Source organism: Oncorhynchus clarkii, chromosome 23 (assembly GCF_045791955.1).
Source record: "Oncorhynchus clarkii lewisi isolate Uvic-CL-2024 chromosome 23, UVic_Ocla_1.0, whole genome shotgun sequence".
Taxonomy (NCBI): domain Eukaryota; kingdom Metazoa; phylum Chordata; class Actinopteri; order Salmoniformes; family Salmonidae; genus Oncorhynchus; species Oncorhynchus clarkii.
In genome coordinates, this window is record NC_092169.1 from 9243637 (window position 1) to 9352600 (window position 108964).

The following is a 108964-nucleotide window of genomic DNA, read 5'->3' on the forward strand; positions in this document are numbered from 1 at the left end:
GTTATAATGCTACTGCATATAGATGGTGTATATTTTGGCCTTGATATGAACTGATGCTATAGTATGTACACAATAGTATGTGACATCTGACTCCTCCAACTGCCTGTTTCCCAGACACAGAAGAGTAGCCCAGATCAGTGTACGTTAAAAGAGCAAACCGATTCAGCACAAATGTCTGTCGTTAATAGTACTGGTTACTTATTCATTTCTTACAGAGAGTATGGTAAATAATAATGCTTTTTTGACAAGGGTGACGAGAACTGGCTTATTGACATGTGCAAAGTAGGCAGTGTTCAGTTCTAGTCTGAGTGGGACTACACGTTGAGTCCCTCCCAATGTGACTTGTGTACTATGCTTGATATTTTATTTTTGGGTGAGAGGGTGGTTCTCTGGATAACACCAAGGAAGTAAGCAATAGTTAACACCGGGAACAGCCGTTCCCATTGTGGGGTTGATGTCATGTTTGTGTTCTCAGACCATACTGACAGAGGAAGAGGTCAACTGCATTTGTGTGGACTGGAAGAAGGGGTGTGGGGTGACCCTCTGCACACAGGCAGCCAATAACATCTGAGTCGTTGACGCCCAGGTGGCCCACATGATTGACGTCTTCTGGGTAAGTACTGTCTGGACCATAGGTACTGTATACACAGGGTTGGTGTTAATTCCACAAATTCTAATTCAATTCCCTTTCCCTGTACATTTTATTCAATTCAAATTCCACTAAGCTATCGTATGGAATTATTTTAAGATATAGTATGGATATTTTAGCTGTTTAAATTCATTTGTGTAGATATATATTTACAATTTGATAAAATATAGAATTTGACCTTTGCTGCTATAGCCCATTGAAAGGCATTGAGTAACACGTTCCTAAACGGCAAAAGACCATCAAAGGAAGTCATAAGGTTTTGAAGTCTCTGACCTATATCTAGGAGAAATAAGAAGGCTCAGGAATTACTTTAAAAAAAATGGACATGTATTTGACCCCTTTAAGGGTGGGAGGAACGAAATCACTTCTATTATGTTTTTGGTACTGGGTTAACTTCAGACGAGTACCGTGACAAAACTGAGAACACCATTGTGAGTCATGTTTCCATAGTTGTCATATTAGTTTTTAGGTCAAACCTTTCGGAATGCCACAGACGTTTTCATGAGACCGATTTTCGGGATGTCTCCTGGTCTGACAAACAGTTCTGTAGCTCTCCCACTTTCCATCGCAGCTGTGGAAGGCTGACATGGGCGGATGCGGTGGAATGATACACAGCCCATACAAAAATGGACATATCTAGTTAAACTGATGGAATTTGATGAGGAAGTAATCATTTAAATTAGATTGACACAAGGCTGCGTCAATCCACTTTAAGCGTTCAAATCCTGCAGCAAACTTTCTATAATTGCATTATTTCCTTTATATTTATTTGCATTAGTTTAGCTGGGAAATGTAAAAATACTGAATTTCAATTCCGGAGTGACATTTTCCACCATTCTAATGTAGTCTAATTCTATAACTTTCAGATTGTTGTAGTTGTAATTGAATTCAACAAATTCTCCACTCCATAAGTGAATTAAATTTGAAATAATATTGGAATTGACCCTGACTGTCTACACGTGCACGTGACTGTCTATATGTTGTTTCACAGCTCAAGAATGTTTAAGCCTAAAAACGTATCTATTTCTGTTGCGGCAACATGGACGCACAACTGCAGAATAAAGGGGAATTGTCACACACAGCAAACAGAGCGTTCTCGGTTGAAAGACAGCATTATCACTCCAACGCTCACCCTAACACTTTCTGTCACAGGATGTCTACTGGCCGAAGGCTAGCATGGTCCATGTTATCGGACAATCTGGGAGCACACACTGCTGGGGAGGTGGGCCGCAGGATCAGCAGGCTAGGACGCATCACAGGTCAGATCTTAGCTAAGCACATGTATACATCGTCATGGAGCTACGTAATGCGTTGAAACCCAGGTCCCAAGCCACAACTCCTATTCTGAGCCATATAACCCTTGTTGAAAACGTAACGTAAAGTGATTGACTGATATTCTGAGTTAGAGGTTGTATGTTTGTGTGTCCTCCTCTCTCAGGGCTGGACCCAGCACAGCCCTGCTTCCAGGGCCTCATTGCCACGGTGCACCTGGACGCCTCCGATGCCACATTTGTAGATGTCATTCACACTGACACACTGCCCTTCATCCCTTATGTTGGTATGGGACACAATGGCTGTTTTTAAATATCAAAATAAAGTGCACTGTTTGAGTGTGACGAATACCCTGGTTTACATTTGTAGCTATGACTTGTGTTCAAGAACCCAGCTCACTGTAAAACAAGAGCATAAGGCTTTATACAGTCTTGATGCGACAATGCAATTGATTTTATACAAAATATTTATGTTCATACGAGCGGAATACAGCATAAAACTAAATCATCCTTTTTATTTCAGACAAGGGCATATCTCAGGCTGTTGGCCATATTGACTTCTACCCTAACGGAGGAGAGCACATGCCTGGCTGTGACAAGAACATTGTCTCTACCAGTGTGGACATTGACTGCCTTTGGGAAGGGGAGAACTGACGCATATTTGTACTGTGTCTTGAAATCTGTAGAATTGGGGAAAAATGCTTATAAGGTGAAGATAGATGAGGATCAACCGCAAGGGAAAATAACTCCCGATTGCGTGATAGAAATGTACAGTGGGGCAAAAAAGTATTTAGTCAGCCACCAATTGTGCAAGTTCTCCCACTTAAAAAGATGAGAGAGGCCTGTAATTTTCATCATAGGTACACTTCAACTATGACAGACAAAATGAGGAAAAAAAAATCTGGCAACGTGAATGCAGTCTCCGCTAACGCCGGAACATTGCCTTTAAATTTCAATAACACTAATGCTGAACTTCTGTGATACGGATTAAATAGAGCCAGGGGAGAAAGACTGCCCCCTCATTGAAGCTACAGAAGTTGAATGCCAACTGCAGTACTGCAGGCATTGTTAGCGGAAAACAGGATCCCGCCCCTTTACAGCAAATGGAAAAATGACAATCTTCTTAAAAAAACGAAATAAAATGATACAAATATTTGCTTCTAATAAACCAGATTAATGTCATTGAACTGATAACTTCAAAATTGCACACAGAATAAGTTATAAGGATAATTGAGTTGCTAATGGCAACCTGCAGTACCCCAGTTGGCCTTCAACTTGAGCTACTCAATGAGAGGTGGCATCACTGAGTTAGCCAGCAACATCACTTCATGGATTAGCTCAAACTGCACATGTTATGCCTCCATGAGACACTATCTTAAGACTTCATTTGGCTTGAATGCGCTATTGAGTCCTCACATAGTAATGAATGGTGTCACTTGATCGATGTATGAATGGCCAAAGACCGTCAGTGAATAGAGACCCCAATCTATTAACCAGCCGTTCGTTACAAGTTGACGTAATGTAACTTCCTATGTAGTGTAAGATTACCCACCAAGGTCAGAACTAGCATCATAGGCACTCCATGACACAATGACTCACACATTTTCTCGTCTGGCCATCTTAAAATGTATCCCCTGGAATATTGGAATGGTACCAATGGTAAAACCATAAAGAACACCAGTTTTTTTCGATTGAACCGGTCTGGACAAATATTTTCAAAAATGGTGGCAGGCTCCTTCAGATATGTGCTGCTGCCTTGGGGGCCAGCACAGCTGAATCTTTCACTTTTGATTGTAGAGAAGGGTGGAAGATGGCGCCACAGCTTTTGATCTGAAAGCCCCTGGTGCTTGCCCTATGCTGGGAGACTACAACATAGCCCATGACCTTCACCCATCCCTCTCTCTGCTTTGACCCCTTTGTTATTGTGCCAGACACGCGCAATGTTGTTGCCTGCAACCATCTCTGATCCTTCAAGTACTACAATGACAGACTCGTAAACCCTGAAGGCTCTACGGGATACAGGTTTTGACTCCGTAACTGTTTTCTTTATTTGGGTTTGAAAGTCTTCCCCGACTTACTGGAGTTGCACTGAGTTGTTAGGGGGCCAAGGCTGGGTGGCTGTCCTCCATTAACAAACTACTCTAGGCTATCACATGGGATGGGGAGGCACATCGCTGGCTGCAAAGACTGTCCTGGGGGGGAGGGGGGGGGGGGCATGCACGCACCTGTTGTACATGACATTGATATGGCTGTGAACTGTTTCTATGGTTTTAGAAGTTGATTTGCCGGGATTGGGTTCAGCGAAGACTGCAGCAGACGGGCGTCCCCCATGATTTCTATGGGAGGGAATGCAGCTGTCCATATTAATGGCAGTTTATCCCTGCTTTGGATCGCATCCCAATCGAACATCCCCGGGAGTATTCATTCGGAAAGTAATTCAGATCTCTTGACTTTTTCCACATTTTGTTACGTTACTGCATCATTTTATAATGGATAAAAAAAAAAAAATCATTAAGCTACGCAATACCCCATAAATACCTTTACAAATTTATTAAAAATGAAAAAACATAAATACCTTATTTACATAAGTATTCAGACCCTTTGCTATGTGACTTGAAATTGAGCTCCGGTGCATCCTGTTTCAATCTATCATCCTTGAGATGTTTCTACAACTTGATTGGAGTCCTACTTTGGTAAATTCAATTGATTGGACATTATTTTGAATGGCACAAACCTGTCTATATAAGGTCCCACAGTTGACAGTGCAAGTCAGAGCAAAAACCAAGCCATGAGGTCGAAGGAATCGTCCGTAGAGCTCCGAGACAGGATTGTGTCCAGGCACAGATCTGCTGCGTTGAAGGTCCCCAAGAACACAGTGGCCTCCATCATTCTTAAATGGAAGAAGTTTGGAACCACCAAGACTCTTCCTAGAGCTGGCCGCCTGGCCAAACTGAGCAATCGGGGGAGAAGGACCTTGGTTAGGGAGGTGACCAAGAACCTGATTGTCACTCTGACAGAGCTCCAGAGTTTCTCTGTGGAGATTGGAGAACCTTCCAGAAGGACAACCATCTCTGCAGCACTTCACCAATCAGGCTTTTATGGTAGAGTGGCCAGATGGAAGTCACTCCTCAGTAAAAGGCACATGACAGACCTCATGGGCTCTCAGACTATGAGAAACAAGATTCTATGGTCTGATGAAACCAATATTGAACTCTTTGCCCTGAATGTCAAGCATCACGTCTGGAGGAAACCTGGCACCATCCCTACAATGAAGCGTGGTGGCAGCATCATGCTGTGGGGATGTTTTTCAGAGGCAGGGACTGGGAGACCAGTCCGGATTAAGGGAAAGATGTACAGAGATCCTTGATGAAAACCTGCTCCAGAGCGCTCAGGACCTCAGACTGGGGTGAAGGTTCACCTTCCAACCTGACAATGACTCTAAGCACACAGCCAAGACAACGCAGGATTGGCTTCGGGACAAGTCTCTGAATTTCCTTGAGTGGCCCTGCCAGAGCCTGGACTTGAAGCCGATCTAACATCCCTAGAGAGACCTGAAAATAGTTGTGCAGCAACGCTCCCCATCCAAACTGACAGAGCTTGCAGGGATCTGCAGAGAAGAATGGGAGAAACTCTCCAAATACAGGTGTGTCAAGCTTGAAGCACCCAAAAAGACTTGAGGCTGTAATCGCTGCCAAAGGTGCTTCAACAAAGTAAAGGGTCTTAATACCTGTAAATGTGATATTTCTGTTTTTGTTTGAATAAATGTGCAAACATTTCTAAACCTGTTTTTGCTTTGTCATTATTTGTCATAATACTTATTTTCCACCATAATTTGCAAATAAATTCATTAAAAATCCTACAATGTGATTTTCTGGATTTTCTTTTCTCATTTTGTCTGTCATAGTTGAAGTGTACCTATGATGAAAATTACAGGCCTGTCTCATCTTTTTAAGTGGGAGAACTTGCACAATTGGTGGCTGACTAAATATGTTTTACCCCACTGTATAACAAGTTATAATTTTGAGAAAAAAAAGCAGCTCTCTGAAAGATGTATGCTCTGTAAAACCCTAGAGGGCAGTATAGGACCGTCATCTGTGATAAACATTTGTCCATTCATGTTCCACTGGCTCACCATATCTCTCTGTTGCAGCTTTTTGTTCTGTGGAAACGAGATGGTGCGTGAGATGGTGCTTCAGACCCTTAAACCATGCGGACCTGAGTGAAGCACAACATGACATCCTGTACTTTTCAATGAAGTTACAGCATCTTTAATTGTTTCTACAGTTGGGTACGGCAGCTGCAGTGAAATACATCTACACAATGAAGCATTGCAGCAACATGAGTGGAAGAAAAAGGACAGACATATATCCCGACCTGTTCAAGGACAAAGTAATCCTTAGAATGGCAAAAAAAAAATATGTATAAGCTATCATAGGAAAGAATATGCAGAGTCAGGTTGAAATCCTGATTTTGTGTGTTCACATCATGCCTACAGGAAGAAAGTTCTGCGTCTCTTTATTAGTCTAAATGTTGAAAGACTGGGGGCTGCATTTGTGCAAACACAAATCTACACTAAATTACACGTTAGTATCATGTCGCTCCTTTTCCCATTTAGACAAAACGTGCAGCCAGCCAGAAAGTCTGCCTAATGTGTCATACGTGTATTTCCAAGAGGCCTAGTGTCTTCACAACTCTCATTAACGTGTCCCTGGCCTTTCACCAGCTTAGCAAATCCTGATTGGGTCTCATTGTTTTGTCTTCATTTATTTGAATACCCACCCTGTGATTATGGCTGGGGAAAATACAGCATTAAAAGGCAAGCTGCCATTTTCATCAGAACGCTAAACAAAGTGCATTTGTATGCGGTGACTAAACAGAGTCGAGCCATCAGCACTCACACAATACCAATCAGAACAATCCGCAGAGCCACAGCCCCGAGAATGACTACATTATGGTATTAAACATAGCATTGAATATGGGGCTAAGGCGTGGGGGGGGGATGCTTGTGTCTTCAAATCCGCCCTAGACATCCGTCACTGTCTATCTTTTCGATTTCTTTTTAATAGGCTCATTGAATGCAGAGGCTAATGACAAAATAGCTAGCTAATTCCAGTAATTATGTCTGTTTGCCTGAGGGAATTTGTGGATGACAGTGTTTCATTTTGATCAGTGCTCCCAGGGCTCTGGGGGTGGCTTTGTAGCTAACAAAGCACACACAGGTCAAGCATTAGCAAGGTATACTTAAAACAGGGGAAAACACGACAGATGACAGAGAACAGATTTTTCCATGTGTCTGCAGTTATATAATTGGATGTGTATACAAAAGGATGCTACTATATGAATGACAGAGAGAGGTTTTGGTAACTTTGAATTAGGTAATGGTTGGACGAGATAATGGCTTGGTTGGACTCCTTGAATACCAATCTTCAAAATCATTGCTTAGCAAAAACCTGATTGTATTTGGGTTTCCTTTATTGGGTTGGGATGTGGTTTATCTAGATTATCATAGACTGATAAAGGGATTAGGATGTTTCCTGGCAAATGGAAAAAGCTCACCAGAATCATTTTGTAGCTGTACCTGTCCTAAACATACTAGGACTACTCCGTAGTGGGTAAGGCCTCCTCAAATTGTAGTTGGTGCCCCCACATTAGGAACAAAGGGTTGCTGGTCTGACTTTACTATGCCATGACTTTACTAGAATATCTAACAGTTATTTATATAAAGCCCGCACTCAAAAAATACACACGTGCAGTCGCATGTTCAGTGAGCCATCCAGTCCAATAAAACTGTCTTGACTCTTTCCAACACTGGATTCTGTTGTTGGAATATATTACAGTAAGGAGTGCCATTCCTCTCATGTACACAATTTGTATGTATGTATGTGCCTGTGTATATGTGTGTGTGCAGCACAGGTGGCTGGTGGCACCTTCATTGGGGAGGCCTGGCTAAATTTAATTGATGGAATTAATTTTTAATGAGATGGTATCAAACACATGCTTTACATATGTGTTCATACCATTCCATTTACTCCATTCCCACCATTATTATGAGCCTTCCTCAGCAGTCTCCTATGGTGTGCAGGTATGTTTGTGTGTGGAGGGATGTTACCCAAACAGACCTCTCATCAACATGCAGTGACACTCATCTCATAGATAAGGGTGTCTGCTGAGCAAACAAATACTAATTAAATCAAATGATGGCTAGGTAACCTGACAGAGGGGAGAACGGCCCAGCAGAGCACAAACGTGCCCCAAATGGAATGAAAACGTGTGAAGAACTGTGAGACTTCAGGCATGAACATCAACCGCAACATCACGCTGGAATGAAAACATGTTGAGCTCCCAGCTCCAAATCTCACTGCTTTCCTGACAGAATATATGAGTGTGTGAATGTGTGGGAGGGATCAAACCAGCAACTCAAGGGCCTACTTTGAGAGTTTCCCCTTGAAAGTGCCGTAGCAACTGCCCTACTTTCCAGCCATTTTGGAGATAACCAGTGCACCTATCCTATCCTTCACCCTACCCATCCCCCTCGCACACATCCAACAACTAAAAACAACCTTGCCCTGTGTGGGGTTGAGAGCCTCTCCACAAACACTCCTGTTAGAATAACACACTCGCTCCTAAATGCACACAGTGGTTGAATAAGAAGTGTTTAGTTTCATATTCAGATTGTTGGATCATTAGCGAGGGCGCTTGAGGCTAACTACAATTTAGCAGTGGACTTTTTAATCTGCAAGCTGAGTAGAGGAAGGGTTCCCAAACTTTTTGGGCCCGGGGACCCCTTTTGTGATAGAAAATTAATCAGGGAAACCCACATAATCAGAACACAACAAAATGGCATACAATGAGTTTTGCTATGACTTTGGCAGTGCATAGCCTGATGAACCATGTCTTGGGCCCTGGGAAGAAACATTTTAAAGGCCCATGGCATTGGAGAGAAAATTGAGCAATTTTCAAGCACATTTACTGCATTTCTACAATTTGTTTAATGGGGCAGAGATATTTTTTGTTGTTGCAGCTTTAAAGCTAATATCCTGCAATTCTACACATTTTGCAATAAGGCAGAGAGAACTTTGCAGTTTTATTGTGTTGTATTAAACCCTCAATGTATTCCACGGATCCATTGGCCAAAATTCCTTTCATCTGTTGTTAGTAATATTCATATAAAGAAATGAAATGCAGTACTCCTGCGGACCCCACTTTGAGAACCCCTGGAGTGGAGAATAGCACATTGAGGTTGGTTTGAGGCATGTGCTTATTTCGCAACCTCTGTTATTAAACCTGGGATTTTTAAAAATAAAAATCCTCGCTGTACTATATGAGTACAACTGAACACAAGGCACTCCAAAGCCATTAGGCCTAATAGGTACCGGCAGTTATGAACCCATGTCTCCATAACGTCACAACTCGACACTGCACACGTCAATGAGTCTTCAATTTCAGCAACAACAAAAAACAGCTGGAGCTTATTTTGGATCAACTGTTCTTTCTCCTAATACACTGTTCTGGCCCGGGTGGAGAGATCAGAAACAGACGAGCAGCAAAGTTTGAAATAATTTAGAGCTGTCATTATCATAGAGATATAGACCACTGAGTTAGTGGAGGCTGCTGAGGGGAGAACGGCTCATGATAATGACCAGAAAGGAGCAAATGGAATGGCATCAAACACATAGAAACCAAGTGTTTGATGTATTTGATACCATTCCACTGATTCCGCTCCAGTCATTACCACGAGCCCTGTTCTTCCCAATTAAGGTGCCACCAACCTCCTGTGCACTGAGTTGGAATCGTCCGTTGCGAAAATCCCCAAAACAAGTCACAGGTGGTGAAGCAGGGTATCACTACTGCATAGCAACGTACTAGTTATCCCATCATTTCAATGCTGTGTTACGTAGTCTCAGGTACTGTAGTTTCAACAAATGTTGGTAACACTTTATTTGGATATTCCATCTATTAACCTTAACCCTTGTCCTAACATTTACCCTTATCCTAACCCTTACCCTAACCCTTATTCTAACCCTAACATAACCGTTTCACGCAGTTGCTTATCAACAGATAGTTTGTTGATGCTATGACCATGTAGAGCATCTACAGATGGAGTATCCGGAGTACCCAGATAAAGTGTGACCAAAATATCCACTGGAGAGCAGTGTTGCTTTTCTGATATTCTTATTCTCGGCTCCTACTCAGCCCGAGGGCACAGACCCAAATTGGTCACACCCATGTACAAATCTGTGGCTGCTTTGGATATACCTCATCAAATTGTGCTAACACTGAATAGAACACATAGAAAAATATGAATTAGCTTGAATTGGGTTTCCAAACGTTGATTTTATTGCAGAATACATTGTAGCTGTTGTTTCCAATATTAGTGATAAAACAGCAGTGACTGTTTATAGCAACTGCACTGGCACCTTGCCATCTTGGCCTAAATAAACATGCAAATTATAAATAAGGTAATTAAAAGGTATGATATAGTCTGTTTCCTTCTTCCCCTGTTACTTTTTGATGTGGGAAGTCTTTTTGATGAGGCATGTGTAGCATGTCATGAAACCAGCAAAGAACAACGACAGGTAGTCAGATATTCTTTGAAATACACATTTTATTGGATGACAGTTTGGCTGTGAATACTTGGCATTGAAATACAACTCATTTGAGTGAAAATAGTAAGAGCAGGAAACTTGTAACTCAACAGTAGAAAAATCACATGTGCGTACACCCAAGGATAAACTGAAAAAGGTATGATTTGTGAAACATTTAAGAGTGGCAATTTTGGTTGAATAGTGAAGTAATTTGTTCTACAGCAAGCATAGAATCAAGTAGCAGTGAACTTTCATGTCCTGTAATATTGTAAGTTCTAGATAAAGAGTTAAGCACTTTCTGTCATAGTATGCAGAAGCTAGCTACACTGATGCTCCTTAACTGTCTCCTCCCACCCATTCAATTACAGGTTAATAAATGACACTTCATAGAATTTGAAATATTTACTCTCTTTAAGGTGCCAATTGTCATATTCTGCTGCGTTATAAACTCAATACGATGCGAACTTCAGCTAAACATGTCTTCATACAATTCGGACTTAGCTTTGAATATAAACCCGCTACATACAGTATATTGTGCATTACATAATACTGAAGGCGGCACGAAATGCATGATATTTATCAAAGTAGCAATACATTAAAGAAACAAATGCTGTGTTTTTCTTTCCTTCAACTCAATAGTCATCCATTGTACTCCGTGAGGATGAGGAAAGGGTTGATAGATTAGCCTGTTACTAGTTGTTAGGATGGAGATTGAGCAGATCTGCTGTGATAAGAGTGTGCGAGATGATTGACTTGGGACATGCCATGAACATGTCAAAACATTTCCTTCGCAGTTCATTATTCATTTGTCATTACATCTAGAGTTGAAAAGGCCACGCTTTTCTCCACACGTGGTGGTGTAACATTATCACCATACCTAACCCTCAAACCTAAAAAAAAAAAGTGTGGTTAGATATTGTTTTCTCCTCATTTGTAAAGATTTAATCATGCAAAACGTGCATTGCAGGAGAGTGCCAAAGGCAGCATCAGGGATCAAAGCTTGTGCACTTTTTCCACGTCAACAAGTCAAGGGAGACCAACTTAAATTAACAGAGTTTTTCTGTGAGAATCTAGCTTACATTAGTTTTAAATCCTCAGTGTAGGGTTCTCAGAGAGGAACACTGCTGGAAGACCATAAACATTCTTTTAAGGTTATCATGCATCGTCTGCGTTATACCGTGTTACCAACCACTCAAATTGAGTGCATCTGCAAACAACAGCTATTGTAGGGAACAAAATCAATTCAAATCCAAACCCAGTTCCTAGTGAGTAATATACTACCTCTGTCTTGAATCAAGACTAGGGACATGAATTGTGTCTATATGCTGAATAGTTTTGACATCACATCTTATGTTAGGCATTCATTTGGGTAAATGATTGTATGTTGGGCCATAAACTTTTTTTCTTCTCCAGTGTAAATCCAGTGTAATTTATTGTATCTATATGTTTAAATATGAAGTTGTTTTTTATTGCGTTGTTTCCTTCCATCAATACTTGATTTAGGGGATAATACTTTCAACAGCAGCTTCCGGTAGCTGCATCCTTGAAACAAATTTCAAATGGAAGCACGGCACAAAAATGTAAATGGTTGAGTTAAATTGTGGTAAGGAACAATACCTTGCAATTGTAAGGTTTTTTTGCTCTTGCATTACATTTGTTGGGGAAGAAAGACAATGATTTGGAACTGTCATTTTATATTATTTGCAGGGTGGTTGACCTGGTGTCTGTCAGTATGTCTGTCAGTATGATTTGCCAATTACTGTAGTTAGAAAGACCCCAACAAATATTTGCTATTGATATTTTGAATACAGGTTTTTCAAAAGCCGAATTGGGACAGTCATTTTATTGTAAACATTGAACTAAATACAAATTGAATAGTTACAAAGCAAACACAAATATTTGCCCAACCCACAGAAACTCCATGTTCCAGAACAAGAACCACTCATGTTTTAAGGAAAGGTATTCAAGGTCTCTTTCAATGCTCACTTTCACTCATTGTCGATGAACGCGGCATTCAAATTCTGCCTCGACTCACATGCTATGGCTGGTGAGAATAATGGAAAAAGGTGTCTGTGCGAAAGCATACATACTCTCGGTTCTAAAGCTGCTAAAATCATAACGCTAAAAATCTGTACAATATTTAAATACTGTATTTACAGAAATAAACATATTTTCAATTTCATCTTTCCTTTTCAACGGCCGACACAATCTCCTGAATTTCAGATATTCAAGAAGGAAATTCAGGGACTTGTTGTCCTCTGTCGTCTCATAAGCATAACAAATGAAGGCAACCACAAAGCACATCGCAATGGCTATATTCAAATCAGTTTGCCGGTTCAGCTAGCAGCAATGTCAACTCTGCCACTTTTCACATTCTCGGATTTATATGTTGTTGTGGATCAGCGCAACATGTTAAAACAGTGAGGTGGATTTTTACATTGTTGGTAAGAAATGATAGAACGTCTTGACAATCAAGCCTGACGTCTAAACAGCTAGTTGTTAGTCTCTCTATGTTTCTAACACATAGATGTGTTTGCAGTGCTGAATAAGCCACATTTAGAAGCCAACCTTTGCCTTAAACAGATATTGTTGACAGGATATGAGACCATCTGCTTACATTTGACCAAAAATGAACTGAGTTTCCATGACTTCAAATGTATTTTAAAAGCTAATGCACCAAGTTTGTTTTCATAAGGTAATATAACTCCTTTCTATGGCATCTCATGCCTAACCACAGGAGACGGTAGAGATAAATACAGATTTGAAAGCTATCCTGTGAAGTTTAACTGATCAAGTGGAGTGTTTTTGTTGGAGAACCACTGCCTTCCCTCATCTCAGGTGCTCTCCAACCCTGACTCAATAAAACGCTGGTCTGATGAGTAGGATAAGCATCTGAATGATAGTTTCTAACTGTTGTTCAAGGAAACCCCAGGAGTTCGGTTTAAATGCCTAATGGTCATAGCAGTTATGAAAATTTGGTCCCATGAGCGAGGGTTGGAGAGGACATAGGTTTGTGGAGCATTGTGTCATAGCATAGTGTTGTAGCTGTAAGAGCTGCAAGATAGGGGGTACTACAGTATCAACCTACCATGACCTAACACAGCTACAGCACACAACCACAGATAACACACAATGGACCTGAAACAAGGCTGTACGTATCAATAGCAATATATGCCTATAGTACAAAGCTGTGTTGCATCTCTGTACATACTCCAATCTAAACATCTCTAGAGCAGAGCACATCGATATAGCCTGCACTTAAGACTAGATACACAGATGGTACACAGGGATAAAACCTGAGTGCTAGTTTGTTTCTGACCAAGGAGTCAGCTAAAGTAGAAACAAACTAGCGCTCATGCTAATCTGAACAGGCCCAAAGATCAATATACTGCTACATTCTAGCCACTGTCCCTTGGCTCATTGTGTGTGTGCTGCTGGAGGTTTCACTTCCTATGACCCTTTGACCTTATTGCTCCATTTCACCCTATTTACTGACTGAGGAAGTCGATGCTAGCCTTGACGGTACGCGAAGTGGCTACATCCACCGCCATGGCCCGGATCTCCGTGTCCCCAAACTGCATGAGCGTCTGGATCTCACGGCGCACGACGGTGCTCTCCGTACCGGTCACATCCAGCCGCAGCGTGCCGCACTTCCTCACACCCAGCTCGCTGATGAAGCCCACGCCTTCCTTCTCCGAGCAGTAGATGTGGATAACGATGACCTGCTGGCTGGGCTTGGCGGGCGTGTAGCTGCGCTTCACCGTCTCACCCAGGGCTACGGACTGATCGCAGGTGATGAAGGTGTCGAAGACGTCGGTGCACCAGCGCGTGCCGTCCTTCACCAGCATCTTGTCGGGCGGGTGCTTGCCCTCCACGTAGCGGTTGAGGACGCCCACGCCGTAGGTGAGGGGCGAGCGGCGCACCTTGATTATGCTGGGGTCCAGGCCGAAGAGAACGGCCCCCTTGAGGATGGTGAGGCCCACATCGTGGGGGATGATGATGCGGCTGCGTCCTTGCAGCATGTTCTGCACCGCCTGCTGCAGCAGGGGCGACTCAGCGAAGCCGCCCACTAGGAACAGGAACTTGATATCAGACACCTCCGGCTTCTCAAAGAGATCAGCTGAGATGGAAAGAGTTGTTATTCAACTAGAGTTTTACTCTATAGTATGTGAAGCATTAATACAATTTCAGTTTTCTGCAGGCAATAGCATAGCATGTGTTATGCCAGAGGACAACATTTCCTGTTTTAGCCCCAGTGTTATCAGACAGTTCATTAGACTCCAAGCAGACCATGCTAAAGTAATGTGACCCACTTCTTACTCTCTGTCCAAAAACACTGCATGCATAATTGAAGTAGGTTGGTTTATTTTGGGTGGGACTACTGGGAAGACTGCTCACTGTACAGTGAGAGGAAACCTTGGGATGCAGTGTGCACTCCCCAGAAATCTCTTCTGGGATCTCAAATCCTTGAGTGGAGAATGGGATGGGAATGCTTTCAATTCAGCCTGGGTGGAGTGCCAACCTGGACTCAGTGGTAGACGTAACATAATAAATGTAAATCCGGGACATTACAATTAGTATTATATTGTATTCATTTGGTATGTATTAATTTGTGAATGTCCATCCTCCATTATGTATAATATGTTACGAATTACAATTTGTATATGTTACGAATTACAAATTGTTTGATATATTATGAATTGGAATTTGTACAATATATTATGAATTGCAATTTGTATAATATGTTACAAATTTGAAAAATATATTAGATGTTACAAACTCAAATTTGTTGTGGCTAACGTTAGCTAGTCTAGGGGTTAAGGTTAGGAGTTTGGTTAAAGGGTTAAGGTTAAGGTTAGGAGAAGGGTTAGCTAACAGGCTAAGTAGTTGCAAAGTTGCTAATTAGCTAAAGTTGTCTGTGATGAGATTCGAACACGCAACCTTTGGGTTGCTAGTTCACATTATACGTCAACCCATCTAGCCCGACCAACCACCCTACTTTCATTTTTTGCCTTAAGTAACATTATTTTATATGTAACCATACCAAATGTAACATATCATACAAATGTACTATGTTACGTCTAGTCTGAGACCAGGCTGGGCGTGCTCACATACAGTATGCTGATGCTTTATTCATCTTGGTCAGTTGAGCTTTGTCACTTTGTCAAGACAGCAGCAGGGCCAACAGCTGAACATTAAATAGGATGCAGTCTTGCTACACCTAAGGTTTGGCTTCCTAATATAGAATGACAACAGGCAATATCTTTCAGATACTACCAGTATACTGTATATGTGTGTCCGTACTAAGAAGTCCCTTTAAGAAAATAGTTTTTTTATTAGTAATAGTGGCTACTTACTGAGGTGCTGAATGATGTGATCTATGGTGGGCTTGAAGAGGGCGTTCATGGCATCAGGGTTCATTCTCAGCATGCCCTGGGAGGACCACTTCACAAAGTCCACACTGCAGTGAGAAGAGAGGACAGATAAGCATTCCATTATTGACGCTGCTCTGATTACCAGTAGATTGGTAGGCTACCGTATAAGCACTGTTACAATACACTCCGAACCAGACTTCCTCCTTCGTCAGTAGGTGGCCTATAATGACTTTAGGACATGTAAAAAACGAAACAAAAAGATTTACAGTCTGAATGAATATAATGAAATCCTTGTATCTTTCACGAATGTTTACCCATTGTGTTTCTTGGTAAATTATCTGTATGGAGATTTCACGCATGTACATAGGAATACATGTACTGTAGGAGAACAATAGATAAGTAGTGCCTGCCTCCATGCAATAGCTCTCATGAGACCACTGTTTTTCTACATGTACTGTATACTCAGTGTTTGTATTGTAACATATCTTATAGGAGTGTATAGAATCCATCTGGTATCTTTTGAGAATTCTCCTAGATGTGAGTGTGTGCTTGCCAGTGATCTCTCTATTTCACAGAAAGGCTATTGCGGCACAGTGAGACATCCTAAATGATTTACAGTTATGACTATGAGTCAGAGGACCCGCAAGGACCCTGGAGGCTCAGGTTTCTGGCGTCTGAATGTCTTTAAGGGTCCCATGAGTTTAATACAGGATGAAAATCTATACTAATGTAAGACAGTACTTTTAACAGCCAGACTACAGGATAGTATCAAAGTGAGACAAGGTCTTATATACGCAACGTTTATTTCAAGTTATTCAGTCATCTTTAGTGAATTCGAGTGCACATACTGATCCAAACATTTATTAGAGTAACACTACTACTGCACATACTACCGTGTATAAGCAGGAAGAAAGCATTTTAGACTTATCTAAGGCAATTTGAACTGAATGAACCAGAGTGGGAATACTTAGTCAGCTAATGACACTAGTCTACTATATTGTACAATAGACACGTCTGTCAATGAGCTGACTGTAAGGTGGTGGAGGGGGAATTGTGGTGAATTCTGAATTCGCTGGTTGGCTTACTGGGCAGTTTCAGACTGTATAATGGATAATCATTGCCAGTGCCTGGACAACTGATAGATTGATCGAAGTAATCCTCATTGAATAGATTTTGTATTGCACTATTTTCTATGCATTTTACTGTATCGTATTGCATTGTGTGTTTTGGTATTATGTCCTATGTTTTTAAGCACATGTGCCCAAATGAAGTTCCACTGGTGGGATAATAAAATGTACCTAATCTAATTTGTCACACAGTATCACAAACAAATCGATAGTGATGGTCATATGTTGGTCATTTAATGTTTGGGTAATGGAATTGAGATCTGTTGCAGAGGAGACGTGTGTGTATTCCCCTGGATACATGCATCAAGTAAAGGTATATTACATCCGACAGACATGCTTATTCAGACACATGCTTATTCAGACACATGCTTATTCAGACACATGCTTATTCAGACACATGCTTATTCAGACACATGCTTATTCAGACACATGCTTATTCAGACACATGCTTATTCAGACACATGCTTATTCAGGCACATGCTTATTCAGGCACATGCTTATTCAGACACATGCTTATTCAGACACATGCTTATTCAGGCACATGCTTATTCAGACACATGCTTATTCAGACACATGCTTATTCAGACACATGCTTATTCAGACACATGCTTATTCAGACACATGCTTATTCAGACACATGCTTATTCAGGCACATGCTTATTCAGACACATGCTTATTCAGACACATGCTTGGGTAATCGGGTAATCACTCAATAGGGAGTTGAGGTGAGCTCTAGACTTTCAGTGTATTCTGTATCCTATACCGATCCTCTAAACCTCCTCTGCAATCATACACACACTCACATATGCACACACACACACTCACTTGCTCTTGCGCAGGGCGTGCTCCACACTGTGACCTCTGAACTTCTTGTAGTAGTCGATGAAGGAGAAGGGCAGGTTGATATTCAGTGGGTTGGTCCTGTCCGGGGCCGCTGCCCGTTTCCGGGACTCAAACGCAATCATCAGATCCACCCAGGCAGCCGGCCGCTTGACCTTAAACTGGTCGATGAAGTCGGGCCCGAAGATCTTACACAGGAGTTTCTCAAACTCATAGTCAATACCAATGGAGCCATAAGGACCGCCTAAGGAAGTGAAAAAGAGTGTCGGTCAATAAGAGCTCAAATGACACCGAGTCCACAGAACAGAGGGGATGCATGGACCCTGATTAAGCCTTTGAAATAGTTTTTTTAGACTAGGAGTCCATGTATAGCTCATGGGGATGCTCAGCCTGAAGTTTCCCCACTTGCGCCAGCAAACAGCTAGCTTTTCGCGTGGCACAGACTGGTAAGATACTCCAGGAGGGTGGTCACATGTGCTAGCAAGGCAGAGGTCCCAAGTTTGTGCCAGGAATGGGACGAATTAGGGGGAAGTGGTACTTACTAAGGTAGCAGTGTGACGTCCTTTACACATGCAGCCACCCCAGAATGTAATAGAACAGCCAGAAGAATGTGATTATTTTGAATCGAGGATACTACCTAGATCCATCTCAGTGTAACATGAATTCAGTGAGAGCTGCTATCTGAGCATTGAGCACTCTCTTTACCTGAGGCCTTATAGAGCTCCTTGAGATGTCCCTCAGGGAGCCGAATCTGATGGACCGTGAGGTCAACCGTTCCGCCACCACAGTCAACCACTACATAGCGGTCACCTGGGGACACGGAGAGAGAGAAACGTCATTGGAGGCGAAGGAGCAGAAGACTATAGTAGTAGCCAATAACGCCTCTGAAGCATGACTTCTGATAATTTCCTCTAAAAGCGGCTTCTGTTTTTGGGACACACTCAGTGGATGTTAAACATGAGTAGTCATGATGCTATCGCGCCCTAAAACCCCAAGTGGGTACTGGAGAACTAGATACAGTGTATCGGGTAAAGGATAAGCCAATTGCTATACTGGATTTCAGTCTTTTTATACAGTAGATAACCTACTATCACCATGCCCACACTGTCACAGTGGTCAGTAATCACCATGTGACCATGTAATCAACCATACGATCATTGACATGTCAACATCCAGCCAAACCTACAGGAAGCATTTGATTAGTAGAGAAATGTAATCGATTAGACTGTAAAAGCATGAGGTTATTAGCAAAAACTAGAAAGATAATAAGTAGAGTAGATCCTCCTACTCAATAAACATAAGGCTGTTGTTTTTCAGGGCACCGAATAACAAACACGATGCATGATCAGCAGCATAAGAAACAGCAGGAGCAATTACTGTATAGAGAGGGAGGAGGGAGAGAGAAACAGAAGCGTAAAAGAGAGAGACTCTACCTTCTTCCAGCTCCGACCAAAGCTCCCCTATGACATTTTCCACCAAAAAGGTGCGGCTCTGTCGTTTGCTCCGGACATGCTCCTTGGCTGGTTATTGACAGAGAGAGAATGACCGAGCGTGAGAAGGGTGGAAGCGCATTGGTGAAGCTGTGTGGGTCATACAATGTAAGTCAAGCGACAGGATGATGGGGCTATATGATGTCTAGGATGGATGTGTGAAGTCAGCAGCAGAACTCCAGAACTGTTCATATAGCCTAACTGCAGGTACCCATCCCAGAAACTGTGTTGACTTGCAGGAATGAGCAAATCCAATGTGAGACTATTTGGATTTAGTGTTTCATTTTCTGTTGTTTTATATTTAAACTGTATTTTATTAGCATATACAGTTGAAGTCGGAAGTTTACATACACCTTAGCCAAATACATTTAAACTGCTTTTCACAATTCCTGACAGTCAATCCTAGTAAAAATTCCCTGTCTTAGGTCAGTTAATATAATATAAAGTGGATAACCACTTTATTTTAAGAATGTAAAATGTCAGAATAACAGTAGAGAAAATCATTTATTTCAGCTTTGATATATTTCATCACATTCCCAGTGGGTCAGAAGTTTACATACACTCAATTAGTATTTGGTAGCATTGCCTTTAAATTGTTTAACTTGGGTCAAGCGCTTCAGGTAGCCTTCCACAAGCTTCCCACAATAAATTGGGTGATTTTTGGGCCATTCCTCCTAACAGAACTGGTGTAACGGAGTCAGGTTTGTAGGCCTACTTGCTCGCACACGCTTTTTCAGTTCTGCCCACACATTTTCTTCAGGATTGAGGTCAGGGCTTTGAGATGGCCACTCCAATACCTTGACTTTGTTGTCCTTAAGCCATTTTGCCACAACTTTGGAAGTATGCTTGGTGTCATTGTCCAGTTGCAAACTGTAGTCTGGCTTTTTTATGGCGGTTTTGGAGCAGTGGCTTCTTCCTTGCTGAGCGGCCTTTAAGTTTATGTCAATATAGGACTCGTTTTACTGTGGATATAGATACTTTTGTACCGGTTTCCTCCAGCATCTTCACAAGGTACTTTGCTGTTGTTCTGGGGTTGATTTGCACTTTTTGCACCAAAGTACGTTCATCTCTAGGAGATAGAGATCCTTCCTAAGCAGGAGATAGGAGATCTCCTTCCTAAGCAGTATGACGGCTGCGTGGTCCAATGGTGTTTATACTTGTTTACTATTGTTTGTACAGATGAACGTGGTACCTTTGGGCGTTTGGAAATTGCTCCCAAGAATGAACCAGACTTGTGGAGGTCTGCAAATTTTTTTCTGAGGTCTTGTCTGATTTATTTTGATTTTCCGATGATGTCAAGCAAAGAGGCACTGAGTTTGAAGGTAGGCCTTGAAATACATCCACAGGTACACTTCCAATTGACTCAAATTATGTCAATTAGTCTAACAGAAGCTTCTAAAGCCATGATATAATTTTCTGGAATTTTCCAAGCTGTTTAAAGGCACAGTCAACTTAGTGTATGTAAACTTCTGACACACTGGAATTGTGATACAGTGACTTAAATGAAATTAGCTGTCTGTAAACAATTGTTAGGTAAATGACTCGTGTCATGCACAAAGTAGATGTCCTAATCGACTTGCCAAAACTATAGTTTGTTAACAAGAAATTTGAGGAGTGGTTGAAAAACGAGTTTTAATGACTCCAACCTAAGTGTGTGTAAACTTCCGACTTCAACTGTATGCTGATGAAATGTTCCTCCTATGGGGGAAAAAAATGTGTTAGCTGCAGAGGGACGAGAGAACGCTGGCCAAGGAAAGGACATTCTACTCTAAATGTTCAGAACTGGAGAATGCACTTATGATCAGTACTTACAGGCTAATGATTACATTAATTGCATATGGACCTTGTAATCACTGGTTGAAAAGAGGACAGCAGTAGTAGTAGCATGACCACATCGACCAAGATGTCAGAAGGACATTTTCTCCAATAGAGCGGAAACAATATGAAGGGAAAGGAGGACTTTCCTTCTCCCATTAGTCCTCAGGAGGGTGTGAGAGTGGGGTCTATCTATGTCACCATTAACTATTCCGTCAACATGTCAAAACACAATGAAGAAATAACTTTCCGGGAATGCTGTGAGAACATTATGAGTTAGCTATGGTGGAAGCTGCTCGAATAGAGGAGCGGCTATTATGGGAAAGTTAATGTAAGGAGGAAACAGCAGCAGCTGGACAGAGAGTACACTTTCCCTTCCCGTAGGCTTCCTTCCAACATAAAAACACCTCAGTTGGAAAAGAGTTGTAGCTTCCTGTTGGAAACACCATCATTAGGGAGGGGACATTGACTTGTGCCCCCTTCTTTTGGTCCAACCTTTCTCTGACGTCTGCATTGATACTGAATTCAAACACAAACTGACCATATATCAAAGGGTTCATTTCAAACCAACTACATTTCCCATAATTATTATGGAAAGACAGATGATAGAGTAGAAGATATTTCCGTTGGATGGCGCTACATTGTCGTCGCCGGTTCTAAAATCCAGTATATAGACTTGGGACACTACGAGCATCATTTTGGAAAACATTTTACAAGAATGTAAAGATAAACGAGAAACACAGTACCAGTCAAATGTTTGGACACACCTACTCATTCAAGGGTTTTTCTTTATTTATACTATATTCTACATTGTAGAACAATAGTGAAGACATCAAAACTATGAAATAACACATGGAATCATGTAGTAACCAAAAAGTGTTAAACAAACAAAAATATAGTTTAGATTTGAGATTCTTCCAAGTAGCCCCCCTTTGTCTTGATTACAGCTTTGCACACTCTTGGAATTCTCTCAACCAGCTTCACCTGGAACGCTTTCCAACAGTCTTGAAGGAGTTTCCACATACGCTGAGCACTTGTTGATTGCTTTTCTTTCACTCTGCCGTCCAACTCATCCCAAACCATCTCAATTGGGTTGAGGTTGGGTGATTGTGGAGGCCAGGTCATCTGATGCAGCACTCCATCACTCTCCTTCTTGGTCAAATAGCCCTTACACAGCCTGGAGGCGTGTTTTGGGACATTATCCTGTTGAAAAACAAATGATAGTCCCACTAAGCGCAAACCAGATGGGATGACGTATCACTGCAGAATGCTGTGGTAGCCATGCTGGTTAAGTGTGCCTTGAATTCTAAGTAAATCACAGACAGTGTCACCAGCAAAGCACCACACCTCCTCCTCCATGCTTCACAGTGGGAATCACACATGCGGAGATCATCCGTTCACCTACTCTGCGTCTCACAAAGACACAGCAGTTGGAACCAAAAATGTCAAATTTGGACTCATCCGACCAAAGGACAGATTTTCACGTGTCTAATGTCCCTTGCTCGCGTTTCTTGGCCCAAGTAAGTCTCTTCTTCTTATTGGTGTCCTTTAGTAGTGGGTTCTTTGCAGCAATTCGACCATGATGGCCTAATTCACACAGTCTCCTCTGAACAGTTGATGTTGAGATGTGTCTGTTACTTGAACTCTGTGAAGCATTTATTTGGGTTGCAATCCGAGGTGCAGTTAACTCTAATTAATTTATCCTCTGCAGCAGAGGTAACTTTGGGTCTTCCATTCCTGTGGCAGGCCTCATGAGAGCCAGTTTCATCATAGCACTTGATGGTTTTTGTGACTGCACTTGAAGAAACTTTCAAAGTTCTTGAAATTTTCCGGATTGACTGACCTTCAATGTCTTAAAGTAATGATGGACTGTCGTTTCTCTTTGTTTATTTGAGCTGTTCTTGCCATAATATGGACTTGGTCATTTACCAAATAGAGCTAGCTATCTTCTGTATACCACCCATATGTAGTCACAACACAACTGATTGGCTCAAACACATTAAGAAGGAAAGAAATTCCACAAATTAACTTTTAACAAGGCACACCTTTTAATTGAAATGCATTCCAGGTGACTACCTCATGAAGCTGGTTGAGAGAATGCAAAGCTGTCATCAAGGTAAACTTATATATTTCGATTTGTTTAACACTTTTTTTGGTTACTACATGATTCTATATGTGTTATTTCATAGTGTTAATGTCTTCACTATTATTCCACAATGTAGAAAATAGTAAAAATAAAGAAAAACCCTTGAATGAGTAGGTGAGTCCAAACTTTTGACTGGTACTGTATAAACTCTGCAAGTCTTACAGTATGTGCTCATAATCATAGCGTTAGCCCCGGACCTAAGCCGACTAGACACAGCTTAAAGCAGGTCATTGGAGAGTCTTTAAAGAAAAACATCTTCTCCAAAGAGCCACCGCTCTTCCGCTCTATAATAGCATGAGGTTAGCATTGTAAACCATAATGGAGGCAATGAACATGAAATCAAATCAATTATCTCCATCCAAGAACCTTAAGGTAGCAAATAGAGCAAATACTGTTTTCATATTGTTGCAGTGAGTAATAAGCATCAAAAATACTAATGTATACAGTACAGTACATCATCTCTCATCTCAGTTCTTATTAAAGACAGTATACCATATCTACTGTAGTCCTAAAGGGTTTCCTCTACTGTATGTGTGGGCGAATCAGATTGAATTCCAACTAAAGCTACAGTGCTACTATATAACCATAATATAGCCTTCAGCTTCTGTACAGGGGTTTAACCTCCTTAATACGCATAAGGTAAGCTGTTGAACGTAAAATAAATGCATTCAAGCAAGTGAATGCTAGTGTGAGTGTGGTTTAGTCCTATCCCTAGTCAACAGCATAGCGAGATATGACCCAAGGGCACTAAGCTTCTAAATATCTTGTTTAGATGATCTATGGAGAACCAAAACTCTTTACCGAAACAAAAGATCGATGAGTGAGAGAGAGGAAAGGCTTGAGGGAGTTTATGGTCATTTGCTATTGCGGATTCATGTGGGTGTCAAATATGAGACTGGATTTCATTGGATAATACGGACCAGTTCTAAGGTGGCATTATTTAGTATTTGAATGACCTTTTGTGCATTCAGATATCAGTACATTTTTGTTGGCTAATTTTCCCATAGTATTTAAGGGCTCGTGCACATTTTAGGAAAAATAAGCAAAAGCAAATAGACATGGAGAATGTGATGATTTGTGTTTGTCCATGCATTTTTTGTATCTGAATATGAAAATAAAAGTTATGTTAGGGTTGAGGATATTGTCCCATACACATTATCCGTTGAGAGGAAATGTATGTTTAAGATTCATTGAAGGCACTGGTTGTTTGACTATTAGCAGCATTTTACATAAACGTACAATATCACTGCAGTAACCTGTGACCTGACTTGAGTGGGAAGACGGTTTCCCCCGGCCACCACTACCTCTCCATCGTGAATACAGTTATCCAGAATGAATTCTACAGACAAAAACACAGATTTGACTCTTTTTGGAATGATAAACATGCTTGTCGACCAATAACCAATCTATAGTCCAAGATTAGTTTCAGAGGCACATACTGTATGAAATGCTACCATGGTACATTATTGTGACGTTCAATGTGATGCTCATGTTCTGATTGGCCTGTGGGGTGACGGGGGGTGGGATTTACCCTGGGTCATCCCTGCCCCTACATTCTCAGTGGGGCTGTAACCGTTCTGGTTGGTCTTGGTGCCAATGTCAATCATCTGGTGGAGGCGGAGCTTGCGGCAGTAGATGGAGGCTGCCTCGGGCTCAAGGGCAATGATCAGCTGCTCTGGGTTGTCACGGGGAACCAGACCAGCCTAGAGAACGGCAGAGCACAAACAGGAAATACTGGACATCAGCTTTTTCCTTAACTCAGAAAGATGACCTCAATAAAACCAGCAATGTGAATAACTGTCCTAGTAAGTTACTATAAACATCCCTCATTGGTAAATAATCAGTGTATGTTAAGGATTCAAGATACCTCAAAATAGAAAGTAAGACAACATGGCCGTCAGCACCAAACTTTTTCCTGAATTAATTTAGGAACATCAAAGTTACAATGTCTACATACCCTTACTCAGTAATACAACACTATACCATATACAGCTGAAATGGAACAATTTAACACAACCATCATTCATCTAAAACATCATCTAGTTCACTACTAAATCATACATGGCTTTTGGAAAAGTATTGGGCTCATGGGCAGGCCACAGATTTGAATAGGAAAATACTCAAGGGATAAATCATGCAACCCTAGCATAAAAGCAATTCCCAAAAGCTATTACATTTCTCGAAACATCCACAAGCAACAACTGCTTTTGCAGCATTCGAACAACGGCTTAACTTGAAGGCCTATCAATCAACATGCTGTTCTGGCTGGTTTGTGTCCACAATATACACAGAAAAAGACAGGCAAAGTATAAAAGCTGAACATTGCATCACATCTCTGTGCTTTGTGAGATTCTGCATGTTGCGGTGAAGGGGTCAAGGAGAGTGAGGAGGAAAGGAGGAGAGGGAGACGTGTACCAGTAATAAATGATCCAGCCAGAGGATGCTGAGTCACTGCAGATACGCAGCCACTCCCCCAGCCCCTAACCAAACATCCTCCCCCTCTTACTGTGCCTCAACCTCCACTGCAGATATCAGGTGATCAAGCTGTCTAAAGAGCCTCTCTCCTCTTCTTCTCTCCTCCTCTCATATCTCTCTCCTTCTATTGCTCTCTTCCCTCTCTCCTCCTCCTCTCTCTCCAGCCCATCCTCTTTGTTCACTGCAGAGGGGAGGGTGGTGTCTCTATCCGGCGGCTGCAGCCTCAGACAGACTGCCACACCCATGTGACACTCTCTCACACATACTAATGTACTGTACCTCCACCCCTCCCTCCTCACATACCCCTCCCTCCTCACACACCCCTCCACCCCTCCCTCATCACCCCCCCCCCCTCCCAACACACCCCTCCCTCCCCACACACAAACTCCTCTAGCCCTATCCTCTAGCCCACAAACTCCCCTAATTCCTCTACACAGAATACCACACCGTATTACCATGTGCCCATCGCACAACTCTCTGCAGCTCCCTCCCACCACTGTGCTCCTCTGGGAGAAAACAAACAACCCTGCCTTTCTTACTATGCTGTAAGCTGGCATGTGTGTATTGTGGAATAGCATACATTGGAGTTAGAGTCGAACCAAGGTATTTGCCTTATTTATTTTCCTCTCCCTCACAGCCTATTGAGAATGATCACAATAGCCACTTCATTCTCATCCTCAGTATGCACCCCCTCCCTGCTATCCCTTGTCTCACTGTCCTATCCTCAAATTCTCTCTCTTGGGACGACTAGTGATGAAATTATCCCTCTCCCTGGTGGCTCCCTCCAGCTGCCCTCCCTCTACTCTCCGTCCTCTCCTCTACTGCAGTCGTGGTGGATCAGTCTTTCTCTCTCTACCCCATACAGGAGAGAGAGCAAGAGAAAGAGGGGGAGGAGAGTAGTCGTCACTGTCTGGCACTGCAGCTCCAGAGCAGCAACCAACCTCTCTCCTATCGGTAATAAATCACAGCAGCAGCCAGGGTGGTAAAGCTAATCATGCACCGTCATCACTTTCTCTCCCAAGTACCTGCAGTGCCTCTGCCAAACGAGAGCTAATGGCGAGACTGTACGGATGCATCATTTACTCTGAGGGAGATAGATGGTTTGAGCGGCAAACGTTTGTCATTTGAGCTGTTGAAAGCAGACTACAGCAGACAGAGAGTAATTTGAAACAAGGAATATTTGACTTTCAACCTTACAATGTGTGTCTGTGCGTGTGTTTATGCATGCATGAGCGTATGTGCCTCCCTGTGTGATTGCATGCGTGTGCACATGGACGTGTGTCGATTGACAGGGGCCAACCCACCTTGTAGGCTGCCTCCCTCATGAACTGCTTGGCTGGCATTTTCCAGATGGCTGGCACTGTGATGACCCATCTGATGTCTGCATTGTCAAACTCTGCACCCGCCTGGTCACTCAATTCCTGCACGGGATCACATCAAGCATGGCATCTATGTTCCCTGACCCACCATAACATCAGCACTATCGCTGAGCATTAAATGCGACATCTAATTCATATCAGATACATGTATTCAATATATGAAACTAATGTATTTATTTTTTTAGTACATGCAGTAGAACCTGGTAATACTTTACCTTTAGTGCTTGCTCCTTGAAGAACGCCAGAGCATATGCAAAAATATCAATAGCTTTTACTCTCTTCCCATTGGCTGCATGGAGTTCTGTGTCGATGGAGAGATTCTGATTGGGGGAAAGAAGGGACGACAGAGAAAACTAAAGCTCCACCTTATCGTAATCTTTTCATTTAAACACCCTACAGACATCTACTGATAAATACTAAGACAGACCCCAGTCAACATACTCAGCCTTATCCAAATCGTGTCCACTTTACCAAATCGTGTCCACTTCACCTCTATGGTGAAATATGTGCAATAACAGTAGCCTGAGCTCACAGTTACTGGCGGTGTTACCTCTTACTTGGCACAGAACTTCAAGAGCTTGCTGCAATGTCAGCTCAGGGCAGCCAAGCTGCTAGCCCAATAATGGACTAGAGGAGCCTAACGTTACTCCAAGGACCTTACATGTTCTGCTTAAAGGGCGAATTGGCTCTGGAAGACAAAACAGCCAAATACGCCTTCTAAACGTGAATCGATTCTCAATTGCGGTACGGTTCTGGAAACATAAATCCCTTTACTTTCATATCACATCAAAATAATTTCACAAATGCAAAACATACACTTACTGCACACCAGTGGCGGTCAGTGCCGTTTATGATGAGGGAGGACAATTTTTTTTCATGAGCATGGCCTTTCTATTACAGCATGTTGGATGACTGTCATTCACATTCCATTCACCCAGTTCAATGTAACATCGATAGGTTTAGGCTACTACATGATACTCAAATTGTCCCTATACCCATCATGAGGTGGCTACAACCAAGCCTATGAATGAAAGTTCACAACAAGTCGAGAGAAAAATTTGAGATGACAGACAGTGACACATGGACAGACAGTGACACATGGACAGACAGTGACACACTCACCACCTTGCACACTCTTGCCTACATCATCTTATCTAGGGTGTAAATGAATACACCCCTGATCATGCATAAACACAGTTCACCTTCATAGTAGCCATAGTATTCCTTCTATCCTTTATGCACTCTCCTCCTCTCACCTTTTTTCTTCATTGTGGACTTCAATGAACAACACATCAGCTGTGGGACCAGGCGAAAAAACCTTTCCAAGCCAAACCATGTCATAACCGCGACACACAGCCTACATCGTTGTCCCCATATTAGCTAAAGTAACGTCCTAGTCAACATAATGTTAGCTAATAGAACTAATGCGTTAGTAATCCCGCCACAATCATGCAGTAACGTTACAGTATATAGTCAGTAAGCAGTTACACTGGCAGTCCCCAGTGGCAATAAATTCATAAAACCAAAAGCTTAACCTGAGTTCCAGTGTCGTGTTGGATAGTCATAGCCAGCTAGCTAACATAGCATCCCTCTGTTTGAGCCGGGTGTTTGACTAACTAAATCAGCCAGCTGCATTTGCTAGCTAAGTACTGTTGACTAACCCCTAACACTGTACGTTAAATTGTGACGTGCCATGACCTAACATACAGCACGCATAATGCAACTCATTCTGTGTCGTACAGCCTCTCTCCACCAGGTGACGCGCTTCTCTCGCAGATTAAAAACAAGAAAGGGACAGGGTAAGGGGGGATACCAAGTCAATTGTACAACTGAATGCATACATGTTTTTCCGTCATTGCTGCAAGCCAACATGACTCTCAAAAGCCACGACAGCTGCTGTTTACTTCTGAAGATAACTTTAGCACCGCCCTAAAAACCGATTTCAAATTCGACACGAACTTTCAAATAGGTATGTAATGAAGCATTATAGAAACTCTTAATAGTGTTTTATTTACATTTTAGAGGTGATAAGTTGGACAGATCGGGTGAAAAAAGCTGTTTCCCAACATGGCTTATCTCCCCCTTTCCCCTTTCATGCAGTAGGTTTCGCTTCCCCACCCGCCATTTTTAAAAAGACCAGACGGAGCTCATTGCCTTCTTCAGTCATGCAGAGATGGGCATCATGAAGGTCTCGTCATTGATTTCGCTGGAAAGGGGAGAAATTGTGCTTTACAATGGTATTCATATTACAGTTGACCTGGAAGTATTACGTTTTTTGTGCGCAAAAATAATTGTACGTTACTGCGTGATGTACAAAAGTGCGTAAGCTGAAAAAAATGACGAAATCTCTCTCTCTCTCTCCTCCTTCATTTTGGAAGAAATTAATTTGTTGAAAACTGTTCAACTATTGTCTTTCTCTCTCTTTGAGTCAACTACTCACCACATTTTATGCACTGCAGTGCTAGCAAGCTTATGCTTTCAGTACTAGATTCATTCTCTGATCCTTTGGTCGTGTGGACAACATGTCAGTTTATGCTGCAAGAGCTCTGATAGGTTGGAGGATGTCCTCTGGAAGTTGTCATAATTACTGTGTAAGTCTATGGAAGGGGGTGAGAACCAAGAGCCTCCTAGGTTGTGTATTGAAGTCAATGTACCAAGAGGAGAACGGAAGCTAGCTGTCCTCCGGCTACACCATAGTGCAGAGTGCTGTTGAGGCTACTGTAGACCTTCATTGAAAAACAGTGTGTTTTAATCAATTATTTGGTGACGTGAATATATTTAGTATAGTTTTATCTAAAACTTTTCCAAATTTGTATTTTTATGAAATTTACTGAGGCATGGTCCTCCACTTCCTCTTCTGAGGAACTGCTGTACACTGTTTTTACCGGCTTTAACACAGTTGCAGCCGACAGTATTTTTCAGCCTTTCGTTCACACACAGGTGTTAGGAGATGCAGAAAGCTAATTAGCACAGGTAGTCGACTCTATTTTCCGTCCGTTTTCCATAAACACTAACATGGAGAAATGGCCGTGTGGGAACACTAACAATAACCCTGTGTTTAAATTGAACATTTTATGTCTTTTTTAATTATTTCTCGCTGATATGAAAGGTCCTTATGCTTCCAAAACTGTACCGCAAGCGGTGCGTGTTAATGTACAGGCCGAGCATCGTGGCTCTTAACAACACTCCCCCATATAGAAGACGCCTTCGTCCAATGACTCTTATGTGTAATGTAATGGAACTGAGAGTCTTGATCAAGGGCTACCAAGCTGCCAGCCCTGCACAAGGGCAGACACATAGTAATAAGGGAAGTGTGTGTTTGCGTGTGTGTGTCTTTACCGCTGTTGTATGGAGTTTCATTTTGAACTTCTCCAGGTAGAGCCAGTGCTTGGACTCGGTAGGGTCCAGGTCGTGGTAGAAGTCACGTGCTGCATAGCCAAAACTATGGAACTTCCTGTCCGGGGTCAGGAGGATGGTGGTAGGCGTCTTCTGATTGGACACTCCGGGGTCGCCGCCCTCCCAGCGTCTGGGAATGAACACAAAACATTTAAACCAATGAGCAACTTGGTTAAGTCAACGTAGTTCAGTTGAAGTTTTACTCTAATTTCAATGTTTACAATGCAGGTTCAAATGAGATGACAACAGTACTGGTTGATTACTTTTTTTCAGATCCAATGTATTTTCCACGTTTATTCCACGTTACAATACGTTGAAACAACATTGATTCAACCAGTGTGTGCCCAGTGGATTCTATCTTTCATCTGTTGAAACAACTGGTTGAAAACTACGTAGGCCTACTTGCAAATGATACTGGTAAATTATTAAGGGCCCAGACAGTTCCCTGCAGTGCATTTTCTATATTTGTGTCAAAGGGCTCAATATGGCTCAATAAGGTGGAATGCATAAGAACATTTGTGTATCCTGTCAATATTCCAACCTGAACTAAAATGTCTGCAGACTAAAGACACGACCAAGGTCAATCACACAAATTCAAGTAGTGTGTCCTCATCAGTCCCTCGTTGTCAGTCTAATGGCTTTCTGAACCTGACCTACACGTTAATTGAGCTACACTAGTTCTGGGCAAATCAAGACTACCTATAATTAATTTGCTTCCCTTGGAGATTAGTGTATGTTTGCTAAGTGACCTGATGAGATTATGGGTCTGTCTTACTGGGGGAGAAGCCTGCTGTGATGGACTAAATTGGAAAATTTGGGGGAAACCACTAGATGCTCACTGCTAATCTAAATCATGATGGAGATTATCTTGGGCTCTTCTGCGCACAATCCAAGTTTATCATTGATAGTTCAGATGTTCTTCATCATCATCATTATGATCATTGCCATCGTCATGACCATATTCATCATCATGCTAGATGGTATGTCCACAGCCATATGGGAATCGTGATCCTCTTTGAAAAGACCTAGAGAATTCTGCTCCACTCCAAATCACATCACAGTGTTTCATGATCATGCTCTATGAAGCCCTAATCTATGCTTGGTTACTAATTAACATGGTAATTTGATACAATCCAATAATCCTGACCTGAAGCCTATTTATTCAAAACTCATTCTGTCACATGATTCAAACATTGCAACAACAACATAGCCTCAATGTGACTGCATCAGCGTATTAGTCATTGTAACAGAAATTAAAACATGGTTGTGATTTAAACTATCAATGAATGCAACATTTTTCACAGTATAGCTAAACTGATTTACATGTAGGAACATGACAGGTGAAGAATAGCTTTCTGTATAACATAACCTTACATAGTATGGAATGGAATATGCCTTACTGCATTAACAGCTCACTGAATAATGCATTAAGGAGTGAGAGTCTTTAAATTATGCATTTATTTTCACTGTGCGTACAGTATGTAAAACTGGGATTTAGAGCAGTGGGAAGCCAGAGGTCAGACCTCTTGAAAAACACAATTTAAAAGCCTTACATGCTGACCAGACCGGACACGTCGCGTGCGCGAGCGTCGCAAAATAAATGTAGAAATCCATGTTATTCAATTATTGCACCCATACTGCTCGCCTGCGCCAACGAGCATCTGCGTTGCCAAGGGCTAAAATAGAACTCATTCCTATTTCTGACGCAGATCGCGCTGAAAGTCCTGCATCTCCCATCTCATCATTGGTTTATAGAAGCAGGTACCCACGTGCCATCTCCTCCTTGGTTATACCCACGTGGGAGACTGAAAGACTAACTGTTTTGCCGGTAGTCGTGGTAATACAATGAAAGTTTAGATGCGATCCCCATATAAATTAAACAATGAAAAAGCCTGGAAGGAGGAGAGATGACTAGAAATGATTCGGTTGGCCGTTTAATGTGTGGATTAATTGTTGGAGTAGAGGACCTTGTGCATTTCAGGTAAAATAACAACTCAATATTTATATCCCAGGACAAATTAGCTAGCAACAGCAAGCTAGCTAAATCGGACAAATTAACCTTAGCTAGCAAGTGCAAGCTAACTAGCTAAATTGCCATACATGTTTAATGATTTTCGACCTGTCCCCAAATTAATGTCATTGGTTCAGAGTTTGTTTTGATATTTTAACCTGCGTGTCGTGATCGCGTTTGGTGTGGGGGGGCAAAATACATATATGCACGATAGCACACGATGGTTTGGGTTCCGTGTTAGTGCACGTACAGTACATATTACTAAATGTGTTTCATCACCCTAGGGATATTACATTAACGATACTCCATTTTTATCTAGAACAAAGACATTAAAAGAGTTGGAAGTATATTCAGCACAGAATTTCTACATCTCTGTGTAGGGGCTTGTGATACTGTTCTACCTAGTAGTCTAACCAACAAAAGTTTCTAAACTGCTACAGAATTGATTTTCTGGTGCTAGAAAGTGTTACCTGTTGTCTGTTCATATTTTGCAAGTGGGAAAGTGCTGATTTTGATCGAGAATCATGCATAAAACTGTAACAAGCTGTATATAGCACTTAAGTTGTTGTTCAGGGAATCTTTACTTTACTATTTCTATTATCCACAACTTTTACTTCACGACATTCCTAAAGAAAATAGTGTACTTTTTACTCCATACATTTTCCCAGACACCCAAAAGTACTCGTTATATTTTGAATGCCAATTCACACATGTATCAAGAGAACACCCCATGTCATCCTACAGCCTCTGATCTGGCGGAATCACTAATCAAACATGCTTCATTTGAAAATTACTTCTGAGTGTTGGAGTGTGCCACTGGCTATCCGTAAATTAAAATAACAAGAAATTGGTGCCGTCTGGTTTGCTTAATATAAGGAATTAGAAATGATATATATATTGTTAAATGTTTTAATTTTTAAGTATATTTTAGCAATTAAATTTACTTTGATACTTAAGTATATTCAAAACCAAATACTTGTAGACTTTTATTCAAGTAGTATTTTACTGGGTGACTTTCACTTTTACTTGAGCCTATTTTCTATCAAGGTATCTTTACTTTTACTCAAGTATGACAATTGGGTAGTTTTCCACCACTGAATTGGATTCCTGCTCCATTGTGAGGGCCAGCGACAGTGAGGACAGGGGATGAATACTAATGTCTATGTCATAGAGACGCAAATAGCTGATGCTCACTATCAATACACCAATGCATTCCTCCTCTATTCAAAGAGGAGTTCTACCCTGAAATCTCTATCATGTGAAAATGTAAATGTTACAGCACCCCAAAATAGTTCATTTGAGGTATGGGCAAACTTTACAGATCCAGTCTGAGGGCTTATCCAGTGAAGCCATTGTTTATGTAAGGTTTTGGAGAAGATGGTTCCATCCAAACTAAATAATCTTAGAGCTCTGGGTGTTTTCACTGCAAGGTCTAGTAGTACTAGTAAAAAAATATTGCTCAACTGTTATCTGATGTTTGGAGTTAATGACAGGAGAGGATTCTGCAATAGATGCTTCTCTCAGTCTGGGTCTCTGTGTGTCTTTGTGTTTCATCACCCTAGGGATATTACATTAACGATACTCCATTTTTATCTAGAACAAAGACATAGAAAGAGTTGGAAGTTTATTAAGCACAGAATTTCTACATCTCTGTGTAGGGGCTTGTGATGCTGTTCTACCTAGTAGTCTAACCAACAAACGTTTTTAAACTGCTACATAATTGATTTTCTGGTGCTAGAAAGTGTTACCTGTTGTCTGTTAATATTTTGCAAGTGGGAAAGTGCTGATTTTGATCGAGAGTCATGCATAAAACTTTAACAAGCTGTATATAGAGTTCCCAGACATGCTTTCTCTATGGAAAACTCATTAGAACTATTGGTGATTGCCAGTTAAATCAACAAGTTTAACTATGAATTAAAAAATTATTAAAATCAACAAAAACCTGCAACCACAATGGCCTTTTACAGATAAGATTGGCCAACCCTGCTCTGAGATATGCCATGTACTCAAAGTTCAAATAGGGCCCATTAAAACTAGCGCATGAAACCATATAAACACCTGTCGGTTTTGTGAGGGACTGCAATGCAGTGTATGGAGGTTGGCCCTGGTGTCTGGCACACACAGGGGAGAGAGTTGGCCTGTGTGTTTTATGGATCAGAGGATCTCAGGACTGTAGTCCAGCTTGTTCCTCAGCTCAGTGAACCAGCTCCTCCTCCCAGCTCTAACAGGACCACTACACTGACTGGGACCATGACGACCGCCAATGAGGCATATAAGTGGTGAGAGAGGGAGCAAACACTGTTTCATTTGACTTCTAAAGACAGTCATTGGGAATCCAGTTAGAAGCCTCTACGTCCTATACATCTCCATTTGATGACAATGAATTTGAGGAGCAATACTTTGATCAACACGTTTAACCTGGCTATCAGCAACCCTTCTGGTATGATTACGCCTAGACAAGTGCTAAGACCAGAAAGTAGAACTATGCATTCTTATCATTATTAGCTATCTCTCTTGCATCACCTGCCAGATAATATTTAATAAGACTGCTACGGAAAAGAACAGCCTGACCTGAGTGAACCTCCCTATGACTCCTTCAATCTCACTCTCTCCTCCTGCTACCAGGGACTGCATTGCAGCGTTGGCTTGGCTCACCTCATGGTGTGAATGCATTCTGGCTCCTTAGTGAAGGCGTAAGCATAGCCGCTGGAAGTGGTGCCAAAGTCGATAGCAACCACCACGATGAACGAAGGTCCCGTGTGGGCATTCGAGTCCGTGTCATTTTGCTGAGGTGGAGAGGACAGAAAATCAGAGTCAACAAATGGAGAATGTTTAAGGAGATGTGTGATTTATTCTGGATGGAAAAGCAGATGAGTTAAAAAGACTGTGTGGTGAATCTCATACCAATCTAGCCTGCCAATCTCCCTACCAATCTCTCATACCAAAGTAATGGAGTTGTTTGACTTCATTCGGCTCTTATGGATCTATCTCCACGCAGAATATTCCATGGAATGTTTCTTACCTGAATGTGGGAGGGTGACAGTGGGGTGATGCCAGGGTCACCCATGCTCTTTGCTGGAGAGGGAGTTGCCATTGCATCTGAGGAGACAGAGAGAAGTAGATACAACGAGTGGTAAAACAATAACAAACAACAGATACTGTGCCTTGCAAAAGTATTCATCCCACTTGGCGTTTTTCCTATTTTGTTGCATTACAAACTGTATTTTTTATTTTTTTATTATTTAAAATTTTACCCCCTTTTTCGTGGTATCCAATTGTTAGTAATTACTATCTTGTCTCATCGCTACAACTCCCGTACGGGCTTGGGAGAGACAAAGGTCGAAAGCCATGCGTCCTCCGAAACACAACCCAACCAAGCCGTACTGCTTCTTAACACAGCGCGCATCCAACCCGGAAGCCAGCCACACCAATGTCGGAGGAAACACTGTACACCTGGCGACCTTGGTTAGCGTGCACTGTGCCCGGCCCGCCACAGGAGTCGCTAGTGCGCGATGAGACAAGGATATCCCTACCGGCCAAACCCTCCCCAACCCGGATGACGCTACGCCAGTTGTGCGTTGCCCCACGGACCTCCCGGTCGCGGCCGGCTGCGACAGAGCCTGGGCGCGGACCCAGGCCCTAGACCACTGTGCCACCCGGGAGGCGTACAACCTGTAATTTAAATGGATTTTTATTTGTATTTCATGTAGTGGACATACACAAAATAGTCCAAATTGGTGAAGTGAAATGAAAAAAATAAAAAATGTAAACGAAAAAGTGGTACGTGCATATGTATTCACCCCCTTTACTATGAACCCCTTAACTAAGATCTGGTGCAACCAATTACCTTCAGAAGTCACATAATTAGTTAAATAAAGTCCACCTGTGTGCAATCTAAGTGTCACCTGAACTGTCACATGATATTAGTATATATACACCGGTTCTGAAAGGCCCCAGAATCTGCAAAAAGGCGTGTGGGAGACTCCCCAAAAATATGGAAGAAAGTACTCTGGTCAGATGAGACTAAAATTTAGCTTTTTGGCCATCAAGGAAAACGCTATGTCTGGCGCAAACCCAGCACCATCCCCACAGTGAAGCATGGGGGTGGCAGCATCATGCTGTTGGGATCTTTTTCATCGGCAGGGACTGGGAAACTGGTCAGAATTGAAGGAATGATGGATAGTGCTAAATACAGGGATATTCTTGAGGGAAACCTGTTTCAGTCTTCCATACATTTGAGACTGGGGCGGAGGTTCACCTTCCAGCAGGACAATGACCCTAAGCATACTGCAAAAGCAACACCATGTGGTTTAATAAGGGGAAACATTTAAATGTATTGGAATGGCCCAGTCAAAGCCCAGACCTCAATCCAATTGAGACTCTGTGGTATGACTTAAAGATTGCTGTACATCAGTGGAACCCATCCAACTTGAAGGAGCTGGAGCAGTTTTGCCTTGAAGAATGGGCAAAGATCCCAGTGGTTAGATGTGCCAAGCTAATAGAGACAGCTGTAATTGCTGCAAAAGGTGACTCTACAAAGTATTGACTTTTTTGGGGGGGGTGGGGGGGGGGGGGTGAAGTTCTCCGTTTTTTTGTCTTATTTCTTGTTTGTTTCACAATAAAAAATATTTTGTATCTTCAAAGTGGTATGCATGTTGTGGATATCAAATGATACAACCCCCCAAAAATCTATTTTAATTCCAGGTTGCAAGGCAACAAAATAAATAAAAATGCCAAGGGGGGTGAATACTTTTGCAAGCCACTGTAGCTCAATCAAAATAATGAGAATTAGTACATACTGTATGTCTATTAGTATGTCGTCACTCACTATTTCTCAACCATTCATACAAATTGTGCAGCTGTGATCTTAGTTTTGATTATTCAGTCATCCTCTGATAATACACTACAAATAATATTGCCAATCTAATTTTATTCGAAACTCCTAACTATATAACAAGTCTTCATTTAAGAGAAAACGGCTGATGCACCTGCCTTTTAAACAAAACGCCATTTGAAATGAATTAAAGATTGTATTTGTCCATTTGCCAGCACTTTCATTAGATTCACTTAATACTGCAGCACTTATGAAAAGGCCCTTTGACAATGCACAATAACAGTGCTTCCTCTACAGTTTTAAGTGTCTGGGGATGGCCTCTCAATGGGACAACATGTTATCTGTCCTTTTTCCACATGGCACATCTTTTTCTCGCCCTTACAGAGTGTCTGAGTGGTCCGAATCCCCACAATGCACTTCGCTTGGTAATTACTGTATGGAATTATGGACCACCTGTGGATAGACTCCACTTTCTCCACCCCCTTCCCCATGCCCCCATCCTAAAATCATAACCTTGAGTCTTATTTTAAAGTGCAATCTGCATTTCCTACATCCATCCTTTTTATTTAAATGAATGATACACATTGATTCTTGGAGAACATCATTTATAAAGGCCGCATGAGCTTAGCTCTTACTGTTGTGCTGCAACCTGGATGTAGACGTGACATAGTAAATGTAAATCTGTCTCCCTCCATTTAGTATGATATGTTACATTTATTAATTTGTGGATGTCCTTCATGTATGATATGTTATGAAATGTTACAAATTTGCAATACATATGATACAGTATGTTATGAATTATGATTTGTTGTGGCTAATGTTAGCTAGGTGGCTAGGTGGCGAACGCTAGCTAGGCTAGGGGTTAGGTTAGGTTAGAGTTAAGGTTATGAGTTATGGATAGGGATAAGGTTAGGGGAAGGATTAGCTAAAATGCTAAGCAGTTGCAATAGCTAAAAAGTAGTAAGCAGTTGCAAAGTTGCTAATTAGCTAAAGCTGTCCATGATGTGATTTGAACACACAACCTTTGGGCTTAAGTAACCATACCAAACGTAACAGGGCCATGCACAGACCTTTCAGGGGGCAGCCCCCCCCCCCCCCCCCCCCCCCCCCACCATTCATATCTCAAAATTCATACAGTAACATACCAAATACCTCTGTAGCAAAAATGATTTATTTTTTGAGCATATGCCTATTTATATCTGGACCAACACACTCACTCATCATCACAAATTATAAGCATGCTCTAGTTACAGTGCATCGGGAAAAGAGGCTGGGCTATCAGCTGATCATTGATATTGATGATTGCTGTAAATCTTCTTATTAGCTAGCTTGATTTATTTTACTGATTGTGATTTACCTCTCTATGTCTTTCTGCCTCTCTCTGCTGCACATATCAGCCAACCAGACCGAATATTGATGACAATGTAGGCTAAATCAATTGTTATCAAGTGTCAATCAAATGTCATGCTGCTGTGGCAGTACTGTTGACATTTAAACTAGCTAGCTAGCTACACACACTCTATCTCTCAAGCCATGCATGTTTGGATACCGGGTGTGTGCAATTTCTGTACAGACTACTGTGAAAAAGGCGCAACCGTATCCACAAGCTCCGTACAAGGCAGATCAACAGGCGCAACAAACGGACGGGGTGGGGGGTGGCAAACTTGACGACGACTTGTGGGCAGTGGGTTCCGAACAGCAATGACAAAAATGTATACAAAAAATAATAATTTGGGGGGAAATTATACCACCACCTAAAAGGGCACTTTGGAGAGGGGAAGGGAGCCCTATCTGTGCACGTGCCTGAAACGTAACATGTCATATCAATTTGAGTGTCACAGATTTACATTTACTATGTTACGTCTAGTTTTTGAGGCCAGGCTGCGTACCCCCTCAGAACCCAAAATATAAGCCTGTTTAACGTTCTTTGTAGAAAAATTAAATAAGAATTGTAAACAAACACTGGTTAACAAACACCTCAAAACATGGTTAAAACTTCATTTTGATATCATGGATGGTCAGTCCTTGTATCCATAGCTCTGTCTATGAATTTGAGAGTGGATACATTTCTCCAGTCGCGTCCCTCAGCTGTTACCAAAAACACTGGTGGGGAGCCGTTGGTTATTGTTTGAAATGCAGATTTCCCCTTTAAAAGAGAGCAAGAAAAATCAAATCAAGGAGTCTGAGTTTGTGTGTGTGTGTGTGTGTGTGTTTGTGTCGTTTGTTTACCTGGCAGAATAAAAGTCTTCATGAGAAATTGTATAAAAATGTGTATTGAGTTCCATACAAGTGGTTGAAAATATCAATGCAGACCTTTTTTCAGACAATTGAGTGCAAGTGGATTTGGGCATCTGGTTGAGAATGTTATATGTATTTCTTTTCAATTTGATTGAATAATCCATTAAATCATTTACACAAGTCTACCAGAAACTAGAAAGTGGTGTCGAAGTCGATCAATCACTGACAATCACATTGTGGAGATGGCAATATAAACGTAAGTAAATTTACATAACTGGCAACAGCAAATACATTATTCATTTAATAGTGTGGTGCCTTCACACTTACATAACTGTAATGTTATATAACAATATCATGATTTTCTTCAACATCCCCCACTATTGTTAATGTCGGGCTCTGAAAAAGTGCTTATAATTCATCCGAAATAAGCAAACAATGCTCTTGCTCAACCTATCAACTGCCAACAAAGTTTCCTCAGAATGAGTGCTAAAGAATCAATGTTTCAATGAAGGTAGCTCACTTCAGAGAGATTGGATTGAATAGTGAAGTGGAGAAGCCCTAGGATAGCCTACAATCCTGAATTCTAATAGTCAAAATACAATCAAGTCCCAACAGCACGACATCATTTTCTTCTAATCATCAGAGTGAAAAAAATAAACATTGAGCCACCACAAAAAGAGCTGCTAGATGAAGCCATAGATAGAGTATCCTGTTTCCCCTCCCTTTCTACATCCTAGCAGAGTGGTCCTGCTGCCTGGAATGTTCTACACACATTCTGACAGGAAGCAGAGCCATTCCTCCTCCATAAGCGACTGACAGGTCTCCAGCCAGATATGTGTGCTGCCTCTATAAAGTTGAAAACTTTTTCAGGGAGGCTCTCGATTTTTGTGCCTGGACCTTTTTTCTCCTCTCGGCAGGAGGAGCTTTTTCTTCCTGTTCTCGTCACATTCCTCTGTTTCCCCAGACAACTCTTTGCATTTTTCAGGCCCTCAGTACAGATCTCAGAATGGGTTTATACAGGAGAACTAGGCCCCAATCTGTAACTGCACAGTAGAGGTTTTTCCGATACCACAAATGAGCAGCAAGAACAGGAATGTAAAACTGGTGTCAAAGTTAATTACAAGTTTAAAGAAATAAAAAAAGGGGTCAGTAGCAAGCTATTACTGCATTTTCCTTTGTGCATATTTGGTATTGTATAGGCAAAGGCAGAGTTAGGATATGTCAGATACATCGACCACACTAGAGCTTTTCTAACCGACCTGAGCCCTGATGGGCCCCGACATTATACATCGGGTTTGGGCCGGGTAGGGCCTGTTTTTTAATCTGTAACTAGGGTACGGGCAGGGCTCGGGTATCATACAATTGATCAGTAAAAAATGTAAGCTGAGCCATTTGCTTGTGCTCTGCAGCACAGTACAGTCATATCTGACTAAGATCATAACATGGTGTCAGAAGTGCTTCAACCTCATCAAATATAAGACAGGAGAGATTATTTCACCGAAAATAATAATGCTCCTTGTGAGTGATGAAAAAGTAGCAAACAGCTAACTGCTTTCTCATGTCTCTTCATTGAGCAGAGCAGTGGAGCCATTGCTATGGATACTCTCAGACCCTGAGCCGCCATGAGCAGTGTGCATGCAGAGCGAGCAGTGCTTAGTGACACACAGAAAGGAGCAGCTAATGGATTTACTAACGGAGGAAGTCATTTCTGATTTCAGGTTTCGGGCAAGGCCTGAATGTCGCTGGCATGGGTAGGACTCAGGCTTAAAATTCATGCCTGTGCCTCTATACCTCACTAACAAGTTGTCATACACTACTCATTTGAATCCTTAAGACACAAATGGTTGGGATAGCTTCAAATAGACCGTGAAAAACTGGTTATTTCTACCTCTAGAAGCCTGGGTACATTGACAAGCTCTTCGTCTGTCGAATGACATTGATGATTCTTCTCGTGTGATCATCATAGCCCACTCTCAGTGAGTGCCTGTGTGATGAAGAAAAAAGAAGCCAATCCAATCCAAGCTTTTAACCTCTGGCCATGTGCCACTCCCCTGGGAAATGATGTCAGAGCTTCCTCTTGTCATCTCTGCCCAGATAGCTAGGCTCACACCACCTCTTCAATTCAGCTTCAAGTGTAAGGGGAAGAAAAGAAATGGCCGCACGTGAAATGACCTTCACGTAGTCTCTGATTTTCTCATATTTTCATACTATAAGATTGAAGGACCAGTGAATTTCATTGCTGCCCGTACGGGAAGATGAGAGCGAGAAAAAGGCAAAAGATGCATAAACACGACGAGCAAACACATTCCTTGTATTGCTGTTGTTGTTCAGAGATGCATACAATTACCAAAAAAGAGGCTAGTCTTTCATTATGGCTAGCACTAACATTTAATTAAAAAAAGAACAGGGTAAGGACTTCTCCATCTTGGATCATCTGCTAATTTATCAAGAAGCGAGTTCACGATCGGTGCATTATCAACGACAGTGTTGAAACCCATCCTTTACTCCCAAAATGTATGACCTATATGCAAGCATATACTGTACTTTACCTTCATTAAAGACAGAAGCAGAGGACTCAATATCGCATAGCGCAAGGCCTGATTAACTTCAACATGCTCCTTCTCATGTCTTGCTTAGGTTAGAATTAACCTGTGTGTCTTGTCCAATAGACCTAATCTACAGATCGTTGTATTTGGAATCTGCCAAACTGGCCAAGCATGTTAATTAAGCTAGAAGAAATAGGTCCTTGGAGCAATAAACCACATTTATAAAACATTCTTTACGTTTAGCGCAAAAATAAACATAACATTTTTGTTAAATAACTAGCATCTGGCGAGCGAGTGCATGTTAAATGCCGTACCACAGTCCACAGCCCATTCAAAGGATCATTTAAAAATCATAGACAAGTGAGATTCTTGTCTCTTTGCAAGTCTGATTAGATCTAGTTGAAATCCGTTCCAGAGTAGTTCACAAGGTACTGTAGGCCTCATAGGCACACAGACGGATAACTTCAGCCTTAAATAACAACCATGATATTCTACAAGGACAAGTGCATGTGTATTGTGCATGTAATCAATTCAAGACATTCTGTACTTGTATGTATTATATAGTACAACTGACATGTATAGATACTGTAAACATAAGAAAATGTGAAGATCAACCGTTTCTCCAGAGAGTGGACACTGATTGGGACAGCAGACGCAATTTGTGGCATAATCAACAACGCCTACAAAGGCAAAGAGATGCCCCATTACATTCACTGCCACAAACATTCAGTGCCACAAAAAAAAAGCCCTATCAAAAGGCTACATTCATGTGGATGAAGGGAAACTTAGATTGGGCGGCTCTCCTTTTGAGAGAATGTCCTACTTCTTCCCTCATCTGAGGTCCCATTCATGCCATGCGGCAGCACAGCAAGCAGTCAGAGGGAAGCTGAGAGAGAGAGAGAGAGAGAGAGAGAGAGAGAGAGAGGGGCCGCCATCATTCTCCCTCCCTCTTTATCAACTGCATCCAGCTGGCCAAGTGCCCAGACACACAGTGCAGAGAAGCAGCAGCCTGACAACAGCTGTGGCTAAGAGAGTTTCTAGCACCCTTCATAGTCCGCACACACACATGCATGCATATACACACACTCATAGCTAACTGTTTCCAGACCTGCTTTTCAGGTGTCCTGCTACGACTACTATAGGCCTGTTTAAAATAAATGTGGTAAAACTGAGATACTCCTCCACAGATGAGTGGAATGTATTGTGTAATAGTTACAGATAATGACTATTGTAGGGAGAACGGTGGACGGTCATTTGGCATGATGCTTCAGAGAATATGTCAACATTACTCAGAATATTTAGTGAAACATGCAACTTGTTAGAAAAAATATATAAAATCACATCATAATCTACACACTAATAAGTATATTTCCATATACAAATGCAATCCCTGTGTGATAAATCCTGCATATTATGAAAAGTTAAAGATTCTCCCTCCATGTCCTTCTACTGTAGCAGGATGCACTGAGAAAGGTACTGATATAAAACAGCCTTGGACTCAGAAATCAATCTTTAGATCTGCGTCTACTGCAGCTCAAGGTCAAACGGTATCCCAGCAGTGGAGAATCTGCAGATAAGACAGAAATAAACCTCCGCTCCACTGAGTGAAGCGTAAACTGATTACCATAGAACACAACTAGGTTTATCTTGATCAGCATATCCTCACCTGCTATGGTGCTGTAGATACTGTACGCATAGCTCTACCTTTCCCCTACATTATCTGCAGAAAAAATGGTGTAGGCCTATATATGTCAAGTAATATAAACTCTATGGCATGAGAGGAGTGAAAAACTAGCTAATATAACTGGTGAGAAATTGAGGGACTTCCAACCATTGTATTGTATTGCATATTTCCAATGGTCAAGGTGCAACGCAGAAACCACATGGTTTCTCTGAGAAAGTACCCATGAATGCCCTCTCAGGGTATCCTCCAAACAGAGCGGAGGAGACGGGGAGGTAGGGACATCTGCTTAACTGTTGCATAGTAAAATAAACATGTCCAGCTAGCGGCTCCCCGCCGGACCTTTTAGAGAAAGAAGTCCTTGTTCTAGATCGGTCTGGAGGTAAATCAGTGTGACACTTTGACAGCAGCACATCAGTTGCCTGAGGAGCCTCAAAGTACACAGCTCAGTGCCTACGCATCTTGTGCTTTTGACTGGCCCACTGAGCAGGGGAGCTTCTGGGAAATGGTGGGAACAGTGGCGCAACAATAAACATACACAGATTTGTCAGTTTGTCAAGGCTCGCTCAATGTCAATGTACATTTTCTGACCTGGCCTCCACAATCACCTGACCCAATCCAATTGAGATGGTTTGGGATGAGTTGGACAGCAGAGTGAAGGAAAAGCAGACAACAAGTGCTCAGCATATGTAGGAACTCCTTCAAGACTGTTGGAAAAGCATTCCAGGTAACGCTGGTTGAGAGAATGTCAAGACCGTGCAAAGCAGTCATCAAGGCAAATGGTGGCTACTTTGAAGAATCTCAAATATAAAATATATTTTGATTTGTTTAACACTTTTTGGGCTACTACATGATTCCATATGTGTTATTTCATAGTTTTGATGTCTTCAATATTATTCTACAACGTATAAAATAGTAAAAATTATTAAAACCCTGGAATGAGTAGGCGTGTCCAAACATTGGAGTGGTACTCTATGTAGGTAGGTAGTCTAAGTTAGACAAACAGCTATCTAAATCTTGTAGTAACCATGGCCAGATAATGTGCCGATGGGGCCCTCGTCCCTCAGAGGGCCCGCAATGATTTGTTGAGTCACTCAGGTATCATACGAATGCACATAAGACATGGCAAAATGTGTAGTAGAATTGTAGGAAATTAGCTTTAAAACTGCAAAAAGAGGGGGCCTCCTGAGTGGTGCAGTGGTCTAAGGCACTGCATCTAGTCACTACAGACCTGGGTTCAATCCTTGGCTGTGTCACAACCGGCCGTAACCGGGAGTCCCATATGGTGGTGCACAATTGGCCCAGTGTCGTCCGGGTTAGGGGAGGGTTTGGCTGTGGGCGGGCTTTACTTGGCTCATTGCGCTCAAGCGTGGGCCGGGTGCCCACAGGCTTACTTTGGTCGTCAGTTGAACAGTGTTTCCTCCGACACATTGGTGCAGCTGGCTTCCGGGTTAAGCGGGCGGGTTTTAAGAATAGCAGTTTGGCGGTACATGTTTCGGAGGACCGTCACCTCTCCCGAGTCCGTTGGGGAGTTGCAGTGATGAGACAAGACAGTAATTGTCACGTTCCTTTGTTTTGTCTTTGTTTTAGTATGGTCAGGGCGTGAGTTGGGCTGGGCAGTCTATGTTTGTTTTTCTATGTTGTATTTTGCGTTTGGCCTGGTATGGTTCTCAATCAGAGGCAGGTGTCGTTAGTTGTCTCTGATTGAGAATCATACTTAGGTAGCCTTTTCCCACCAGTGTTTGGTGGGTGATTGGTTTCTGTGTCTGTGTGTTCCACACGGAAACTGTTTCGGTTTTCGTTTCTGTCTTTCTATTTGTTATTTTGTATTTTCGTGTTCAGTGATTTTGTTCATTAAAACATGACGAACACATACCACGCTTCATATTGTTCCGATCTCATACTCCTCGTCAGAGGAGGACGGATTTTGTTACAGCAATTGGATATCACGAAATTGGGGGGGGGGGGGGGGAAACAACAATAATAACAACAAAAACATTATCTTCACCCCATGGCAAAATGTGTAGAATTGCAGACAATGTGTTTTAAAACTGCTAAATGTTCTCTCCGCCAACAAGAGGGGTGTCAACAGTTTGGGGTTGCATGGGTTGTGAGGTGGGGGGTGTTACTATGCTGACTAATTATAATATATATCCGGACCCTTGCCACCTAGGAAATTGGTGTGAGCGGACATTATCAAATAGCATTTGAGTACCCCTGCCCTATAGCCTCCCTTGGTTCTCTTTTTAGTCCATTATTCCAATTTCCAATTCATGTAGCACTTCAAAATTACATGTAAGCCAAGCTTCAACAGCACACATTGGATAGATAACCTAGATCAAACATGAGAATAATGTAAAAGTCCTTAGTCTGTGGCCTTACTACTAAAACAAGAATATGGAACAATGGTAAGAGGAATTTGAAAGAAAGGAGTGAGCCTGGTTTCCTACAAGGGCACAGCGTTTAGGTCATACTGAGGAAATTGATAAAACCTCTCCAAAGAACAATGGCCTTACTTCCTTCCTCTCTCTATGTTGGAAACCCGGATAACAACAAAGCCACCACGAAATAATAAGACAATGTCTGATAATAAGACAATTACATTTGATACACAACAGATAAAAATAGCTGCCCATTGTTTACGTATTGCAGACACGTTAACACTGCACGTTCAAAAGCATATCGTCTAACAGCAACATCTGCTCGGCAATGACCCTTGTTGTCAGTGCTTTCGTGTTATCATCCATTTCAGTGTTAAACTAAACACATGGGTTACACATAGCGATGGTGCTTTGGGTTTAGTTATCTGACAATCTGCCAAGTTGTTTATTGGGTCTTTCCACGAAAAGAGTGCCTTTTGCATCCCTTTGATATATAAGTATTAACAAATGAAGAACCCTTTAATATAGACCACATCAACAATTCAATACATCTGATTTTTTAAAATGTGAAAACAAACTTCCTAGGTGCCACAATTCTGCATTTTGACATGTCCCTCTGTAAACCCTTCTAGGAAGATTTTAACCCATTTAACCCCAACCTTTCTCCAAGTTTTCACCATCACTGTAAAGACCTAGTTATTTTGTTGCTTTGACAAAGTCATTTCTGAAGATAATTATTTATTTAATGTGATTAGTGAATCATTTACAGTTGAAGTCCTTTACTACTTCCGGCGCCGACAGAGATGTCCGCCTCGCTTCACGTTCCTAGGAAACGATGCAGTATTTTGTTTTTTTACGTGTTATTTCTTACATTGGTACCCCATGTAATCTTATGCTACCGCCCCAATAGGTCCACAGACGACACAATTGCAACCACACTGCCCTAACCCATAAGGTAGTTGTTGTGGAATTGTTAGGTTAGATTACGCGTTGGTTATTACTGCATTGTCGGAACTAGAAGCACAAGCATTTCGTTACACTCGCATTAACATCTGCTAACCATGTGTATGTGACAAATAACATTTGATTTGACCTTAGCCAAATACATTTAAACTCAGTTTTCACAATTCCTGACATTTAATCCTAGTAAAAATTCCCTGTCTTAGGTCAGTTAGGATCACCACTTTATTTTAAGAATGTGAAATGTCAGAATAATAGTAGAGAGAATGATTTATTTCAGCATTTCTTTCATCACATTCCCAGTGGGTCAGAAGGTTACATAAACTCAATTAGAATTTGGTAGCATTGCCTTTAAATTGTTTAACTTGGGTCAAACGTTTCGGGTAGCCTTCCACAAGCTTCCCACAATAAGTTGGGTGAATTTTGGCCCATTCCTCCTGACAGAGCTGGTGTAACTGAGTCAGGTTTGTAGACCTCCTTGCTCGCACAAGCTTTTTCATTTCTGCCCACACATTTTCTATGAGATTAAGGTCAGGGCTTTGTGATGGCCACTCCAATACCTTGACTTTGTTGTACTTAAGCCATTTTGCCACAACTTTGGAAGTATGCTTGGGGTCATTGTCCATTTGGAAGACCCATTTGCGACCAAGCTTTAACTTCCTGACTGATGTCTTGAGATGTTGCCTCAATATATCCACATAATTATCCCTCCTCATGATGCCATCTATTTTGTGAAGTGCACCAGTCCCTCCTGCAGCAAAGCACCCCCACAACAGGATACTGCCGCCCCCGTGCTTCACGGTTGGGATGGTGTTCTTCGGCTTGCAAGCCTCCCCCTTTTTCCTCCAAACATAACGATGGTCATTATGGCCAAACAGTTATATTTTTGTTTCAGCAGACCAGAGGACATTTCTCCAAAAAGAACGATCTTTGTCCCCATGTGCAGTTGAGAACCGTAGTCTGGTTTTTTATGGCGGTTTTGGAGCAGTGGCTGCTTCCTTGCTGAGCGGACTTTCAGGTTATGTCGATATAGGACTCGTTTTGCTGTGGATATAGATACTTTGATACCAGTTTCCTCCAGCATCTTCACAAGGTCCTTTGCTGTTGTTCTGGGATTGATTTGCACTTTTCGCACCAAAGTACGTTCATCTCTAGGAGACAGAACGACAGAACAGCTGCGTGGTTCCATGGTGTTTATACTTGTGTACGATTGTTTGTACAGATGAACGTGGTACCTTCAGGCGTTTGGAAATTTCTCCCAAGGATGAACCAGACTTGTGGAGGCCTACAATTTTTTTCTGAGGTCTTGGCTGATTTCTTTTGATTTTGCCATGATGTCAAGCAAAGAGGCACTGAGTTTGAAGGTAGGCCTTGAAATACATCCACATTACATCTCCAATTGACTCAAATTATGTCAATTAGCCTAACAGAAGCTTCTAAAGCCATGACATAATTTTCTAGAATTTTCCAAGCTGTTTAAAGGCACAGTCAACTAAGTGTATGTAAACTTCTGACCCACTGGAATTGTGATACAGTGAAATAATCTGTCTATAAACAATTGTTGGAAAAATTACTTGTGTCATGCACAAAGTAGATGTCCTAACTCACTTGCCAAAACTATAGTTTGTTAACAATAAATTTGTGTAGTGGTTGAAAAACAAGTTTTAATGACGCCAACCTAAGCGTATGTAAATCTCCGACTTCAACTGTACATCTGTCCCTCATTTTAAGGTCAAACTATTAAGTGAACTGAACTCTTATTTCAAAAGAAACATAGTAAAATCATAGTATTAACGCAGGTGAGCTGGTTCTACTATTTTTGGCCATTTTCTAGTGTTTTGTGGTGAAAAACTGAACGGGTGGAGCATAACAGGTCAACCCATAAATAGACAAGCTAGATTTTTTGGGGGGTGGGGTGTAGCTTGCATTCAATTACCATTCCCTGTTGAACACAACAAGCATCCATTCCCCCTATCACAAGATGATTTATGGCTGACTACGATGAAATCATCAACCCTGTTATTTTATTTAGCACTTAATAGGCACTTTCTATAGTATTTTTTTAATTTAACCTCTTGAAATGGGAAATCATGTTTTTCATGAAGCTGAACACGTGCTCTTTATCACAATGTTAAAATTAGGTGAAATCCAATACATATATTTTTTTACCAACTTATGCTTCTCAAAAAGCACCGAAGTGGTGGAACGACCCTATTAAAGTAATCCCATCAAGTCTAAACTAGTCATCAACCAGCACACAATATATTCAACTTTTGTAAGTTTTTAAGTTGTCCTGAATTGTTGCTGTTTTTTGTGTTTGAACTGAGGTAGTTAAGAGCAACAGAATCATTCAGTAAAGGTTCTTATGTAAATCTGTCAAAGGGAACACAGTTCCCAAACACTTTGAAAGGTGGATGTACAGTAGACATTGCAATGGGATGTAAACATTGCTGTGGTATGAGGAAGAGCTTGTATCTGACAGCATCAGGATGGGAGTGAGAGATGTGAAGAAACAGTAACCCATTCCGTGTTTACATTCTTGGAATTCCACTGAAACACATGCAACCAATTAGGCTACATTGGACATCAAACTGGCTTGTGCTTCAGTAGCCTTTGGTTTCTAACATTGAACTAGTGAGAGTACAAAGAGTACCGTGGTGAGAGTACAGAGAGTACAGCTTTCTGTGGAGTACACTGTGTTTGATGGAGGAGAGAGAGACACATACAGACGGAGATTACAGTATTTTCATGAAGGGCCTCTTGGGTAATCGAAAAAAGATGTCAGACTGCTGATGTCTAACAGCTGTTTAGGTCTTATTTTCACATCTACAATCCAATGGCATGTGAAAAGCACCTCCCTCCCCCTGCACCGCCTACTCCAAAACAGAATGGATGCCTCCTCTGGAGGGTAAACAAAGCCAATATCTTAGTCATGACATAATGCCGAGCATTGGACTTCTTGTCCCTTCCGAGTTTATTTGCCTTCCAATTGTAATTATTTTCAACCTCCATCAAATGTAGCAACCATGTTATTACTGTAGTAATAACAGCATTATTGGTATAAAACCAACTAATGTGAACTGTTACCCACACGGAATACCTATAACAAAAATGTGACCCTGTAATGTGATTGATGTCACCCATTACCACCTAGTCACAACATGAAAGATATATTTGATTGAGAGAACACACCTGTGTTGTGGTGGGCCCTCTGGTGTGTGTCTCGTCTTGGAGTAGCGACTGGATCTGTTTGACCTTAGGGCCTCTGTGGAGCTGAAAGACAACTTCCTGTCTGGCCCTGGCCCATCAGATTCAACCCCCCTCCTACTCTTGTCTCAGGGACTCTAAGTCATTGGGTTGACCTCAAACAAAGACGTTAATGCCTGAGGTCTTAAACCACCTCTGACTGCATCCTAACCCCCTCCCCTTACCCCCTCCCCTGGCCTCAACCCCTTGCCCAGCCACCAACCCCCAAATCCCCCATGCAGTTCACAAATGGATGCCAACAATGGCTTCAAGTGAAAAAAGGCAATTGTATACTAGAGCTCAAAGGTCTCGTACAGAGGCTGTACATGTTTAAAATGATAACAGCTTTATCACTGCTGTAGCATGCAGCTGCACTTGAGTTGTAAAACTACATGTGTTGTGCTGTATGAATGCCTAGCTTACTTCTGCAAGAAGGCAACCATGTGTTGGTTGCTATGGGAACTTAAAATGTTGTGTGTCACTAAATCAAATCAAATGTTATTTGTCACATGCTTCGTAAACAATAGGTGTAGACTAACAGTGAAATGCTTACTTATGGGTCCTTTTCCAACAATGCAGAGTTAAAGATACAAATAAAATTGAACTAGTGACATGAGGTATAAATGCACAGTGAATATCGAATAAAAATAATGAGTAAAAATAACATGGTTATATACAGGGAGTACCAGTACCGAGTCGATGTACAGGGGTACGAGGTCATAGGAAATGATGGCTGAGACATTATGTACAAAAAAAGTTAAGATCAGTATAAAAAAAAACACAAGACAGCTACTATCCATTGCAGCGCCTTCTTTCGTTTACAGAATTTGTGAGTGCAATGACGACAGCACATCACATTTACACTCTTTTGTTAATTGATACTCAAGATTGGTTCCTTGAATGCATGGAATGTGCATCGCTGACCCTAGTCTTTAAATATACTCTCCAACGGTTCTCTCCTCTCAGTGAAATTGATGAGGAGGCATCACACATTGGTTGGCCGGAGCCACATGTGTGGGAGTGTCCGTAAATACTTGGATATTCTGTAGAACAGCTGGACAGAGCACACAGAAAATAGCCCAGTGATGAGGTCCACTTTGTGCAGCTCAGCAGACCAGAGGAAAACTGGGCTTTACGACTGGGCTAAAAGTTGGCGATCACAGTGAAGCTGATTGAATTCCTAGATCATAGTACAAGTCGATCTGGAGAATCCACCCACAGAAAAACACTGGGGCTGACTGAAACGCTTTCAGATGTTGAGAGCATTGATTAGACACGAATGTATGACTGACTGTTTCATGAACTAGTTGGTTATAGATGACTTTTATATTTGTCACCTTTTAGGTTAAAGCCTCGTTGCATCAAGCTGTCACCAATGCTATCTACAAAGGCAACACAAGATGAATCTGTGCATTTTGGAATCTGTGATCACATTAATATCACAATCCAACCAAATAAATGTCTGAGTATGACTCCCCCACCCCTCTCTGAGCTCTCCCTTTCTCTCTCCACCTTAAATGTGTAGAACATGTGTGGCTATCCCTAAGGGAACACAAAGCTCTCTGTTAGTGTGGTCACTGGGTGTTCTCACTTGGCTAAAGCCAGTCCAAAATAGTTTGGGATTTTGCTCTTTAAAATAAATTACTTGAGCAAAAGCGTACAACAGAAAATGTGCTTAGCAAGTTATGATAGTGACATCGGCAATTCGAAGTACTGATAATTTAAAACAGATCATTGCAGTTTTGGTTGTGTCTACAAGCAGTATCAGAGGGTTTAGATGCTATTTGTCATCTTTGGGATTTGTATCAGCACACTAATAGGTACTTGAGTATTTGAGCACAGCTCTCATGATGAGAAATTGTCCTTGTAGCTCAGGTAATCAGCTGAGTGCAATATTAATGTATGTCCATTTGTCACATTCACACATTTTACTGCACACAATTACAGTGCCTAATATTAGCCAAACACTGCATATCAATACTCTGAAAAGGTTCAACATTACTATACGAACATGTGCTGCTCCACTGACTGTAACCACACCCTGAATAGTATGGGGACTCCATTGTCCCGTTCTGCTTGCCTGACGACTCAAACTGAATTCCTCTGCTGCTCTAAATTCGCTACATACCTCAGTCTGAGACTGCCATCGTTGAAGTAATTTGTGGTGACATCAGAATGAGGGGTCTTGTACCAAACAAAGTCATCAGTGATGGGATAATCTCTAACTAATCGTAGTATCAAAGCCAATGAAATGTTTTTAGAAAAATGCCGATTTACCTACGTATGTTCTGGCTCTGGCCAAACCAATCGATTTCTGGGACCAATCAGAATAGTTAGAATGTGTTTGCATTCTAGAAATCGCAGAGGAGATTCTCAGATCCAGAATCATTGCGGAGTACTAACTAATGTCGGTGGGCGTGACGTAGAATTTGGCCGCAGCAAGGAGTTTGGGTAACCAGGCAATCGTTCTGCTGCAAAGCTCAAGTGTACATATTGATCGATTCCACAGTGACTGTGCTGGCAACCTCTATATCAGTGAGGCTGAGGTAGCTGTCCGCACTTCCCATTCCAAAATATGATTGGTTGGTGCTGTGCAGACTGAGCGGCAGTCTCTCTTCAGATAAAGTTTCAAGTTGTATTAGTTGTATGCACGGGAGACACATGGTATACAACATCAAGAAAATCCTTACTTGCAGGTTCCTTTTCGACAATGCAACAACAAAATGAAATAATAAAAGATACGAATACAAACATAAAGTAAACGGCTCATTAGAATATAATACTTTAAAAAAATATCATTAGTATAATACAGATAGGCACAATTAATAGTCAAATATTTACATGTGTTTTGGGGTTAGGGGGGGCAGATCTGGCAATGTCCCCCTGCGTCTGCCTCATCCCTATGTGCAGCTGAGCTCACTGAAGTGCAGTTAGTGCACAACCCCACCCACCATTTCACAATGTCAGGAGTGCCTGGCAGGAGAGATTATGATGGGCAGCACTGCCCAAATAGTGTAGTGCTTGTAAAATGCATAGTCTGTTTAAAACTTTTGAAGCACCCTGTCACAACCCAGTAAATGATTCCCAATCAACTTGCATGTTTGTTGATATGTTGTCTGGATCAACAATGAACACCACAACATAGTACATAGTAAATTCATAACACAGTGAGAAAAAAAACACTCTCTAAACGTTTTAACAGAGCAGGTGAAATGTAACCATACTCTAAAGTCATATATCATCAATGGTACTATTTAGGCCTTTATAGCATTTTGGGAAATCATCAAAAAAGGGAAAGGGTCTGAATACTTTACGAATGCACTGTAGGGCCTACTGTACTGTGCACGATTAATCTACACCCCCATATTACATCATATGTGTCACGTGATTTACTGTCCTGCTGTGGAGCAGATATGACACCTCTGTGAAGCTTGTGGGTGATGGAAATAAAAGTCAATATTCCTATCCCTAAATAACATGTTGGGACATGAAAACCTAGAAGAAAAATAAAATAATAAAATAAGTAAAACAACATGAAAATAAGAGCACTGGTTGAGATTGTAATAATATAATTTGTCCCATAATAGAGGAATCGCTGCTTTTAATCAATTCAGATTATATAGCGATTCCTATTTACAATCCGACGTTTTAACGACATTGCTGCGATACCTAGGATGATAGTAGGGCAAGCATACTTTTGCTGCATTGAGTCAAACCTCCCGTGGGACTGACCATGTGACCATACTCTGCACGGTTATGGAGGACCAAACCCTACTGCGTGAGCATACCTTTTCTGCCCAAGGAAAAGAGGCGTCTAAACGCGACTGGTGGCGATTTTCTGGGGCTGTAGTGGAAATATTCTTCAGAGTAAAATAATGATTCTAATAATGAAATGTGTTTCTGTCCAGGTGGATTATCATATTATCTCCATGTTGCGGCAGAGCTATTTTGAAACTGTATGGCCACGACTGTAGGCTATATGCGTTACAATAATAGCTTCATTATAAACCTTGTATAGCTAAATATATTTAAAAGGAGCGAATGCCTCTATATATCATCGCCATCACATTACCTGGACGACTATAACCCAAATCATACGTGAAAACGGAAAAGGAGTCTCCTGGCAAGATCTCAAAGGCTCTAATGCGCACCGCCACGGATATAATGAGCGCACCTACTGTGTAGCTTTGAGACTGAAATAATAGGTAGAGAGAGGGCCCTTTGAAGGATAGCCTTAAAAATGAAAGCGTTTTACCTGCTATTATCTTGTCTGTTGCCGATTCTTTCTCAGTCATCATGTCCCGCTGTTTTATCTTTCCTTGAGTCTCCCCTAAACAGTTACACATTCAGTTTGTCCTTGTTTACTTGCCAGTCTGAAGCATTAGATTTAAACTGGAAAATAGGATTTGCTATGGATGGCGCGATAAAAAGAGCATTTAAATGATGCACAGCGAGGTTGACCCATTCAACTGAAAGCTTGTAGTCGAGTTTGGCCGATCTACACCTCCAAAGCAAAGAAGTCTGGTAGTACCTCAGGCTGCTACTTTCCGATTGTTAGGTAGCCCTCTGTCCCGCCCCTCCCGTCAGCTCGCACGGCTGTTCTGGCAAGGAACGTCTCCAAATCCAGACCTAAAAGTCTACAGTAAGGGCTTCTAGGATGCAGCACTAGGCTTAAATCATCAGGGTCTTAGCTTTCCTGCACTGGCACATTTTCATTAGTCATCTCCTATGCAAATAAGAACCCCCCCCACCACCACACACACAAAAAAATATGTACACTAGTTTTCAGGTTACCTGTCATGTTTTGCTTTTTGACTATTAGGCCTACATCAATTCACTTGTACTGCAGTATTGCATAACAATTTTAGGCACGGTAAAATGCACTATGCTTCTGGGTTTGTTGTACATTCATGATGACACTTGATGATGAACACTGAGTTCAATACATGATTAGACAGTCATGGCTGGGCTCTTTAGCAATCAGGTATATGTTAAAAAAACAAAACATTGTAGCGTTTTTTTTTGTTGTTGCTTTATGAGCCACATTACTATTCCCGTCAAGTGGGTTAACCCTATTGGTGCAAAGCATAGGGTGTTCACCTTCCATGCCAGTGAGTGAGCCTGCGGGAAGTAGGGGTGCTGAAAATAATACAAATACATGTATTAATACAAATATATCATTTTTTGAAGAATGTTTCACAAAAGTAGTGCACTCGGCCTTTAATAGTCTTGTATTAGAGGACTGATATAGCCCACAGAGAAACCAAACTAAACATACTCAATTTACTAAATATAGTAAACAACATGTATTCAATGTCTTAGCAGATGAAAATAAACCCAATATAACTTTGCTATCACACAATGAAAACATTATGCCAAGTGCCACAATATTGACAGCCTCAAAATCATCAGCATGCTAATGAAGAAAAGAGCAACTACGTAAAGGAAAGGTTCACCCATTTTGAATGTTATATTGTTTTTTTGTGCATCTCCGAGTGATGTTCTATCGATTCCCTGGGTCATTTCATGTTTTCATGTGTATCTGAGTTATTGTCATTCAAGCAGGCAGAAATCCGTCCGGTATGACGTAGCACTGTGATAGAATCACTCTCACTACACTGGAAGTGAATAGGAGTATGACTTTTAGATTGCGAAAACGTCAATCACACGTCAGATTTCAATACTGGCCGATGTAATAACTCGGCAGAATGTCTTCTCTCGAATCAGCCATTGATAATATTTTTGTAATAACAGGAGTGTCTACCACTCTTTCCTATTTGTCTGCCTCTTTAGTCCAGAATGCATTGCATGGTGCCATTGCCAGAGATATTATAGAAAGGAGATGGTAATCCAATGAGTGAAGGAACGTATAATACCCCACCCAGCCAACTGTCGACCAATCGCGTTCACATTGTCATGATGCTTCACGCGGTTGCTAAGCTAATGGTCACGCAATCCCTTCTCAAAGTCAGTGTATATGTCAAGAAACGTGCCTATTTCCTCGAAAGTACATAATGTCACGATTCCAAAGCTATACGATATTACAGAGAGCAATTAGTTATCTTACATCTCGGAAAATATTTGTAATGTTGTACTTCTGGTTGACGAAATTCGTGCTAACGTTGGGTTTTTGAGCTAGCGCCCAATAGACTACCATTCACTCCTTGAAGGAGAGCGCTCCTCTTCCCAGAATCGCCCAGAATGCACCGCGCGGCCCATTGGCGTAGCATGGGCAACATTTCCCATCTCCTCAAAAGTATATCTGCCATTGTGAATGTCAGACTCCACTCTGTGAGGCACATCGATCTGCAGGTTGAACATGGTGAGATTGTAGGCTCCTAAATTGATAGTCTAGTTTGTTTTGGCGATTTTACAGCTAACCAGCTATTTTACATGCAGATATTGTTATTAATGTGGGTAGCTACATTTGCTACCTAGCTCGTCACGACTTCCGCCGAAGTCGGCCCCTCTCCTTGTTTGAGCGGCGTTCGGCGGTCGACGTCAACGGCTTCCTAGCCATCGCCTCTCCATTTTTCATTTTTCCATTTATTTTGTCTTGTTCCCTGCACACCTGGGTTTCATTCCCCAATCACACTACATGTATTTATTCCTCTGTTTCCCCTCATGTCTTTGTGTGAGATTGTTTTGTGTTACGTGTCTATGTTGACGCGCTTTGCTGATATGCGTTTATTTCCGTGTTTTATTTCACGTGGTATGTTATTGTGTCTAAACAATATTATTGTGACTGTTTACGCGTTTGCACTTTTACATTGGCTAGAGGTTTCGACGCGGTGGCGTCCATCTGTTGGTTTCTCCTGCCTAAATAAAGTGTACGCATGCCATTGACAGAATCTCACACCTAACCATGGAGTCAGCAGGAGCAGGTACCCCGGTCAGAGGAGTCGAGGAGCGTGTCCAGAAACACTCGGCAATGCTGCATCATCTTGGTGCCATGGTGGATCACGTTGTCCAGACTATGGACCGCTGGGAGAGACAGGAAGTCTCTCCAGCGCCTCGACCAGCTCAACCGGGGATACCTCTACCCGTCCCGTCCGGATCCAGTTCCAGTGGGATTCGTCTCTTCCTTCCCAGGGAGTATGATGGGACGGCAGCACAGTGCCAGGGCTTCCTCTTACAATTTGACCTATACCTGGCCACCGTTCACCCAGCTCCTTCGGGAAGGGAGGGAGTGTCCGCCCTCGTCTCATGCCTCTCGGGGAGAGCTCTGGAGTGGTCAAATGCTGTATGGGGGGATTGTGCGATAAATCTCCTGGTAGACGCTGCACTTCCCAGGAGTCACGTGTATCCCCTGTTGCAAGCGGAGCCGGCGGCTATGGCTATGTCGCAAAATCCCTGCGTCAGGGGTACATTCGGTCCTCCACTTCACTCGCCTCCTCAAATTTCTTTTTTGTGAAGAAGAAGGATGGAGGTCTGCTCCCGTGCATTGACTATGAGGTCTCAATCAAATCACGGTGAGGTACAGTTACCCGATACCTCTTATTGCCACAGCGATTGAGTCAATGCACTTCTTCACTAAACTGGATCTCAGGAGTGCATACAACCTGGTGCGTATCCAGGAGGGAGACGAGTGGAAGACAGCGTTTAGTACCACCTCAGGGCATTATGAGTACCTCGTCATGCCGTACGGGTTGATGAATGCTCCATCAGTCTTCCAATCCTTAGTAGACAAGATTTTCAGGGACCTGCACGGGCAGAGTGTAGTGGTGTATATCAATGACATTCTGACATACTCCGCTACATGCGCCGAGCATGTGTCCTTGGTGCGCAAGGTACTTGGAGGACTGTTGGAGCATGACCTGTAAGTCAAGGCAGAGAAATGCCTGATATTTCAGCAGTCCGTCTCCTTCCTGGGGTATCGCATTTCCACATCAGGGGTGGAGATGGAGAGTGACCGCATTGCAGCCGTGCGTAATTGGCCAACTCCCACCACAGTAAAGGAGGTGCAGCAATTTTTTAGGGTTTTCCAATTACTACCGGAGATTCATCCAGGGTTTTGGTCAGGTGGCTGCTCCCATTACCTCACTGCTGAAGGAGGGTCCTGTACGTCTGAAGGGGATAAACACCCTTTTCTCATCTGGACTGACCACCGCAACCTGAAGTACATCTGGGCAGCTAGGAGACTGAATCCTCGTCAGGGAGGGTGTGCCATGTTCTATACCCGTTTTGGGTTTACCCTGTCCTACAGACCAGGTTCCCAGAATGTGAAGGCAGACGCACTGTCCCGGCTGTATGACACAGAGGAGCGGTCCATGGATCAGACTCCCATTCTCCTGGCCTCCTGCCTGGTAGCGCCGGTCGTGTGGGAGCTGGACACGGACATTGAGCATGCGTTACATACAGAGCCCGCTCCACTCCAGTGTCCCGTCGGGCGTCAGTACGTTCCGTCTGCTGGCCGTGACCAGTTGATCTATTGGGCCCACACATCACCCTCCTCTGGTCATCTGAGGATCGGTCAGACGGTGCCCTGTCTGACTGGGAAGTACTGGTGGCCCACCTTGGCTAAAGACGTGAGGGTTTATGTTTCCTCCTGCTCTGTGTGCGCCCAGTGTAAGGCTCCTAGGCACCTGCCCAGAGATAAGCTACATATCTTACCTGTTCCACAACGGCCTTGGTCACACCTGTCGGTAGATTTTCTGACGGATCTTCCTATCTCACCGGGCAACACCACGATCCTGGTCGTTGTGGATCGTTTCTCCAAGTCCTGTCATCTCCTCCCTCTGCCCGGTCTCCCTATGGCCGTACAGACTGCAGAGGCCCTGTTTACACACTTCTTCCGGCACTACTGGGTGCCTGAGGATATAGTGTCTGATCGATGTCCCCAGTTCACTTCGAGAGTCTGGAGGGTGTTCACGGAACGTCTGGGGGTCTCGATCAGCCTCACCTCGGGTTTCCACCCCGAGAGTAATGGGCAGGTGGAAAGAGTGAACCAGGATGTGGGCAGGTTTCTGTGGTCCTATTGCCAGGACCGGCCGGGGGAGTGGGTGGCGTTCGTGCTCTGGGCAGAGATGGCTCAGAACTCGCTCTGCCACTCCTCCACCAACCTCTCCCCATTTCAGTGTGTATTGGGGTACCGGACAGTTCTGCCACCGTGGCATCAGAGTCAGACCAAGGCTCCTGCGGTGGACGATTGGTTCAGGCGTGCGGAGGAGACATGGGAAGCCGCCCATGGTCACCTCCTGCAGGCCGCACTGCGCCAAAAGACCAGAGCGGCCCGTCACCGCAGTGAGGCCCTGGTGTTCGGACCGGGTCTGGCTCTCGACCCGAAACCTGCCCAGTGCAGCAAACTCTCTCCAGAAGTTCAGTGAGGATCTCTGAATGATCCAATGTTGACCTAAATGACTAATGATGATAAATACAATCCACCTGTGTGTAATCAAGTCTCCGTATAAATGCACCTGCACTGTGATAGTCTCAGAGGTCCGTCAAAAGCGCAGAGAGCATCATGAAGAACAAGGAACACACCAGGCAGGTCCGAGATACTGTTGTGAAGAAGTTTAAAGCCGGATTTGGATACAAAAAGATTTCCCAAGCTTTAAACATCCCAAGGAGCACTGTGCAAGCGACAATATTGAAATGGAAGGAGTATCAGACCACTGCAAATCTACCAAGACCTGGCCGTCCCTCTAAACTTTCAGCTCATACAAGGAGAAGACTAATCAGAGATGCAGCCAAGAGGCCCATGATCACTCTGGATGAACTGCAGAGATCTACAGCTGAGGTGGGAGACTCTGTCCATAGGACAACAATCAGTCGGATATTGCACAAATCTGGCCTTTATGGAAGAGTGGCAAGAAGAAAGCCATTTCTTAAAGATATCCATAGAAAGTGTTGTTTAAAGTTTTCCACAAGCCACCTGGGAGACACACCAAACATGTGGAAGAAGGTGCTCTGGTCAAATGAAACCAAAATTGAACTTTTTAACAATGCAAAACGTTATGTTTGGCGTAAAAGCAACACAGCTGAACACACCATCCCCACTGTCAAACATGGTGGTGGCAGCATCATGGTTTGGGCCTGCTTTTCTTCAGCAGGGACAGGGAAGATGGTTAACATTGATGGGAAGATGGATGGAGCCAAATACAGAACCATTCTGGAAGAAAACCTGATGGAGTCTGCAAAAGACCTGAGACTGGGACGGAGATTTGTCTTCCAACAAGACAATGATCCAAAACATAAAGCAAAATCTACAATGGAATGGTTCAAAAATAAACATATCCAGGTGTTAGAATGGCCAAGTCAAAGTCCAGAGCTGAATCCAATCGAGAATCTGTGGAAAGAACTGAAAACTGCTGTTCACAAATGCTCTCCATCCAACCTCACTGAGCTCGAGCTGTTTTGCAAGGAGGAATGGGAAAAAATGTCAGTCTCTCGATGTGCAAAACTGATAGAGACATACCCCAAGCGACTTACAGCTGTAATCGCAGCAAAAGGTGGCGCTACAAAGAATTAACTTAAGGGGGCTGAATAATTTTGCATGCCCAATTTTTCAGTTTTTGATTTATTAAAAAAGTTTGAAATATCCACTAAATGTTGTTCCACTTCATGATTGTGTCCCACTTGTTGTTGATTCTTCACAAAAAAATAGTTTTATATCTTTATGTTTGAAGCCTGAAATGTGGCAAAAGGTTGCAAAGTTTAAGGGGGCCGAATACTTTTGCAAGGCACTGTATTCCTCTGTTCACCCTCATGTCTTTGTGTGAGATTGTTTTGTGTTACGTGTCTATGTTGACTCGCTTTGCTGGTATGCGTTTATTTCCGTGTTTTATTTCACGAGGTATGTTATTGTGTTTATACAATATTATTGTGACTTTGCGCGTTTGCACATTTGCATTGGCAATTGGTTTCGACGCAGTGGCGTCCGTCTGTTGGTTTCTACTGCCTAAATAAAGTGTGTGCCTGTTCACAACTCTCTGCTCTCCTGCACCTGACTCCTCTCCCAGTACGCACGCCATTGACATAGCTAGCCAGCTAGTCCATTGCAAGAGCATTGCAGATTTTGTAGTTGACTGGAGCTGCAACAGATTCCCACAACAATTTTCTATGTTGCTACCAATCTTATTATAATGCCAAAATGAAACATTTGTTCACCAAAGCTTTTGTTCTCACATATTAGTGTAATTTCACACTGTAAATGAAAGGAATGAGTGGTTATGAGTGGATTTTCCTTAAAAATGTCCTAGATCAATTGTTTATTTAGTATTGTTATGTAGTTTCAATATTTACATGAAATGTGAACAATATTGGGATGTTGGAGGCGGCTTATGGTAGAGAAATTAACATTCAATGTCCACCAGAGCTGTTGCTAGAGAATTTAATGTTAATTTCTCTACTATAAGCCACCTCCAACATCCCAATATTGTTCACATTTCATGTGAATCTGGCAGTACATCCAACCAGCCTTACAACTGCAGACCACGTGTAACCATGCCAGCCCAGGATCTCTTCTTCACCTGTGGGATTGTCTGAGACCAGCCACCCGGACAGCTGATAAAATTGTGGGTTTGCACAACAGAAGAATTTCTGCACCAACTGTCAGAAACTGTTTCAGGGTAGCTCATCTGCGTGTTCATTGTCCTCACCAGGGTCTTGACCTGACTGCAGTTTGGCGTCGTAACCGACTTCAGTGGGAAAATGCTCACCTTCGATGGCCACCGGCACGCTGGAACAGTGTGCTCTTCACAGATGAATCCCGGTTTCAACTGTACCATTTCTACTTTACCGGGCAGATGGCGTGTATGGCGTCATGTGGGAGAGCGTTTTGCTGATGTCAACTTTGACTGAAACAAGCATCTTTCTGGTAAGAAGAGGGGCGGGGGTGGTAGTCAGACCAAGGCTCCTGCGGTGGACGATTGGTTCAGGCGTGCGGAGGAGACATGGGAAGCCGCCCATGGTCACCTCCTGCAGGCCGCACTGCGCCAAAAGACCAGAGCGGCCCGTCACCGCAGTGAGGCCCTGGTGTTCGGACCGGGTCTGGCTCTCGACCCGAAACCTGCCCCTCTGCCTGCCCTGCCGGAAGCTGGGTCCGCGGTTTGTTGGGCCATTTAAAGTCCTGAGGAGAGTGAACGAGGTATGTTACAGGCTACAGCTTCCTACTGTCACGACTTCCACCGAAGTAGGCCCCTCTCCTTGTTTGGGCGGTGTTCGGCGTCACCGGCTTTCTAGCCATTGCTGCTCCATTTTTCATTTTTCCATTTGTTTTGTCTTGTTCCCTGCACACCTGGTTTTCATTCCCCAATCACACTACACGTATTTACAGTGCCTTGCGAAAGTATTCGGCCCCCTTGAACTTTCCAACCTTTTGCCACATTTCAGGCTTCAAACATAAAGATATAAAACTGTATTTTTTTGTGAAGAATCAACAACAAGTGGGACACAATCATGAAGTGGAACGACATTTATTGGATATTTCAAACTTTTTTAACAAATCAAAAACTGAAAAATTGGGTGTGCAAAATTATTCAGCCCCTTTACTTTCAGTGCAGCAAACTCTCTCCAGAAGTTCAGTGAGGATCTCTGAATGATCCAATGTTGACCTAAATGACTAATGATGATAAATACAATCCACCTGTGTGTAATCAAGTCTCCGTATAAATGCACCTGCACTGTGATAGTCTCAGAGGTCCGTCAAAAGCGCAGAGAGCATCATGAAGAACAAGGAACACACCAGGCAGGTCCGAGATACTGTTGTGAAGAAGTTTAAAGCCGGATTTGGATACAAAAAGATTTCCCAAGCTTTAAACATCCCAAGGAGCACTGTGCAAGCGACAATATTGAAATGGAAGGAGTATCAGACCACTGCAAATCTACCAAGACCTGGCCGTCCCTCTAAACTTTCAGCTCATACAAGGAGAAGACTAATCAGAGATGCAGCCAAGAGGCCCATGATCACTCTGGATGAACTGCAGAGATCTACAGCTGAGGTGGGAGACTCTGTCCATAGGACAACAATCAGTCGGATATTGCACAAATCTGGCCTTTATGGAAGAGTGGCAAGAAGAAAGCCATTTCTTAAAGATATCCATAGAAAGTGTTGTTTAAAGTTTTCCACAAGCCACCTGGGAGACACACCAAACATGTGGAAGAAGGTGCTCTGGTCAGATGAAACCAAAATTGAACTTTTTAACAATGCAAAACGTTATGTTTGGCGTAAAAGCAACACAGCTGAACACACCATCCCCACTGTCAAACATGGTGGTGGCAGCATCATGGTTTGGGCCTGCTTTTCTTCAGCAGGGACAGGGAAGATGGTTAACATTGATGGGAAGATGGATGGAGCCAAATACAGAACCATTCTGGAAGAAAACCTGATGGAGTCTGCAAAAGACCTGAGACTGGGACGGAGATTTGTCTTCCAACAAGACAATGATCCAAAACATAAAGCAAAATCTACAATGGAATGGTTCAAAAATAAACATATCCAGGTGTTAGAATGGCCAAGTCAAAGTCCAGAGCTGAATCCAATCGAGAATCTGTGGAAAGAACTGAAAACTGCTGTTCACAAATGCTCTCCATCCAACCTCACTGAGCTCGAGCTGTTTTGCAAGGAGGAATGGGAAAAAATGTCAGTCTCTCGATGTGCAAAACTGATAGAGACATACCCCAAGCGACTTACAGCTGTAATCGCAGCAAAAGGTGGCGCTACAAAGAATTAACTTAAGGGGGCTGAATAATTTTGCATGCCCAATTTTTCAGTTTTTGATTTATTAAAAAAGTTTGAAATATCCACTAAATGTTGTTCCACTTCATGATTGTGTCCCACTTGTTGTTGATTCTTCACAAAAAAATAGTTTTATATCTTTATGTTTGAAGCCTGAAATGTGGCAAAAGGTTGCAAAGTTTAAGGGGGCCGAATACTTTTGCAAGGCACTGTATTCCTCTGTTCACCCTCATGTCTTTGTGTGAGATTGTTTTGTGTTACGTGTCTATGTTGACTCGCTTTGCTGGTATGCGTTTATTTCCGTGTTTTATTTCACGAGGTATGTTATTGTGTTTATACAATATTATTGTGACTTTGCGCGTTTGCACATTTGCATTGGCAATTGGTTTCGACGCAGTGGCGTCCGTCTGTTGGTTTCTACTGCCTAAATAAAGTGTGTGCCTGTTCACAACTCTCTGCTCTCCTGCACCCGACTCCTCTCCCAGTACGCACGCCATTGACATAGCTAGCCAGCTAGTCCATTGCAAGAGCATTGCAGATTTTGTAGTTGACTGGAGCTGCAACAGATTCCCACAACAATTTTCTATGTTGCTACCAATCTTATTATAATGCCAAAATGAAACATTTGTTCACCAAAGCTTTTGTTCTCACATATTAGTGTAATTTCACACTGTAAATGAAAGGAATGAGTGGTTATGAGTGGATTTTCCTTAAAAATGTCCTAGATCAATTGTTTATTTAGTATTGTTATGTAGTTTCAATATTTACATGAAATGTGAACAATATTGGGATGTTGGAGGCGGCTTATGGTAGAGAAATTAACATTCAATGTCCACCAGAGCTGTTGCTAGAGAATTTAATGTTAATTTCTCTACTATAAGCCACCTCCAACATCCCAATATTGTTCACATTTCATGTGAATCTGGCAGTACATCCAACCAGCCTTACAACTGCAGACCACGTGTAACCATGCCAGCCCAGGATCTCTTCTTCACCTGTGGGATTGTCTGAGACCAGCCACCCGGACAGCTGATAAAATTGTGGGTTTGCACAACAGAAGAATTTCTGCACCAACTGTCAGAAACTGTTTCAGGGTAGCTCATCTGCGTGTTCATTGTCCTCACCAGGGTCTTGACCTGACTGCAGTTTGGCGTCGTAACCGACTTCAGTGGGAAAATGCTCACCTTCGATGGCCACCGGCACGCTGGAACAGTGTGCTCTTCACAGATGAATCCCGGTTTCAACTGTACCATTTCTACTTTACCGGGCAGATGGCGTGTATGGCGTCATGTGGGAGAGCGTTTTGCTGATGTCAACTTTGACTGAAACAAGCATCTTTCTGGTAAGAAGAGGGGCGGGGGTGGTAGTCAGACCAAGGCTCCTGCGGTGGACGATTGGTTCAGGCGTGCGGAGGAGACATGGGAAGCCGCCCATGGTCACCTCCTGCAGGCCGCACTGCGCCAAAAGACCAGAGCGGCCCGTCACCGCAGTGAGGCCCTGGTGTTCGGACCGGGTCTGGCTCTCGACCCGAAACCTGCCCCTCTGCCTGCCCTGCCGGAAGCTGGGTCCGCGGTTTGTTGGGCCATTTAAAGTCCTGAGGAGAGTGAACGAGGTATGTTACAGGCTACAGCTTCCTACTGTCACGACTTCCACCGAAGTAGGCCCCTCTCCTTGTTTGGGCGGTGTTCGGCGTCACCGGCTTTCTAGCCATTGCTGCTCCATTTTTCATTTTTCCATTTGTTTTGTCTTGTTCCCTGCACACCTGGTTTTCATTCCCCAATCACACTACACGTATTTACAGTGCCTTGCGAAAGTATTCGGCCCCCTTGAACTTTCCAACCTTTTGCCACATTTCAGGCTTCAAACATAAAGATATAAAACTGTATTTTTTTGTGAAGAATCAACAACAAGTGGGACACAATCATGAAGTGGAACGACATTTATTGGATATTTCAAACTTTTTTAACAAATCAAAAACTGAAAAATTGGGTGTGCAAAATTATTCAGCCCCTTTACTTTCAGTGCAGCAAACTCTCTCCAGAAGTTCAGTGAGGATCTCTGAATGATCCAATGTTGACCTAAATGACTAATGATGATAAATACAATCCACCTGTGTGTAATCAAGTCTCCGTATAAATGCACCTGCACTGTGATAGTCTCAGAGGTCCGTCAAAAGCGCAGAGAGCATCATGAAGAACAAGGAACACACCAGGCAGGTCCGAGATACTGTTGTGAAGAAGTTTAAAGCCGGATTTGGATACAAAAAGATTTCCCAAGCTTTAAACATCCCAAGGAGCACTGTGCAAGCGACAATATTGAAATGGAAGGAGTATCAGACCACTGCAAATCTACCAAGACCTGGCCGTCCCTCTAAACTTTCAGCTCATACAAGGAGAAGACTAATCAGAGATGCAGCCAAGAGGCCCATGATCACTCTGGATGAACTGCAGAGATCTACAGCTGAGGTGGGAGACTCTGTCCATAGGACAACAATCAGTTGGATATTGCACAAATCTGGCCTTTATGGAAGAGTGGCAAGAAGAAAGCCATTTCTTAAAGATATCCATAGAAAGTGTTGTTTAAAGTTTTCCACAAGCCACCTGGGAGACACACCAAACATGTGGAAGAAGGTGCTCTGGTCAGATGAAACCAAAATTGAACTTTTTAACAATGCAAAACGTTATGTTTGGCGTAAAAGCAACACAGCTGAACACACCATCCCCACTGTCAAACATGGTGGTGGCAGCATCATGGTTTGGGCCTGCTTTTCTTCAGCAGGGACAGGGAAGATGGTTAACATTGATGGGAAGATGGATGGAGCCAAATACAGAACCATTCTGGAAGAAAACCTGATGGAGTCTGCAAAAGACCTGAGACTGGGACGGAGATTTGTCTTCCAACAAGACAATGATCCAAAACATAAAGCAAAATCTACAATGGAATGGTTCAAAAATAAACATATCCAGGTGTTAGAATGGCCAAGTCAAAGTCCAGAGCTGAATCCAATCGAGAATCTGTGGAAAGAACTGAAAACTGCTGTTCACAAATGCTCTCCATCCAACCTCACTGAGCTCGAGCTGTTTTGCAAGGAGGAATGGGAAAAAATGTCAGTCTCTCGATGTGCAAAACTGATAGAGACATACCCCAAGCGACTTACAGCTGTAATCGCAGCAAAAGGTGGCGCTACAAAGAATTAACTTAAGGGGGCTGAATAATTTTGCATGCCCAATTTTTCAGTTTTTGATTTATTAAAAAAGTTTGAAATATCCACTAAATGTTGTTCCACTTCATGATTGTGTCCCACTTGTTGTTGATTCTTCACAAAAAAATAGTTTTATATCTTTATGTTTGAAGCCTGAAATGTGGCAAAAGGTTGCAAAGTTTAAGGGGGCCGAATACTTTTGCAAGGCACTGTATTCCTCTGTTCACCCTCATGTCTTTGTGTGAGATTGTTTTGTGTTACGTGTCTATGTTGACTCGCTTTGCTGGTATGCGTTTATTTCCGTGTTTTATTTCACGAGGTATGTTATTGTGTTTATACAATATTATTGTGACTTTGCGCGTTTGCACATTTGCATTGGCAATTGGTTTCGACGCAGTGGCGTCCGTCTGTTGGTTTCTACTGCCTAAATAAAGTGTGTGCCTGTTCACAACTCTCTGCTCTCCTGCACCTGACTCCTCTCCCAGTACGCACGCCATTGACATAGCTAGCCAGCTAGTCCATTGCAAGAGCATTGCAGATTTTGTAGTTGACTGGAGCTGCAACAGATTCCCACAACAATTTTCTATGTTGCTACCAATCTTATTATAATGCCAAAATGAAACATTTGTTCACCAAAGCTTTTGTTCTCACATATTAGTGTAATTTCACACTGTAAATGAAAGGAATGAGTGGTTATGAGTGGATTTTCCTTAAAAATGTCCTAGATCAATTGTTTATTTAGTATTGTTATGTAGTTTCAATATTTACATGAAATGTGAACAATATTGGGATGTTGGAGGCGGCTTATGGTAGAGAAATTAACATTCAATGTCCACCAGAGCTGTTGCTAGAGAATTTAATGTTAATTTCTCTACTATAAGCCACCTCCAACATCCCAATATTGTTCACATTTCATGTGAATCTGGCAGTACATCCAACCAGCCTTACAACTGCAGACCACGTGTAACCATGCCAGCCCAGGATCTCTTCTTCACCTGTGGGATTGTCTGAGACCAGCCACCCGGACAGCTGATAAAATTGTGGGTTTGCACAACAGAAGAATTTCTGCACCAACTGTCAGAAACTGTTTCAGGGTAGCTCATCTGCGTGTTCATTGTCCTCACCAGGGTCTTGACCTGACTGCAGTTTGGCGTCGTAACCGACTTCAGTGGGAAAATGCTCACCTTCGATGGCCACCGGCACGCTGGAACAGTGTGCTCTTCACAGATGAATCCCGGTTTCAACTGTACCATTTCTACTTTACCGGGCAGATGGCGTGTATGGCGTCATGTGGGAGAGCGTTTTGCTGATGTCAACTTTGACTGAAACAAGCATCTTTCTGGTAAGAAGAGGGGCGGGGGTGGTATGCCTTATGATTAACGAGATGTGGTGTGATCATAAGAACATACAGGAACAAGTCCTTCTGTTCACCTGACTTAGAATTCCTCACAATCAAATGTCGACCGCATTATCTACCAAGAGAATTCTCTTCAATTATAATCACAGCCGCATATATTCCCCCCCAAGCAGACACATCGATGGCCCTGAACGAACTTTGTTTGACTGTGTAAACTGGAAACCACATATCCTGAGGCTGCATTCATTGTAGCTGGGGATTTTAACAAGGCTAATCTGAAAAAAAGACTCCCTAAATTCTATCAACATATCGATTGTGCAACCAGAGCTGGTAAAACACTGGATCATTGTTATTCTAACTTCCGCGACGCATATAAGGCCCTCCACTGCCCTCCTTTTGGAAAAGCTGACCACGACTCCATTTTGTTGCTCCCAGCCTACAGACAGAGTCTAAAACAGGAAGTTCCTGCGCTCAGGTCTGTTCAACGCTGGTCCGACCAATCGGATTCCACGCTTCAAGACTGCTTCGATCACGTGGATTGGGATATGTTCCGCATCAGTCCAACAACAACATTGACGAATATGCTGATTTGGTGAGCAAGTTCATTAGCAAGTGCATCGGCGATGTCGTACCCACAGCAACTGTTAAAGCATTACCAAACCAGAAACCGTGGATTGATGGCAGCATTCTCGCGAAACTGAAAGCGCGAACCACTGCTTTTAACCAGGGCACGGTGACCGGAAACATGACCGAATACAAACAGTGAAGCTGTTCCCTTCGCAGGGCAATCAAACAAGCTAAGCGTCAGTAGAGAGACAAAGTGGAGTCGCAATTCAACGGCTCAGACACAAGAGGAACAGTGGGGCAAAAAAGTATTTAGTCAGCCACCAATTGTGCAAGTTCTCCCACTTAAAAAGATGAGAGAGGCCTGTAATTTTCATAATAGGTACACTTCAGCTATGACAGACAAAATGAGAAAAAAAATCCAGAAAATCACATTGTAGGATTTTTAATGAATTTATTTGCAAATTATGGTGGAAAATAAGTATTTGGTCACCTACAAACAAGCAAGATTTCTGGCTCTCACAGACCTATAACTTCTTCTTTAAGAGGCTCCTCCACTCGTTACCTGTATATTTCCCAAAACTGAAGGTAGTTTACAATGTGTCACTTAAATGGATTTATTTTTTTAAACGTAACCTTTATTTAGCTAGGTAAGTCAGTTAAGAACAAATTCTTATTTACAATGACGGCCTACCATGGAACAGTGGGTTAAATGTCTTGTTCAGGGGCAGAACGACAGATTTTTAACTTGTCAGCTCGGGGATTGCTGGATCCAGCAACCAATATGCTATCTGCCGCCCCACTTAGAAAGTGCCACAAGAGGGCATCAGAGTTTAACAGCACTTAACCCCAACATTTCTCCAAGTTTTCACCATCATTGTAAAGCCATAGTTATTTTTGTTGCTTTTTGTTGTCATTGCAAAACATTATTACGTGATTCATTTTAAGGTCAACCCTGTTACATGAACTGAACTCTTGTTTTAATATTGTCAAACTAATCCTATTAAATATATATTTTAAAAGAAACATTGAAATGTTTTAACAATGACATATTTTTGGGGAAGCTTACATGCAATTGCCCCACCCTTTTGCACACAACAAGCTTCCATTCCCCCTGTCACAGGGGGATTTATGTCTGATTTAAGATTAAATTCTCTAACCTGTTAAGGTCAACCCTGTTACTTGATACTTTATTTGGCACTTAATCGGCACTTACTACAGTATATTTTTTTTTTACCTCTTGAGATGGGAAAACATGTTTTATTAAGTTGAGCATGTGTTCTTCATGACATAATGTAAAAAAAATAGGTAAAAACCACACTACCCAAAAGGGATTTATTTCGCCCAGCGCACCAGTTAATTGAGGATTTTCATAAATGGAGGCCACAGATGCTTAAATCTAAGGTTATTATAACTCTTTAAAAATACATGATTAGTCATTTTGTTCACAATTGTTCCTATGACTATTTTTATTTAGACACACACCGAATATCAATGGAACCCTCCAATTTATGACATACTAAAAGGGTGTGATTAGCTAATCATTTTTTAAAATCTAGACCCCTCCCCCAGAACAGTTTGCCACTGGAGGGAATGCTCAAGGTCCTTGTATATCTTTGTAATGAGGGATTTTTAAGGCGGCAACACCAATTACATAAAACTTAGAGACACCTATCATACAGTGCCTTCAAAAAATATTCACATCCCTGGACTTTTTCACATTTTGTTGTGTTACAGCCTGAATGTAAAATTGTTTAAATTGAGATTTTCTGTCACTGGCCTGCACACAATACCCCATGATGTCAAAGTGGAATTATTTTTTCTCTCTAAATTTGTATAAATTACTAATAAATTAAAACCTGAAATGTCTTGAGTCAATAAGTATGTTAAGGCTTGTTATGGCAAGCCTAAATAAGTTCAGGAGTAAATGTGCATAACAAGTCACATAATAAGTTGCATGGACTCACTCTGTGTCAAATAATAGGGTTTTTAACATGATTTATTAATGACTACCTCATCTCTGTACCCCACACATACAATTATGTGTAATGTCCCTCAGTCAAGCAGTTAATTTCAACCACAAAGACCAGGGAGGTTTTCCAATGCCTCGCAAAGAAGGGCACCTATTGGTAAATGGGTATTAATTAAAAAAAGCACACATTGAATATCTCTTTGAGCATGGTGAAGTTACTAATTATACTTCGGATTCTGTATCAATACACCCTGTCACTACAAAGATACAGGCGTCCTATCTAACTCAGTTGCCAGAGAGGAAGGACATTTCACCATGAGGCCAATGGTGACTTTAAAACAGTTACACCGTTTATTGGCTGTGATAAGAGAAAACTGAGGATGGATAAACAACGTTGTAGTTACTCCACAATACTAATCTAATTGACAGAGTGAAAAGAAGAAAACCTGTACAGAATAAGTAATACTTCAAAAAAATGTGGCATAGCAATTTACTTTTTGCCCTGAATACAAAGTGCTGTCTTTGGGGGAAATCCAATATAACACATTACCACTCCATATTTTGGAGGTGGCTACATTAGGTTATGGGTATGCTTCTAATCATTAAGGACTGAGGAGTTTTTCAGGATAAAAAATAAATGGAATGGAGGTAAGCACAGGCAAAATCACAGAGGAAACCTGCTTCTATTTGTCATTTTAAAGTGTTTTCATGGTTGCAAAGGTGAGGGACGCAAATACCACTCCAATAATCACCCACTTGCTAGTTAGCAAGGACTACTTTATTGATCCCAAAGGGGAAATTGGATTGCATCAACCAATACTGACACAACAATGAACATTGACCAGAACACAAACAACTAACTATCAGTGAATAAAGAAATTGTAACGGTTTTCTTGATGAGAAGGAGAGTCGGACCAAAATGCAGCGTGTGGTTTACGATCCATGTTTATTAATAATACGAAACACGAATCTCCAATACAATACTACAAAACAAAACGTAACGAAACCCTAACAGCCTATATAGTGTGAACACAGGGACACATAGGACAGGAACAATCACCCACAACCACACAGTGAAACCCAGGCTACCTAAATATGGTTCCCAATCAGAGACAATGACGAACACCTGCCTCTGACTGAGAACCATATCAGGCTGAACATAGAAATAGACAAACAAGACATGAAACATAGAATACCCACTCAGATCACACCCTGACCAATCAAAACATAGAAAATACAAAGTAAACTATGGTCAGGGCGTGACAGTACCCCCCCCCCAAGGTGCGGACTCCGGCCGCAAAACCTGAACCTATAGGGGAGGGTCTGGGTGGGCATCTGTCCGCGGTGGCGGCTCTGGCGCTGGACGTGGAACCCACTCCATGACAGTTTTAATCCCCCTCCTAAACGTCCCTAAATAGGTTACCCACCACAATGATAACATGGGACAGAGGGACAGCTCGGGACAGAGGTAACTCGGGACAGATGGGTAGCTCAGCACTGAGAGGAAGCTCAGCACTGAGAAGAAGCTCAGCACTGAGAAGAAGCCCAGGCAGGTAGTAGAAACTACCAGAACCTGGCTGGCTGGCGGTTTCAGCAGATCCTGGTCGACTAGCAGATCTGGGAGAATCTGGTCGACTGGCGGATCTGGGAGAATCTGGTCGACTGGCGGATCTGGGAGAATCTGGTCGACTGGCGGATCTGGGAGAATCTGGTCGACTGGCGGATCTGGGAGAATCTGGTCGACTGGCGGATCTGGGAGAATCTGGTCGACTGGCGGATCTGGGAGAATCTGGTCGACTGGCGGATCTGGGAGAATCTGGTCGACTGGCGGATCTGGGAGAATCTGGTCGACTGGCGGATCTGGGAGAATCTGGTCGACTGGCGGATCTGGGAGAATCTGGTCGACTGGCGGATCTGGAAGAGTCTGGACGACTGGCAGATCTGGAAGAGTCTGGACGACTGGCAGATCTGGAAGAGTCTGGACGACTGGCAGATCTGGAAGAGTCTGGACGACTGGCAGATCTGGAAGAGTCTGGACGACTGGCAGATCTGGAAGAGTCTGGACGACTGGCAGATCTGGGAGAATCTGGTCGACTGGCGGATCTGGGAGAATCTGGTCGACTGGCAGATCTGGGAGAGTCTGGTCGACTGGCAGATCTGGAAGAGTCTGGTCGACTGGCAGATCTGGAAGAGTCTGGACGACTGGCAGATCTGGAAGAGTCTGGACGACTGGCAGCTCTGGAAGAGTCTGGTCGACTGGCAGCTCTGGAAGAGTCTGGTCGACTGGCAGCTCTGGAAGAGTCTGGTCGACTGGCAGCTCTGGAAGAGTCTGGTCGACTGGCAGCTCTGGAAGAGTCTGGTCGACTGGCAGCTCTGGCTGCTCCATGCTGACTGGCTGCTCCATGATGACTGGTAGCTCTGGCTGCTCCATGCTGACTGGCTGCTCCATGCTGACTGGCAGCTCTGGCTGCTCCATGCTGACTGGCTGCTCCATGCTGACTGGCAGCTCTGGCTGCTCCATGCTGACTGGCTGCTCTATGCTGACTGGCTGCTCCATGCTGACTGGCGGCCCTGGCTGCTCCATGCTGACTGGCGGCCCTGGCTGCTCCATGCTGACTGGCGGCCCTGGCTGCTCCATGCTGACTGGCGGCCCTGGCTGCTCCATGCTGACTGGCGGCCCTGGCTGCTCCATGCTGACTGGCGGCCCTGGCTGCTCCATGCTGACTGGCGGCCCTGGCTGCTCCTTGCAGACTGGCAGCTCTGGCGGCTCCTTGCAGACTGGCAGCTCTGGCGGCTCCTTGCAGACTGGCAGCTTTGGCGGCATCCTGCAGACAGGCAGCTCTGGCGGCTCCTTGCAGACTGGCAGCTCCATGCAGACTGGCAGCTCCATGCAGACTGGCAGCTCCATGCAGACTGGCAGCTCCATGCAGACTGGCAGCTCCTTGCAGACTGGCAGCTCCTTGCAGACTGGCAGCTCCTTGCAGACTGGCAGCTCTATGCTAACTGGCAGCTCTATGCTAACTGGCAGCTCTATGCTAACTGGCAGCTCTATGCTAACTGGCAGCTCTATGCTAACTGGCAGTTCTGAACAGGCGGGAGACTCCGGCAGCGCTGTTGAGAAGGAAGGCTCTAACAGCGCTAAACAGGCGGGAGACTCCGACAGCGCTGGACAGGCGAGGCGCACTGTAGGCCTGATGCGTGGTGCTGGCACTGGTGGTACTGGGCCGAGGACACGCACAGGAAGCCTGGTGCGGGGAGCTGCTACCGGAGGGCTGGGGTGTGGAGGTGGTACTGGCACTGGTGGTACTGGGCCAAGGACACGCACAGGAAGCCTGGTGCGGGGAGCTGCTACCGGAGGGCTGGGGTGTGGAGGTGGTACTGGAAAAACCGGACCGTGCAGGCGCACTGGAGCTCTTGAGCACCGAGCCTGCCCAACCTTACCTGGTTGAATGCTCACGGTCGCCCTGCCAGTGCGGCGAGGTGGAATAGCCCGCACTGGGCTATGCAGGCGAACCGGAGACACCGAGCGCAAGGCTGGTGCCATGTAAGCCGGCCCAAGGAGACGCACTGGGGACCAGCTGCGTAGAGCCGGCTTCATGGCATTAGGCTCGACGCTCAATCTAGCCCGGCAGACACGCGGAGCTGGAATATACCGCACCGGGCTATGCACCCGCACTGGAGACACCGTGCGCACCACTGCATAACACGGTGCCTGTCCGGTCTCTCTAGCCCCCCGGTAAGCACAGGGAGTCTGCTCAGGTCTCCTACCTGGCATAGCCATACTCCCTGTTAGCCCCCCCCCCAAGAAATTTTTGGGGCTGCCTCTCAGGCTTCCATCCGCGTCGCCGTGCTGCCTTCTCATACCAGCGCCTCTCTGCTTTCACCGCCTCCATTCTACGGTAACCCTCCTCGCACTGCTCCAGCGAATCCCAGGCGGGCTCCGGCACTCTCCCTGGGTCGGCCGCCCACCTGTCGATCTCCTCCCAAGTAGTATACTCCATACTGTACTCCTCCTTGGGCTGTTCCTGTTGTTTCTTCTCCCGCTGCACCTTAGTGCGGCTACACTCCCCTGGTTTAGCCCAGGGTCCTCTCCCGTCGAGGATTTCCTCCCATGTCCAGAAATCCTTATTGCGCTTCTCCTCGCGCTGCTCCTGCCTGTTGACACGCTGCTTGGTCCGTTGGTGGTGGGTGATTCTGTAACGGTTTTCTTGATGAGAAGGAGAGTCGGACCAAAATGCAGCGTGTGGTTTACGATCCATGTTTATTAATAATACGAAACACGAATCTCCAATACAATACTACAAAACAAAACGTAACGAAACCCTAACAGCCTATATAGTGTGAACACAGGGACACATAGGACAGGAACAATCACCCACAACCACACAGTGAAACCCAGGCTACCTAAATATGGTTCCCAATCAGAGACAATGACGAACACCTGCCTCTGACTGAGAACCATATCAGGCTGAACATAGAAATAGACAAACAAGACATGAAACATAGAATACCCACTCAGATCACACCCTGACCAATCAAAACATAGAAAATACAAAGTAAACTATGGTCAGGGCGTGACAGAAATGCCAAGGTTAATTGATTAAAAAGTCTGTAAACAAGCAGTTGGTGAAAAATATATTTTAAGCAGTTGGCAAAAACAATATATGAAACCGACATTCTGCCTTGCTAAAGGGTAATATACATATTCTTGAAACATCCCTGTGGTAGCCAGTGTGGAATTTTAAAGTTACATGCTCAACAATTTGCCTCTGGGGGTGCTCTTAAAAAAAGAGGGTCCCCTAAATGGCCAGAAATAGTGTCTATAAATTACCTCATTGGACAGCAATGGGCACACCTCTCCACGCCCATATGACCTAAAGATTTAATTGTAAAAATTGGTTAGCTTGAGGATTGTGGGGTGTAGTACATGAAATGGGATCCATCATTCTCTCCTATAGCCACGGCCCTCCAGTGGAGTGTTACTATAGCAGTGCCATCATGTATCAAACACTCAACTCACTTCCCCCACATGATAGAGTGAGTAGGTGCCATCTTCCAGGGAAGAAAAAGAGCTACACTGAGAAGTGATGCTACACATGCAGAAGAAGTTTCCAAAAAAGTCAGACAGAGCAGAGCCAGACAGCCGAAGCAGCACATACTTCACAATGGGGAATCTTCCTCTCGACCCCATTTCAAACAGAAAAGATGGAGTCATTTGAGAGATGACTAGCCAGAAAAAAAATCGAAAACATTTTCCTCCACTATTGTCTTATTGAGAGGATCCAAATATATTCAGTTACTGTAGCAACTGGTGAAGAAAAGAGAAAATAACCTATCAAGGTCACTTCAGCATCCTAGCCCGTGGTGCACAAACGACCAGCTCCTTACCCCATCTAGTGGTCTTCTGCTATGTGACTTTCTCACTGTCAACTAACAATGATGGTAGTTAATTATGGTAGTACTACATGTTGATTCAGTGGACTGATAAGTGCACATTGGGTAACCATTTTTAAAATAAAAATATATATTTCTTCAGATATATGCCTGGTTTAGTGTAAACACACCATACCACAGTCCCAAGTTATTGCATCAGAAGTAATCTGTTTACTCCGATTGTGTCAATATGTATTTTTAACTGATAATAACTTATCATCACTAATTATTTCTAAAGGATACTCAGCAATATGACATCCTCATATGCAGCAAGGCAACTCCTTGCCATACATTCATTCACTTCAAATAAAAAATTGCCAAGACATCCACTATTGGTTCTTTCTCAAGATTTCAAATGACAATATAATAAACACATTTAACACACCCAGATTTATCCATAAGTCTAACAGAAAATGTATTGAAAATTCATGGTATATTACTATAACAGAAAACAGCCAACATAGCTTAAGATTTTTCAAAAAGTTTGGATTTGATTTGTCTGGCATTTCTTTTCCAAGGAAAGCTATACATTGTGTGTGCACCAGACCTGGGGTCAAATACATGAATATTTTGTATTTTAAATACATATTTCCTGTTTATTTAAGTATTTTCAAATGATGTGGCCAAATCAACTACTTCTATATGAAGTATTTGAAAGTATTTTGAAATATTTTCAGATAAATAGGCTACTATTTCACACTATTTACAAACTTGTATCCAAATAGATTATTTCAAATACTCCTAGGATCAAACATACCTGGGTTTTAATGCATGGACTATTTCATTATTTGTATTTGAAAAAACCCTTTCCAAGTGTATTTCCAAACACATGCAATTTTTCAAAGAAAAAAAAACTTACTTCAAGACCTATGTGAAAGTAATTGAATACAATAAATAGTATGCCAATTTAAACCCAGGTCTGGCATGCACAAACAGTGCAAGTGGCCATAAAGTGCAGTGGAGCATCTCTGAAACCCTGGTAATCATATTTTTTAAAGGAAAATAAAGGGAAAAAATATCCATTAATGATGCTAGGACACGAGAAGAAATGGTGATGGTGCTTAAGTGCCTTAAAAAATGTATATTGGTTGTGAGGACAAGGACCCTTCTCTCCTATCACAAAGCGCACGAAGGCTTGGATGAATCAGGCAACATTTTAAGTATAGCTGGATTCATGTTCCACCACTAATGATGTTACAAGCGTTGTTTCTTGTTGTAGGCTTGCAGCATTATTATGATGAATTTATATCCGCCTAATTGGAAAATGCTCGCATAATCTTGGAGTGCAAGACATATTCAAGGATGCTAAACACACAAAACGAATTATCCAACTGGGCAAAAGGATTCTGTTTCTCGGATTGCAGAAGCACCGCATTTATGCCTGTTCTTTGCCATTCGTTTCCCACTGGACAAAAACTGGTTCAATCAACGTTGTTTTCACGTCATTGCAACAACAAAAAACTATGTGATGATGTTGAATCAAAGTGGAAAACTGATTGGATTTGTAAAAAGTCATCAACATGAGGGAATTTCATATTTTATTTCACACAACTTCTAACCTAAATCCAATGACATGGTGACATGTTTTGTTGGTTGCCTGTTTGTTTCCTTTTACGTCAATCAATTACCATCTTGAATTGGGATTAGTTAATGTACCTGAAATTATAACTGTAAAGACCAGTGTATTTCACTATTTATGTGTTGTGTGAATAAGCGACAACGATGGACCCCTCTTTTTCCAACGGATAAATGAACAACAAACGCATTTCAGAGGCATGCTATGCTTGATCTTTACAACATCAACAGTAGGTTATAGTGATCATGCATACCATTGACAACAACAACTTTGTTTGGTTAAAATGGAGGGAAAAAAGAACATCAATGGGGAAAAATAGAAAGTACCGCGCAGAAGCACATGGAAACTAGAAAATACCCATAAAAGTTATAGTTTCATACAGAAACCTTGTCATGATACACTGATCCAAACCACCACTTCCCTATCCACAAGAGGGGGGTGTCGGTGCAGGAAGAAGAGAAGCGCCTGCAGGAGGGTCAACAAATTCATGAAACACATTCTCTAACAAGCATAATATAATAAATACCTGAATTAGCCTACGGAGGGGAGGGTACGTTTCATTCTTTACATGGGGGTGTCTTGTAATAATTATCTTAAACCCATAGCTCAAAATGTATTACTTATTTATTATTAACCTTTATTTAACTGGGCAAGTCAGTTAAGAACAAATTCTTATTTTCAATGAAGGCCTAGGAACAGTGGGTTAACTGCCTTATTCACGGTCTGAACGACTGATTTGTACCTTTTCAGCTCGGGGATTTGATCTTGCAACCTTACGGTTACTAGTCCAACGCTAGGCTACCTGCCGCACCATTTTAAACGTTACTTAATTCATTCCGAAAGATCTGATAAGATCAACTTGCAGGCTACAAGCGCGGCTACTAGCCTATATCCCCCCTCCAAAAAGTGCGTGAAGATGGGAAAATATAATTAAAATAATCATTACAAATCATTAATATAAGTATAATGAAAATAATGTGCATGTTATTTGTAGCCTGCATTTTCAAAACCAACTCAACCGTTTGAATTGTTATCTACATTCAGTGACTAGGCTACAAACGCAATCATTCTCCATAAAATGTAACACAAGAGAAAATAAGTTTGGATTAATTGTTTTGTTGTTTGCTTCATAATCATTCTCTGTTGGGTATACAGGCCTTGAATTAGGCTACCGTTTTGAGACAAGACCTTAGCTATAGGAACAAACAAAAAATAATGAATAAGATGATTTCAGTGCGTGTTCAATTATTCAAACAGGCTCTGTCCATTATACCATTTTCACACAGCACACAGCGTTGGGCATAAGTAACCTTTTAGGCGACATTTTTATTTCAATGATTTCTTCTTATGTACAATTTGATGTTTGTGCCAACCTTATCTTTAACCATTCATAATTAATAAACAACATGTTTTGATAACGCTAGTAACCATTAACTACTTTATATATGCTCGTAAAGCTTGTGTTATTGTATATGACAGGTATGATGAGAATGTTCTCTAAATATCATTGAAATATATGTTTGAAAGAGGAATGAATTATGCATTCTTCAAAAAGAGGAATTAAATGCTCTTCAAAGTTATGTTTTCAGAATAGTAAGCATGCTATTGCCTAAATGAAAAACCTCAATATTCGAAAAGTTACTAATTTGTCCAAAATGTTGTACAAATAATGTACATTTAGGCCTACTTGCTGTATAAGGCCTGCTTTAATTTTTTAACGCACTCATCTGCAGTTTGCTGTGCGATGGACTATTATTCAGATAGGTTTAGATAGGTGTTGACATGGCTAAACAAAGTTTTCATTAATGGATATTATGGAACTATTATGCCTTTTTTCCAAGTAAAGAATCTATGTGGGATTCCTACGCTTTTTTCCAAGCTTGCGTTTTTTTAACAGAGGTATTGGTCCTATAATGTTTAGACAATTATTTTCCATTTGAAATCCTTATACGAGATATCAGAAGTAATACAATATTCAACTCTACTCCTTCTGTTGTTTGATTCTTTTCTTAGCAAAGTTGTCCTTGGGCGCTATGACACCTGGTTTTATACAATACCCTCTATTAATGGTGCTCCATATCTATACCCATGTATTTTCTCTTACTGTAATCTACTCATGTAGGAACTGATCGATGTGTGCAGTCTACTCTACACTCTTAGAAAAAAAGGTTATATCTTCTTGAAAGTGTAGGCTGTCTGATTGATACATAGCCGGCCTACGTATACGCAACGGTTGTTAGAAACATCGTTCAGTGGTGCATTCAAGTGCCAATTTCAGAATACAATTGTTGTTGGCACGTATAAAACAGGAAGATTAGTGGTTTTGTGTAAAGTACACTCTTAAGACTTGGCTTAATAAATGCACTAGCTAGATCTTGCTTAATTCACTCTCCTAAGCCCGCTGAGAGAGTTCACAGACAGGTCGACCATTTTTTGGGGGTACACAGGAACTGCTCTGCTTGGGTTACCTGAACACGCCTGAGGATTATATGTTAAACTATTTGTACTTTTCTTCCCTCGTCACCATCTGGAGCTAACGAAAATGCCAACAATTCATGAGTATGCATTTTCCACCATAGAACCAAAATAGCTGTCAAACGTAATGTAATGTATAGGAAAAGGGGCGAGGACAATTAGCAGGTGAATATCTTATGATACACAACTAGGTCCTTTTGACCTAACTGAACATTTGATAGCCTATAAACATATGAGTTTCGGGTAAATGGGTTCAGAGGCTTTTTCAGGGACTTGAAATAGTTCACCTTTTGAAAATGATCAAGAAACATTTTTGGTCAGTTAAAGGACCATCCTATATAAAAGGTTTGATCAGTTGAAGGATTCTGCAATTTTGTGGCAAATCCCATGTGATGGCATATCAAATCAGTAACAGACTAGTCAAACAGCCTATTAAAGGAATAATCCACTCAAAAACTATATTTAGGTATTTCTTTCATTAGTCCACTGTTGGTACAGTCCCAAAATGTTTTGCATGTCAGCAATCACGTTTTCAAGATACAATTTGCTTTTTAAAAGTCCTGTAACTTGACACATCATCATGACGATGCCTTTAACATCATTTGATGCATTTTGCATCATGATGATGATGTGGCAAGTTACAATTAGCTTTTTGAAAGTACTATGAAAACTTGATAGCTGACATGTAAACATTTTGGGGCTGTATCAACAGTGGACTAATGAAAGAAATACCTAAATATAGTTTTGTAGAGGAATACTCCTTTAAATGCAAAGTCCTTGAATATATCACATCCTCGTCATTGAGGTTTTACCTGTATTTTAAGAGTTCAACGGAAAGAAAATAAGTTCAGCTAATGGAGTTAGGGCGACCATCCAATTACAAAAAGGTTTGATAATCTTACGGATTCAATTAACATTTTGAAAACTCACTGCATGATGTATGCAGCCAAATCATTTTGAAGTGCCCTTATTAAAATGTTCTCTTCAAGTTCGATTGAAGAATCAACCCATTTACTTAATTGAAATATTGTATTATTTGATTCAATAATCACAAGTAACCATCCACTTTGTGTTACATTGGACATTTTGTTTAGCAGCATTTGTTGGCCCTAGACTACATGCTCTATACTAATATTATTTCACTTTAAAAAATAGTAAGTCCAAGGTGGAAGACATTGAGGAACTTTTATCCACTATACAGCTTTAAGAATGTATTATTCTCACTGAAGAGCGAAATATTGGGTTAGATATATAAATATATGTTTAAAGGACCATCAATACCCCATTCAGCAAACACCTGTTCAAGATTGAAAACATGACTAGGCGGGTATTTCAGTTAGAGATTATGGAAAAAGACGCACTAATTAGGTAGAAACTGCACTTTTTCATGTGACCCCACCAACACCCCTGGTAAGCTGTTTAACATTATTAGTTAAACAATTAAAACGTGTGAATGCAAATTAACCACCCATCTTGGGTTGGCCTGACAATCACAGACGGGTATTGCATTTGTTATGAAATAATGTGGCGTATAACTCAGCAACAGGTGATTTATAGACTACCATTGTATAACTATAGATTACACTCTTGCTTGCGCCACCCTCTGCAAAATATATTTAAAGGCCTTTCCTATAATGTTTTTAATTCTCAAGGATTTATAATGTAGTCTATATTGTCCGATTCCAAAAACAGGTCATATTCATTTTTTTTTTTAACCAAGTGGCCTATGTGCGCCACCAAATTAATATTGAGCACTGCATAATAAATAGACCTCAGAAAGACAAGCAAAATACTATTTCAAAAGCCTAGAGCCTACGTTGCAATGGTGTAGGTTTTTAGAAGCCTATAGGCACCCCACCAGGCCACCTCAATAAAATAATTGCGCCGGCCCCAAATGCAGCCACAAATTCGAGGGGTTGGGCAAACGGGGCTGGTCTTTTTTGGAGCTAGTAATTTTTTTTTAGCTTCACTGGTCGATTTCTGCAATTGAAACATGTATACTTAAAAAAAATCTGCTTCTCAAGTAAGGCTATTTCAGTTGATGCCGTTACTGGTTGTCCTGTCATTACCTATATAAAAAAATATGGTCAGCAATTTGAGCAAACAGAACATGCTTGGTTTTAAATGCCACTAATCTTTCTTCCCCCCACAGGTTGCTATTTTCTTGCTATTTTCACAGGGAGGCAGCAAGCAAAGGGATATCCACAATCTGTAAGTTTTTATTTATTTAAATGGCAACCCATTATTGTAACCTGTTTATTGAATTCGTTTTTGTTTGGAATAGAAGATTAGGAATTTCATACATGTTGTGGCACTTGATTTCATGGGACCATTGAGTAGCCAGCTACGTTACATAGTTGTGCTTTTTTAATAATTTATTTCTATTCGAGTTTTTTACAATGGCGGACACACGGATGGCGGACACACGGAGTGCACTTTGTTGGTGCTGTGTTGTTTCATGAAAGTCCTCATCATTTTGTCTTGCATGGAGCTTATGATGTTCACTTTTTTCGGCACTCCGCCTGCATCTTATTGAACATGTACCTTCTTGCTACCAGCCGTTGCCAATCATTGGGAGGTCATACTGTATTTGTGCCTCTGATGCATTTAGAAGTCTTCAGAAACAACCTTTTTCCCCAATTGTAGTTATTGTTTCCTTTTGCAACATAAAAATACAGTTGAATTACATTTGACACTAATTGACAAGCATTGAGATGTCCACTATAAATACAAAAATATGTGGACACCCCTTCAAATTAGTCTTGTCGGCAATTTCAGCCACACCACACACAATTTCAGCCACCATTGCTGACTGGTGTATAAAGTCTAGGAGCAACAACGGCTCAACAACGAAGTGGTAGGCCACACAAGCACACAGAACAGGACTGGAGAGTGTTGAAGAGCTTAGCTCGTAAAAATTGTCTGTCCTTGGTTGCAACACTCACTACTGAGTTCCAAACTGCCTCTGGAAGCAACGTCAGCACAATAATTGTTCGTCTGGAGCTTCATGAAATGGGTTTCCATGGCAGCCTAAAATCACCATGCACAATGCCAAGCGTCGGCTGGAGTGGTGTAAAGCTCTCCGCCATTGGACTCTGGACCATTGGAAACATGTTCTCTGGAGTGATGAATCACATTTCACCATCTGGCAGTCCGACGGACAAATCTGGGTTTGGCGGATTGAAGGAGAACGCTACCTGCCCAAATGCATAGTGCCAACTGTAATGTTTGGTGGAAGAGGAATAATGGTCTGAGGCTGTTTTTCATGGTCCGGCTAGGCCCCTTAGTTCCAGTGACGGGAAATGTTAATGTTACAGAATACAAGGACATTCTAGACGATTCTGTGCTTCCAACTTTGTGGCAACAGTTTGGGGAAGGCCCTTTCATGTTTCAGCATGACAATGCCCCCGTGCACAAAGTGAGGTCCATACAGAAATGGTTTGTTGAGATCTGTGTGGAAGAACTTGACTGGCCTGCACAGAGCCCTGATCTCAACCCCATCGAACACCTTTGGGATGAATTGGAACGCCAACTGCGTGCCAGGCCTAATCACCCAATATCAGTGTCCGACCTCACTAATGCAATTTTGGCTGAATGGAAGCAATCCTGGCAGCAATGTTCCAACATCTAATGAAAAGCCTTCCCAGAAGAGTGGAGACTTATAGCAGCAAAGGGGGGACCAACTCCATATTAATGCCCATGATTTTGTAATGAGATGTTCCAAGAGCAGGTGTCCACATACTTTTGGTCATGTAGTGTATAATACAGAAGATAGAAAAGGAAACAACGTTTAATTTTTCGCCGACAATCCCCCGACCCTCCCCCCTCACCACAAACATGGTATGTGTCTGCTAGCCAGCTAGTTAAACACACACAAAACGATCTAAAATGAAAAACAAAATGTTGGCCTAACTGTAAATGGCTAGCTAGCTAGCTAATATTATTTGTGTCTAGCTAGTTAGCCAACAAAGGCATTTTGTCCCATTGACTTAACATGGACTTCGATTACCATGATAGTCAAGTAGCATGCACACAGTGGATATTTTTCGCAGTTGAACATGACAAACTGAAAACAGTATGAGGGCTATTTATTAACATATGTTGTACAATGAACAAAAAATGAACAACAATGAACAAAAATATCAATGCAACATGTAAATTGTTGGTCCCATGTTTCTTGAGCTGAAATAAAAGAACCCACAAAAAGGATCAAAGTGATGTTGTGCTTATCGGGCAGAGTTGTTGTAACTTAAGGATAAGGTCAGACGAGTCTCTCACATAATGAGGGAAAACATTGTACATATGGATTAATGTAGTAGTCTACGAATTGTGACAGGGGTTCCAAAGGGGAGTTATTGCCATACACAATTGGTTGTCCGGGGACTGGGACAGTTTTTTTTTGTATCTTAGGGACTGTGTAGATTACCCGCATGGACCAGTTTTTGCTCACCAGAAATCTGTTCTCTTTGGGGGAATTCACCTTAGTGTAGGTTCTCAGTGACAATTTGATATATATACCAAAAGCTGTTTTGTGGGGTTTGTAGCGAGTGTCTTAGAGAACGTCTGATCGTTCAGTTGTCTGAGTACTTCAGTCTTATACTGAACAAAAATACAAACATAACATGTTAAGTGTTAGTCCCATGTTTCATGAGCTGAAATAAAAGATCCCAGAAATGTTCCATACACAAACAAAGATTATTTCTCTCAAATGTTGTGCACAAATTTGTTTACATCCCTGTTAGTAAGCATTTCTCCTGAAAGGTGTGACATACCATGACACTGATTAAACAGCATGATCATTACACAGGTGCACCTTGTGTTGGGACATTAAAAGGCCACTCTAAAATGTGCAGTTTTGTCACACAACATAATACCACAGATGTCTCAAGTTGAGGGAGCTTGCAATTGGCATGCTGACTGCAAGAATGTCCACCAGAGCGGTTTCTAGATAATGTAATGTTAATTTCTCTACCATAAGCCGCCTCCAACATCATTTTTGAGAATTTGGCAGTACGTCCAACTGGCCTCACAACCGCAGGCCATGTGTATTGCATCATTTGGGCGAGTGGTTTGCCGATGTTAACGTTGTGAACAGAGTGCCCCGTGGTGGCGGTGGGGTAATGGTATGGGCAGGCATAAGCTATGGACAACGAACACAATTGCATTTTATCAATGGAAATTTGAATGCACAGAGAGATACTGTGTAAACAAAATCCTGAGGCCCATTGTTGTGTCATTCATTCGCCGCCATCACCTCATGTTTCAGCATGATAATGCACAGCCCCATGTCGCAAGGATTTGTACACAATTCCTGGAAGCTGAAAACGTCCCAGTTCTTTCATGGCCTGCATACTCACCAGACATGTCGCCCATTGAGTTTGGAATGTTCTGGATCGACGTGTGCGACAGCGTGTTCCAATATCCAGCAACTTGGCACATCCATTGAAGAGGAGTGGGACAACATTCCACAGGTCACAATCAACAACCTGATCAACTCTATGCTAACGAGATGTGTTGCACTGTATGAGGGGAATGGTGGTCACACCAGATAGTGACTGGTTTTCTGACCCACACCCCTACTTTTTTGTAATTACAGTGGGGCAAAAAAGTATTTAGTCAGCCACCAATTGTGCAAATTCTCCCACTTAAAAAGATGAGAGAGGCCTGTAATTTTCATCATAGGTACACTTCAACTATGACAGACAAAATGAGAAAAATAATCCATAAAATCACATTGTAGGATTTTTAATGAATTTATTTGCAAATTATGGTGGAAAATAAGTATTTGGTCAATAACAAAAGTTTATCTCAATACTTTGTTTTACACCCTTTGTTGGCAATGACAGAGGTCCAACGTTTTCTGTAAGTCTTCACAAGGTTTTCACACACTGTTGCTGGTATTTTGGCCCATTCCTCCATGCAGATCTCCTCTAGAGCAGTGATGTTTTGGGGCTGTTGATGGGCAACACTGACTTTCAACTCCCTCCAAAGATTTTCTATGGGGTTGAGATCTGGAGACTGGCTAGGCCACTCCAGGACCTTGAAATGCTTCTTACGAAGCCACTCCTTCGTTGCCCGGGGTGTGTGTTTGGGATCATTGTCATGCTGAAAGACCCAGCCACGTTTCATCTTCAATGCCCTTGCTGATGGAAGGAGGTTTTCACTCAAAATCTCACGATACATGGCCCCATTCATTCTTTCCTTTACACGGATCAGTTGTCCTGGTCCCTTTGCAGAAAAACAGGCCCAAAGCATGATGTTTCCAACCCCATGCTTCACAGTAGGTATGGTGTTCTTTGGATGCAACTCAGCATTCTTTGTCCTCCAAACACGACGAGTTGAGTTTTTACCAAAAAGTTATATTTTGGTTTCATCTGACCATATGACATTCTCCCAATCTTCTTCTGGATCATCCAAATGTTTTCTAGCAAACTTCAGACGGGCCTGGACATGTACTGGCTTAAGCAGGGGGACGCGTCTGGCACTGCAGGATTTGAGTACCTGGCGGCGTAGTGTGTTACTGATGGTAGGCTTTGTTACTTTGGTCCCAACTCTCTGCAGGTTATTCACTAGGTCCCCCCGTGTAGTTCTGGGATTTTTGCTCACCGTTCGTGTGATCATTTTGACCCCATGGGGTGAGATCTTGCGTGGAGCCCCAGATCGAGGGAGATTATCAGTGGTCTTGTATGTCTTCCATTTCCTAATAATTGCTCCCACAGTTGATTTCTTCAAACCAAGCTGCTTACCTATTGCAAGTTCAGTCTTCCCAGCCTGGTGCAGGTCTACAATTTTGTTTCTGGTGTCCTTTGACAGCTCTTTGGTCTTGGCCATAGTGGAGTTTGGAGTGTGACTGTTTGAGGTTGTGGACAGGTGTCTTTTATACTGATAACAAGTTCAAACAGGTGCCATTAATACAGGTAACGAGTGGAGGACAGAGGAGCCTCTTAAAGAAGAAGTTACAGGTCTGTGAGAGCCAGAAATCTTGCATGTTTGTAAGTGACCAAATACTTATTTTCCACCATAATTTGCAAATAAATTCATTCAAAATCCTACAACGTGATTTTCTGGATTTTTTTTCTCATTTTGTCTGTCATAGTTGAAGTGTACCTATGATGAAAATTACAGGCCTGCGCCACTTGCGAGGCTTTAAAAAAGAAAGTGTCTGTGACAAACATATGCATATCTTTATTCCCATTCATGTGAAATCCATGGATTAAGGCCTAATGAATTTATTTAATTTGAATGATTTCCTTATGTGAACTGTGTCTCAGTAAAATCTTTGAAATTGTTGCATGTTGCATTTATATTTTGTTCAGTATATTTATATGAGACAGGAATGGCCAACAGTGCAATCCAAAACTGGAGCTGCCAATCAAATTTTGCTAGATAATAAATTGCTCATAAACACAAACACTACATAAACATGAGTCCTTGATAATGCATCTAATATCTAATCTTTTTTATTTCTGTTTCTTTTTGTCAAGTTTAACATAACCTATACTTTGGGTCCTGTGTGTTTGTGTCTTACCTGTTTGTGGAGGTTTGTCTTTTATAGCACCCAAACTCTCCACAAGTGGACAGGGGCAGGGCAAGACAGGGACAAATGGACGGAGGATGGAAAATGGTGAAAGAGTATCGTGAGTTTAAATAGTGACTAACATTTCTCAATAGTGAATCTAGCTCGCTAACATTAGCTACAGTAAATAGCTCGCTAGCTAAAACTAGTTAGCCAACAATTACCAGCTAACATTACAGGCTATGTTGTTTGGCTAGCTGAAGAAAAAACGAAGAGTTGCCTACATAACATTATGTATTGTTTTTTCATAGTAGTTTAATTAATTATCTTAGCTAGCAAATAGCTAACATTTACCCCAGAGCCATGTAGCCTATTTAAAGATATGGCTCTGGTTAAACCTGTCGCATGCTTCACAGTTGAAACAGTGGGGTCATATCATTTTTTTTCTTGACACAAGTCAAAGTTTGGTAGCCGAAGTCTATGCCCCTTCATCTGTGATTGGTCAACAGTACTACTCCTAGTAGGAATGTAAACTATGGATGGGATTCTTCAATTAAGTGTTTGTTGTCATTTAAAGAGAGGCAACTACTTTCCATGCAAATTTCTTCACTTGAGAAATACTGCACCAGACATCTTAGTTAAGTGTAAAATTGCGTGACTAAGACCTCCTTGTCAAAAACGTTACAATCAATTTCATATTTCTTCATTTATCTTAGATCAGGGCTCTCCAACCCTGTTCCTGGAGAGATATCGTCCTGTAGGTTCACAGTTCAACCCTAAACTAGCACACCTAGATTCTAATAATTAGCTGGTCGATAAACTGAATTGTGTTAGTTACAACTGGGGTTGGAGCAAAAACCTACAGGAGGGTAGTTATCCAGGAACAGGGTTGGAGACTCCTGTTTTTAGATTAATTCAGACTATTTTGAGGAAGTGTAAAGAGAGGCCCAACTCAGCAGAAAAGCTGTCTCCCTCCAGCAGGTGGCGTTTTCTTTGTTTCTTTGTTTTTCTACCCACCAAGCAAGGAGTTTTTGTATGGAGGTCGATGAGAGTGTGTGGAATTTGGTCAACAACAAAAAATGTATGGCTTATTTGCTACATGGAGGTTTATTTGATTGAATAGAAGTTGTGTAATGCTTAGGGTGTTAAGAATGTACTGACATAAGTAGGACAAGTTATATCCCTGAAATTTGGAGAAAAAACAGATGGCTATTCATATTGATGGCAAGAGACTAGTGGCATAGCATCTCTCTCCATTGAATACAGGCAGTTGACATCAACAACTCTCATCAAATATTCAAACAAGTATTAAAATAATGAAATGTATCCACCAATCCAAAGAAAGGATAGACAAGAGCTAGACTACGATGCCACTTTGTGGACGGGGACTCCCATTGTTAGGGAGTAGAGACAAGTATAGCCATAATCTTTGATACTGGTTATGTTGTTGCTACTGCATCTCAAGAGGGACAAACAGTAACATTGCAGCTTTTTTCTCGTTTTTCAAGCTAAGGTATTTTAAGGGACTATGCAAGGCACAGATGTTGCTTTGCCTAGACAAGTTCTGCTAGAAGCAAACCGAACACGTCGGTCATTTCCAACAATCAGCACTTCCCTAGTGTTTCTTTGACCAAATTAGAATTATATGCACAAGCATCCTACTGGTTCCAAAATGAACCCTTCTTTGAAAAAGGTTTCTCAAACCACCCGTCACATCTGCAAAGTTTAAAGAACGATCTGATGGCAGAGTATGGGTTCTTCAATTAACCTACAGGTTCATGAAATAACCTTAAGTTTCCTTTTATAACCTTAAATGATCTTAAGGATCAAAATCAAATTCAAATGTATTGGTCACACACACGTGTTATTGCAGGTGTAGCGAAATGCTTGTATCCACCAGGAAGCTGTCATTTTTTTGAGTGATGATGACACATGGAGGGTGGAATAGAATTTGTAATATAGATGAAAAGGCTGTAGTGTGATTACTTCAGCTATGTCCAGTTAATGGTGGCAGTAACAAGCAATCATACTATTTGTATGACTCTCCACATGACCTAATAATCATGCATATATAATTAACAATACACATGTATAAATGTGCATAACAATGTATTGCATTGACTGCTTGGTTTTGGACCAATATTGTAATCACTGCCGGTTATCCAAATAAGACATTTTCCCAAATGAATTACATTCATTTCTGAAGGAAAGGGACTAAACAGGTTTGTCTTATCTTGAAAACAGTGATGGATCATTATTGACTAGTAGGTTAATTAGTCACCAGATAGTCAACTCAACTCTAGAATTAGTCCTGTTTCATTGGACTCACATCACGGAAGCAGGACTTTAACTCTAGAATTAGTCCTGTTTCATTGGACTCACATCAGGGAAACAGGACTTTGTTTGATTAATAATTTGTGCTTTCATTATATAAAACAACCCAATACGCACGCTCTACTATGTGAATGTGATGGAGATGAGCTTGTCTTTTTTTTGTGTCAGATATGATTTGTGTTTAGCTAGCTAATGAATGCGCTCGATTCCGTGGTGTCGCCGACGCTGGGGCCCTCTCGTTGATTTCCTGTCCTGGTGCAAACTGCCCTTTTGAGTGAACCCTGATTACAGGCTTGAGCTTATACACGAGCCTCCTCCCCGGTGTGGCTGTTCATTCAATGCGGTTTTAGGATTGCTTGGTGTAGGCCACAGTATATACATTTGGGTAGAGATAGGGGTGAACAATTTGCTGCATAGTTTTTAAGTAGAATCACATTCTAAGCAAGGTTGCTTGTTGGTTTCAACGTCGAAATAATGAACGCATAGATGTTTTAGCAGATGCGCTGACTTTACACACAAACACACGACGCAGTACTAGCCTATATTTTCCATGTAGGCTATTTTTATTTCTTCCACCGACGATTTACGTTGTATTGATGCTCTTTAAAGATTTATAAAACATAGGCCTGACTAAAACATGGAAATAATATATGTAAATTATGTCAGATATTAAACCACCTCAACCAAACTTGTAGGCTACTATGTAGGTGTTTCTAGCCTATTGAACATACATTTTGGCCAAATACAGCCTAACTCGAATAAAGGTTTCGCCATGATGTAAATATGTTTACAAAAAAATAATCTGACTGGAACAGTATGCATTTTCTGTAACTGTTTAATTTAAAGAGGAAGGAAAATATGTTCAACTCTACAGTCATATATTCATTTTCTATACATTAGCCTAATGCAATTTGTTCCTTTCCTTCAAAAAACTATTTCAGCATGCCAAATGTGAACTACTGCAGTGTTTTCTTCCAGCAAGTGCGCATTTTGATGTCAAACATTGTCTCTTCTAACATCTGTGACCTCTTTGGCAACCAACGGCTGTCAATTTACGAGACTGGTCTTAATTCAAAAAACGAGACATGGCCACATTGGTCTCAATCTTTTCCAGGTATGCCGGATTTAACCCTGGTTGTCTGTCAAAATTGAATGCCCGGGTGTTATTATTAGAAGTGGACGTGGTAAATATAAAGATGCAGATTAAACAATCAGACTCACATTTGCAGGGATATTCTAATTCACCGGACATTCTCCATGAGCACCAAACCGGGGAAAGTGATTACCAATTACAAGAGCATCCCTGAATTGTGCTTATTGCGCTCCTCACACTCCGATACACCCATATGCAAGTCCTGTTCTCACTTATGATAGTGTAATAGTGTTTCTGACTTAAACACGAGACTGCAATATAATTACGTGCTGGATAGGATCACCCATAATCCTCAAACAGGGTTTAAAATAGAGTAGAAGTTCACCATGGAATACCCCAAGTGAAGTCACAAACTCGGGATTGCCTATATTTTATTTTTTTAAAGGAAAGAGAACGGAATGCTGTCATCCTTACATCATGAAGTGAAACCTATTTCATATGGCAAAGATGCAAATAGCAATAATTTATTCCACAGTGATGTTTAAAGATGTGCCTAGTTGTTGAAGGCTATTATTACATTGTCAGCAAACCCAGGTCTATTGATATCTGTAGGCCTACTCATTAGAAATGTTTATTTTTGGGCCTATAGACACATTGATTTGGCTATGAATTGTAATCAAACAGCCATCAACCTCTGTTTTTAAACTAATCACTGTATTATTATCACCAGTGACTCAAGCCATGTGACCACGAACTGTTGCTCCTATGGTCTAAACAAAATTAGTGTTGGTTGAGAATGAATAGCAGCGTTTAACTGCATAGCATGACCATTTCTGTAAGGCATTGTTTTCTGGTTTGTTATATAGTTTTTGTTGTTGCATTAAATTCATTTGGGTTTGGAAACCCATTGAATAGTAGACGGTTGCCTACTGTTGACTGTTGGATAATCTAACCGGTTGTCTATGGATAATCTAACGGATACCTTCAATTAATCACCAGATTTACCTCAGCTAATTATGTATACAGCCTTCTTCCCTGACACGAGTTATTATAAAAAATTATAGCCAAAATGTGGATAATGCAGAAGATATTGCCATATTTCTAGACAAACTTAAAGCCAGATTTGGGTAAGGTGGGATGTAGTGCAGTCTAAAATAAAGATGTGGCAATCAGAATGAGGTTAAAGATTATTGGACATTATGCCGATGTGCTGTGCTATGCTATGTGTTAGTAGTAGCCCGAAGGTCAAAGAGCAGAAGTGAGAATGGGAAATCCAAAGATCATCTACCTATCATCTTGAAATGTTCCTTTGTTGTTATTTTAAGTTATCCTAACACAACCTCAGGGTCTTTGCTAAACTATACATGACAGAGTCAACGCGTTCAATGGTTTAGACCTAGCCTACTCCAAATCAGGCCTTCATCAACTAACTTGAATTTATTATCGAAAGCATTTGTTGTGGAGGTTTGAGTTAAATACATACTGTTCTATACTGTTCTATTTGGGGGTCACATGTTTAACCACAGTTAGCTGAAATCATTTATTATTTCCTAGGTTTTAACATTTTTGTTGTTACTGCCACATTTATTTATCCATAGGGGATAGTCATATTGACTTAGGTTTTGTACAGTGGTATAACTAAGTAACTTAGTAAAAATACTTTGAAGTACTACTTAAGTAGTTTTATGGGGTATCTGTACTTAATTTAATTTATTTGATCAAAATGTTATTTAACTAGGCAAGTCAGTTAAGAACAATTTCTTATTTACAATGACGGCCTACCTCGGACAAACACTAACCCGGACGACACTGGGCCAATTGTGCGCTGCCCTATGGGACGGTTGTCATACAGCCTGGAATCAAACCAGCCTGGAATCCACTACCTTCCCAAAGAAAATATTTACGTTTTACTCCATACATTTTCCTTGACACCGAAAAGTACTCGGTTCATTTTGAATGCTTAGAAGGACAGAAAAATGGTCAAATTCACAGACTTATCAAGAGAAAATCCCAGGTTGCCTCATGAGTTGTGCAGTGGTCTAAAGCACAGCACTGCAGTGCTTGAGGCATCACTACAGACCCGGGTTTGATCCCAGGCTGCACCGCGATCAGGAGAAACATGAGGCGGTGCACAATTGGCCCAGTATCATCTGGGTTAGGGGAGGGTTTGGCCTGCCGGGATGTCCTTGTCCCATCGAGCTCTAGCGACTCCTTGTGGCGGTCCGGGCGCATGCACGCTGACTTTGTTTGCCAGTTATACAGTGTTCCTCCGACACATTGGCGGGTTAAGTGAGCTGTGTGACTTGGCAGGGTTGTGTTTCGGAGGACGCATGGCTCTTGACCTTTGCCTCTCCTGAGTCCATACGGGAGTTGCAGCGATGGGACAAGAATGTACCTACCAATCGTGGAGAAAAAGTAAAAAATATATAAATTCAAAACATTTGGTTGAGTAAGTTTGAGGGGTGAACGTAGCACTTTGGGATGTGTGAAACTTACTCCTCAGCCTCGTTAGCTAGCTTTTGAGGTGGCGCGATGTGTTTGTGAGTCCGAGGTTCCAAGTTCGGGCCAGGTATGGGCTGAATAGGTAGGAAGTGGTACTCTCAGCAAGCAGCGTGATGTCCCATATGTCTTAAACGCTTGGAGGTCAGAGATTTCTGAGATCCCAGTTGTTTTGAACATGGCAGTCTCAGTGGAGGGAGAGCGAGCGGTTGAGGGCCTCTCCCGGTTCCTGCTATCTCCTTTCTTTTCTCCAGTGAGACTGACCAGAGAGTGGGCACCGTCTTCGACCTGATGGAGAAACTCGAGTCACACCTCATCTCATGCATAAATTCATGTTGTTCCTATGACCAGAGAAATTGAGATTTTCATAGATATTAAAATAGACACAACGAGCTGCTAATAATAACAAAAACACAGGGCACACTTGGCTACTCTTTCATTGCCGCACAAGTGGATGTAGGAAGAAGTGCGTTTTATGATTTTTTTAAAGTGCTGAATAAAAGTGTTGATAGTGCTGAATACATATTTAGACATGAACTCACTTGTAAAAACAGCATATCTTTGCTGTGTTCTTTGAAAGTCTCTCTCTCTGGTAATGGTTTTAAAAGTTATGAAGTCCCCATTAAAGAGCAGAGAAGACTCAGAGGGTTGGTATCCTCTCCTTTAGACAAGATGTTGGAAACCAACTACATTAGGGCAGCGGGTTTTTATATTAGTTTTATTCAGTGCAGTTTTATTTTTAAGTGAACATGGCTGGCAACGGTTTTGACCTTAGAAAAAATATATTAAAACGAAATACAGACAAGACAATAACGACATTGACAAGACAACCATAAAAAATCTGACCATTTTCTTCGAGATTTTTTTTGCATTAGAATCCTATCCTAAGTTAATATGTCTTGTTGTGCTTCTCTCCAGGCGTATGTCCTAGCTCCTTCTCTGCCTTCCCACTGGGCATACACTAGTTGATTCAAAGTTGTTTCCACGTCATTTCAATGAAATTACATTGACCCAACGTGAAATAAATGTTAAGTTGGCGTCTGTGCCCAGTGGCTTAGCTTACCAAGACGACAATTCCCCTGGTTGACATTTGCCTCCTGGTGAAATGGGTTGCACTTTAACTCTTATTTAAGCACTGTTTGGATTTTTTCTATTCCAACACACTGGTTATTTTGTACATTTTGGTGTCATTTCTCCTCCTGGCTTGTTTTCTGATTGAAGCACTATGAAGGAAATGTTCAATTAGGCCTGTGACAAGAAATGCGCTGGTAATGTTGATGGCTTGTCTCATCATGTTTTTTCCACTGCTATATTGAGGATAAGAAGTTACCTGTCTAACATAACACAGAGGGTGTTCTTTAATGGAAGCCTCCAACAAAATCCAGGTAGAATCAGGAAGGGCAGCTGTCTAGGCCCCTTACTTTTTTCAATATTAACTAACGACATGCCACTGGCTTTGTGTAAAGCCAGTATGTCTATGTATGCTGATGACTCGGCACTATACACATCAGCTACCTCAGTGACTGAAATGACAGCCACACTAAACCAAGAACTGCAGTTAGTTTCAGAATAGGTGGCAAGGAAGAAGTTTGTCCTAAGTATTAAAAAACTTAAAGCATTATATTTGAGACAAATCATTCACTAAACACTAAACCTAAACTAAATCTTGCAAGGAATAATGTGGAAATTGAGCAAGTTGAGCAGACTAAACTGCTTGGAGTAACCCTGGATTGTAAACTGTCATGGTCAAAACATATTGACACAACAGTAGCTACTGTAGGATGGGGAGAAGTCTGTCTATAATAAAGCGCTACTCTGCATTCTTAACAGCACTATCAACAAGGCAGGTCCTATAGGCCCTAGTTGTGTCGCACCTGGACTACTGTTCAGTCGTGTGGTCAGATGCCACAAAGAGGGACTTAGGAAAATTGAAATTGGCTCAGAACAGGGCAGCATGGCTGGCCCTTGGATGTACACAGAGAGCTAACATTAAGAATATGTCAATCTCTCCTGGCTCAAAGTGGAGGCGAGATTGACTTCATCAATACTTGCATTTGTGAGTGGAATTGACATGTTGAATGCACCGAGTTGTCTGTTTGAACTACTGGCACCCAGCTCGGACACCCATACAGTGCCTTGCGAAAGTATTCGGCCCTCTTGAACTTTGCGACCTTTTGCCACATTTAAGGCTTCAAACATAAAGATATAAAACTGTATTTTTTTGTGAAGAATCAACAACAAGTGGGACACAATCATGAAGTGGAAGGACATTTATTGGATATTTAAAACTTTTTTAACAAATCAAAAACTGAAAAATTGGGCGTGCAAAATTATTCAGCCCCTTTACTTTCAGTGCAGCAAACTCTCTCCAGAAGTTCAGTGAGGATCTCTGAATGATCCAATGTTGACCTAAATGACTAATGATGATAAATACAATCCACCTGTGTGTAATCAAGTCTCCGTATAAATGCACCTGCACTGTGATAGTTTAGAGGTCCGTTAAAAGCGCAGAGAGCATCATGAAGAACAAGGAACACACCAGGCAAGTCCGAGATACTGTTGTGAAGAAGTTTAAAGCCGGATTTGGACACAAAAAGATTTCCCAAGCTTTAAACATCCCAAGGAGCACTGTGCAAGCGACAATATTGAAATGGAAGGAGTATCAGACCACTGCAAATCTACCAAGACCTGGCCGTCCCTCTAAACTTTCAGCTCATACAAGGAGAAGACTGATCAGAGATGCAGCCAAGAGACCCATGATCACTCTGGATGAACTGCAGAGATCTACAGCTGAGGTGGGAGACTCTGTCCATAGGACAACAATCAGTCATATATTGCACAAATCTGGCCTTTATGGAAGAGTGGCAAGAAGAAAGCCATTTCTTAAAGATATCCATAAAAAGTGTTGTTTAAAGTTTGCCACAAGCCACCTGGGAGACACACCAAACATGTGGAAGAAGGTGCTCTGGTCAGATGAAACCAAAATTGAACTTTTTGGCAACAATGCAAAACGTTATGTTTGGCGTAAAAGCAACACAGCTGAACACACCATCCCCACTGTCAAACATGGTGGTGGCAGCATCATGGTTTGGGCCTGCTTTTCTTCAGCAGGGACAGGGAAGATGGTTAAAATTGATGGGAAGATGGATGGAGCCAAATACAGGACCATTCTGGAAGAAAACCTGATGGAGTCTGCAAAAGACCTGAGACTGGGACGGAGATTTGTCTTCCAACAAGACAATGATCCAAAACATAAAGCTAAATCTACAATGGAATGGTTCAAAAATAAACATATCCAGGTGTTAGAATGACCAAGTCAAAGTCCAGACCTGAATCCAATCGAGAATCTGTGGAAAGAACTGAAAACTGCTGTTCACAAATGCCCTCCATCCAACCTCACTGAGCTCGAGCTGTTTTGCAAGGAGGAATGGGAAAAAATTTCAGTCTCTCGATGTGCAAAACTGATAGAGACATACCCCAAGCAACTTACAGCTGTAATCGCAGCAAAAGGTGGCGCTACAAAGTATTAACTTAAGGGGGCTGAATAATTTTGCACGCCCAATTTTTCAGTTTTTGATTTGTTAAAAAAGTTTGAAATATCCAATAAATGTCATTCCACTTCATGATTGTGTCCCACTTGTTGTTGATTCTTCACAAAAAAATATAGTTTTATATCTTTATGTTTGAAGCCTGAAATGTGGCAAAAGGTCGCAAAGTTCAAGGGGGCCGAATACTTTCGCAAGGCACTGTACCGCAAGACATGCCACCAAGTTCAGAACAGACTATGGGAGGCGCACAGTACTACATAGAGCCATGACTACATGGAACTCAATTCCACATCAAGCAACTCATGCCAGCAGTAAAATTTGATTTAAAAAACAGATAAAAATACACCTTATTGAACATTGGGGACTGTGAAGCAACATAAACATAGACACATGCATACAAACACACGCTAACATATGCACTATACACACATGTACAAATGGATTTTGTGTTGTAGATATGTGGTAGTAGAGTATAGGCCTGAGGTTATACACTTAATGTATTGTGAAATCTGTTATGAATATATTGTAATGTTTTTAAAATGTATAACTGCCTTAATTTTGCTGGACCCCAGGAAGAGTAGCTGCTGCCTTGGCAGCACCTAATGGGGATCCATAATAAATACAAATAAAAATACAAAATACACTAACGTCGGCCTTGCCCAGCAGTTGCGCAGCCTCAGACCATAGAATATTGGCAGTCATTTTCTGATAATTTCCCAATGATTCTATGAATGACCACCATTCATCGACACCAGGCAGGGGATCTGCTGCACACGGCTGACTGTTTGAGTTGTTCTGTTTTGTCCTTTACACACTTGAGTCTTGCCAGTTACAGTTAGGGGTGTTCTACATGATGTCCCTCAGTGGTGATTTCATAGATGCACAGCTACAGACTGAACATTCAGATCACTCATCACAGGAAACACTAGGGCTGTGTTTACACAGGCCTAATTCTGATCTTTTGACCAATCAGATTGTTGCAAAAAATCTGTTCGGCTGCCTGTGTAAACACAGCTTAAGAACAGGAAAAACATACTCTCCTGTGATCACCAACCACTATCCAGCTGTGAAGTATACAATATATGTACAGTATTCAAGATGCACAAAGCTTGGAAAATTGTGAGCAGTGAAAAGCGAGGGGTGCCCATGAACAGAAAACATAGTTGTTTTTGTACACGTTGTCACCATGCTTTAATAATTGACACGTCAGAATCTGGTTTAAAGTAAATAACTGTCAAGTACAACGGTGAGTATAAGTGGCGGTATTTTATTTAAAAAGGCTGGTATATTTCATGTTCTCTGAGCAGATATTTATTGCATGATAATCATGAATGAGATGAGGACCACTCTAGGAACATATTGTATGTTATACTGATTACTAAGGATCAAAAATAAGTACACAAATATTTAAACTGTAAATAAGTAATTTGATATACTGAAAACAATGAATTAGTACTTTTAAGTACAGCAGCTCAGCAAAAAAGACAACTGACTGGAAGCTTCACTGGAGAATGAAAGAAATCTGGGGCATTTTAAGTGAAACACAACCGTGCGGAATGCCATCGATTATACCAGAGAGTGGAATCGTAGAAGTTCTTCTTTGCATTACATTTCCATCTGCAACATTCTGAAAGATGGTCTCAGAAGAGCATACCCTGAGTAAACACTGTGCTTGAAAGATGGTCTCAGAAGAGCATACCCTGAGTAAACACTGTGCTTGAAAGATGGTCTCAGAAGAGCATACCCTGAGTAAACACTGTGCTTGAAAGATGGTCTCAGAAGAGCATACCCTGAGTAAACACTGTGCTTGTTCTAGAGGGCCCGCTTGAGCTTTTCTCAAATTATTTCATCTACAAAACACCTCAACTCCCAAACAACTGATCATGAACTCATAGCATACAAAGGTTAAGAAGACATCTGAGCAGTGCCTAGCTCAGAAGGACCTTCATCAACAAGTAGATTGATCCTGAACTAACTAACATGTCAATCTGGGTTGCCATGGTATCTTTCTACTTGTACTTAAACAAGCAGGCAACGAGTATGTACATCTGAAATGACACTATTCCCACTACTTATGGCCAGGACTAGTAGTGCACTATACAGGGAATCAAGTGTTTTAAGACACACACACCCTTTATGTTATACTTTTGTTCCATTATATAAACAGTGAAATCTAAAAAAAATCAGTGCCCTGTTAAAAAATGTTTGGCAAATTAATTGCAAACTAACCAAACACGGTTGACATCTTCATCATATCTGATAACTCGTTCTTCCTATTCCCAATTAGAGACATCAGATTTCCTCAACATCATCCCTTAATCAACAATGACTGGACTGGTTCAAGTAAAAATAAACCCAGACCACTCTTGAGAAATTAAAGCAAAATCTCAATTTGCAGGAGGTGTAGGTAGCAGGAGCTCCATGTAGAACTCATTTAGGATTCCGGAACACCAGGCTCAGCACAATTGAGGAGCTCTAGCTATGGTTATGGATTGACTTAAGGGACACACAGTTACTCCCAGGCAGAGAGAAAAGGGACATACAGATCATACAAAACCTCAATAATAGTACATGGTCTTCTTTCCATTAACAATTAAGAATGACACCATAGGCAAGAGTTCACTATGCATACAGTCTGTCCATTCCAATCCTAATAAAGGACACGTGGGCAACTAAGAAAAGGACATGTGGGCAACTAAGAAGAGGACATGTGGGCAACTAAGAAGAGGACATGTGGGCAACTAAGAAGAGGACATGTGGGCAACTAAGAAGAGGACATGTGGGCAGCTAAGAAAAGGACATGTGGGCAACTAAGAAGAGGACATGTGGGCAACTAAGAAGAGGACATGTGGGCAGCTAAGAAAAGGACATGTGGGCAACTAAGAGAAGAGGTTGACTAGAGACAAATCTCGCACACAAACACAACAGCATAGAACAGAGCAGTGAGACGTACAATGAAACAGGAGAGAGAAGGGAAATAGATACCATAGTCTCATAAAGCGCATCGATTGTAAAGAACAGAGTTTTCTGTCCTCTGGACACAATGCGTCTGTTAGGAGGGAAATTAAGGTAGAGGCGTGGATCAGAAAACCAGTCAGTATCTGGTGTGACCACCATTTGCCTCATACAGCGCAACTTATCTCCTTTGCATAGAGTTGATCAGGCTGTTGATTGTGGCCTGTGGAATTTATTCCCACTCTTCAATGGCAGTGCAAAGTTGCTGGATATAGCATCCCAATCAAGCTCAAGGGGTAACATGTCTGGTGAGTATGCAGGCCATGAAATAACTGGGACATTTTCAGCTTCCAGGAATTGTGTACAGGTCCTTGCAACAAGGGGCCGTGCATTATCATGCTGAAATATGAGGTGATGGCGGCGAATGAACGGCACGACAATGCGACTCAGGATCTAGTCAAGGTATCTCTGTGCATTAAAATTGCCATTGATAAAATGCAATTGTGTTCGTTGTCCTTAGCTTATGCCTGTCCATACCATAATCCCACCGCCACCATGGGAAACTCTGTTCACAACGTTGACATCAGAAACCGGTCACCCACACAACACCATACTGTGGTTGTGAGACCAGTTGGAATTCTCTAAAACAGTGGATCCCAAACTTTTTATAGTCCTGTACTCCCACAAACATCCAACCTCAAGCCTCTAGCACCAGGTTCAGCGCACTCTCAAATGTTGTTTTTTGCCATCATTGTATGCCTGCCACACACACACTATAAGATACATGTCACGCTCGCTATCCTGAAACTCCCTGTCATAAATCGACCAAGGCGCAGCGTGCATGTAGTTCCAAATCTTTTAATGAAAGTGAAACCGAAACAACCAAAAAACAAACAGGTAAACAGCAAAGAATGTGACGCAACCGAGGTGCACACAAACACACACAGAAAAATAATTACCCACAAAACACAGGTGGGAAAAGGCTACCTAAGTATGGTTCTCAATCAGAGACAACGACAGACAGCTGTCCCTCATTGAGAACCTTCCCCGACCAAAAACAAAGAAATACAAAACATAGAAAAAAGAACATAGAATGCCCACCCTAGTAACACCCTGGCCTAACCAAAATAGAGAATAAAAAGCCTCTATGGCCAGGGCGTGACAGTACCCCCCCCCCCCAAATGTGCGGACTCCGGCCGCAAAACCTGACTCTGAAGGGGAGGGTCCGGTTGGGCCTTCTTTACGGCAACGGCGGGCCCAGGACTGAAGACCCTCGTAGAGGGCGCCACTGGACTAAGGGGAGCCTCTGGATAGAGGGGCGCCTCTGGACTGAGGGGCTGCGGCTCTGGACTGAGGAGCTGCCGCTCTGGACTGAGGGGCTGCGACTCTGGACTGAGGGGCTGCGGCTGTGGCGCCTCCGGACTGACGGGCGGCTCTGGCAGCTCCGGACTGACGAGCGGCTCTGGCAGCGCCGGACTGACGGGCGGATCTGGCAACTCCTGACAGGAGGGAGGATCTGGAAGCGCTGGACAGGAGGGAGCACCTGGAGGGAGGAGACGGAGAGTCAGCCTGGTACGTGGGGCTGCCACAGGAGGCCTGGTGCGTGGAGGAGGCACCGGATGTACCGGACCATGGAGGCGCACTGGAGGTCTCGAGCACCGAGCCTGCACAACCTGTCCTGGCTGGATACCCCCTGTAGCCCGGCAAGTGCGGCGGGGTGGAACAGACCGCACTGGGCTGTGCTGGTGAACCGGGGACACTGCGTTGGGCTGGTGCCATATAACCCGGGCCGAGGAGACGCACTGGAGATCAGATGCGCTGAGCTGGCTTCATTCCTCCTGGCTCGATGTCCACTCTAGCCCGGCCAATACGAGGAGCTGCGATGAAGCGCACCTGGCTATGCGTGCGCACTGGGGACACTGTGCGCCTCACCGCATAACACGGTGCCTGCCCGGTCAACCTCTCTCCACGGTAAGCATGGGGAGTTGGCTCAGGTCTCCTACCTGACTTAGCCACACTCCCCTTGTGCCCCCCCAATACATTTTTGGGGCTGCCTCTCATCCCTGTTGCGCTGCCGTGCTAACTTCTCATAATGCCGCCACTCTGCTTTGGCTGCCTCCAGCTCTTCCCTGGGGTGGCGATATTCCTCAACCTGTGCCCAGGGTCCCTTACCGTCCAAAATCTCCACCCATGTCCAGTAGTCCGGAACCCTCTGCTCCTGGTTACCACGCTGCTTGGTCCGGTTGTGGTGGGTAGTTCTGTAACGAACCACTTCCTCTTCTGATGAGAAATAAGAAGGATCGGAGCAATATGCAGCCTGGTAAGTGTCCATGTTCATTTATTAGAACTGAACACACAGAACAAAATAACAAAGTGAATGAAAGAAACAAAACAGTCCTGTCAGGTGAAACAACACACTAAACAGTAAATAACTACCCTCAACTCAAGGGCGAAACCAGGCTGCCTAAGTATGGTTCTCAATCAGAGACAACGATTGACAGCTGCCTCTGATTGGGAACCATACCAGGCCAAACACATAGAAATACAAACATAGAACTAAACATAGAATGCCCACCCCAACTTACGCCCTGACCAAACTAAAATAGAGATATAAAAAAGGAACTAAGGTCAGGACGTGACAATACATTTACTAAACATAAGAATGAGTGTGAGTTTTTGTCACAACCCGGCTCGTGGGAAGTGACAAAGATCTCTTATAGGACCAGGGCACAAATAATAATATAATAATAATCTATAATTTTGCTCTTTAGTTAGCCATTTTACATATAAAACCTTATTTGTTAATCAAAAATGGTGAATATATCCTTCCTGTTTGGCCCTGTCCTCGGATGGGGCCACAGTGTCTCCTGACCCCTCATGTCTCAGCCTCCAGTATTTATGCTGCAGTAGTTTATGTGTCGGGGGGCTAGGGTCAGTTTGTTATATCTGGAGTACTTCTCCTGTCCTATTCGGTGTCCTGTGTGAATCTAAGTGTGCGTTCTCTAATTCTCTCCTTCTCTCTTTCTTTCTCTCTCTCGGAGGACCTGAGCCCTAGGACCATGCCTCAGGACTACCTGACATGATGACTCCTTGCTGTCCCCAGTCCACCTGGCCGTGCTGCTGCTCCAGTTTCAACTGTTCTGCCTTATTATTATTCGACCATGCTGGTCATTTATGAACATTTGAACATCTTGGCCATGTTCTGTTATAATCTCCACCCGGCACAGCCAGAAGAGGACTGGCCACCCCTCATATGCTCTCTCTAATTCTCTCTTTCTTTCTCTCTCTCGGAGGACCTGAGCCCTAGGACCATGCCCCAGGACTACCTGACATGATGACTCCTTGCTGTCCCCAGTCCACCTGACCGTGCTGCTGCTCCAGTTTCAACTGTTCTGCCTTATTATTATTCGACCATGCTGGTAATTTATGAACATTTGAACATCTTGGCCATGTTCTGTTATAATCTCCACCCGGCACAGCCAGAAGAGGACTGGCCACCCCTCAAAGCCTGGTTCCTCTCTAGGTTTCTTCCTAGGTTTTGGCCTTTATAGGGAGTTTTTCCTAGCCACCTTCTACACCTGCATTGCTTGCTGTTTGGGGTTTTAGGCTGGGTTTCTGTACAGCACTTTGAGATATCAGCTGATGTACGAAGGGCTATATAAATACATTTGATTTGATTTGATTTGAATAACTCACCACAGGTTAATGAGAAGGGTGTGCTTGAAAGGATGCACATAACTCTGCAATGTTGGGATGTAGTGTAGAGAGTCAAATCAAATTTTATTTGTCACATACACATGGTTTGCAGATGTTAATGCGAGTGTAGCGAAATGCTTGTGCTTCTAGTTCCAACCGTGCAGTAATATCTAACAAGTAATCTAACAATTTCACAACAACTACCTTATACACACAAGTGTAAAGGAATGAATAAGAATATGTACATATAAATATATGGATGAGTGATGGCCGTGCGGCATAGGCAAGATGCAGTAGATGGTATGAGTACAGTATATACATATGAGATGAGTAATGTAGGGTATGTAAACATTATATAAAGTGCCATTGTTTAAAGTGACTAGTGATACATTTATTACATCCAATTTTTAATTATTAAAGTGGCTAGAGATTTGAGACAGTATGTTGGCAGCAGCCACTCAATGTTAGTGATGGTTGTTAAACAGTCTGATGGCCTTGAGATAGAAGTTGATTTTCAGTCTCATGGTCCCAGCTCTGATGCACCTGTACTGACCTCACCTTCTGGATGATAGTGGAGTGAACAGGCAGTGGCTCTGGTGGTTGTTGTCCTTGATGATCTTTTTGGCCTTCCTGTGACATCGGGTGGTGTAGGTGTTCTGGAGGGCAGTAGTTTCCCCTGGTGATGCGTTGTGCAGACCTCACTACCCTCTGGAGAGCCTTATGGTTGTGGGCGGAGCAGTTGCCGTACCAGGTGGGGATACAGCCTGAAAGGATGCTCTCAATTGTGAACCTGTAAAAGTTTGTGAGTGTTTTCGGTGACAAGCCAAATTTCTTCAGCCTACTGAGGTCTATGTGGGTGGACCCTTTCAGTTTGTCCGTGATGTGTATGCCGAGGAACTTAAAACTTTCCACCTTCTCCACTACTGTCCCGTCGATGTGGATAGGTGGGTGCTTCCTCTGCTGTTTCCTGAAGTCCACGATCATCTCCTTTGTTTTGTTGACGTTGAGTGTGAGGTTATTTTCCTGACACCACACTCCGAGGGCCCTCACCTCCTCCCTGTAGGCCGTCTCGTCATTGTTGGTAATCAAGCTTACCACTGTAGTGTTGTCTGTAAACTTGATGATTGAGTTGGAGTTGTGCATGTCCATGCAGTCGTGGTTGAACAGGGAGTACTGGAGAGGGCTGAGAATGCACCCTTGTGAGGCCCCAGAGTTGAGGATCAGCGGGGTGGAGATGTTGTTTCCTACCCTCACCACCTGGGGGCGGCCTGTCAGAAAGTTGAGACCCAGGGCTTCCCGGGTTGCGCAGTGGTTAAGGGCGCTGTACTGCAACGCCAGCTGTGCCATCAGAGACTCTGGGTTCGCGTCCAGGCTCTGTCGTAACCGGCCGCGACCGGGAGGTCCGTGGGGCGATGCACAACTGGCCTAGCGTCGTCCGGGTTAGGGAGGGCTTGGCCGGCAGGGATGTCCTTGTCTCATCGCGCACCAGCGACTCCTGTGGCGGGCCGGGCGTAGTGCACGCTAACCAAGGTTGCCAGGTGCACAGTGTTTCCTCTGACACAGTGCGGCTGGCTTCCGGGTTGGATGTACACTGTGTTAAGAAGCAGTGCGGCTTGGTTGGGTTGTGTATCGGAGGACGCATGACTTTCAACCTTCGTCACTCCCGAGCCTGTACGGGAGTTGTAGCGATGAGACAAGATAGTAGCTACTAAAACAATTGGATACCACGAAATTGGGGAGAAAAAGGGGTAAAATTCAAAAAGAAAAAAAAAAAGAAATGAAAGTTGAGACCCAGGGTCTCGAGCTTAATGACGAGTTTGGAGGGTACTATGATGTTAGATGCTGAGCTGTAATCAATTAACAGCATTTCTTATATAGGTATTCCTCTTGTCCAGATGGGTTAGGGCAGTGTGATTGCAATTGAGTCGTCTGTGGACCTATTGGGGCGGTAAGCAAATTGGAGTGGGTCTAGGGTGTCAGGTAGGGTGGAGGTGATATGATCCTTGACTAGTCTCTCAAAGTACTTCATGATGACTGAAGTGAGTGCTAATGGGCGATCGTCGTTTAGCTCAGTTACCTCAGCTTTCTTGGGAACAGGAGCAATGGTGGCCCTCTTGAAGTATGTGGGAACGGCAGACTGGGATAGGGATTGATTGAATATGTCCGTGAGCACACCAGCCAGCTGGTCTGCGCATGCTCTGAGGACGCCGTTTGGGCCGGCAGCCTTGTGAGGGTTAACAGGCTTAAATGTTTTACTCTCGTTGGCTGCGGTGAAGGAGAGCCCGCAGGTTTTGGTGAGGGGCCATGTCAGTGGCACTGTATTGTCCTCAATTCGAGCAACGGAGTTGTTTAGTTTGTCTGGGAGCAAGACGTCGGTGTCAGTCTTAAATAATTTTCCACACACAGTCTGTGCCTGTATTTAGTTGTCATGCTAGTGAGGGCCGAGAATCCACTCTCACATAGGTACGTGGTTGCGAAGTGCATCAATGTCTTAACAGCGACATTTGCCAAGGCAAGAAACTCTGAGCGCAACCCTATCCAGAAATCTGGCAGTGGCTTCTGATTACATTTTCACAGTACCGCTTGTTGCAATTTCGATGAGGCTCTCTTGTTCAGATATCGGTAAGTGGACTGGAGGCAGGTCATGACAGGGATAATGAATCCAGTTGTTTGTGTCATCCGTTTCGGGAAAGTATCTGTGTAATTGCGCACTCAGCTCACTCAGGTGCTTCACTATATCACTTTTGACATTGTCCGTAAGTTTGAGTTCATTTGCACCCAAAAAAATCATACAACGATGGAAAGACCTGTGTGTTGTCCTTATTAATGCAGACAGAAAAGAGCTCCTACTTTTTAATCATAGGCAATAGATAATTCGTGCAAGAACAAACAACACCCAGATAGGCCAGTCGTATGAGAAACTCGTCATCATGCAAGCGGTCAGACAAGTGAAAATGATGGTCAGTAAAGAAAACTTTAAACTTGTCTCTCAATTTAATTTTTTTTATCAATACTTTGCCCCTTGATAACCAGCTTCTCTATGTTGTAAAAGCGTTACATGGTCGCTGCCCATGTCATTGCATAATGCAGAAAATACACAAGAGTTCAGGGGCCTTATTTTTTAAATTGTCATGTTTAGTTTCTAAATGTCTGTGCAAGAGTGAAGGTTTCCCGCGAGAGAGTAACTGTTAATGTGATTGGATGTTAATTATTTGACTAGCCTACCTGTATTTGACATTGTGTTGTTATTTCGCTGAACATTAGATGGTAAAATTGTATTTCTGGCAGTGAAATGAGTATACTCAGGCGAGAAAAAAACCTCACCCAAATGTATAGCCCTGTTAGAAAATATAAATGCACTGTTTGAAAATGTGAAAAGAAAAGTGACTCACATGTTTATTTGGCGTACCCTACATTGTGCTTACCCTCCAGTTTGGGAATACCTGCTCTAAAACAACAATTAACATAAAATTATCTGGCAACAGCTCTGTTGGACATTCCTGCAGTCAGCATGCCAATTGCACTCTCCCTCAAAACTTGAGACATCTGTGGCATTGTGTTGTGTGACAAAACTGCAAATTTCAGAGTGGCCTGTTTTTGTCCCCAGCACAAGGCACACATGTGTAATGATCATGCTGTTTAATCAGCTTCATGATATGCCACACCTGTCAGTTGGATGGATTATCTTGGCAAAGGAGAAAATCCCACTAACAGGGATGTAAACAAATTTGTGCAAAGAAACGTATGATATGTTACGAATTCTAGCTAGGTGGCTAAAGTTAGCTAGCTGGCTAACATTAGCTACGCTAGAGGTTAGGGTTAAGTTAAGGAGTTAAGTAAAAGGGTTAAGGCTAGGGTTACGCCTCAATCACAACGACAGTGTCAACTGGATATGTTTGCAACAAAAGTTCAACATTCACCTTCTGCTACCATTTGTTTAACCCCCTTTTCTCCCCAATTGGTAGTTACAGTCTTGTCCCATCGCTGCAACTCCTGTATGGACTTGGGAAAGACGAAGGTTGAGAGCTATGCATCCTCCGAAACATGACCCTGCCAAGCCGAACTGCCTGTTTACACACTGCTTGCTTAACCCGGAAGTGTAAGGGGTGCGTAACTGGTGGCAGGGAAGGCAGATGCAGGAGAGCAGAACTAGGTAATAGCCGGAGCAGTTTAATTGCAAAACCAACGGCATAAAGAAATAACCACCATGGGTACAAAACCCGACACGCACCAGTAAACATGTGCACAAGCACTTACAACAAACGATTCCACACAAAGACAATGGGGGAACAGAGGGTTAAATACACAACAATTAATGAGGGAAATGAAAACCAGGTGTGTAGGAAAACAAGACAAAACAAATGGAAAATGAAAAGTGGATCGACGATGGCTAGAAGACCGGTGATGCCGACCGCCGAACGCCGCCCGAACAAAGAGAGGAACCGACTTCGGTGGAAGTCGTGACAGGAAGCCAGCCACACCAATGTGTCGGATGAAACACCGTACAACTGACCACCGTGTCATCGTGCATGTGCTCCGGCCCATCACAGGAGTCTCTAGAGCGCGATGGGAAACCCTCGCCCTAACCCGGACGACTCTGGGCCAATTGTATGTCGCCTCA

General features: G+C 42.4%; 1 protein-coding gene and 1 pseudogene across 2 annotated transcripts; one reads left to right on the forward strand and one right to left on the reverse strand.

Annotated features, from left to right (window-relative positions):
- The first annotated feature begins 240 nt into the window (after positions 1-240).
- On the forward strand, positions 241-3949 carry LOC139381997 (inactive pancreatic lipase-related protein 1-like; annotated as a pseudogene).
- Positions 3950-10507: 6558 nt separating this feature from the next.
- LOC139381363 (heat shock 70 kDa protein 12A-like) lies at positions 10508-55175 on the reverse strand. 2 transcript variants are annotated; one of them, XM_071124834.1, is made up of 12 exons: positions 54701-55175; positions 35582-35658; positions 35215-35345; positions 30492-30678; positions 27368-27472; positions 27078-27194; positions 24830-25001; positions 19281-19367; positions 18553-18657; positions 17833-18091; positions 15863-15966; positions 10508-14625 (listed from the first exon to the last, which is right to left on the reverse strand). In XM_071124834.1, exons 1-12 carry the CDS (start codon positions 54789-54791, stop codon positions 13994-13996), a joined length of 2067 nt encoding a protein of 688 aa, XP_070980935.1. In that variant the 5' UTR covers positions 54792-55175; the 3' UTR covers positions 10508-13993. The 2 variants fall into 2 exon arrangements, with proteins under 2 accessions (XP_070980935.1, XP_070980936.1); XM_071124835.1 differs by lacking the exon at positions 19281-19367 and having other exon boundaries at positions 54701-55089.
- Positions 55176-108964: the final 53789 nt, after the last annotated feature.

Coding starts and splice junctions, on each gene's coding strand:
- LOC139381363 (XM_071124834.1), bottom strand. CDS start 54,791: ATGTGTAACTGTTTAGGGGAGACTCAAGGAAAGATAAAACAGCGGGAC. Junction 30,679..35,214: donor GAATGCATTCACACCATGAG/GTGAGCCAAGCC, acceptor GTTCATTCCCAG/ACGCTGGGAGGGCGGCGACC. Junction 18,658..19,280: donor TTGGTCGGAGCTGGAAGAAG/GTAGAGTCTCTC, acceptor CCGTGTCCCCAG/GTGACCGCTATGTAGTGGTT.